Raw genomic sequence first — 116,584 nt, forward strand, 5'->3', positions numbered from 1 at the left:
TTAGAGCTAAATGCTCCAGGGGTGGAACTGAAAAATTGCATACAGCGCGTGTTGACACAGTGGCTGTTATCAGCCTCTGGGTAGAAAGCGGCATAAATGTCTCGACACCCCTGAGCCGCTCACACCGGTATTGCTCTTGGTCGTCTTCACGATGGTATTTTCAGGGGTCCATCTAATGGGCGGCGAGTCACCGCCTGCTGCGATAACTTGTGAAAACATTGTTATGGCAGTTTCATTGTCCACCCAAACTTCAATCCATAAACCGTTATACTATTCCCTTTTTAGGGTTCCGTAGCCAAATGGCATAAAACGGAACCCTTATAGTTTCGCCATGTCCGTCTGTCTGTCTGTCTGTCTGTCTGTCTGTCTGTCTGTCTGTCTGTCTGTCTGTCTGTCCGATGCTTTGCTCCGTGGTCGTTAGTGCTAGAAAGCTGAAATTTGGCATGGATATATAAATCAATAAAGCCGATAAAGTCGTACAATAAAATCTAAAAATTTAATTTTTTTTAGAGTACCTCCCCTACACGTAAAGTGGGAGTGAAATTTTTTTTTCGCTTCAACCCTAGAGTGTGGGGTATCGTTGGAAAGGTCTTTCAAAACTAATAGGGGTTTTCAAGAAACATTTTTTGATAAAGTGAATATATTCGGAGATAATCGCTCCGAAAAGAAAAAAAAATGTGTCCCCCCCCCTCTAACTTTTGAACCATAGGTCCAAAAAATATGAAAAAAATCGTGGAAGTAGAGCTTAAGAAAGACATTAAATGAAAACTATAGCGGACATGATCAGTTTAGCTATTTTTGAGTTATCGCAAAAAGTTTTCCCTTCATAGTAAAAAGACTTACTTTAATTAGGTACTGATTATGCAAATTTGCCTATTTGTTTAACTCGGGTGAAAGGTACCGTTTCATCCCTTGGTTAACAATTTACTATACTTTAAGCTCCAGTTTAGCTTATTGTGACGGAAGAGTAACTACGGAACCCTACACTGAGCGTGGCCCGACATGCTCTTGGCCGGTTTTTTATAATAGTTATAGCCTGCTGCGACCGGTTCATGGGTGTCTATTGTTGCGCCTGTGAACGGGTTGCAGCAGGCGTTCTACATGAAATTAAAGCTCTCCAAGGGGCCTCTACGTGTTGGATCTATATCCCAACGCAAGCCTATCAAAAGACCGGGATTTATAGGCGCGTGAAATCCAAGGATATACAATAATAATATTTTTTTAAATATTTAATTTGTATAGTAATTAACAAACATAAAAACTTAATCTAAAAATTAACAATAATTTACTTATATAAATGAAGTATAAACATTAATACTTGTAATTACATCAATCTTGAAAGATGCGAGAAGGTCGAGGCTCACTAAAAATTAAATTTAATTACCATGACCTCATTTGGTAATGGTCATTATTTAATTTTACAAACGAGACTTGTAACTTGTAGCAGTTTTATAATGAACGCCTGGAATTGTCTTTGTAACGCATGCCATTTATATGCTTGAAATACGTCCGACAAGTTGATAAGGGCGCGAGTTAAAATCTGGCCCAAAGCAATGATTTTTTTGATACTTCTTTAATATAAAAAAAAAATGTGTGAGACTAAATTAAAATTTTGGGGTTATTATTTATTTAATTTCATAAAACCCAGTTATTGGTCACTACGTACTATGTTCATGCAAATTCTGTATAATATCTCCTATAGTAATAGCACATCCGGAAATCAAACAGATGAATCCAAAAAGCACTATTAGAAAATTTTTCCAGAGGATACAGCGGTACTTCCCCAGGGCAGGCCATCGGAAAATGGTGTCGACAATACCCGGGATAATGAGGCCCAAGATTGAGTAAAATAGAGCGCCGACAATGTTGATGATCTGTTCCAACATCGGCAGGGCTATACCGATCGCACCTGAAAATGCTAATTATTATTAGAACCTAGAAAACACAGGCACAGTTAAAGTGTACAGCGAGCTGTAAACCTGCATACCCACTTTGTGAATGTAGTTAATTCATTCATTCATAAAGTGGATGTGCGCTTTTGTGGCTGGGTGTAGGTACTTTATTACGACTAGATTATGATGGCTACAAATTTTCCAGGGGTCTCAAACAAAACAATAAATGTTTATAGTTAATTATCCTAGTGTAGAAGGGCATTTTATGGAGTGAAGTCGAGTCGAGTGGACTCTGTTACAATTGATGAGGCTGTGTAGCCAAAAAATGTTTTTAAGTTTTTTACTTTTGAGTTATCGCTTTTTATTTCATTGTTATAAGTATAAAGTAAGTAATTTTATAATTTATAATTACTACATTAAATTTTCTTCCGTTTTCTTAGGCTCCTTCGATCATCAAGAACAAGAGAACAGATTTTCTTTACAATTCCGCTAACGTTCTCTTTACTATGACGACTATGGCCTTGTACGATGTTTACGGAATCGTTGTAAAAACATACTTATAAAAATCAACAAGTTCCGATTCTTAAGAAGAAACAACATATAAAACCCGTAGGTAAACCAAAATATAGTGGGTACTGTGTTTATAGGCTGTTTAGTCAAGGCTGCACGTATTGTCAACAGAAAACATACCACAAAACCAAACAATAAAGATTCTCATGCAAATCTGAGTAATGTCCATGTATTGTTTCTTGACGTGTGGTTTGATGTATTTTGTTAAAATGTCCACCACAACGAAGAAGTGAAGAGGATACGTGAAGAAAATCGATAATGCTATGAACGATTTAGCACATACAGCAGGCCTGAAACAAAATTCATTATTGAAATATTAACGTAGTTGAATAGATGATGACTATTATGAGAGACTCAAGGAGAGTGTTATAATTATTATAAAGTTAATTCAAATGAAATATTAATGTGAAATGAGAAATAAGTTCGTCTCAATATTCTCTAACACACTCACTAGTAATCAAAATGGGCTACTTTGTGTAGAATTCCCATTTAAAGTGATCAAATTTCGTTGATTTTGAGAATTTTGGTAGTATTTTAATGCAATTTGAACTGTGCGCCTTAACGCACTGAGTAACTGAAAGGTAAACTAAAATTAGTTACATGCCAAACGCAATAAACGCATTAATATAACGAATTGTACATACCAATCATTGACAGGTAAATTGAGCGTTATAGTGGCCATCACTGAATCGCCATATCTGAAGTAACCGAACAGGCCTAGAATAGTGTACAACACCATGATAAAGCTCATTGCTATTACCAGGACACTTGGGCATCCGAGGAAATGCTCGGGCTTCTTCATCACATTCTCTACTGGCATCACCACACCAATGCCTTCCATTGCGAAGATTACTGTTCTAAAAAAATTTTTTATTTATTGAATGATGTAGTAGAAAAGCCTATAAAAAGTTCACGGATTTGAAAAACAAGATTTGTCTCTCCTAATATACGAAAAAAAAATTACCACATGAAGGTAGTAGAAAACTATCCTACCCCTTTGTTACTTTAAATAAAGCTTTACAGCCCTTAACTTGCTGCCCAAAGGAGAGACGGGAACCTAAATGCTTAAATACACCACACAAACGTTTGGTCACACGAACGATAACAATAATTTGAAAGTTCAAGTCTCTACTATTCCACTATTATTTTTTACAAGTGCATGAGGGGAATTTATTTTGTACGAATATAATTGTAACTGAAAAAAACATACATTTCTCGATGTTACGTAATTTTATTCATTCCATTCTTGTGTTTCTTATGGCAAAAGTATCCCTACAAAAAAACTAAAGATAAATACATCAACATATACTTACGATAGAAAAGCAGGGAATCTAGATATTTGTCCCACAGCGCTTGCACCTTCGATAGATATGGGATCTTTGAATACGTAATATAGACATATAATGAATGTAAGGACCAATAATACGTTCGCTAGGAAGGAAAAGGGTGCCAACCACTTGAGATGTCTTATTTGTGTCATAATACTCAACGGTACTAGCAAAATAAGACAGTAATATTGCACTGAAAGAGTTACGACGGGATAGTATGTGTCCAAGAGCTGAAAAGAAAAATAAAAAAAATCTAATAAATTAAATAACGCTTATTAGTTGTATATAAATATTACTTACATTACTTTTGTGCTGACATTTTATGGTTGGGGAACCTAAGAGGCATTTTTGTAGTTAGTCGAGCGCATCAGATTAAGAAATGAGTGATATCTTGCTACCCCGTGGAGTCTACCTTAACCACTTTTAGCTGTCTATATTGATCCGTTGGTTGAGGGGGTTCAATAAATCGTTAAGCAGATTGTGGATTTGGTCATTTTAATCCAAAGTAATGCTATAATTGTACTATTACTAAATCTGACAATTATTTGTACGCATTTCCTTAATTTGATGGTTACAATGTGAAAATTGAGCGTCGAACTTGTGATCGTCAGTTTAAGGAAAGGCGTACAAGAAATTGTAAGATTAAACAACCAAATTAACAGTCTACTTAACGATTTTTTTAATCCTCCACCAACCCTATGAAATTAAAAAAAATCTGTAGACGCTTTCCTGCTCGCGGGAAAAGAAAAACTTAATATGTCCTTTTTTCTTCCTATCATTAAATTTTTCGATACCAATAGCTATGACGCTCGAGTAACTACTCACTTAGCGTCGCCGTCTCTCTAGCTATGAGAGTTGCACTAAATATTTCGGGAATAGAAAAAATACACAAGTCTCGCATTTTTGCATACGTTCAAGCCAATTATTGAAACAGTTATTCCATTCCAAAGTAAGTCTCCGAATTAGGGTTTTAGCGACTGCCGTGCTTCCGGTTACTGGAATCGTTGACCGCGTAACTTTACTAAAATTTTATGGCGGATGATTATGCATTAAATACTCCTTTTGTTCTTCGGAAAGTAGGTGCGAGATCCAACGGGAAAACAATTTTCTTACGCCTAGATCTGTTTGCAAGATTCTTTAGGCTTTACTCGAAAGAGTGAAGAGTATCACTGAGCCGTGACCCTTTTGTCCTGCTGCAATGCACACAGTATGTAGGTAGGTACTTTTATTTTACTTTATTGTTTATTAATTATGCCTATTTTGCTGTCTCAATTTTCCTTTGTGCTATTTTTATTTTGTTCCTGTAATAATTTGTGTTCTTTATGATGATTTAAACTTTATATTGTGTTTTTGCAGCTGCCAAATAAATGATTTATCTATCTATCTATCTATCATCCTATATTATCTAATACTGAAGGACTGAATTTTACGATATGGGACATGTCGGTCTTTGTCAATCAGGTTTCGCACTGCGTCGACGTTTTCTTGAGTGACCGCAGATTTTGGCCGACCTTCACGCACATCATCACTAAGATTCACACGATCGCGTTGACATTCAGAAAATCAGCGATAAATGGTCGTCTTTGATTCAACGCAAAGTCATTCGATTTAGGCGTTGTGTTTGCGATAAACCGCTTTTAAAATCGTAAAATATCATCGCTCTTAAATTTCCCCTCGTTAGTTCCATTTTCTCAACGGCCTTAAACAACAAATTAAAAAAGTGTGTAGTTTTTTTTAACTGCCAGTTGTGTGGAGTTGAGATGATTATAAAAAGGTTGAATTTGAATCATAATAAAATTGTTTAATGAAATAAGCGGTTCCCGAATCTTTCAGTGCAAGCCTCGTATCTCGTATTAGTATCAATATTGAATATTCTTTTCATATTACTGTTATGCTTACCTACCTAGCTTGCGTTTCCGGTGATAACCAACCAGGTACAAATTAAACATAATTACGATTAATTATTTATATCGTTAATTTATAATCCTGAGTACAACTTCAATTTACTTTGTACTAGGAGTAGTAAATGTGCTGCTTATAATAGAAGCAAGAACGGATTTGTAAACTACTTAAATAGTTGAAGATTTATGTTAGCAATTACTTTAATATGCATGTTGTATTTGCCTGTTATTGGGTGAATACTCGAGCAATTTGTCTATATTTTCAAGAAGTCTTAATATTTATTACGCCTGTTGGCAAACCTTAATTATAAATTAAATTCAATAAATATCCTATATTACATACTATGAGAATACGTACAAAATTGGGGGAATTTCATTAAATATTAGGAACTAATTAAATCTGTTTTTGTAGTAATCATTGTTTTTGTCAAGCCAGGGCAATACTTGGCGTATGTTGAACAAGTTTATGGTACTTTTAAACTGTTGAGATCCTTTTCAGGCTTCCGTGAATAGTCAACTAGGAACCCTTGATCGGTGGTGCTAGAAAGCTGCAATTTGGCATAAATCATGCATGGCGAGAGAACGATAAAATAAAAACTTTTAGAGTACCTCCCATACAATAGTACTTTGTGCAACGAGGGGGGTAAGTGAAATTCTGGATACGAGGGTGGTAATTCCCGACAGCGGCAGGCAATTGAAGACCCGAATTTGCAATATTTTTACCCCGGAGTTACACACAATGTTTTTCATCGCACTTGCGAAGAAAAAATTAAATTTTAACCGAAATAATTCTTAAATACGGTGACATATCAAATATTAGTCCGCCATTTTGTAATAGACCTATTCGGCATTCAGCCACGATTGAAAATTATGTAAAAATATTTTAAACGGCTGTTAAATTAATTCATACAAGGATACAAACATCAACAATTTAAACATTAACAAAAATATTGAATTATAAACGTCAGTATTTTAAAAGTAAAACTCATTTATGCTACTTGGATTGTATGAATAAATGACATAATAAAAAAAAGGTATAACTCCCTAGGGAGTTATAGGTTTTTTTTACAATCCTTAATTCCCACGGGAACAATATAGGTCTTTGTCCTTATGTACAAAATGAGTAGCTAAAATGGAGTACTAGATCCTATGATGAAGCCAATTTATACACAGCTAATGCACAGCGTACTCTGCAAGGCCAGGCCTATGGAACTCTCCGCGCGAGCTCGGATTTATACCTACGAATCTCGTCCCGTTCACGGTACAAAAGCAAGCCAGTTGGCACACACGCTCACGCACGCACGCCGCGTCCCCGCGCGCTAGAATATGCCAAAATGTACGCGAAAGAAATACCTTTGTCACGAACAAATAACACAGCTTGTAGTGTGGATGGATGCAAAATCAACAAAACTAATAAAAAATATCGTTTTTGCTCTTCCGATAGATAGGAAAAGTAAGTAGACATTCTCAATATAAGTACACATATTGTTATTATTTTTAATTATGATATACGATGTATGTCTATTTATGTTTTCTATAATATTTTTCTTTATTATGTAACATAAATAAGTTATAAACTTTAAACGAAGTTTTACAATTATTTTTTGCTGGGTTCAAGGTGTGGTTTATAAAACAGCGTAGCACTGCGGTTACTGCACGGAGATATGGCCTTTTAAAATGTTTCGCAGTCACTCGGAATGAAACGAATAAAAGGAATATTATAATTCTTACTTATTGCAACTTATCTCTTGTCTTGGTAGTCTGGAAGAGATCGCGTTTTAGCGATAAGACTGCCTGTTCTTAGGTAGGAGTAGGTAGTCTTAAGCTTTTATTTCGCTTTCGGTGTATTTTTTAACTGTATGATGCACAATAAAGAACATTTACAGTACATATGGTGCTACTTTACCGCACTAGTGCGAAAATTAGCATATTACGTTACTATGTCGAACATTTAAAGGGCCATATGTACTGTAAAACGTTGTACGATACATGTGCGAATAGGTAATTCGTAACTCGTGTCGATTTAAAACACTCCCTTCGGTCGTGTTTTAATTTATCGCCACTCGTTTCGAATTTCCTATTTTTCGCACTTGTATCGTAATGTACTATTACTTACCTACTTATCTTACTCATAGTTATTTTACGCTATCCTTTCATACAGCTAATGGCAAGTTCTAATGCTAGTTTGACCATTAAAACTTTTATTTGTACCTACCTAAGTAGGTAGATATTTTAGAATCTATAGTTAAAGTAGGTACAGTCAAGGTATTAAATATCGATACGGGCAAAGTGCCAAAAATATATACACACGACCTTATTGCCTACATATTAAGGTAGTGTGTACATATTTTTGTCACTTTGTCCGTATCGATATTTAATACCTTGACTGTACTTATTTAAAAAATCATTTATAAGCGTCGGCAACCCTAGCGTTGCACTGGTGCGGCGAGCGGCGCGTTGAAGGTCACTCCATTGTATTTTTGTGTAGGTATTAAAACGTTAGGTATTTGCATTTTCTTTGAGAGATAAATATCTGTTCGTAAGAACTATTATTATATAATCTGTGGCAAGGCTACAAGTTAGCCCCCATCCGAAATAATTTTATGGTATGCCCGCTGGTAATTCTTTAAATCGTCCCGATTTTTTTTTATTTATGATTGCAAAAAGTACACAACTAACCTGTTTAATATTTTCCGCTATAAGTACCGTAAATATGCAGCAGACGCCAATGTATGTGCAAAGTAAAGATATCTCCGCAAAAATACTGTAAAAGAAAAGAATACAGAATTATGTACATTACTGCGGTGTAATGTAATTTATTATCGTGAAAAAAATCTGTTTATCTTCAAATTTTCAAGACATACAGGGTACTTAAGTTTGTTGTCTGACCATCCTAAGCATTTTCGTTGTCAGTCTCAGAATACAGTCAGATAACAAAGTTTTGTTAGAGTTGATTAGTTACACACACCGAGACATAGACATACACTGAGCCACGTTGTACATATATAATCTTTTTCTTTTATATGTTGTGTAACGATGATCTCTATAGTTACAACTGTAAGTGCAAGTCCTCTGTGTTACATGTTAGGTATTTCGCTCTTGGTCATATATTATGTGGCCATTCGTCTTGTAGCGGTAATGTTATTTTACTGCAACAAAGTTAAAGTTTGCATGATTACTCTTTAAAGGGTGTCCCAAAAGTAAAGAGACAACTTTCAAAGCCTTACTAGCTGAAAATTTTATTAAAACAATAGTAAAGTATTGGTGTCATTGCTTCTATGGTTTCATTATCTGTCATTTCAAGCGGGAAAATCGTTATTGCTTATTAGTTTTTCAAATTTAAGCATCGGAATATGAACCACTTGCTAATAGGGTTTTTCACAATTGCCTTTATTTTACGAGTCACATACCTATTAAAAAAAACCGGGCAAGTGCGAGTCGGACTCGCGCACGAAGGGTTCCGTACCATTATTTATAAATACGGCAAAAAAATATGTTTGTTGTATCGGAGCCCCCCTTAAAAAAAAATTATTCTGTTTTTAGTGTTTGTTGTTATAGCGGCAACAGAAATACATCATCTGTGAAAATTTCAACTGTCTAGCTATCACGGTTCATGAGATACAGCCTGGTGACAGACGGACGGACGGACGGACGGACGGACAGTGAAGTCTCAGTAATAGGGTCCCGTTTGACCCTTTGGGTACGAAACCCTAAAAAGATATATTCAAACACATTCTTCAAGAAAGAGCTAGACAAACTAGTATATATAGAATAAAAAGACATAACGAAGAAACGGTTGAGATTAGTTTTAAGAAGGTACCGGGAAGAAATAGAACAATCACGCTACCTCGAATCATTAACCGAGTTCAATCTATTTTTAATAAGACTCCTTTAACGTCCGTCAGAGTGCCAGCTGATAAATAAAAAGTATCAAAACTGTCTGTCGCCAGAATGCAAAAGGAACGATCTAGGTTTAAAAGCATATATGAACCAAATTGCTTCTAGACATATATGAACCAAATTGCTTCTAGACATATATAGGACCAAGAGACACATGCAAAAAGAGAGCCGAAAAGTTTATAAAAGTTAATTGAAAAAAGTACTCAACGTTTATTGTTGAACCTATGTTCTGGCGAACCCCAATAATGTTCATGAAGCCAATATTGCCATACAACCATTCATTAATTTCCATTCAGTCCTATAGATGTGATATATTACCAAAAAAAAATTATCAAAACATTTTGTATGGAGTGGCTGCAAAATCGTAAAAAGTCGTAATGTGACGGGCCGCGAAAAATTTAAGAAAAAAATATTTTTAAGAGGTTCGCAAAATCGATATTAATCTGATAATTTAATTAGTTTTATTACAACTTTCAACCAAAATTATAACTTTTAACGTTTACCTTATATAATATATTTTGAAAATAAATTTATCTATTTACTTCTGGGTATTATGATACTTTTGTATTGTGTAAAGTAAGTAAAAGCCGTGCTATCTCTGCGTTGAATAACCAGTGAAGAACAACTCTAAGAAGTAGTAGTTCTATAGTACACTGCAACGAGGGCGGTAAGTTAAATCAGCCGCAGGCTGGAGTAATGCACTCCAGTTTGCAATATTCTTACCCTCGGAGTTACACACAATATTTTTCATCACACTTGCGAAGAAAAAGCTAAATTTTAAGCGAAATTATTTTTAAATACAGTGATATTTCAAACTTTTGTCTGCTATATTCTCATTCTATGACAGGTTAATCATCGAAGGCACACACCTATCCTGCATTCAGCTACGATTGAAAATTCTTTAAACATATTTTAAACAGGTATTAAATTATTAAAATTAAATATTTTTTAACATAAATATTGAAAATTATAAATGCCACTATTTTAAAAGTAATTACTAATTAATACCTACTTGATGCGTATGAATTAGTGACACAATAAAAATAATAAAATATAACACCATTTTCATAATCTATAAATCCTACGAAAACAAAACACGCCTTTGTCCTTCAGCACACCTGCATGAAACAAGATCTTTTTGGAGTAAGATGATGAAAAATATTTCCCATCACACTTGCTCGAAAAAGATCTTATTTCATGCAGGTGTGCTGAAGGACAAAGGCCTATTTTGTTCCCGCGGGAGTTATGGATTGTGTAAAAAAAGCTATAACTCCCTAGGGAGTTATAGCTTTTTTATTTTATTATTTAACTTATTCATACAAACTAAGTAGCATTAATGAGTTTTACATTTAAAATACTGACGTTTATAATTTAATCTTTTTGTTTAAGTTTAAAATTATTGAATTTGGTTAATTTAGCAGCCACTTAAAATATTTTTACATAATTTTCAATCGTAGCTGAATGCCGAATAGGTCTGTGCCTTCGATGCCTCACCTGCCAAGAAATTACAAAATGGCGGACGAATGTTTGATATTTCACCGTATTTAACACAGACACACGCCGTTTAGGTCATCCGACTCGTCATACTGAGCGCTTGGGAGAGCAGTACCCTAGATAGCGCTAATGCTGAACCCTGGCAGTACCTAGTGGAACTCAGGTTTGGTGCAACATAGACACACGACGTTTTGGTCGTCCAGTCACAAACTACTTACTTACCTTGCAGCTTTAGCATAGGGTCTTAGAGTTTTAGGGCCGTTAGCAAATGCAGCTCTGCAGGTCTCCGCATAGCTAAGGAGAGGTATTCGTTCCGCCTTACAACATCCGCGGGAAGTGTCCACCTGGAACAACAGGTTCACAGATTAATAAATGGTTTTAAAATATTTAACGTTGTAAGGGTAATTGGTATATCTGTCGGCGGCCGATCGTAAAGTTCCTGTGTAATGTTTTGACGGTAGTCACATTAAACCAATAGATAAAGTAGGGTACGTTCGTAAGGTTGCTTCAGATGCCCAAAGGTCAAACTATCTAGAAATAACTAGGAGCCCGTGATCTCAGGGAACGAGACAATGATTTTTAGTGTTCACGATGTGCCTAGGTATTCCATGATCTGCCTGATTCTACGATCGGCCGCCGATATATTGATTTCAACGGACTTCGAATAACGTTTGTTGATTGAATGTCTACCTTTCAAACTCTATTATTTTATTAGTTTACTAAGACTCGCTGCGCTATTAGCACACATATTATACATGTGTATATTTCATATTCATTTATTCATAAAATTAAAATGTTACATGTTATTGTTGTTATATTCATAAGTATGTCAGTTAAATCACAATTCATTAAAATAATTATCATCAAAAAAAGAGTAAAATAAAAACAATAAATAACACGTAATAAATAATCAATACAATTTACCAAGTCAAAATTAAAACATTACATTAAAATTAAATTGAATTATTTTTATAACCTGTGCGTATTAAGGCGTCGTTCCACAAGTGTGTGCGGTCAAAGCATATTTAGTTCTAAAGTGCTTGTGCCGTACACTGGTGGAATTCCGCCTTAAACCTATACGCTGTACAATAGGTAGGTACTTACAAATATGTGAACACAGTGACCACAAATAAAAGCAATAATGATTGTGCCAATGATACCAACTACCCATCCAGCATTGGCAAATGCTAAGGGCATGGCCAGTAGGCCAGACCCCAGCGATGCCTTGAGGAGATTAGCGAGAGCTCTGGCATCCCTGTAAAAGAAAATGACTTGTTAGGAAACTGCCTTCTAATCTCGTCAGTAAACGCAATATTTCAGGGTCAAAATAGCAATTTTCTTGATCGTCCATACATTTAGGACAGACTAATGTAATGTGACGTTACATTACAATATCATTTTGTTAGAGGCGTTTCAATCGTCGAGTGCGAGCGTCAGACTTTAACTCTCATTTCCGACTTTTGTGATGCTTAAATGCCATGAGTCCTATATAGACATTTGATCCTTGGGAAAATCAAGATCGATTGACATTATTTACAAAAAACTGTCAAGTAGCCAATTCAGCTAGGACCCTAAATGGCTCAACAATCACGGAGGGTGATTGAATATTTTTTTCTTTTTTGTGTTTGTTAAATGTAATAAATGTTATTTCAGGGTTTCAAAGGGGGAAAAAAAATCATTATTTGTAACCCCAAAGTAATAATAATAAAAAAAACACAAAAACAAAAAAAAAAAAACAAAAAAAGCGTAATGGCATGCGTGGTAGTAGCGCCAAAATAATTACATTTTTGTTCCCCTTCATTACCCCACGCACTGAATAACTGATCACATTAGGACATGAAACAATCATCATCATCATCCTATTTTTTTAGTTATTTCATTGCAAGTTTGAGAAAAGCACTATACAAATCTCGGCGAGAAACGGGGTTGCCGGCCGCGTATCCCTATCCGCTTTTTTTTCATAATAAGATCTTTTTTGAGCAAGTGTGATGAAATAGTACATTACGATACAAGTGCGAAAAATAGGAAATTCGAAACGAGTGGCGATAAATTAAAACACGACCGAAGGGAGTGTTTTAAATCGACACGAGTTGCGAATTACCTATTCGCACATGTATCGTACAACGTTTTACAGTACATATGGCCCTTTAAATGTTCGACACAGTAACATAATATGCTACTTCTCGCACTAGTGCTATAAAGTAGCCCCATATGTACTGTAAAAATCTTTATAGGGCTGTATCTCTTAAACCGTGCGTCGTAGCGCAAAGCTAATCAAATTTTCGTCCCCCTTATGATAACCTAATAATAAAAAACAAAACACAAAAAGAAAAAAATTGCATAATGTCAATTACTGTCATTTGCATAATACAAATAATGCGTATAATGGCTAAATCAGCATCTTGCATACTCAAGACAAAGGACAATCGTGAAATTTATTGGGCTTTTGTGCTTTCTTATACATATGTACTCGTATCACTAATACAGAAACCAAAAAATAGGAGTAGGCAAATTTACTTACGAATTAGGCTTTTCCACTTTTCTATGCTCAAAAGGGTTGTATTCTTTTCCGGCTGCGTCTCCATTCATATTTATATGTTATAAATGTTTTCTACGTTTATACAATCGACTGTTCAAGTAGCACACTATGATAAGAAACTCGACTCCTAAGTATTATTATTGATGATTAACTTTGATTTTACACGACGTCTTAACACAAGTGCAAGCTGACGATATCAAGATACATTGATGTAATGAAGTCACTGGTGCTGATATATTGTGCGAACAGTGTCGAGTACCTACCTACTTTACTATCTTTCACTACAAATCTCCCGTGAGGCTCAAACATAACTATAAATACAGGTGCATGGCCTGTTAAACAGAATTTCAATATACTATATGATCACTTCTATACATTTTGTGTCTTACTTAATATGTACTATGGCAGCAGCGGTCTCAAAGTTCAACATCGAGTACATTTTTTAATGAATTACGGTATATAATAACTGATCTCTTAATAGTATGTCTTGTTTTCATCTGACTTAAAACGTTTTTATGATTGTAATCCCGTTGATCTTGATAACATTAAGATAAAACAAATGAGTTAACACTAAATTCATACTACGTACAGGCACGTTCTGTGTTTGCGAACATTATATATAACTAGCCGGATCCAAATTATTTTCCACTTGATGTACTTGTTTATTAATTACATACATATATTTGGAGACCACGGATGGGCAAACGTAGTAGGGGACACCTTCAGAGGTGGAGTGACGATTTTCGTAAGGTGGCTGGCAGGAACTAGATGAGAGTGGCCGCGGATGAAATGGGAAAAGCCTATGTCCAGCAATTGACTAGTACAGGCTGATGATGATGTACTTATTAATATATTCCAATGATAATAAATTAATTGTTCATTAACAAATTCGAAAGGGGGCTGTTAGGTTTTATATCTAAAAAAATATGCTATATCTGACTCTTAAAAGAGTCGTAAGCGACACTGGTGGAATGTTTTAAAACTGGCCTAGATTTTGGTGTCGTTATTACCGATTAACATTCAGGCAATCCGTAGTTTGGCGGCCCTGGCGGGCTGCCTTTGTATTTAGGCAAATATGGCTGCGTCACCTTCTTTTGCATATTAAAGAAGTCAGTTATATGAATAGTTTGACTCATCAAAATTCTAACGACTTAGTTTCGTTATATTGTTATAGAGTAGGTAAGGTATAAAAGAAACATTATTCGTAATAAAGCATTTACAGATCATAATACTCATTATACACGGTGTAAAACGAGGAACCAGAAAGATTTTAACCACGCACTTCTGAGGCCAAAAGAAGTAAATAATGTTATATTAAGTAAATTTCGCCAAAAAAAAAGTTATGTACATAAAAAGTTAATGTTATGGTAAAACTGGCACTGAAAATGAATTTTTAAGTTTTTTTTTGTAAAACCTAGTTTTTGCAGAGGTTACTTATCACTTTTTGACATCTATCAATAAGGACATTTAGACTATGCTCCTTAATGGCATCATAGCCTAAGTTACACTAAAAAGATTTAAAAAAATTGGTATTAACTCTGAAACTAGGTGAAATCCAGAAAAGTTCATACTTATGACATTTTAGTTTATAATTGTGATCAGGAATGCACTGTTAAAATCTTTCGGATTCCTCATGTTACACCGTGTACATAAATATAATACTCTTTATTGGCACACCTCAGTAAAAAGATACAGCTTAATGAAAAATAATTGATAAAAGATAAGGGAATACAACAGGTGGTCTTATCGCTAAAAACGATATCTTTCAGACAACCTTTGGGTAGCGGAAACAAAGCATTTGATCAAAAAGAGTAGGTGTTGCAATAACGTCATGAATTCTACTTTCATATACACAATTACAGTAAATAAACATACATATATAACAAAATACAAATAAGCATATATAAACACACATTAATATATACAAAACAAACAGAAATAAATAAAATATAACAGCAACATGTCCGCCACAGAGTAAAAATTAACTATATACAAATCAACCTTGATGATCCTAACCTAACGTAAGTAGCTAATAATAATCTTTCACAAAAGAGGAACCTACTTCAGCGTAACAAGCCATCGTTTTAAGGTCTTCAGCAGCAGTTCTTTACCTGAAGGTGCTTTCCAAGAGAAAGTGCTACTATAAGAATACCCAAAATCACTGTAGATGTGCCTTTAAGTTCTGAAGATTTTGGTCAATTACTTCAGGATCCCATTATCAACTATCCTGGCGTGATAACAAAACACAAAAAACTAAGTTCTGCTGATAAATGGAGAATCTCCTGATGTTTAAATTCGGTTAATAATCAGTGAAGCTAATACCTAAAAGTACAATTTTGACAAGTGCGTGAATGAGTTTTAGTAGGTTTTGTTTAATCCGGATGATTTTGTGTAATCTGTTTGTTTTTCTATATTGAAAATTAGCTATATACAAGTTATTACTCAACTGAGTATCATTAATAACTATTAATCACAGTATATTACATAGCTTAATTATTAACCCTTATTATGTAACCCTTGTAAAAAATACTATTATGTTCGAAAAACTATTATACGACTACGATTCTGTGTATAAAATCGAATCTGTTTTAGAAGTTCGTAAAATCAAGCTTAGTTATCCGACAAGGAAAATAAAACAAATGTCTCATTTCATAATTTATTTAATTAAATAAATACTTTACTAGTAACTAGTTCTCAAACATGTAAGTACGTACGGTTTTGTTAAAGAAACTAGGGTAAAGTATTGTAACAAAAAAATATATGCTATACCGCACTGGATTCCTCATATTGAGTCCATAAAAAGATCGTTAAATATCTCACGTTTACATACGTACATGAACATATCAGTTAAGGAACCTTTGTTTTCATCTCTGGATTTCTAAAGTCACTTTTGCCTCTTAAATATATAACCATAGAAGCTCTATGAATGTACCCTATTATTCAATATTTGTCTTGATCAATTTTAACTATAGCTATGTAATTAAGTCAAGTCAAAGAAGAAACCTGTTAATTGGATTTGCGCTCCTAGATTCCTGAGACAGCTTTAACTACTCGTATTATACTTAGAAGATTCCACATTAAAAATGTTCGTAGGAGGATACAATATGTGTCGAAAAAAAGTTCGTAAGGAAAAGAAGACGCCATAATTGTTGCTTCTTAATAATACACTCATTTCGTGTTTTAAGCTAAATAAAGTTTTATCGTTATTCCATGTGAACGGCACTTATTTGCTTATATGTATAATTCAAAAGCTAAGGGATCTACATGGTTTTGCTTTGTTGGATTTTTATGATATCTAAAATTGTAACCGTACAACCAGAAATTAAACAGAACAGTCCGAATAAAACTATGAAGCCATTTTTCCATAAAACCCAGTTGCACTTTCCGAGGTTATGCCATCGGAAAACTGTTTCGATGGTTGCCGGAATGATGAGTCCGAGGATAGAGTAGAATGCTGCTCCGACGATGTTGATGATCTGCTCTAGAAGAGGAAGAGCTATGCCGATACCAACTGAGGACAAAATAATTTAAATTTTAGTGCCTTCCTGGGCTGTTATAAAAAAAAAACATCGGCCAAGTTCAAATTTGGCACCTTTGGGGTTCCGGACCATTACAGATTTATTTCAATATTTTAATTTCTTCTTTAAGACTTACTTACACTTGACCAGGTTTTATTATTTGTAGGCAGTATTATTCTTTATTACCGTACTAAGTTGAGGTTTGTATTTTAAACCGCTACAGAAATAAAATGAAAAGTTTTGATATGACAGCCCTCCCTCCCCCCTTTTAATTTAATTTATATTATCTATAATTATTTCTTATTAACTATCTTGACATTAAAAAAAGAACGGAAGTAAGCTTATAGGTAGTATTATAATTCCGATTGGAACCTATAAAGCCATCTGTTACTTTAATCATGAATGATGTATTCAGATTCAGAATGAGGTATTGATTAAGAAATATTATCTATTTTCTAAATGGAATCCTCTAATAATAATTTCAAATGGAATCTTCTAAAAGGAGGCATCAAAATTAGGGATTGCAAACCGGATTGATTTTCAATCCGGCCGGATCCGGCCGGATTTTGGCCATAATCCGGCCGGATCCGGCCGGACCGGATCCGGTTTGGTATAGGGATATTAAAGTTAATTAAATGACATATTTTTCTAGTTTTTTGCGTAATACGTATTCCTAAATCTATAATTTGAAGTTAATAAATAACTTCTTAACAATAAAATAGAACTTGGTAGTAAAAAGACTAAAAAGTGTTACAATGTCTAAGTATATCAGTTTAATAACAAAATATAAAATCGGTCATTTATTATATTTACCCTTCAGAAGTGCTCAAATTTTCGATTACAATTATAAATTTGATTAGTTTCCAAGCCCGATGATGGGATGTGGGGTGGGAATTGGAACTCCTTGAAAGGACATGTTTTTGTTACTGTTCTTTGATTGAATTCTTTGTAACGTTGACATCCATTCTAGTAAGAAAAGAAGATATTTTACTTTTAACCAAAATTATATTAAATGTGCTCCAGTATCATCTTGCTTTAATTTTTTGTCCGAGAATGTAGCAGACTATGATAAAAAAATGAACTTTTTTTTAATTTACAGGAAAGTATATTGGTCAAATTATAGGGAACAAAACACGATACGACGATCTCATGCGAAAAATAATAGAGTGTAGGATTGAAAACCATCGCGGAAAGACTCCCTAAGAAAAGTTACTTGGATGAAATAAAGAATTGGCTACACGTAGAGTAGCATGTACCAGGAGATAAAGGAAATTGCATAAGATTGAATGAGATTGTAAAGGATCAATATTTTATCTTAATTATATATATATAATCGGAGTAAACTAAATATATCATATATTAATTCACACATATTGATGAGTCCAACTCTAGTCGGTAGAGTACGGCCGACTTAATCCTGCTCATTTTTTAAAATTTATTTAGGAAACAAACAGTCACATATTAATATATATAAGCTTAAGTGATAACAAACAGACCTTTAGTTCCATTGAAAATAAAAGAATACATAGTAAATTACAGATCGAAACAGGGAAGGTGTTAGGCATCTTCTTGTCTGTCACGCATACAGGGACTTCAAAACATCGGTAGGTAATTAATAAATGCATGACATAGTAGAGAATTTAAAATGGTATACAAAATAATTAAAAATATATGTAACGCTATAGTTGTTATGCGTGCAAATAATATATAGTTACTAGGTACTTAGAAGAAAACATACAATATTTATAAAGAAAAGATTGAACTTCGCAGAATGCTACTGTATTTACAAAATGATAATGAAAAAATATCGAAATTTGAAAATTTATCATTGTAATCATGACAGGCTCGTCTAAAAAAAGTATGCTTGGCAAAATTAGAGCCACAAAAGCTAATTTGGAATGTTTGGGGCTGGCATTTGTTTACTATTATAAATCTCCTATCACAACATTATGACACAACATTAACTTTCTCTTTAGCATAAATTACAAATGCCTTCCATGGCATCTGCATCCTTTAATTTTCCTTCTATTACAGTATTTATGTAATCGTCATATCGTGCCACCAACACGAAAGAAGAAGAAATCCTCTTCTGTTCCCATTTATCGTCATAATAAATATATAAAAATATCTTACTAAATTCAAACTTTTCATTCGTTTTTTGTTCTGTTTAACTTCATACTTCTCACCCGTCGCCTTTTCCTCGTCTAAAATGCACAGCGCGTGCTGTATTTAAGCGTTTTTTTATTTAACCGGATCCGGTCCGGATACGGTGATTTTTACCGGATCCGGTAGCTCTTGAAAAGTGCCGGATCCGGCCGGATTACCGGATCCGCCGGTCCGGATTGCAATCCCTAATCAAAATTAAATAATTCATTAGATGCGTAAAAATAATTCTGCCACACAAAATTTAAAATGAACGTGGCGAACGAATACAAAGGTCAATGACATGCATGAAAGCATAGCGCAATTAAATTCTTATCAATAAGTTGTGCAAATATTATATTTTAGAGGAGTTGTAAAAGGGAGCTAACGCAAAATTGTAGTTAACCGGTTTCAAAAGAAGGAGATTCTCAGTTTGACCCGTATGTTTGTATATAGGGTAGGGGGTCCAACTTTGTATGGAAAAAAAAGTGGAATAGATTTTATCTTCACAAGGCTCCCTTTATTATTTTCACATACTTATAACTAATAGATAAAACGTATGAAGAGCCCTTAAGAACATTTTCAAAGCAGATTTATTGATGGGTCAATTTATATTCGTACAATTTTGTGTGGCAGAATTATTTTATTTATAGCGACCTCTAAATGATGTTTGATTGCTCTAAATTTCGCTATGGATACTTTTTACGTAAATTGGAAAAGCGGCCAAGTGCGAGTCGGACTCGCCCATGAAGGGTTCCGTACCATTTATGACGTATTAAAAAAACTACTTACTAGATCTGGTTCAAACCAATTTTCGTTGGAAGTTTGCATGGTAATGTATATCATATATTTTTTTTAGATTTTTCATTCCGTTATTTTAGAAGTTACAGGGGGGGGGGGACACACTTTTTTTCACTTTGGAAGTGTCTCTCGCGCAAACTATTCAGTTTAGAAAAAAATGATATTAGAAACCTAAATATCATTTTTGAAGACCTATCCTTAGATACCCCACACGTATGGGTTTGATGAAAAAAATTTTTTTTTTTAATTTTTATGACGTATTAAAAAAAACTACTTACTAGATCTCGTTCGAACCAATTTTCGGTGGAAGTTTGCATGGCAATGTATATCATATATTTTTTTTAGATTTTTCATTCTGTTATTTTAGAAGTTACGGAGGGGGGGGGGGGACACACTTTTTTCCACTTTGGAAGTGTCTCTCGCGCAAACTATTCAGTTTAGAAAAAAATGATATTAGAAACCTCAATATCATTTTTAAAGACCTATCCATAAATACCCCTCACGTATGGGTTTGATGAAAAAAGATTTTTTGAGTTTCAGTTCTAAGTATGGGGAACCCCCAAAATTAATTGTTTTATTTTTTATTTTTGTGTAAACCTCATAATGCGGTTCATAGAATACATCTACTTACCAAGTTTGAACAGTATAGCTTTTATAGTTTCGGAAAAAAGTGGCTGTGACAGAATCGGACAGACAGACGGACATGACGAATCTATAAGGGTTCCGTTTTTTGCCATTTGGCTACGGAACCCTAAAAAAACGTGTATAGAAAAGGAATTTTCATCACTTTATATTTTTGGACCACCCTAATATAGGTACATATTTATATGTATACTCGTATGTATGTGAATATGTATGTTAATGGCACCAATCATGGGACATTTAAGAGAAAAGGCTGTAGCCGTGTTTCTATGCAAAATATATTTTCCATTATAGTTTCCATTATTTTGACATATATTTAAACTAAAGTTACAGACAATATTTTTTGTAGTGATGAGTTTAAATATGTAGTATAGCCTACCAAAAAATCAAATAAATCGCAAAGACCAATTTCAAGAAAATAATTAAAAAGTGAAAAAAAAAACAAACCGCCATATTACGAAAACTGATAAGTGTACATGGTTCTTCTTTTGAGAACAGAGCTTTGCTTACAAGGAGTATCTAAAAATAAAATAACTAGAACATTTGATAGAAAGGCTAATTTTGCATGGAATCAGGGCTACAGCCTTTTGAGTATTTTTGATATTTCACGATACCTGTAAAATGTCTACCGCTTTACGCTTTAAAAGTTGAATGTTCAATTCGTCCTTTATGTAATCTACGTATTTAATGAAAGCTATTGCAATTTGTTTCAATATTATTAACCAATTAAAACTGAGTTTTTTTGCTCCCGTCATGGGATGTATGGCGCCATTCATTTTCAAACTAACAAATATCAATGAAAAATTAAACTAAAGCAGCTCTTTGGCTCCTGTTTATCCTTTGGAGTGGCAGGCGGTCGACTCCCGACCGATATTGTCATTTACAAATTTGATTAATTGCAATAAAATCAAAATTCCAATATCTCAAAAACGACATATGCCACTTGAAGAGTTATGGTAAAATGTTGCCAGCGATTAAAAACTGACGGTAAATGCTTGTTTTACAGGATTTGTCTATACCATCCCATTACTGATGCCTGTTCCATTATAGGGGTGTTTACTATATGTCCGCTGAACCGATTCCATGCGGTTTTCAGAAAAGTGTTTCCGAATAATTTGTTCCCGAGCCATGGATGTTTTCTATGTATTTAAGTATTTGTATATATATTATATATATCGTTGTCTGAGTACCAACATATACACACACAATATATATAGTTTGAATTGAAAGATACATTATTTATCACAAATCTGAACTAGAGGATTAAATATATATCTACATGAACCACTTCACTAGTAACCAGAACAACATTCTTCGACATTATATCCTACTTGAGTGATATTCTGATAATGTTTATAGGTACTTCATTTATAACAAAGTGCAATTATCGGTACAGTAAACATTATGACAACGCTTATGGAATATTGGAACTACTTAAATTACTTTAGGTAGCTGGGTAATTCCACGAGACTGTAACGTCAGTTACCAATTCTTTCGTGTGTTCTTACATAAATTGAGCAAATTTAAGTGTCTGTATGTCTGGCGTAGACCTACAGGTAGATATCTGGATACTTAAATTTGCTTAATTAATGTAAGAACACACGAAAGAATTGGTAACTGACGTTACAGTCTCGTGGAATTACCCAGCTATACATATATGCCTATATAGGCAACCAACGATCAGTAGGTACATTCATCTCTAATTTGATACATGATCTGCATGTAAAGTCAGCGTCAGTAGTTAGTAGCGGGTAAATCAACGAATAGACATTCATAAAGGCACAATTCGAGTTTTAGTTATTCGATCTGTTTCCAATATGATACAATAAAATACAGTACAGTACAAATAATAAATACAGCACATTAAGAAGAGGTAAACAACAGGCGGTCTTATCATGTCAGTAGGTGTCCCAGATGCAATAAAAGAATCAGGATCTGTCAGTGTCAAAAGAGACGTTTTTGGTTGTATAAATGTCACTTGACACTGACATATCAGTATCGTATTTGTTTTTTGCTCATTAATATTGTTTAAAGTGTAATATCGATAGTTTATTATATTATTATATAGTAAACTAATGTGGTAGTGTGCAGTGAAGGGAGAATTAATCTTGAAACGCGCTTAACCAACCACGTTTTGACCACATCCACACTCTAAGGGCTACTTGCACCAATCTTGGGTTAGCCTCTAACTCGGAGTTAACCGTTAACCCAGGGTTAAATTGTACTGGTAACTCCAGGTTTAAACGGTTAACCCCGAGTTAGTGGCTAACCCTTGATGGAGCAATTGGCATTTATTGTTTTACTAAAGTATATCCCTATTTACAAAGCTACTAGCGGTCCCGGTGAACTTAGTACTACCAGTCATTGAATGGCCCAGAAAGTTGTTGAGTTACGAAAACAGTGTTGGCCGAAACGTTAATGCAATTGACCATTAACCATAACAAACTGAACCGTAAACTGTAACCATCCGTTACAGTTTACGGTTCAATTTGTAACGTTCTGCCAACAATTGTACAAAATGTATGAATTTATTTTGCCACCTGCACTATTCCACTAACCCGGGGTTAACCCGGGGTTTAAATCTAGAGTTACCATGGTTACCAGTACAATTTGACACTGGGTTCACGGTTTAACTGGTTAACCCCGTGATAGTCGGATGGTGCAATTGGCCCTTCGAAGTATTTTTTAGTAAAAGGCATGAAAGCTCTGTAGCAAAATCGGCTTTAGAGGTAGTAAAGCATCGTACATTTGTTTTTAATAGGGACGGGTCCACAATATAACTAATGAATTGCTTGTTATCCAAAACTATCTTTGAGCCTTAGGTAAAATATAGTACTTATTGACGTTAGAGTTGTTGTGTGTGTAGTTTGTGTTGTGTGTTTGTGCTGTCGACAAGCAGCTAATCGCAATAGCGATCTGTCGCACAATCGTTCATGGCACGTTTGTAATTCAAAGTTCAAAGTCGCACTCGCATAGTAACAATGGATACATATTAATACAGGAATACTAACCACAACAACACACTCCGATGACGCGAGCAGCTACCTGGGTGACAACCTTATATTTCTGATTTATATGCGGATCGGTGTACTTGGTGTATATGTCGATCACGACATAGAACTGTAGCGGGTAGGTGAAGAAAATAGAAAGGGCTATGCACAATTTAGCGCATATGGCTGGCCTGTAGTAAAAAAAAGAATGCAACATGTTTACCGGTTACATCAAACGTATATAATAACTTTCATTTATTAAAATTATAATGAAAAATGTTAAGTATACATATATCCCTACCCTTATGACTTTTGTTATTTATTTAGTTTAATTTAAATATTTTGTACAAAACAAATTTTGTGAGACAAATAATAAATAGCGGTATGGTATATAAAATTAAATAATCTTTCAAATAAGTCTGTTTTATTCATACATCAATAATTAGGTACTCTGTCTTGCCTCGCTATCTCCTAGAGGCGCGTTAATTTTAAGTTGTTGCTTTACATATGTTATACTTATAGCGTGGTATGAAGTAAGAGCGGCTGAGTGAAGTATAAAAAATGGAAAATCCGTAGGACCAGATGATAAACCAGGAGAAGTATGGAAATTATTGCGTGAGGATGGAGGAAAGTGGCTGACTTTGTTCTTCAATAGGTGGTTACATCAAGAAACTATTCGCGACGAATGGTGCGACAGTTTGCTGGTGCTCATTTTTTAAAACGAATGGGATATGCAGGAATGCAACAACTATAGAGAAATAAAGCAAGAGCTTTATTGAGTAACTCCCTAGAGAGTTATAGCTTTTTTTAAATTATTTCACTTTTCATACAAACCAAGTCGTATAAATGTTTTACTTATAAAATACTAACGTTTATAATTTAATATTTTTGTTTATTTTTAAAATTATTTAATTTAATTTATTTAACAGCCGTTTAAAATATTTTTACATAATTTACAATCGTGGCTGAATGCCGAATAGGTCTGTGCCATAGATATATTTATGATGTGAGGTCTGCCTTCGATGCCTAACCTGTCAAGAAATTACAAAATGGCGGATGAATGTTTGATATGTCACCGTTTTTAAGAATTATTTCGCTTAAAATTTAGTTTTTTCTTCGCAAGTGTGATGAACAACATTGTGTGTAGCTCCGGGGGTAAGAATATTGCAAACTCGGGTCTTTAATTAAATTTAATTACCACTCTTGTATCCAAAATTTCAGTTACCCCCCTCGTTGCACAATATACTATTACATAATTTGATGTATATTAACCATAGCTATGAGCCTACGTTTGACTTTTTTCGATTTTGTGATTATTGTAAAACTTTGGAGCCAAAAACAGATTTCATACAAATTTTTGAATGCTCGTAACTCTTATAATAATTAATAATTCGAAATAAAATAAACGTAGGGGCGTAGCTGTGATTGATATACAACAAACTGTGTCAAAATATTTTCAATAATGTTAAATGAGGACTACGTTTGTATGAAAAGGCAATTTCGCACGGGTCCTCCACTTTCATCTTAATCTTCTTTCTCCGTGTTTGTATTTTATAATTTTTGGCGATTTATTTTTATTGCTTGTAAAACAACTTACCATGTAAACTACCCTTGTGGCATATTTGTTGTTGTATATTATGAGTTCAAGCCAGCTAACTTTTGCCTATTATAGTTTTCTCCGGTGGCGCAGCGTGAACTAATCTAGCCGAGGGTGAAGTCGCATCTGCGAGGCCCTATTCTTTCAATGTGTTTTCCAAAGATAATAAAAACCGGCCAAGAGCATGTCGGGCCACGCTCAGTGTAGGGTTCCTCACAATAAGCTAAACTGGAGCTTAAAGTATAGTAAATTGTTAACCAAGGGATGAAACGGTACCTTTCACCCAAGTTGAACAAATAGGCAAATTTGCATAATCAGTACCTAATTAAAGTAAGTCTTTTTACTATGAAGGGAAAACTTTTTGCGATAACTCAAAAACAGCTAAACTGATCATGTCCGCTATAGCTTCCACGATTTTTTTCTTATTTTTGGACCTATGGTTCAAAAGTTAGAGGGGGGGGATACATTTTATTTTTCTTTCGGAGCGAGTATCTCCAAATATATTAACTTTATCAAAAAATGTTTCTTGAAAACCCCTATTAGTTTTGAAAGACCTTTCCAATGATACCCCACAATTTAGGGTTGAAGCGAAAAAAAAAATTCACTCCCACTTTACGTGTAGGGGAGGTACCCTAAAAAATTTAAATTTTTAGATTTTATTGTACGACTTTGTCGGCTTTATTGATTTATATATCCATGCCAAATTTCAGCTTTCTAGCACTAACGACCACGGAGCAAAGCCTCGGACAGACAGACAGACAGACGGACATGGCGAAACTATAAGGGTTCCTAGTTGACTACGGAACCCTAAAAAAGGGCTGGCTGCCACGGGGCTATTTGAGTACGAGGCCGTGAATGTCAAGTAAACTTACCACTCGTCCATTGGCAGATTTAAAGTTATCGATCCTCTGAGAACATCACCGTAGCGGAAGTAACCAAAGAGTCCCAAAGAGGTGTAGAGAAACACAATCGCTCCCATTGCAACCACGAGGACGCTGGGGAAACCTAGAAAATGCTTTGGTTTCTTCATTGCATTTTCCACTGGCATAACTACTCCGATTCCCTCCATTGCAAAAATAACTGTCCTAGAAAACACCGGTAACTTTAATTATACGTAACGAATTAGGGGTAACATGTACGTGGATTCAGGAAATTACAAAATAATAATTTATTGTTAATTTTAACCATTACGTATGCCATTGGAAATAATAATCGTAGTCGTGTGTGAAATTACAGTAAAACAGATCCTAAAGATAACCGTGCAGATAATAGCACAAATCACAGATATAATGTTTGCTCTCTTTGTCAATCTGTTTCTCGGTACTCGTTCTGTGTTTAGGTAGTTTCGTATATTATCTATTTGAATATAAGACATGTATGCCAAATATATACTTTTTAGGGTTCCGTACCTCGAAAGGAAAAAACAGAACCCTTATAGCATCACTTTGTTGTCCGTCCGTCCGTCCGTCTGTCTGTCTGTATGTCAAGACCCTTTTTCTCAGGAACGCGTGGAGGTATCAAGCTGGAATTTTTATCAAATACTTTGGTTTACTGTCCCTAAGAGCTGTGAAAAAATCAAACTTCTAAGCCAACGCATTCAAAAGATACAGCCGCAAGGGATACAAAACCTATAGGGTACTTCCCGTGACCTCAGAATCTTGAAATTTGGTACGAAGCAACGTCTTATAGGACAGATAAAGGGAAAAGGGAAAAAACCTTAAATTTTTAATTACATCATATAATAATATATACCTACAGGTTTGTACGGAATCTTCGGTGCGCGAGTCCGACTCGCACTTGGCCGGTTTTTTTATTGTGGTAATAAAAAACATTTTTTAAGGTAAGAAAAAAATTATCGCCCACTCCCCGGACCATCCGGACCAAATCTGCCGAAAACTCTGGCGGCGTTCCGTCGTCGAATGGCCAGCGATAGTTGTTGGATCAGTAAAGAACCAGAATAAAAGTTGCATCCCTATTCTCTTAATCGTCGCCCTAATAGTCCTAGTAGAGACCATTACTACCAGAGAGTACCATTAAAAGGACTATTACTAAAAGTAATAGTCGTCTTAATGGTAAGCGAAAGCGGCATATGAAGAGAGCTCATATAGAGCCAACAACATGGGAGACTCTAGCTGGTGACCGTCCACAGTGGAGGTATATTGTTCAGACGCAGGTGTGTGAATTCGAAGCAAGGCAACGCACAGAACTCGACGATAACCGTGACGAGCTAAAGGATAGACCACCTATGGCCATAACATATAATTACATCAGAGGGGTGCTGACCTGCAGCGAGTGTGGCCGCACATTCGCTGCTAAAATTGGCTACGTCGGTCACCTGAGAGCGCACCAGCGACACTCAGCGGTAGAAAGCAGTTGCTGTGGCCGAAAACGGCTAGGAGACGATGATGAATCGTCGCCCTATGTCCTTGATTAAGATTTTGGTCTCGACACACCACGGCCCCGACGGCAACCGAGCGAGGCAACGGAAATCCGGATCGTGCATGTTTTTACTTAAATGCTCGCCTGGGCAAGTCTTCCGGACTCCCCCTACGTGTCGACTACGGACCCTACACATTTTCCCAGGGAGTATTAATTAAATTATTTTTTATCAAGCAGCTACTTCTGCGACCGGTATAAAAAAATTAAAGCAAAAGTGGAAAAATCACCGCCTCGGGCAAGACTGATCAGCGAAATTTCGGTACACGGGTTCGATTGCTGTTAACCTACTGAGCTACCGATGCTTACCAGAAAATGTGCAAATCTTTTCATTCGTTACTTAGTATTAATTAACCCGAATGCGAATGTAGCTGAAGTAATTTTTTTTTAAACTATTTAACGAAAACAGAACTCAATTGTAATCCAATTTACCGATAACACATTCGACTTGTCTGGCCTAGTAGGTAGTGACCCTGCCTATGAAGCCGATGGTCCCGGGTTCATATCTTGGTAAAAGCATAATTATTCTTGTGATGAGCACGGTTATTTGTTCCTTAGTCATGGGCGTTTTGTATATATTTAAGTATTTGTAAATGTTTATATATTTTGTGTTCATCGTTTTTTAAGTACCCACAAGTCTTATTGAGCTTACTGTGGGACTTAGTCAATGTGTAATAATATCCTATAATACAAAAAACAGACTGCTGTCTGCTTTTATGTTAATTGAATTGTTTTTTATTTTTTTTATTTGTATCTTTTATTAAGGTGTGCAATGAAAAGTATTAGACTATCTTAATAGCATATAAGAACAGTAATAGTCAAAAAAGTTCTACTCCGATTTCATATCGTATGTCATATTTCTACTTACGATAAAAATGCTGGGTATCTCGCAGGGTTGCCAATAGCTTTTTTATCGCCGAAATTCATCTCTCCATTGAAAATATAATACAGGCAGAAGAGATATGTCACGAAAAGCAGAATGTTTGCCAATATTGAAAAAATGGCTAACCATTTTAGATATTTTATTTGACACATCAGACACAGTGGTATAAGGATGATCAAGCAATAGTACTCCACTGGTAAAACAACCGAAGGCACGTATTTGTCAAACAGCTGAAAAAAAAAACAATGTGAATTACGAAAATAGCTATAAGGGAGAGTCGTCGATACTGTACCGTCGGTAATTTAAGTCGCTTTGTAACAACGTAACTTGTTATTTTATATAAGTAAAAAATACATAACAAATGATATTTAACTACAAATTTAAACTTGTTTAATGTGTGGGTTTTAAAAATTGTCTATGTGGTTATGCTTGTATTTTCTTAATGGTTATTTCAAAAAAATACCTAGTAATCTACATCGTACCAGCTTTTAGCATAGGTACAATTTAAACGATCAAGTGTTATTTTTATTTTATATCTTCTGACTTAGATCGTTGCAAAGAGACAGAGACCACTGCTATAATTAAATTAATTTCGACTTTTTTTTTAGGGTTCTAGAGGACCTAATGGACGCATTAGCATTGTCTTATTGTAAATGACTTCCCAAACCAATTTTGTAGACATTCAGCATATTTACTTGGTTATTTAACTGAATCCATAAAATATAAGAAACGTTTTTTAACAAAATTTATACCACGAATCACCAATATCTTTGTGACATCATATCTCCTCCGTACTTTTAGAAAGTGACGATCGACTTTTTATTTCGTTCTTGGGAGACATCACTGAACACAATACCAGTTGTCATTGTCAGTAGTACCTACAATATAGCTGAGACAAATAAACTTCGTTCATTTTAACCGAGTTTGAAAAAAAAGTTACCAATTTGACCGTACCTATATTTTTGAGGTCTTATCCAAATTGTCAATTATTATTTATATATAAGCAACTTCCCACCTACTAATCTTCACACTTCCTTACTTTATGCATAGACGAAGGCAGTCTTGCAAAAGTGACTGTCATTTGAATTTGACCTAAATGACCTATAAGGGAAACTAGGCCATAATGGGATTAAATTTAATCTGGTTTTCTCCCAAAGTTTTTCTTTATCAAAGGGTTTATGCTCTACCAGTGCTCCCAGTAATGCAATGGTAGGTTGCAACTTACCTGTTTAATCGAATCTCCTATCAATACCGTGTATATGCAGCACACACCCACATACGTACACATCAGAGAAAATTCTGCAAATACGCTGAAAGTATAAAATGTTAATTAAATTTCCGGAATAAATAAAATACACAAAGCTGTCGGACGAACCCAGGTTGTGTTACCTATCTTGAGCAAAAAAACTAAGTCTACCAAACGATTTTTTTACCTTGCCGGAAGCAAAGTACCTAAGGCTCGCCTGATAGTAAGCAGTCACTGCAGAATAATCAGAAAAATCGGCGGTCACGAGAGCGTTACAGTAGCCTTGTTGATCTCGAAGAGGTTTTTGATCCTACGTGATGGAAATGTGATTGATTAGTTACTAGTATTTCGCTGTAAATATCATTAGTAGGTACTTACAAGCAGTCACTTTCGAGGGCGCGAGTTTTTATTATGTCTGGTAAAGTTGTCAGATCAAAACAGTTGTAAAGTTTCAAATTTACCTTGCAGTATTGGCAAAAGGTCTGGCACCCTTAGGCCCGTTTTTGAAAACGGATTTACATGTCTCTGCATATCCCAGTAAAGGTTTTCTCTCTGAAATACAACACCCTCGGGACGTTTTTACCTGCAATATATTGTAAAAAATGTGTTTAAGTATATTCATAGTTACTAGAATTTCGTGTGGACTACCGAATAATAATATTATCTTTCTCAAACTTGCAATGAAATGTTGTAATGACTTCAAAATAGGTCCAGAAATACTGCGTATCCGGTGCGATGAGTAAAGATGATATGTAAAGTTATTTCATTCAGCCTTAATACACACCTAGGCCCGTTAAGCAACCTTCTTTTGTTTCTAAACGTCAAATTATGACACAACGCCTTTATTTCAATGCAAGTTTGAGAAAAGCACTACACAAATCTCGGCGAGAAACAGAGTTGCCTGCCGTGTATCCATATCCGGCCTCGCTACGCTTGGATGTTTATATCTACTCGGTTTGCAACCCTTCGTTTCGCGTCCTCTATAGTAAAGTGCTATTATCTACACAAATATTGTAAACAGTTTTACGAATATCTGAAAGTGTCTCAAATCACTTGGCCTGGGTAAATAAGATAATAGCCTAAGCGATAATACCTTTTCTCTGAATGATCTTAACATATATTTTTCTTCCACACTTGCTCTTGACAAACACATTAAGGCCGCCCCTCTCTCTTACATTTCATTCATTCCTTCTCCAATCTCTGATATTTTCTCATTTTCTCCTGACTCTGTTACTGATGTAAAGTCTATAATTATAGCCTTCAAGTCAAAAGCCGTAGGTTGTGATGATATCAGCCATTATATTATTGTATCAGTCCTTGACTGTATGCTTCCTGTAATAGCTGACATCATCAACTGCTCATTGGCCAATGGTAAATTCCTTTCCCTTTGGCGAAAGGTATTTGGTATTCTACTGTCAAAAACTAGCAATTCTACCGCTCTTAGTAATTTTCGACCAATCTCTATCCTCCCTTTTCTCTCGAAGATAGCTGGAGCGGGGGTTCACAAGCAACTGTCCTATTTTATTTACTCGCATAACTTGCTGAGCCCCATACCGTCAGGTTTCCGTCCTAGTCACAGCACCTGCACTGCACTTCTTAAGGTTTCAAAAGATATTAGACAAGGCATGGAGGTGCAAATGGTCACGGTACTTGTACACGGTACACGATGTAATCCTTGATCTGCTCAAACAGTTGAATGTGTCTCTGATAGCCCTTAACTGGTTCGCTACTTATCTGGGTGGACGCCAACAAGCAGTCAGGGTTGACAAGTCTCTTTCTGACTGGTGTGATCTTGCGACTGGCGTGCTTCAATGTGGAATTATATCTCGACTCCTGTTTTCCATTTTAATTAATTTCATCACACCTGGCATTAGCTTTTCCCACCATCTGTATACCGACGATCTGCAACTTTACGTCCAGTGTGACTTGAATAACCTTTCCAGTTCTATTGAAAAGGTTAACCTGGACCTCTTATACATTCAGCAGTTGTCTGACAAGTATGGCCTTTTCGTGAACCTGTCTAAGTGCCATGCCATTGTTATTGGTAGTTCTCGACAGCTTGCTAGACTAGACTTTGATACTATTGCACCAGTAAACTTCAACGGCGAACCAATACATTTTAGTCACAGTGTCAAAGATCTAGTTATTTTACTGGACAGTACGATAAGTTGGAGAGCACAGGTTACTGAGATCAACCGAAAAGTTATCAACAGCTCTCTTCATTCATTAAACAAGTACTTTTTGCCGATTAAGACTAAAATCATCCTAAAAATATTCTAACTCTACCTGTAATTGATCATGGTGATGTGTGTTATCCAGATATATCTAAAGAACTTCTCCATAAGTTGGATCGCCTTCTCAATAACTGCTTCCTTTTGATTTTTTGCCTGCGCAAATATAATCATATCTCTGCATACCGCTCTCCCTTCAAGACAAGAGCATTCTTTTTATATAACTCTTATGCTTATTTCCGACCTTGGTACCACGATACAACCATTTTAAACCAAGTATTTGCATGTTTCCTGGCAACTATAAGGTATTGACCTAGACTAACTTTACTTATTTGGGAATAAAACCATAAGTACATAATATTCCAGCCTCTTATTTGCTGGAAAAGTTGTAGCCTATGTTGGAATTCAGTAGAGGTTGCTGGAGAGATGTACATTTGGCTTATACTCCCAAACTATAGAGGTACATGTTTTTAGGTAAGTACAAATTGTGTGCTTAATCCTCGTATAAAAATGCCAAAACGCAATGGCGGGTAGCTGGAAAGCATGACGTGAAAATAGTTTTCATTTACCGCCATTTGACGTACAGTTTATCTTTTAATTAGTTTTAAGTATAAAATTAATTGTTTTGTTGTTTTAAAACTAAATGTTGCAAAAATTTCATGTAAAATAAGCGATAAAGATATTTCGGAGATGTCACCTCTTCTCCGCGAGTTCCGCCGGAGAGCAACGATGCCCCAATGTCGGCTGTAATACGAGATTAGTGAAAAGGTATGTCATAGAAAGTTTATAATATGTGTGTAGATAAACTTACTTCGTCGTTTCTTATAATACTCGTATTTTAATGCCTTTTATGATTTTGCAGTCACATAAACTACTATTATACAATCATAACATAAAGGCGATTATTTGTTATAAATAATCTTTATTAAGTTTACTTAATAGGACCTTCTTCAAATATTAAAACACCGATTTTGTTATAAAACATCATATAGTAACAGGGGATCTGCTGATGAAAACCATTAAGTATTTAATGGCATTTTAAACTAGGTATTTTATTATACATATTTAGGAATCGTAGGTGATTACTAATTTTCAATTTATTCTGTCTTCGAAAGTAATATGGGAATCTGTATTAGAAGTCCAGAACTTACCAAAATGTGTATGCAGTGCCCGCATATTACACCCACTAGTATAGTCCCAACAATTCCCACACCCCATCCTGCGTTGGAAAAAGCCAGCGGTCCCGCTAGCAAACCGGAACCCAACGATGCTTTGATCAAATTAGCTGTTGACCTTATATCACTGGAAAAAATAATTGTTATATAGTGGAATCTCGATAAGTCAAACCCAAAAGAAAATTCTATTTCTTACTTTTTCGGTTTTTTTCTGGACTACTGCTACTGTTTTTGGTTTCTAATTTCATTTTTGCTTCACATAATCAAAGTTTGCCTTTAAAGTTGAGAATTTTATGTGAACTTGTGTACAATAAATTAATACCTACTACTACTACTGTTTTTGGTTTTTAATTTAAACGTTGTTTTACAATTACATACGTGTAATAGGTATATATAATAGGGAAAACAACATGGATTCTGTTTAGTACCTATGATTTTGACGAAGCCTGCGCTGTGAGTTTAGATGATGGTTGTGGTTTCAATTTCGTTTTTTTAATAAAGGGAATTTTTTTATACTACGTCGATAGCAAACAAGCACACGGCCCGTCTGATGGTAAGCAGTCTCTGTAGCCTATGTACTCCTGCAACCCCAGAGGAGAGAGGGACCCCAGTCACAGTCGCACTAATAAAGAAGAGTGAAAGAGAGAGATGACTACGATACGCTACGGAGCGTTAACGATTGTAACGTTGGCTACGCGGCCTGGCCTACTGGCCTACGGGTAGTGAGTCACTCAGTAACCCTACCTATGAAGCCGATGGTCCTCGATTCGAATCCCGTTAAGGGCATTTATTTGTGTGACGAGCACAGATATTTGTTCCTGAGTCATGGATGTTTTATATGTATTTAAGTATTTGTATATTATATATATCGTTGTCTAAGTACCCACAACACAAGCCTTCTTGGCTTTCCGTGATGTCCCTATAATATTTATATATTTATATTATTTAGTTGAAATGCCGCATATAGTACCCATTTCTACTAGGTATAAAATTATAGTATACATAATACGATATGTATTAAGCTTTAACGCTGGATTTGCTACGGTTATCAGAATATGTGTATTAGCTTAAATATTTGTTAGTGTGTTGAGACTACTTGATAAATTGAATGGAAAATTAAATCAGTTAAGTACGTAACAGAAAACAAGTACGAAAAATTTGGCCGATAAAAAGAAATCTGGTGCACTCAATATTATTCAAATCGATGAGTCTTGTAAAATTGATTCTTTGCCTACGTACGTACTTAGATAGTTTCCTAGCAGAACCGTAAAATTGCTAGTGCTTGAAGTAATAAGAAAATATCCGAATATATCTCTACGTATTTTTCCTCATTGACGGTGAAGTGATACAATATCCATAATTGCGGATATTGCATACAATTATGGATATTATATCACTTCACCGTCAATGAGGAAAAATACGTAAGATTATGAAAAATATAAAGAAAAAATATAGTACAAGGTAAAAAGCGACATTCAGCGTTAAAAGATGACGATAATTTAAATATTTTGTCTAAAACAAGTTTATGTAGCAAGTAAGTAAATATTCTTTATTGCACCAACAATTATTAATTTTACATACATGGAAAATTACAAATACATTTTAAAGGAAAATAGAACCAGGTAACAACAGGCCGTCTTATCGCTAAAAGCGATCTCTTCCAGACAACCTTTAGTAGATTGTTTTAGAGTGTACCACAATAGACCATCATTTATGTTTTACTTTTTTACTCTCAATTGCTCAAAGGTTGACTGGAAGAGATCCCTTATTATATAAGGAATTAAGGATAAGTTCGTCTTTGTACATTGCAAACATTCTGTTTTATTGTATCGTAGCCTGTCTTATATACAATACGATAAAGTGTTTACATACATACATACCACTTTGTAGACAGATAAAAACTGAATTAAGTAAATAAACCATTGTATCATTTAATATGTAGGTAAAAAACTTTCTCAGGAATATTCTTACAACTATCGACCTACGGCCCGATTCGAAGTATGAGATAGAATAACGATAAGTTCTGGTTTAGATAAGTTCTCATTTAGATATCGTTTGTATTTCGTATAATTGATAGAAGCAGCTCGATTCGGGCAACCAGTGTCACTTTGACGTTAGAAATATCGCAGATAGATCTTATTGGGATCACAGCGGAATCGAATCGAAAATCGAATCTTTTAAAGATCTTTCCAAGACCTTAAACGTGTCTTAATCATTCTTCGAATCGGGCCGCTAGTCTTATAGTAAGCTCAATAAGGCTTCTGTGTCTAATTCCGTTAATGCACAAATAAATAATGTTAACGGGATTCGAGCCCAGTTTCGTAGAGAGGGTCACTACCGAGTCTACCGACTAGTCTATAGCTGTGTATAAAATTACTAATTTGGTTACTTACGAATTAGGCTTTTCGACTTTCCGGTGTTCGAAGGGATTGTATTCCTCTTTAGACCCTCCTTTACTCTCCATATTGTGTTCCTCCTTTTCCACGTTCATACTGCATGGACAGATTCTCAGTTATGTTCTAAATAAACAACTCACTATAAACTGCGGAAACCACTTCAACAGTTATTAAACTCCGATTTGTTATGCGGAGCTAACTACTATAATCACAGTAATAATGATGACAACGCAAGTATATCCCGGGTTTTACAGCTGTTGAGCCATTCAGCGCGGCCTCACTCTCAACTCAATGTTCTTGAAAGGTTTTATGAGTAAATTAATCTACGAGTACCTAATGAGAAAATCCTGCACCAACAAGATAATACTGATAAGACGTTATTTTATTGAACCACTGTTTACTTAGATATACATTTATTTTTGAAAATAAAAACAAGCGTGAGCAGGGGTCGCAAGCAACTGCGTACAAATAGTAGTGAGGTAAGTTTAAGTCACAAAATGTATTTTGGCATTGTATGTGCAAACAATGTTTAAAGCGTAACTAATTAAGAATAAAGACGGAGAGTTGGCGTCACTCTTTACCCAAACTAGCCAAAGGGAAGAGCACAAACTTGTAACAAATACTACGTTTGGGCAGAGTTATGGTTTTCGGCCCGATTCGAACTTTAAGATACGTCAAACATTAGGTGTCAGTCAATCAGTCAGTGTCAAAAGTGATGTTTTTGTTTGCAGTAAAATCACTTTTGACACTGACATCGTATCTAGACCTAATATTTGATGTATCTTAAAGTTCGAATAGAGCCGTTTAACACTGCAGTCTATGTATATGGTAATGGTAAGATAAAGATAGTTTATTATTCAAGTAGGCATATTATAATGCGCTTCTGAACGTCAAATAAAGCTACACCGGCTCTAACCCTACACCTCTGGCCCGAGAAGATTTAAATCCCCCCTCAATTGGAGGAGGGTATCCCAATATTGACCGGCAAGAAACTCTGCGGGACACATCTTTTCAAAACATTACATCTTATAATTAACATGCATTAAATAAAATAAAATAGTACATTACGATACAAGTGCGAAAAATAAGAAGTTCGAAACGAGTGGCGATAAATTAAAACACGACCGAAGGGAGTGTTTTAAATCGACACGAGTTGCGAATTACCTATTCGCACATGTATCGTACAACGTTTTACAGTACATATGGCTCTTTAAATGTTCGACACAGTAACGTAATATGCTAATTTTCGCACTAGTGCTATAAAGTAGCACCATATGTACTGTAAATACAATTTAGATTACTATAGAAATTATGCAATTACAAGTAGCTACTTTTCTTTGTCACCGCCCGTGTGGTTTATAGGACACATATAAGATTGCACGCGCGCCGCTCCGATCAGTTGCGCATACTGGAGGCCGAGTTGCAGGACAGCAGAGCACGGACACGAACAAAAAGTATTGGGTTTGGCGGATCGCACGAATGGTCTTCAAGGTCTCAGGTGGCCAAAGAGCAAGCTCCACGTTAAATCAGCCCGTTTGCCGGTTTCAATTATGAAAGCTTAATTTATTAAAAGAAAACTGGATATGGTTCAAGATCCAAAACACCCAAGCCAGTCGCACTTCCGAGCGATGCCAAAGGTTGAGCAGCAAGAGAGTCCAGATAACATTGGCTCATTTACAGGCTATCTTTTTCTGCAGCTTGCATGGAAACGCACCTCGATCGGACGGTCCGGCCTTCGGCCGTTTGTCCACTTCCAAGCTTTGCTCTCTCGCAGCTTAACCTTCGGCATTGTGGCATTAAAACACTTGGCCATTAGATCTTGTCTGTAGCTCGGCCTTTGTGGAGCTTAGCTGTCAGCCGCCCTATGGAAGTTCGATTCCAAGCTCTGCTATGCTGCTGTACAGAAGATTGGACAGTCTTCTGTCCTAGGTGGGTGTCGATTTTCGGCCTCGCTTTATCCTTATAAAAACTCTTCGTTTATGAAATATGCCCTTGTATAGTACATAATCGAACTCAATTCTCTTAAAGCTCGGATTTTCGACTCTCTTCTAGACGTTTCCCTGATACAACCTACCATTTTTTTTTGATTTAGCACGGAACACAGGGGCTTCGTGAACATTTTCCGCCCGGAGCCTCGCAAAGGCTAAGGCCGCTCCTGCACAGATATATTATATACCAGTACTTCACCAGTTACCTTCATACACTTAACCACTGTAACTATAAAAGATGACACTAGTAAACACTTGACCGTAATATTGTTCTGTAAGGTAAGATGGGGTAAGACGAATATAGTTTATTTTGCTAGGGGCAAGAAAAACAGTATGAGGATTCCATACATGTGTTTGTCTTGTCCCAGTGCCGATTAGTATGTACTTCGTTAGACCCTTAATCATTTTTAAGAAAAAAAAACCGACTTCAATGAGGGAGACCGGTGAAAGGACGATTATTGTTGATTTTGGATTTCATACAATGAAATTAAGACGGCGTCCTACGCCTACACAGATAAAATAGATATCTTAATTCAAAACGCAAAACTCTCTTGCGCACGGTTGCTTAAAGAAAATAATAAATTGCTTAATCCAATAAATATGTCTTGAGTTAAAAACAACATGATTTTTTTAAAGGAGAACAAACATTACATTTTCAACGAATGACGAAAATCATGTTCGTTTAAGAAAATTAATTATTTATTCAAGACATACTAAACTTGGCGCTAAGAGATTTCAGCTCTAGATATAAATAATATCATATTTCACATTGAGTAATGTACTCTTGAACCAATGCTTTTTCTTGTTTTTATGGAAAAATATAATTCTCAATTCAATCAGAGTATCTAGCAATAACAAATCATGAGACTTTGCATGTAGCATTTCATCAGGCGTAACACATAAATTAGTAAGGGGCATATTTTCTACATGTTGATTTTACAGCTGATTTTAGGTCTTTCCACCGCGATACAACTGGCTGACGGTTTTTAAAAATTTAAAACAGCATCTAAACTATCATCTGACAAAGTATCAGCCGGGAGGCGATGACTGACGAATAATGCCCCTGGCCCGCGGTCTATTATGCTCAGTCTCGCGTTAACTACCTACGCCTTAGGGATGTACCTAAATTTTGTTTACGCTTCGTATGAATAGAATCAGGCCAATACCCAAGAATATGCCGAACCAATATCAACTGATTAAATTAAGAATTAGTAATAAGTGATTTAAGTACGAATAATATTTCTTACGCTTGCAGAGTAATAAAACTAATAAAATATATCGAAAACAAAAGAAGCCGGTAGTCTGTTATGATTGTATGGAGTCAGGACATAAGCGGCCAGATTGATCTTCAGCGTATTTGTCGTCAAGAGTAGATCGGATGGAAATTGTAAGAGGTTCATCAACTGGGACCGTGCCCATTGCAAATGGTGAAATATTGAGCAGCGGAGATATGTCTATTACCAGTTGCGGTCACAAAACTGATATAAAGAAGATTACGGATGTGGTTCACGTACCGAACCTGAAGTCTAATCTTGTTTCAGTCAAGAAGGCGGTTGATAAAGGCTGTAGCGTAGTTTTTGGTAAAATTGGTTGTAACTTTTATGATTTTGATGCTTTTTCTTGTAAAAGTGATATAGATTTACATGGTTCTGTTTGTGGTGGACTGCATTCTTTAGACAGTACAGTCAACCTACCTCGTCAATTATCCGCACTTGAGACACACCCCGATGTTTTTAGCTTCAAGCTTTGGCATAGACGTTTATGTCACCTGTGCCGCATTGGAATGGATCAACTAAAGAAAGGTCATGCATTAGGCGTTGACTACACAGCGGTGGACAAGGAACCATGCATCTCTTGCATCGAAGGTAAGCAAAGTCGGAAACACTTTAAGATGGTTTCACAAAAAAAGTCAACCTCAGTTTTAGAAACTATTCATTTATACGTCTATGGTCCCCTGCCTGAATCGTCATTTCAAGGCAATAAGTATATTATATTTTTTGTAGATGATTTTTCTCGTATGACTTTTGTTTACTTTATTACTTCAAAAGCGGAAATAAATAACAAGTTTTGTGATTTCCAGTCCTTAATAGAGAGGAAAACGGGAGCAAATATTAAGGCGCTGAATATTAATAGGGACAATTGCATTAATGGTGAATTTTTAAACTATTTACAGAGTGAAGGAATTCAATATCAAACATCAGTTCCCCGAGGTTCAGAATATAAAGATGTCGCTGAAAGAACTAGTCTCTCGATTATGGAGAAAACCAGGTCAATTCTTTCCTGTAGCGGACTTTCTTCGGCCTATTGGCAAGATGCTGTAGAGATGGCGGTGTACCTCAAAAATAGATCGCCCCATCGTGCTCTCGAAGGCAAGACGGCGTACGAGAAGTGGTATGGTAAGATACCAAAGTCTCATTTACGTGTTTTTGGATGTAGAGCTTTGATCCATGTCCCCGAATGTCATCGGAAGAAACTGGACATGAAAGCGTCCGAACACATTTTCGTCGGATACTCAGAAGATCCGCGTAGTTATTTTTTTAGCAGTAAAGTTATGAAGAGTAGAGATGTGATTTTCTTTGAAAATAATTTTCAAGATTTGAAAGGTATTAATGATAAGCGTGGTGTTCTCTTATCCGAACCAGCACTTATACCTCTTCTCTGTTCACGAGTGAACTTTTTACGTAGTTCTAATGAACTAGCACCAGTGTCAAGCATTGTTGTCGATAACAAAGTACCCATGACTGCCCATTCTTAGATTAGAATCTAAGAATGTAGTTGCAGAATCTAGGTACAATTTGAGATCCAGAAACCCTAAATCTGTTGCCAATTGTGTATGTATGCAGACTTCATCCCATTAGTCTTTGGATGAATGCTATTCAACACAGGCTGTGAATGCAGAAAGTAAAGGTAGGTGGTATCAAGTTAATCGGACACGGCCTGACAAGGAAATATGTTTTTCCGCTAACAAGACTCATAATAAAGTCCTACCTAGTGTATGGGTTAAGGTGAAGAAAAATGTGCATTGTAGTTGTAAATAGTTAGCCGATTTCTTATATTGCACACGCATTGTTATAAGTCAAACTCCTTTTAAACCGAGTAGTATATACTAAAAAGGTTGTTAAAGAGTTTTATTATACTCGCCTTCCATGTCGATGACATTGTCATGTCATGTATTATGTCATGTCATATTCGAATAAAATAAAATAAATATGTTTTAGTTTAGGTTTTCGTATTAATTGAAAACCTATTGGAGATAAATATATTTGAAAGGATTTTGAGTATAAAAATGCAATTTGTCGTAAATATTAAACGTATTTTGCTTACGACATAAGATAAAAAGGGTTGCTAATTTGCGAAGAAGGTAATGTAAATAATCCTCTTTGTGTGTATATCTTATCGTTAGAAATTGATTGAATATATTATTTTTTTCGTTAATACATTTTTGGTCGTCGATTATGTGGCTTTATATGTATTTCCATAATGCGAGTGTTCCGGTACTTAAAAGGAACTTTGATTTGGGCATTACAGGAAAGACGGTGGATGTTTATTTAGCTATGCTGATGCAAATCGGGCCGATTGTCCTGTACATCGTCGTTCATTGTTCGGATTGTTCTTCGTTGTGGCCGGTGGCGCAATTTCGGGGGAGAATAAGAAGTGGAAATTGCTTGTTCACCGACCGAAGCAGATGTTGCGTGCTTGTCCAGTGCGGCGAAGGATGCTGTGTACTTAAAGCGGTTGATGTTTTAATATAAGGTAAGTCAACTATTGTCTTTATTAATAATTCGCAGTCTGCCTATAATTTGGCCTAGAATCGTGAGAGTCTGAATGGCGGGTGTACCTAAATAAAATTAAATGAAAACCATACCATATTTTTGTACCTAATTTGTACTATTTAGTACCTCCTTTAAAAAAAATTGTACCTCACGGTACTTAAAGTAATCACCAAAAAACAGGTCACCCGCCATCCTGACAGTCAGAATGGCGGGTGTACTTTATTACGCTATGTTCCCGTGGTTATTGATAAATTCTATAAAAGCCAAATTTTTGTACCTTTTTTGTACCTTCATATTCAATTATAATACGAGTCATTTTATTTTTGGTTTCCAAGTTTTACTCATTTTATATTTTGCTTGCTATAACAATTTTGCAGGCGTTATAATTTTTCAAATTATCGATTTAATTTTTAAGAAAAAACGCTAAGGTACAATTATTTTTATTACCTACTAAAAAAGGCTAGGCGCCAATTCAAAAAAATCTTCCTAAGAAAAATCATTTTTAAGACACGATTTTCTGAGCTATTAGAACTTAACAGATTAAACATTAAAGGTACTAAATCCTGGCGTAATAAAAATAATTGTACCTTAGCGTTAAAAAAGGCTAGGCGCTAATTCAAAGAAATCTTCCTAAGAAAAATCATTTTTAAGACATGATTTTCTGAGTTATTTGAACTTAACAGATTAAACATTAAAGGTACTAAATCCTGGCGTAATAAAAATAATTGTACCTTAGCGTTTTTTCTTAAAAATTAAATCGATAACTTGAAAAATTATAACGCCTGCAACATTGTAATAGCAAGCAAAATATAAAATGAGTAAAACTTGGAAAGCACAAATAAAATGACTCATATTATAATGAATATGAAGGTACAAAAAAGGTACAAAAATTTGGCTTTTATAGAATTTATCAATAACCACGGGAACATAGCGTAATAAAGTACACCCGCCATTCTGACTGTCAGGATGGCGGGTGACCTGTTTTTTGATCATAACTTTACGTACCGTGAGGTACAATTTTTTTTAAACGAGGTACTAAATAGTACAAATTAGGTACAAAAATATGGTATGCTTTTCATTTGATTTTAGTTAGGTATACCCGCCATTCTGACTCTCACCTAGAATCCAGTCCGTCACGACAGAACCAAGCACATAGTTGATATATTTTATTTTATTATAAAATATGTCCTATTTAACTGACAATGTTATATTAATATGCTATACTTCTACTTTAGAGATGTGGGCTCAGAATCGTGTAAAAGGTATAGGTTTATGTTTATAACCATATTTTAATTACGGGGGAGTATGTTGTATATTACTGGCTAATCAAAATTTTGAATTTATACTTCTTTTACACATTATGTATTCCTTTGATGTCAGTTGTTACTTCAATAAACTAAGTCAACAAACAACAATATATTATGCCGTAATATAAATTTATAAAAAGAAACCAAATAATAAAAGCGATATATATTTATTGTCATAGGACATGTTATACTTAATTATTTTCAGACATTAAAATCTAACATCTAACATGACAATCATCACTTATAGCTCTCTACTATAACCTCTTTTTTAAAGTTATATTATATTTTATTATAGTTGTATGTAGGTAATTATCAATTAGTGATGCTCATAAGGCCATCTATATTTCTATAACATAAAATAGTAATTACCTTTGTCATTTTAGCTTATTATGAGTTTGTTACCTCGCAGGATGTATGCAATTAAATATAATGCACATTCTTTCAAATTCAGAACAACAAACATACATATATCTAACCACGCTATCATTCTCCCTTTAAATTATAGGAATTAGTAACGGAACATGCATCTTCGTCAGTTATCATATATCTATTTAAGTTACTTATAATTTAGACGTTTTCGTATACGTCATAACTTCTTTGCCACCATTTACTCGGTTGAGGTGTTCTATTAGGCATCTGTGTTAGCTTGGGAGTGTACGCTGAAACTTGAGGAATTATGTTTTTTGTTAGCTGAGGATTATTAAATGGCTCTTGGTTCTGGCTCTGCGGGACCGCCGGCGCTACATATGGCGGCAACGGTTGGGGGTTAGGGTTTAAGAAAGGATCATAATAATTTGTTAGTTCAGTATTTTGGACCTTATAATACTGCGCCGGCAACTGGCATGCCGTTCCTTCGAGCAGTTTGTCTAATGGTGCCGTATAAATTCTGAAATTGATGTCGCTGTAATCTAGCTGCGATTCCAAGAACACCGCCATCCTATCCGACATCACCCACACGTTGCGTTCTGCATCAATTTTCACGTCACTCGGGAAAACTAACCCGACGTCATCCTTATCCACGATGGCCACGTTTTGCGGCTTCAATGGTCGAAAAGTATTCCAACATCCAATTGCGTTCTGATCAATCAGATCGAAGAGTTGCACACCACTCTCGTCCATGACTTTGGCAGTTGTGTGGCTGTTGGGGCCACGGTCCCCGACCACTTTAAAATCGCGGTATGATCCACTGACTTTCGTTTCGTCTCTCAGAATACGAGTAGAGACGGCGAATTCAGTATTACTGGAGAGTGGACTGAAATAAAGAGTTCTAAAGCCGTCTGGGCCGACTGCAGACGCACTGATCCCAAAAATTCCTTCAGATCCCCATTGGAAATTGAGACCTGCAATATTGTAGTCACCAAGAAGTGGGTCGGGGAAAAAGTAGCTGTGACTGAATCGCCAGGATTTGTTCTGTCTCCAAGAATAAGCGATGAGACCATATCCGAGTTCATCGGAAAAATAGGCAAAGGTGTCGTCACAGGTTGGGCCTTCGTCGAGGGCTATGTTGGCAATGAAAGTGGAGGGCACGATGTCCTCAGGTCGAAACACGTACCGCCGGATTCGCTGGTCTGTGTTTAGGTCATAAACGTTGAGACTGTACGGGCAGAGGTTCGTAACGTTCGGATCTGTAAATAACGCAACATTTTATTACATCAGATTGGTTACCATGGGATGGATAATTGTATTCAGTTGATATACTTAAAATTTTGAGTCTGTAGGCAGAAGTAGGGTCGCTATCTCTGTAAATTTTTTTCTACTCTGTGGTTCGTCCTTACAAATGATATCTTGTCAAATATGAGGATATACAGGATGATTCAGTAGACGTGAGCAGGACCAAGCCTGCGTATTCAGTAAGTTATAAGCAACTGTTTCGTACCAGTATTTGTGAGATTAACGTTAATTTAATTTTTACTGTTCTAATAAAAAATATTTATTTTAAGTACAACATTTATGGTCACCGTTTCATCCATTACAAATGACAAATTAAATGTCATCGGAGTCTGGTTACTTTTGAAAAATCGTATCTCACTCAACTGTGACATTTTATTTTTTCCATAACCAAACTGCTGTCATAACGGTAAAAGAGGTTTTATCTTTGTTAATTAAGTGTTAATTGTACCTGGGTATCTACGCCCTTAAACTACGTCCACAAGAGAGATATGGGCATTGTGAATGTCATCTCGCATTGTGTGGTAGGGCACAGCACAGCGGATGTAATTCCAGATCTAGAGCAGAGCCCAACTGGGGAAGTACTTCCACCTTACAGAAAACCGCAGCCAAATAACACTAGACCCTACTCATAGTGTTGTGTTCCTGCCGGTGAGTAAGGTTGCCAGAGCTCAACGAGAGGCGGGAGGGGGTTAGGGTCGGTAACGCGTATGTAACTCCTCTGGAGTTTGCAGGCGTACATAGGCTACGGATACTGCTTACCATCAGGCGGGTAGTATGCTTGTTTGCCACCGACGTAGTATTAAAAAAAAGTGTTGTAGGGTGTCCAAGATTGTAGATAGTCAAATTTGTCATTAAAGAAAGTTAGATACTTAACAGAAATAAAAACCGACCAAGAGCATGTCGGGCCACGCTCAGTGTAGGGTTCCGTAGTTACTCTTCCGTCACAATAAGCTAAACTGGAGCTTAAAGTATAGTAAATTGTTAACCAAGGGATGAAACGGTACCTTTCACCCGAGTTAAACAAATAGGCAAATTTGCATAATCAGTACCTAATTAAAGTAAGTCTTTTTACTATGAAGGGGAAGCTTTTTGCGATGCGATAACTCAAAAACAGCTAAACTGATCATGTCCGCTATAGTTTTCATTTAATGTATTTCTTAAGCTCTACTTCCACGATTTTTTTCATATTTTTTTGGCCTATGGTTGCCCCCCCTCTAACTTTTGAACCATAGGTCCAAAAAATATGAAAAAAATCTTGGAAGTAGAGCTTAAGAAATACATTAAATAAAAACTATAGCGGATATGATCAGTTTAGCTGTTTTTGAGTTATCGCAAAAAGCTTCCCCTTCATAGTAAAAAGACGTACACCCACAGTTCATCCCTTGGTTAACAATCTACCATACTTTAAGCTCCAGTTTAGCTTATTGTGATTGTGACGGAAGAGTAACTACGGAACTCTACTCTGAGCATGGCCCGACATGCTCTTGGCCGGTTTTTTATTATGTTATCAACTCTTTCTGATTACGCTTTATAACTACATTATCATGCAATATGTTTGTACTATGGTGGAGTCGTTAACTACGTGTACCACATCACCACGTGTACGTGTAAACGAGAAAAATGAATTTTACCGACAAATTACTCCCCATACGTGTTTTTTCTCAACCGTTTTCAAATTTCAGCCGTTTAAAATTTAATGGCGCCAAATCCCGGTATTTGCGCACTTGGTAAATTAATAATTATCCGAACAAATATCAGTCGCACATGTGTAAAAGAGGTGTTATTCGATATGTTTTATAAATAATAATAATTCTGCCTATTTACGTTCCAATTCAGGGCACAGGCCTCCTCTCGTGTGCGAGAGGGCTCGGGCTATAGCCCCCACGCTAGCCCAATGCGGATTGGGGACTTCACATACACCTTTGAATTTCTTCGCAGATGTATGCAGGTTTCCTCCCGATGTTTTCCTTCACCGAAAAGCTAGTGGTAAATATCAAAGGATATTTCGTACATAAGTTCCGAAAAATTCATTGGTACGAGCCAGGATTTGAACCCGCGACCTCCGAATTGAAAGTCGGACGTCATATCCACTCGGCCACCACCGCTTCATTTTATATTTTTTTTTTTTCAAAAACGAGGTTATTGATCCTCTTTTTAATGTTTGGATTTTGAATCTGTTTACGATACTATCTGATAGTAGGTACAGAATATTTCTTAAAAATTAGGGTAGAAGAGTTTTTCATAAATTAAGGACACGAGTCCAAACATGACGACCCTCTTTAACATAGTAGGACCGATAATTGGTTACTTCACAGTTTCTTGCAAATAATGTCAATCGATCTTGATTTTCCTGAGGATTAAATATCTATATAGGACTCAAGGCATTTAAGTCACACAAAGGTCAGAAATGAGAGTTGAAGTCGGACGCTCGCAGTCAACGACTGAAACCTCTAACAAAATTATATTGTAATGTGACGTCACATTACATTAGTCTGTCCTAAATCTATGGAAGATCAAGAAAATTGCTATTTTGAGCCTGAAATATTGCGTTTTTGTAATTTTTGTATATAGTTGTCATACAATTTATTTTTCAATAAAATGTGAGGAATAAAATGGTACCATTTTGTTTTTTCTTTTTGAAAGTTTTTTTTTTTTGAGAACTTGGAGCTTCGTATTTTTTTTAAAACCTCAATATGTCTTTTTAAATTCCACTTTTTTATAATGGATGGCTCATTTTATATTCATTTAGCAAAATTTTGTTATAATATTCAAAATGTGTCAAGTACCCAATTGGACAGTATGCCTAATTTACAAAGTGCGTCCGAATAATTAGTTTATTGCCTAGAACGGAGTCGACGTTCATTGAAGGGCGTACAATTTAAATTTTTTGGAAAGGGGAAATGCTAATATACAAGTTTACTTCACGAAAATTATTAAAAACTAGTGCATAAGCCAATTCGTGGGATTAGTTACCAAGCGGACCCCGTGAGCCGTAGCAATAAGCCGGGACAAACTCTAGGAAGAAGAAGAATAAGTCCATTCGAAAACCTTTCAGTGTAGAGTTTGGGCGGAAAGAGAAGAGTAGTAGAATGTCCCATACTTACATTTCACGATTCTTCTCTTTCCGAACGGATAACCTTAGTAGGTATCATTATGTTCACAGTGTTGGCAAATAGCGAGTCGAGTTGAAAGTTTCAAAGGTTTCAACTTGAAACCCACCTTATCAGACAAGATTAATAATCTTGCTGTCTTTAATCTTTCACGTTGGCTACATGTTTAATAAAGAAAATCCTCTAGTGCAGTGGCCCCATAAACAAATCAATGTAGTTTACTAAATATTATATAGGGTTAATATATACGATATTTATTATATATAAAAAAATCAATGCGAAGGTAATTAAGGTTTAAATTAGTATAATTATCAATCGGGTACCAATTACGTTAAGAGCTAGAATATTTAAGGGAGAAATTCAAGGGGTTGGTGTAAGTAACAGCACCACTTTTTAGCTTGGCACCATCCAGTTTCTTAAAGCCTAGGAACACCACTACGAGGATCAGAAGTCAAAATATGATCTAATAATTATGCATACGACACGGTTCTAGAGATTCTGGTCTATAAGGCGTCGGTGGTTAATTCTAAGTTCGAATACCATGTGCTTCTTGCCTCCTAACCTAATCACGTATGATAAATTATGTGATTTTTGTACATTGAACTTACCATATCCATAGGTGCCGACGTCTAACACCCAGAGTCTGTCGCACTTGTCGGCTTTGATCCTGTAGACTGTGTTGAGCCCATTTTCACAGTCGCCGAGCGCATTGCCTGCCCAATTCGGGTAGGGGTTTAGTTTTGGCGATGGTTCGTAAGGTGCATCCAGCGGGATATAGTTCAAAGTCGCAGGTACACCTATAGAAAATAAAAGTTCATATAAGGTACTGAAAATTAAAGAGAGGGAACAGTATATTTGCTTCCTAAATAAGAACCGAATTTAAATACCAACAAAGACAGTAAGTACAATAAACAAATAGCAATAGTTACTCGTATTTATTCAGCCAACATGCATTAATTATAAATGTGCTATACTATAAATCAGCACCGCAATAATCAGGAACAGGTTTGTTCGTGCGACATACATTTTTCATTGAAGGACTAGCTACTTATAGACATGCGTGGAATTATGTAACCATATAACTGTTTGTATGTCGGCTTACTTGTATATGCACGATATACCTTTTTGTACAAAATATTTAGGCAGTGTGACCCATCTGTTGCGGGTAAAATTATAACAAATAAAGTATAATTTGCATTGCTTAGAAATACTACCTATGCCGTAGAATGTTTTATGTGATTCTCGTGGATCCGTAGGTATAAAGCCTTATTCCACGATGTACTTTATTAGTTCGTCATATTTGTGGAATCGTTATTACACAACAGTGTCTATAGTACAGTCACCTGCAATAATATGTTACTCTTCGAAGGCCGTAAAATATGTGAGACGCTCTTATGGCTCCAGAAATAACATATTATTAACTAACTGGAAGAGATCCCATACAGGGATAAGTTCGCCTTTGTTGTATTTAATTTACTATGTAACTGTGTTTTTCGTGTTTTTATTTCTATGTCCAATAAAGTTTATACATACATACATACATACATTATTGCAGGTGACTATACAACATCTTATTACAAACGCTTATTAATCTTTTCAACCGAGAAAACCAAGCTGTATAACTTTGAATACATTAGCAATTTGGATTTCAACGTAAGTAGTCTTTCACTAAAAATCTATTTTGCAGAACTCTGCATTGCTCTCGTGTTTCGAGAATTTTAAAGCAAGTACATATCAACTGACAAGATTAGTTCCGTATAATGAGTTTGATCATAATATATTCATAAGTTGATATAAATTCGAGAATGGAACGCTACATTGCGCAGAAGCAAGACTATAGGCACTGACATTAATCATCAATCAACGTTTATCAGTTGATGCGATCGATAAACTAACTGCGCCTACTCTAGGTTAGGTACTCTTACGCAAAATGGTCATACTCGTATTGGATGTGATTGAATTTGATAATTGTCATAAATTGTCAGTAAATACAAATACTGAGTTTTTTTATGAAGGTATCTGTATATAATCCTTCAACATGGAATATGAGTTTGACCAAATGTTTCAATTAGTAATAAATTAAATTAGGTACTGATATAGATGCTATCTATAATGTTAGTTATTTATTTTATATTTTAGGAGCTATCCACTATCATAAAAAATACTGTCCTAGTTTTAACTTTCATAGGTGTCACATAGGCATAAGTTCTGCAAAACGTAAATATTAATTTGTAATTCAATAACTATACCAATATTTCTAAATTGATGGCAAAATGAATATTTAAAGTATAAATAAATATTTCCTAGGTAAACTCGAACTTATAAGATAGGTAAAACTGTGACTAGTCAACCAGAGCGGTTGAAAAAACAAATACCATAAACCGCCCAACTATACTCCAAGATACAAGTGCGAAAAATATGAAATTTCGAATTACCTATTTGCACGTGTATAGTACAACGTTTAACAGTACATATGGCCCTTTTAAATTTCGACATAGTTACGTAATGTGCTAATTATCGTACTAGTGCAGTAAAATAGCACCATAAAATATGTGACACGCTCTTATGGCTCTAGAAATAAAATCGTGTCAGATATTTTTGCAGTCTTTGTTATGTAACATATTATTGCAGATGAATATACAACATCTTATTACAAACGCTTATTAATCTTTTCAACCAAGAAAACCAAGTTGTATATTAAATTTGAATAAATTAGCAATTCGGATTGGAACGTAACTAGTCTTTGACTAAAAATATGTTTTGCAGAACTCTGCATTGCCCTTGTGTTTCGATGATTTTAAAGCAAGTACATATCAACTGACAAGATTAGTTCCATATAATGAGTTGGATCATGATATATTCATAAGTTGAATGTTTCGAAATTAACGTAACCAATGGGTTAGTTTAAATGTATTCTCCATACTTTACTTCATTATCCAAGTGTCATTCGTTCAAAATTTAATAAAACAAAGGCGAGAAGTCGTGAATTGAATACTACCTATTGATGGAAATGTACTAACAGGCCAATTCAAACATACAATTACATCAGAATAACATCTAAACAATATCATTTAGTTTTCGTGCAATTAGCTCATCTCATCACTTGTCACGTAGGCGCCCGCGACGACTAGCCTGGACGGCGAAAGAGTTAGTCATAATACCAGTGCGATGTAAAGGTATGTAAAGCGGGCCACTCACACACCTGCCGCAGGGGCAATATTGGAATTGGACCCTTAATTGCCTCCTTAATTGTGATGTGTGTAGAGAAGCAGGGGCAATTTTTAGATTGGGCCTGCAGCAGGGCGGCAGGGGCGCAAGACCTTCCTAGCTCCTTAGATTGTAACTACCGCCCTGCTAGGTTGTTACATGTGTAGTACGATTGGGGCAATTCCAGTCAGTTCATTGGCGACTACCGAACCAAACGGAGGTCACTTGTCACAATGAATAAAGAACGTGAAATTTGGACACGGATAATAGATGTATATAAAGGCCGGCCCCACATGTGGGATAAAAAAAAACAAAAAATATTTTGATCGCGACATGCGAAACCAAACTTTCGAATTAATGTTCGAAATATATCGCGAACTCGCCAACGGTGTAGACATTACAAATTTCAAAAAAAAAGCAATCAGGTCGTCTCAGAGATCCGAAAGAAGTCATCCACCGAGTACAGTGCATCGGAAATTAACTTTGCCTTTAGCTTGTTCTCGAATGATCGACTATTACATGCGCCTCTAATGTCATCCGGTATTGCATTATACACCTTTGGGCCGATTGTGTGCAGCAGTTTTTTTGATTTTGCCAGTCTAGTCGGGGGTGGTCGCAACTTATGTCTCTGCCTTGTGTTACGATTGTGGGCGTCCCCGTAGGTCGAGAATTGATCCAAATGAGTTCGTACATATTTTGCAATTTCCAGGATGTACAAACTTGGTAATGTCAGTATTTTGTACTCCTGGAACAGATTTCTAACGTCACGATCCCACGGGACGCCAGCCACGACTCGCATCGCTCGCCTTTGTAACCTGAACGCTCTTTCTCGTTCTGCCGCGTTACCCCAAAGGTCGACGCCATAAGCAAGAAGCGAATGAAAGTAGCCGTAGTAGGCTTTTTTCACATTGTCGGTATTAAGGCTAGGGCGCAACCTACTAAGTGCGAAACAAGCAGATGAGAGCCGACTGCACAGGGTGTCGATGTGAGAACTCCATGTAAGACCGGAATCTACTATCAGACCGAGATATTTCACCTCATTCACCTGTGGAACCGGCTGCCCATACCAGATAATGTTTAGATTGTGATCTTGCCTGCCCCGGAGCTTAAATCGGATGATGTTCGTTTTTTCCACATTTAATGCCATTCCATTGGCCATGAACCATGATGCCACGTGATCCATGACCATACTAGTTTTGGCTACGAGTTGCGCATGGGTGTCAGCGGCTACGATTACGCACCCGTCATCAGCAAATAGGACAAACACAGCCTGGTCACTGGCAGTAGTGAAATCGTTCATGAGTATCAAGAACAGATTATTACCCATACTCGAACCCTGTGGTACAGAACGCTCTTAAAATATAAAATAAAGAACTAACATTATAGATAGTATATATTTACATAATTAAAATTACTACTAATTTAAACGTTTTGGTCATACTCATATTCCATGTTGAAGGATTATATACAGATACCTTCATAAAAAAACTCAGTATTTATATTTACTGACAATTTATGACAATTATCAAACTCAATCACATCCAATACGAGTATGACCATTTTGCGTAAGTAGTACCTAACCTAGAGTAGGCGCAGTTAGTTTATCGATCGCATCAACTGATAAACGTTGATTGATGATTAATGTCAGTGCCTAGTCTTGCTTCTGCGCAATGTAGCGTTCCATTCTCGAATTTATATCAAATGCAAGGCGTTCACAGTGCTTAGGTAATTAGCTGGTAGATAGATATATCCATAAGTACATATTAATGATTTATGGATATATCTTATCTAGTACTGTGTTTGTTAAGTACATAGTAATAAAATTTAATGCAGCATTAAATTTTATTAATAATGCTCCTGAAACAGTTTTAAAAATAAATGTTTCACATATTTCTGCTTTCATGAAATTAAGATTAAAAATCGGCTAAGAGCATATCGAGCTATGCTCAGTGTTGTGAAGTTACCATTCTGTCAGAACAGGCCAAAAGTAGGCTATTAATTAGTACCTAAGTATCAACACTGACTTTATCATATTTATATATTTTGACAATAACCGTAAATAAACCATAAGGATAATTATGGTGAGTAAGGATTTAGTCGGTGGTCGGAACCTATCACTCACGCTTTTTCTGATTAAATCAGCAACGCTAACCCTGTTTAGTCATTCTCACTACATAGAGTTTACTGGTCTGGATGCATGATGATAATAATATGCATTTCTCTACACGCAAGTATTGCAATAACGGATTAGCTTCTAATTTAAATAATTTGTCGCATGTCCGTACTGCACAAATTATAGGAGCTAGTAAGTTGGTATATCTACCCACATACGTAATGTGCTTACTCCATTAGTGACAGTATAATATTTCCGGTTTTATTTCTAGTAATTATACTGTAGAAATATTATGTTGACTTACACGTGACTTAGGTACATCTACCTCTTATCTACCTTTAAATATCTTAAATAGAATATTTTTTAAATAAATATAGTAGTAAAATTAAAGATGCATTAGCAAGACATAAGTAATATTATCGCGCGAGACTCGATATGTTGATGCCTGCCTAATATTTGTTCTACACACTTCGCTGGACAAGTTGTTGATTAGCTACTTATATCACTTATATGTATGTACGCACGTTTGGTTTGCATATATGGGTGATTAATTTAGTTATTAGAAATAATACTTGAATAAATTACCCAACTTGTTTTAATTATTTATGTATGTAGATTAAAGTATGCCATTAATGCCTATTTATAACTTTAGTAAGTACTGCAATGAACCAACTGTAAACTCACAGAAATTAATGGATTTTGATATTGTTAAAATTAATAATTAAGTAGATTTTTATTGTTCCGCACCCTATCCAAATTCTTTTATTCCATAATATATAAAAATAGGAATATGTGTTGTGAATAGCTTCTATTTTTTTAAGTCTATTTATTTGAATTTAGTTTTCTAATGATACTAATTTGAATTTAGAATTCTTATTTTAATCCGCCATTAGTCCCTAATTATTTACAAGTGAGTATTTTATCACAGACGTTTAGTTGTAGGTATCAAATTAAATTATGTATTAAAAATTATAATGAAATTAAGTTAAAAAAATGATTTTGAAAGTAATATATTTAAATGACGTGAACTATCTATTTGCTATTTCGATCTTACAGAGGACCAGCTTAATAAACGTCAGTATAAGCCTATGCCAAAAAAAGGAGACCTCAGCAACTGTAGCAACTGGAGATAGGCATTACTTTGCTTTCGATCCCATCCAAGGTGCTCTGCAAGATCATTTTGGATAGGTTGTCGAAGGCCGTTGAACCTCTCATACGCAAAGAGCAAGCTGGATTTCGACCCCACAGATCATGCACGGATCAAGTCAACACACTGCGTATCATTTTGGAACAGGCTACTGAATGGCAGAGGGAAATGTACCTAACGTTTGTAGACTTCGAAAAAGCCTTTGATACGCTAAAGTGGGCTTGTATCTGGAACCGTTTACGTGAAATTGGGGTCCCCGAGAAAATCACCAACCTCATTAAGGCTATCTACAAGAATTACTCTTGTAGAGTGACGCACAATGGCCTCGTCTCGGAGGATATTCCAGTGAATGCGGGTGTGCGACAAGGGTGTCTTCTTTCTCCTCTCCTCTTCCTTTTGTTCTCGATGGCATCATGCATCACACGATCGACAATAAGCGCCGCGGCATAGAGTAGGGACTCTCCAACGTCTTAGAAGATCTGGACTATGCCGATGACCTATGCCTGCTGAGCCACACACGCGCTGATATGCAAGCCAAGCTGGACGACCTTCGAAGTGAGGCAATGAGGACGGGACTCAAAGTTAACATCCGGCAGACCCAGGAGATGAGGTGCAGGGCGGCAAGGCACGGTACTTGCCGCCCTGCACCTCATCTCCTGGGTCTTCCGGTCCTTATTGGCACAGAGGCTGTGGAGCAAGTCCACAAATTTACTTACCTCGGGAGCGTCGTGTCGGAACTGGAGGGACCGAAGAAGACATCGCTTCGAGAATAGCCAAAGCAAGAGCAACCTTCGCACGGCTCCGACCCGTATGGCAATCAAGTAAACTGACTCGGAGAGTCAAGCTCAGAATATTCCGATCAAACGTAAAAACCGTATTGCTATATGGATGCGAGACGTGGAAGGTTACAAAAGACATCTCGCGCCAGCTACAAGTCTGTGTTAACCGCTGCCTCCGCCGCATTCTCGGTGTATACTGGCCCGAGAAAATCTCTAATGCCAGCCTCTGGAGATGCTGCAATGAAACCCCGATCGACCAGCAGATCAAGCGCCGGAAATGGAGTTGGATTGGGCATACACTCCGAAGGGATCCTAAACACATACCGAGGCAAGCCCTAGACTGGAATCCCCAAGGAAAAAGGAAACGTTGCCGTCCAAAGCAGACCTGGCGCCGGACTATAATTGCAGAGGCGAAGGCTATTGGGAAGACTTGGAGCGAACTCAAGCACGAAGCTCAAGACCGATCCAGATAGCGGCGCACTGTGGACGCCCTCTGCCCCATATAGGGGACATAGGACAATAAGTCAGGTGTGCAGGTGTGCGAAGAAACCTCTCCTAGCTCCACGATCTTCTTCATCAAAATTGTATAACTATTCTTTTACTTTTAGTGCTGTTCGGTTGTGGAATGCTTTACCATTAGACATTAGATATGCTAATTCCCTTCCTATTTTCAAAAATCTTTTGACAACTCATTAGCTTTCGCTGCCTTTATTTATGATTGTATAATATAGGTATGTATGTATAGTATGTAGGTATGTATTATATTATTAGAGTATACAACTGTTTGCGTCTTCAGTTAGTTGAATTATATGTATATCGGCACTACCCGTTCAATGTTGTAAGCAGTACTACTACTACTGCCACTAGTAGGCATTTTGGAAGTTGATGATTATTTATAAGTAATAGGCAACGGTCATGATGATGGCATTTAATTATTCACTTTCTAAGTTTATGTCATTTTATCGTCTTGTCTATTAACTAGGTTAATGCTTATGTTGATTATGCAATCTTATACCAGTTAGTATTTTAAGACGATTATTAATTGCCATGAAAAATAATAATAAAAATACCTGCAAACCACCTAGGGACGCTGACAAATAGCTTGTTTCTCCACCTCTCGATACCCACGGGCAGGGCATTCTCGGGTATTAGCGCCCCCGTTTGGATGGCCTGTTGTCTGGTATACTGGTCTGGGTAATTCCAGTCCAACGCGTTCCAGGCATACAACTCCTGAAGTTTCACCGCGGCTGACGCGATGGATACCAAGGTGCACAGTATAAAAAACTGCACCGACATTTTGATCTGTGGGAAAAAATAAAGTTAGGGTACAACGTTACTGTCAGTCTGCCAAACGACTGACAGGACTTTGTTTTATTTTTAAGTGCGTTTCGGAAAACCGAAATTTTATTTTCTGAAAAATACTTTCATTTTGTTCATAAATAGTAAAAACGTAGAAGAGAAAAATGGGATTTCATAAGAACATTTTCCACCTAGGAGTATCTATGAAACCCATTTTTGCCGCTGCGTTGTCTTATTAAACTTTAACATTTTAATACAAAATTAAAAGGGCTAAAAAAATAGTAGGTACATTTATTACGATACAAGTGCGGAAAGTAGGAAATTTTCACAGAGTGGCGATAAATTAAAATACGACCGAAGGGAGTGTTTTAAATCGACACGAGATGGGAATTACCTTTTTGCACGTGTATCGTAAAACGTTTTACCGTACATATTATGGTCCTCTTAATTTTCAACATAGGCACGTTAAGTGCTAGTGCGGTAAAGTAGCATCGCATGTACTGTATATATATTCCGATTTATAGTTTATGATTGGAGGAAAAAAAAGAAGTAAAATGGTGACAAATTGAGTACTTAGTGAATGGAATATATAATTAATTAACAAACAAATGATTAAGGAAAAAAAAATATTGGTAACAACGTGCGACATTATTGCCAAAAAGCGATCTCTTACAGACAACATTTGGGTAGCAGAAGCAGAAAGAATTTCTTTTTCGTATGCCTATTAAATACAGTATATATGATTTACTGCCGTTCAGTGGATGTACGTGTAATTACGAGCATTTGTACGTGCATAATCACTGACTCGATGAGCTATAGAACCGGCTTGCTTGACCTCCAATAATTAGGGGTCTTATGTGAGCACCGATAATGGCAGTTTAGTCCTTTATCGCTGCTGAAGAAAACTTTACACTTGTAATAAATTATATACAAACCAGAACCACCAGAAGAGTCCAGGCCTCCGGGTGCAAAACGATGACTGTGCTTCTTACAACATAAGAGTGAAAGTGCCGAGTAGGATATACAGTCAATAGAAAAAGGCAGGCCCTAAGTATGTAAAAATCCCCATACAAAACTGTTCATTTTTTTCTGGAGTGTACATATACTATACCATAAACTTCACAAGCTGCATGAAAAAGAGTCATAGGTGACTTCATTAATAATCATAATAAGTTATAATGGATTCAGTTTATTATACAGTGTGTATTTTTTATATACCCACAAACTTAAACAAGACAGGTTTTAGTGCTATAAAACAATTCTGTTTTTTATTTTTTTTTATTTAGGGCCTGTTTTTCTATATAACAAATAAATTAACTGTCAGATAAAACTATCTTAAGTTGAAAAGGTGCCTACCATTAAAGCTTATCTGAAGATCGTGAAACGCCAACGATGACTTTATTCGTCAGATAAGTGGCAAGTAGCTTCACTGGATATTGTAAAATAAGCCCTTCGTTGTGTCTGAACTACAAGAGCGTAATTAATTTTTGTTCTTTTTTTTCGTGTCAGTATGTATTGTTTTTCGTACATCATGGTCACTTGTGACAGTTGTGACGTCGCATCATGCGATGTTTTGAGTTAGACAGCGTGCAACGTAGTGATACCTTCCTTGCTGAATTATTTTATAAAGAAAAATAATTCGGTCATTTTTTATAAAACCTATTAAAGTGTGTTCATTAACGCCTAAACATGCTGTATATTTCAAATAATAATAACAAAGTTTAAAGTACATTTAACAACAAATATAAATATAATGACTAATACTAATTTCTCTCTCGATGAATGAGAGCGCGACCTTGTTATTAAGCCTCCGATATCAATAGGCCGTCAATCTGTCTCGTTAATTGTATAAAGTAACAGTTGAAATGTTTACATAGACACCTATATCTCTCTTGTCCATATACAATAATAATACAAAACAATACTCTTTGCACATCTCACACAGTTTACAAAGGCAATCAAATAGAGGCAACAACAGGTGGTCTTATCGCTTAAGAGCTCTCTTCCAGACAATCTTTGTGTAGCAGAAATAAGAAAATTAGAATACGCAGTACGTGGTGCAGAGACAAAAATATAAAAAGTCGTAACGAATCTTATAACACAAAACATTAATAACACTAATAGGTATGAGTACACATTATTTTAACTAATTAAAAAAAAATAGGACCTGATAAACTTACCGTGATAAAAATAAACTATGATCAAGCGTCACTTGACTAAATAAATAAATTGATAGTTTATTAACTATTTGTACGATGTAAAATAATTTTCGATGTCACGAAATCCTTGGAGAATACTGAATTTTTTTTAGATGTATTTATAATAAATGTTTTTTCTCAAAATGTTAGAACAAGTTTTTGTATTATAATTTTACACAGACTAATATGAATATAATATACTCTCCGCTACTTAATCTATAATTAAAATGATGAAAGGAATAGTTAATATGTTTTAAAATTAGGTAAGATTAGGGTCAAATCAATTTATTAGGAAAAACTAATAAATTTCTTAACACACTTCCATGCAATGCACTATTAGGATATCGCCGTCAACTTTAAACAGTCCATCCGTTTTAGCACGCACTCTAATCAGGCACTTCCATCGTCGTAATTGATAACCACACAATACATACTACTAATATTATATATTGGTACGTACATAGTTAGACTGGCATCCAAAGAAACTATTCACACGACAGCTGGAAGTGGACTGGGGGTTCAATCCACTAACCTCATCAATATAAAACTTTGGCAAGACTCCTACCAGCTGACACCACGAGTAAGCGAACGTAGACCGGCGAATAGATAGACCTGTCTCGTAGGTAATTTAAAACTTTAGTATACATCCTACTTGCATTCCTACAAGAGTAGTAGGCGGCATATTACCATCTCACTCTTGCATATAGTTAACTTTGCAGGACTTCAAGCAAGACGCCGAGCTTTTTAGAAATAAATATGGATTGAAATAGTATACTGGTCTACCAACTTAGTATCTACTATAATATCTATGAATTTGTCTCAACCAGTAACTAATTAAATTACCATATTTTATTTAACATGCTAGGACATATAACACGTTTTTAGCGTTAATGAAAGGGTATTGTACAAAACACGAAAAAAAAATACTTTAATAGGAATTTTAACACTGAGAATACCTACAAATGTTAAGCAATCAAGCTGAACAAATCTCGAAATCTCGAAGTGCAGGACTTATTGATAATATGCTGTTACGTCACAATAGAATATATTATCAGAGTACGTCTTATCACATACTAAATCGAAAATCGAAGGGTGGTGGGGTTGAAACTCAGGCTGCAACTTTCCATATCCCTTTGATATTTAAAGTCGCGATACAATTATTTATAAACATCGTACATACCATGAATAAGTAATAATAGTAAGCCATGTCTACAAGATTGTTATATCTTAATAAAATAGACCCAATAGGAGACCATTGCATAATTCAGGGTTAATTATGATTTCGGATTCGTGGTCAACTGCACGTTGGCTTACTTGTTTGTAAGCCATAGGCTATACTCTTATTTGTGCCAAAATGTGGGTGTCAACCAGTTACCTACGTCTGTTGATTAGGTGATTTATAAGTTGCAGCTTTCACTAGCTCTTAGCAACAGTTAGTAACAGTACAACATAAGAAGTTACCTACGTATATTTAAAAAAAATATCGTTTTTAACGCGAAATAACTCAGTGATAATTTAGATATTAAAACACTACTAGCTACTTCATTTATCGTGCTGGCCGTTCTATTTAAAAGGTTACATAATTGTACTACATTATTTCAATTCGTAGTGATTAAGACATGGGCCGGAGGCGAGGTCACTTTTTAAAATTCACTAGGGAATCTAATCAAATGTGACATAAATTAGCACCTGATTAAGGTTACATTTTATGTTAAGTGGCCGTTTTGATTTTATTCACAAAAATGTCAAATTGATAGATTTAGTCGATGAAATTGTACACCTTTAGTTAACTATTAGAAATAACAAGTAATGGTTTCTATTAGCGATTCTTGTTATCTTTCATTTTTATAAATCATTTTTTTTAAACAGACTCACTTAATTAGTCGTGTTTTCTTTTCTGATGGTCGTTTAGGTAAACGCGCACGTGAAGCACTGATTTTGTCGATCTTATTTGTAAACTTCGTAAAGTATTGACTGTTTAATAAGTAATTTTGTATTACACATATCCTGTACTTCAACTTTAATAGACTACATTTTTGTTATTATAAATTTGAAGTAGTGTAAATGAAAGTTAGACGAAATCAAATTCTCCAGAAATTACTCCAAAACAAGTGATAATTATTTGATGATTTTTTTAAAACTTTTCCATCTCGTCACATATTACCCGGGACGCACGCTTGCGACCTCATTATTAAAAGGCAAGAATAGAAGACGCGCTAATAGAAACCAATACTTGTTATTTAGATATTACGTAACAAAAAGCGTAAAATTTCAACGACTGTTTACTCTAATCAATTTTAAATTTTTGCTCCAATATCGTTACCGGGCTCTTAAGATTTTACAATTACATTTTAAGCTCAAATCTCCAGGTTACTGTGTAATCGATGACTTACTAGAAATATACATAAAGTCCATAGCTCGCAGTTGGTGATGTGGCAACTCCACCTAAGACACTATACCTACACTACATCACATAAAGATCACACCACAGCAAACTTCATACTAGTGGCCGTTGCAGCCGGTAAATACGGCGTTTCGTGAATCGAAGATTTTCTTTGGGGGTTAGTCCTTAAGACCCAAAGTTTGATTAAAAAAGTGGAGCCACCAAGATTTTTGATTTATAATTCTTTCTCCCTCAACTTAAACTTGATATCTATCGACATCATTTTTTTAAATGTTAACATATATAGTCAGCAAACGAGCAGACGAGCCGCCTGATGGGAAGCGGTCATCGTCGCGCATGGACATTAGCAACACCGTAGGAGCCACTTAAGCGTTGCCGACCCTTGAGAACCCTAAATACCGTTATTACCAAACGTTACCAAACATTGTTTGGTATCGTTTTCGTATTGGAATCGGGTATGTAGTATCATATTGACACCATTTGGAAGTAAAAACATACAAAATATTAAAAAACAACCTTTTTTTAATTCCTCTTCACGCTTAAACCTGTGAACCAAATTCATTGAAATTTAGTATAGATATAGATTTTATTCCAAAAATCATTCCTTAAGAGGGGGCTACCACAAATTTGTAGTTTTTATTTTGAATTTATACACATTTCAATGAAGGTCAAATGCAATAATATACTAGACTAAATACTAATAATATACTAATGCAAACATAAGGATACTAGACTATATTTCCGACGGCGGACTTAAAGAAAAACCTTAAAAAGTAAAAATTGATCCGATAAAAAATCACGAAATCATATTTATTTTTCATTTAGTTTCAATTGTATACGTAATTATTATGAAATAGTAAGTGATAAAGCTGAGGGATTTGACTAGCAAATTTTTAAACACGAGCGATCGTCAAATCTTCCGTCGCAAGTTTCGCGAGGCGCGCCTAATTTTTCTTCCTTTTTAATTTCCTGGTTTTACGCCACCTCTTCAGTGGGTGACAAGGGGGGTGGAAAATTTATATTTTATTTTCCGTGTGTCCAAATTTCATTGAAATAAGTTCAGCCGTTTATTACGTGATGAAGGGAAAAATAACCAATCATACAAACCTTCATATTTATAAATTTATAATTCACCTATTAGTAGTATCTCAGATCTTATATCTATGAGTAGTATGCATTTACTAAGTAAGCGTTTACACATGACATGAGTAGGTTATTATGAGTCGTGTTTTTGAGTTTAATGGCTTACTGTGTCACGCGCACTTGAAGGTCTCCTTTCGTCTATTTTCCATATCATTGAGCTGTAACTACGCCTTTTAGTGGTTTGTTGATCCCATCTGTCAACTATTTAACCTTATTCATTATGAAATATGTCCAACATTGTGTACTTTCTGACGGATTAAACAGAGATAGGGAATAATCCAGCAAAAAGGTCTATATATGCGGCTATGAAGCAGTTACGTTGTTAAGCGACCCTTATCTATTGGTTTGAATTGCACTGTATAGATGTATTTATGACTTTATGTACCTATCTATCATTAGCAATTTTGGCACCCGAAAACAATTTAAGTAAGTATAGCTGTATTCATAATCTTATTTACACAAAAATCTAAATAAAGTGAGATAAAATTCATTTATTTCTAAAATTACAAAATAAAAATAATCTAAATACTATAATTAATAATGGAACCTACTAAAAACTAATCCATATAAAAATAATCCATTAATTTACATTAATAAACATCAAAAACAATCTATTACAGGTAATGTATATAAAAATAAGTCACTTAAAATACATCACAATACATTAGTCAAAAATAATAATAAATCTCAATTCTGAATCTGAATCGTCCCCATTATTCCCGCTGTTTTCCCCGCGGAACTGCAATGGACATCTGCTGAAACAGATACGACCCAAAGTGAGGATCACAGCCCCTCTCGTGCAAACGACGCCCTAATTCTTTAATGAAATCGCGAGCCTCTGACCCCCACGGCTCTGCCGTCTCGTTAGCCACCGGCACAAAGTCGTACGAGGTCTCCAGATAGACACCGGCATAAAGTCGTACGAGGATTCCAGCGCCGACTCGATGGAGTATTCCAAAATGCACACCAAAGGACTCTGAATACTTAGTCAGGTCATAAGCTCTGTCGAAAAGGTTATGATCAGGGCTCGAGAACAAATCATGCCGATAACGTCAAGCCACTCATAGGGTGATTTAAAATAGTATTTTTATTTTTCATAGGTGTTTCTCAGAGCGTTTCAACCGCTGTCAGTCAGATCAGTTCTGGTTATTTTGAACGAGAAAGGTAGTAGTTTACCGTCTTGGGGAACTTCGACATAAATGCGGTCCCCTGCTGTAAGCGGTTGAAACGCTCTAAAAAGCACCCGTAAACAATTACCACTTATCATTTATCAACCTCTTTATCAAACGATATCGATATGAGTAGATACGTCTTTGACTGACATTGTCAATCAAATGAACAATAAACTGATTTTGTTAATGTTTCGCTGTTGTATCATTACGATTTTGTGTAGGTAGGATTTATTTTTACTATTGTATAAAAAGGCGCTATAAAATGTCATCTTTAATAGAATATTGTTGCAATTTTCCGTTCTTGGAAGTACGTGACAAAAACGTATATTGCTCTTGCTGTGATCAAATTATAACACCGAAGATAAGCAATATTAAAATACATTTGGAGCAAACCAAACATGTCGGAAACGTCGAAAAAAAGAGGCAAAGTGAATTTAATATGAACCTTACAAATTGTATGATAGCAGCAAACATACCGTGGGTGCAACTATAAAATGAAAACTTCTGCAATTTAATTAAGAAATGCATTGACTGTGAATATGCAAAAACAGTATACCAACGGAAGCAAACCTAAGATTACGCTATTTGCGATAAATATTTAAAAATGCCTTTTCTTCTATGCGAAAAGATATCGGGCCCACCGATCTTCTAGAACTTCATCATAAATGTGGGCAGGGGACTGTCAGTGGGTGAAACGCTGTGAGAAACGCCCATGGATCGTGACATTATTTTATTCAAGACATCACCCTGTCACCTAAATTCCATGGAATTAAGTTTTTACGATTATTTTGTTAGTTAGTGCGACATGTTACACGGTGGTTTAAATACAAACATCATCCTGTGTGCAAAATTACGTCACTTTTGCGTCATCCGCATGATTTGTTCGAGCCCTGGTTATGATCCCTTATTATTCATATATATGGGTTGAAAGCTTATTTAATGTTGAATTACTTAAATTATAATTAAACTTAATTTGCTGCCTCAGTTTTGCACAATTCTATGTAATATTTAGAAAAATGTTATAAAAAAATATGCAAAAAAATACGCGACTTGTTCGAGATGATTTTGATCCCTAGTTATTTATTTTTCTTGTTTACATGGCTGAATCTTACATAAAATAAAAGCTGTTTTTTTATCTTTCCTAAAATATATAATTCATGTGAATTGGTATTGCCAAACTGCAACTGTACGTGTTTTACCAAACATTCTCGTAGGATGGCAGTCAAAAATTTGCGTATCATTGAAAAATACCCTAAGTTAGCTGAAGTACAGACTTGTCGGACAACTAATTGCAGGTGATAAAATAATGTTCTAATAGAGTAGGTTCATACAAATAAACGATTGTACCTATTTTATTAACGTGACACTGATTTTTACTCCCTTTGGTAAAGTATAATTTTTCACAATCCAGCCGCGTATTTGCGTCTAACGTCAATCCCAAAGTAAACAAGTAAAAAATAAGACGCGATCTAAAGGGTCTAGCCGCAATCCTATAGTGAAACTGCCCCTGGCTGAAATGTATACCTTTCTTAGAAGCGTTAATTGGTCTTATTATAACATATCATTTTACAATATTTCAAGTCTGGAATCCCCTTGGTTTGGATAAAAAATATATATATAAGTAAATAAAATCTTTTTTAATTTTTCTAAGCTAAACTAATTGTTAGATTTCTTTGAAATTCGGATTTTGCATTAAATACCTAAAAATTGAGGTTGTCGCCCTCTTATAAATAATAAAAAAAAATTTAAACAAAAAAAAATTTTTTTTAGGCCTTTGTAAATAAGTTAGAACCTTGATTTTTTTTTGAAAATGTATTGCTATTAGTGCCATGTATAATCCGTATTTCAAAGAAATCTAACCATTAGTTTAGCTTAGAAAAATTAAAATAGCTTTTATATATATTTTTTTTTATCCAAACCAAGGGGATTCCAGGCTTGAAATATTGTAAAATGATATCTTATAATAAGACCAATTAACGCTTCTAAGAAAGGTATACATTTCAGCCAGGGGCAGTTTCACTATAGGATTGCGGCTAGACCCTTTTAAACTAATTATATTACGTTTTGATCAGTATGAAATAAGCTTTCAATTAATCGCAAACTTTTTTTTTGTTAAAAGCTTTGTATTACCATATTATCAGTCAAAACCTTTGTGACAGAACTTATGACCCAACTAAGTATCCAGTATAATGTATAAAAACAGATATATCAAACAATAAGAGAAGTATATCAATTTCAATAACAGTATATATTCTGCTACAGGAAACTATTAAAATTCCATACCAACATATATCCGAGATGACTTTGATTTTGATCGTACGAGTAATTTGTAACATTAATTACCGACCTACTAACCATCAGAGAAGTACAACACTATTTGTGTTTGTTTATATTATATATTACAAATCGCCTGATGGTAAGCGATTACCGTCGCCCATGGATACCTGCAAGTCCAGAGAGGTTGTAAGTGCTTTGCCAGTTTTAAAGATGTACCTATAATAAAGTTTTTGAATGTGAAATAATAACAAACCCCAAAAACCCCAAAAGAGCTAGACTAAAACTTTTATGAACTAAAATACTGCACAAATCAAAAATCGGAAAATGGATTCGTTTTACTATCGAAAAAATGTATCGGAACGAGTAGTCTCATTATAACATTAGCAACAAAAACACAGTCGTTTTTGTTGTGTAGGCTGCATCCTACAATGCATTCAAGGGAATATAGATGCATCCTTTGATTTCATTGGTACTAAGTTGGTTGTTTTGTAAAGAAAGAAGTCATTTTATTTTGGCGGCAAATTTGATAGTTGTTCCATGAATATTGTGTGTGACATGTCTGTCTACTACCAAAAAAATATTTTAATATCAGTGTTCCAAAAGGTTCATGATTTCCAAGGGCCAACATAGACGGTCCAATGAGCCGCACATGGGTCGCAAGCCATGGTTTTCCGACCCCCTCACAGAACATTAGGGAGTTAATTACCTACTGAGGCTATACTTGCAATCAGCATGTTCGTTTACTGGTGTATCATGCCAATTATTTAGGCCGTCCACATGCCGGACGCTTAATTGTGCGAAAAAAACGTGACCGGACCTAAAATTTTCCTTTGTTGTAAGGCCGGCACTACATCAACGTTGTGTCAACTGCGAAGGTTAATGAATTGATAATTTATCAAAATGCTTGGAAATTTGTCAGTGGTCAAGTCAAGATCGTTTAGGTTTGGATCATAGAGCTAAGAAGGTGTAGAAAATTCAGGTATTTGTTTTGTTCTTCGAGAAAGCCTGCGTAAATGGGTCGGGCGGAACTTTCCATAGTTTAACAGTGTTTAATTACTTAGACTAGAGGCACTTTCTTTTAACAATTACACTTTTAAGTCAAAATGTATACAGAGGTAAGTAAATATGTAAATATTATCCCTCTCAGTTTTAAACTTCTTCTATTCTTGGTTTTTTATTACATAATAAGGCTACTGTAGTGGCACTTGATAAATAGGCAACAACGCATGTATTTATTTATTAAGCCCACTATTTAGTAGCTTGACAACAAACAACATTTTCGAGAATCAACGAGAGTGAACGTAATCGCTCATGGTGTCAATAATTTATGGCGCGACATTGAAATACATATTTCAACTTGTATTATTAACTTACATGACGGACATAATAATATGTTGGGTCGGTCATAAATTAAATATAGTTTAACATAAGTAGTTTATTTTAATTGAGTTAGTATATACACCGTGGTGTGTAACTCGACAAATTTAACCACGTATTCCTGAGACCATAGCAAAAAATGTTACTTATGAATTTTGGTGAAATTTAGCAAAAAAAAAATTTGTCGTTTTTTTTTGCATTTTCTGCACACTACACATTATACCTACCTAACCTACTACTACCTAAGTAAGGTTTTATTTATTTATTTACGGATAAAAATCGCCAGTGTCCTTTAAAACCTTAATATCTGTCAGTAGGTATGTCTAACCCAAGTCACATAGTGGCAGTGTCGCAGCCAAAAAAGCGTTTTTCTGTAAGATATTAAAGAAACAAATTTTCATAAGAATTATCAAGGCGCACACGGAAAATTTAAGGCATTGGCCAAGCGCCTAATAGACGCAACGGGTGGCCGGAAGGCTGGGGCATACCTTGCCCAGCGCATTGGCGTTGCCATTCAGCCAGCCATTTGGGCACCCTACCGGACGGCACAGACCTGGGGCTAGTTTTTTATTTGTAGGCTTTTACTTTTTATCTACCTTTAGTTTAGTTTAATTCATAGGTTAATTTATTTCTGTTAATCTTTATTTATTTATTTTTAGGCCTAATTTTAGTTTAATTTGTAAAGTACCCGTTCAATTAAATTTGAAATAAAATAAAATATACTAAATATGAATAAAAATTATCACTATCTTTATAAAACAAGATCGATTTTAGGAAACTTCCTATGACGTTTTCAGTCTCTAATTGCTGTCAAGGTTTAAAGGTGTATTTAAAAATCTGTCGGGTTACTCTAGCCCACGGTGTAAATGTACCATGTTGTACAGTAACTTATTGCCTTTTTGTAGGTAGTGACATCATCACATTGCAAGTAGTTTTAACAGTCCTCTCATGGTGTTAAAACTACCTAAAGATTTCTGAAGAGACCGAATAACCTTAGCTTGCTTAGCCTTAAGGTTGACTAGTAGAGAATCCCTCGTTGCGTGGCATTAAGTTCGGCTTTTATACTGTATATTTTTTCTTTTGTGCAATAAAGATTAAATAAATGAATGAATAAGGTGAAAATCTGTGGGTGCAAGGTCAGGGCTACAAGGTGGATGCATTAACACTTCCCAGCCAAGCCTTCTAAATATTTGCTGAGTGGCTACATATATGTAAATAGGTATATATATGTAAATATGTATATAGGTAAATATGCGTGTGGTCTGGCGTCATACACAATTCATTAGGTTTCTTAAAGTGAATGAATGAAGAAGTTAAAGAAATGAAAGAAGTCAAATATCGGGCATTTGTGTATACTTAGACTTTTTCAAATGGGTCTAAATTGCTTGCGGTTAACCTCTAGCTCTTTACCTATACTGTATTTATTAAATAATAGATATGTATGTCGATATTGCTCCCCTTACAAAAATGGCATCGACTTTATCTTTATGATTTAAAACGATTCAACTAATTTTGTGCTATTCTTACTGTCACTATCACAGTGTGGGTAATTCGCAATACCCGTGCAGCTAGAAGATATTGATACAATGCCTGGCTAGTCTGCCTGTGACCACGAATGTAATGTCACGTTTGAAATGTCAGGCCTAATAATTAAAGTAAGTGCACGGGATTGCGTCCCGTTTCATACATACATACACATAATCACGCGTATTTCCCGAAGGGGTAGGCAGATACCACGAATTCCCACTTGCTACGATCCTGACATACCTCTTCGCTTCCTTCACTTTCATAACATTCCTCATACAAGCTCGCCAGTTTAGGGTGCTCTTGGCCTGGCTTTTCTTCAGGATTTCCCGGATTTGATCAGAGAAAGTCCGCCGAGGTGTACTCGGTTCAGCTCCCTCTTCTACTTTCCCCTTATACACTCTCTTTGTTAGCCTTCTTTCCACGTCGCCAAACCATCCCAACATACCTTTCTCAATTTTTGTTACGACATCTTCGTTATACAGGGTGATTCATGAGACGTGAGCAGGACTAAGCCTACACAATCAGTAAATGTTAATGAACCGTTCATCATCATATTTAAGTAAAACAATCTCGCTTTATTTCTGTTATTTAACTTTTTGGGAAGGACAAATTTGATAATCTACAATCATGGACACCCTACAACACTTAATTAAGAAAGTTAAAACCTCTTTAACCGTTATGACAGCAGTTTGATTATGAAGAAAACAAAATGTCACACTTGAGTGAGATACGATTTTTCAAAAGTAACCAGACTCCGATGACATTCAATTTGTCACTTGTTATGGATAAAACAAAGAGGGTGACCATACATGGCGTAAATAAATTATAACATTTTTTTTGAACAGTAAAAAATAACAGAAGGTTAATCTCACAAATACTGGTAGGAAACAGTTGCTTATAACTTACTGAATGCTCAAGCTTGATCCTGCTCACGTCTCCTGAATCACCCTGTATATATCTTCGTTCAGTCCACACTTTTCCCTTATCACAATGTTCCAAATTCTATCTTGTAATCTCACACCACACACACTTCTCAACGCTTTCATATCCACTGCATTGACTTGGCTCTAATGCCTCTTCTGCCATACCCTAACCCAACTTTCGCTACCATACATAGCTGTAGGCAACAACACGTATGCATAGCCAATCGTGCTTTTTGCGACACCTTCTGTTTTAGTTTTAAATTTAGAAAATAATAATGTTTTTCAATGAATTCGTTTTAAATATTGTTTTAATATGAATCTAATGCAACAATATAATACAGTAATTAATACGAGTAGGTAATATAGGCTAAGGTATCTGCTTAAAACTAAAATTCTACTGGTAATACTGTTACTGTGCCTATCTGTAACCTCTATATTCTGGCCGGACACAGTTTATTACAAAATTAAATCATGCAAATAGCTGGGAACAAGCACGAACAACCCCAGCGTTTTAACACATTTAACATACGCACGATACGAAATTCACACAGGGTGCGTATATTCTATTTATTATAAGATAATCTAACAATATAACTAGTTTTTTATTGTATACTACGTCGGTGGCAAACAAGCATACGGCCCGCCTGATGGTAAGCAGTCTCCGTACCCTATGTAAGCCTGCAACTCCAGAGGAGTTACATGCGCGTTGCCGACCCTAACACCCGCCCCCCCTTCCCCTCGTTGAGCTTACTCACCGGCAGGAACACAACACTATGAGTATGGTCTAGTGTTATTTGGCTGCTGTTTTCTGTAAGGTGGTGATGGAGGTAGTTACATACTTATCGGTAAAGGTAATGATGTATGATGTGGGATCTATGGAGAGAGACCTAAGCTCAGAGCTAGCGTCAGTATGGGCAGACAGGCCTCGAATCTTCCAGGCAGAAGTTATCGCCATCAACAAATGTGCGGAGATTAACCTCGATTTAAACCTAAGACACCAACATAGTATACCTATGTACATCAACTGAGACAGCCAGGCTGCTCTACTGGTACTAGAATCCCTTGAGTCTAACTCAAAACTAGTCCAGAATTGTAAAACAAACCTAAATGCACTGGTTTACTCCAATAAAGTCATACTTAGATGGGTACCAGGGCACTCCGACAAGAGGCCATTATCGATTTTAGTCGCAAAAATGTCAAATTGATAGATTTAGTCGATGAAATTGTACACCTTTTGTCTATTAGAAATAACGCACGGCACGGCACGTTTTGTTATCTTTCATTTTAATAAATATATATATTTTTTAAAACAGACTCACTTAATTAGTAATTAGTTTTTTTCTGATGGACGTCTAAGTAAACGCGCGTAAAGCACTAATTTTGAAGCTCTTTTTTGTAAAACTCGTAAAGTTTGGACTGCTGAAAATAGTAATTTTGTATTACTTCAACTTTAATAAACTACATTTTTTTTAATTATATAGTAGTCTAAATGTAAGTTACACGAAATCAATTTTCTCCAGAAATTACTTCAAAACAAGTGACAATTTCTATGCAAATCGACTTAATTTTAACGTAATTTTTGATATTTAAATAATCTACAACATTTGATGAAACTGTTCTTATACATCATTTTGTATAATTTTACCACCATAATTTTATGATGAATTTTAATAACTGTCCCTTCTTGTCCCATATTACCGGGGACGCACGCTTGCGACTACATTATCAAAAGGCAAGATGAGAAGACGTGTTAATAGAACCCAACACTTGTCATTTAGATATTACGTAACAAAAGTACACAATTTCAACGACTAAATCTAACATTTTTACTTTTTTGCATTAAAATCGTTACCGGGCTCTTAACGGGAACGAAAAAGCGGACGAACTTATTAGAAAGGGCGCAGACACACCCCTGGTCAGCGGCGGTCTGTGGAATCACAAAACGGGATGCATTATTCTCTGCTGAGCAACTTAGTAAAAACGAGAGCAATCGATTGGTGGAAGTTCATCAAATGACAAGAACACTCGAAAGCTAATCAAAGGATTCAACAGCAAAACTCAAAAGACACAAAGCCTGCGCGGTGACTAGAATATTGACTGGAAACTGTAAGCTGAACAAACACATGTTTCAAGTTGGAAAGAAACGAGATGCGACATGCAGGTTCTGCCAGGAGACAGAGGAGACTGCAATGCACATTCTCTGTTCCTGTGAACCACTAATGCCTAAAAGAATTACCTACTTAGGACGGCATGTTGCAGCCCTATGAGATACAGAACATTACTGCCCATAGAATCTGGAACCATAGAATTGAATTCCACGGGCATTAGTAATGAACTTTAAAGGGCCGTCACAATAGATCACTGCGTGGTCGACGTGGACTCAAAGGCCTGCAACACCCACAAATAATAAATAAATACATACTCGTACTTATCACAAAATAATTACCTACGCCGCCGTATTACGTATGCCGCCATTAGACTATGATGGAATTGACCTTATATATGATCCCTATCTGACATCAATACTTCAATGATCATACAGTGTGTTCTTAGCCATTGGACAGACCCTGAAATCCCATGTAGGGTAACTTCTCAGGAATGCTCTAACGTTAATATTTTTTTAATTAGAACAAAACATAAAATAATACATTTTCAAACAAAAGTTAATTCCAATAAACTACAACAAAAAGAAACATGCTGTAGTAATCATCGGCAGTGTTTTTGACAATTTGTTCGAAAATGTTCGGCAATTATGACATTTGTCAAAAGTCAGAATCTTATTAGATATATAGAATACTCTTTATTTGCACACCTCCATAAAAAGATACAAGCGGTCTTTTCACTAAAGAGCGTATTTAGTGTCATAAATAAAGAAAGATAATCAAAAAGGTCGAAGAAGGTTTCATAATATTCTATGAAGATGTATTACCTCAGGAGCTACTTATTAACACATACAGATTGCTCCAAGGTAAAAAAAAGTGATTTGTTAATTTCTTCGTAACCACAACACAGTACCTGTTGTTATGATACTTTGTATACTGATACTGGTTCTAAATAATCTAATGTATATTGTACATTTCGGCTTTGTCCAATGGCTAGGCACACTGTATAGTATATGTCAAATTTGTGGTTATTACACCATCATAGGTTTGTCATTTTTCAATGACTTCTACATCTATGATCCCATTTCTTTGATATTTTAATTGCGGCTGTCCTCGAATACAAAAAATATTTACCGTCTATAGGTAACAAATTCCTAAAACGTCTAATCTTACAATATTTAATAGAAATTTGGAGTATTTTACTAAAACGCGATTGTATGTTAAAATTAGAAAATGCTATGGCATAAGGTAGGTTCGGAATATGACTGCAAGCAGCACTACAGCTGCGCGAAACGGGAGAAGTAATTGTCAGTCTTCTTGATTAAATGATTGGACGTTTTAATCGCGACACTTTTCAATTTACAATACACGTTTAACATTTTTTTTTATATAGGTTAAGCAGGCGATTGTCCATGATCTCACCGAGTACTCTCACTACATAGGTAAGTAGGTTTTATAATACATTTTTTTATTATATTACTTACGTAACTGGGGTACTCTACCCGTTGATTGAACACACAATTAAATAATGCAAATATAATTCAACCAAATCGCTTGAGCATAGCACGGTTCGTTTGAGCTCATACTGCGCAGATCCCGTTAGTATCCACATAGCATCGGTGCAGTGATTGATAATTATAATGCACCTCGGCTAACAGCACATTGCTATCAACATGATGTACTTAGATAAAGGCCGAAAACAGCAATATGGCGATACTACGCAGACAGACAAACAGTAGTCCACGATGGGTATATCGGCATGCGTACTGATAACGCGATGCATTTAGGTAAAACTGCCTTAAGTTGGAACCTAGATATTTTCATTTGACCACTAAATTTTCATTGAAGTAGGTATATTACAATTTTGAAAACTTAGAGGCCTACTAACTGATATACAGATTTATCGAATAATGTATGCTATCATATTTTTTTTCGGGTAATTTCTATTGCCATTAGGGTTTCTGGTTTCTCGAGGCACGGGAATTCTCGACCAGGATTTCTCGAGTATCTCGAGAAATTTGTAAAGTCTCCAAATACATGATGTTATTTTCAATTTTTTGCTTTATTACAAATCAGATGCATAGGAGTCTTAGGTGAGATCAATAATCATACAAATAGTAAATTTTTAGTTACCATAAATTCATAAATTGCACTTTATAATCAAAAATTCAACAACTAACAAAAAAACTATAGGTGTAGGCGTACGCGCCGGCGACGTAATAGGCTGTAGTGTATTTATTTAGGTATTTAACAAAATGTAAATTAACCACAATATGGTGTTTTATTAGGCAAGAATATTCAAGTGAATTAATTTAACTCAATGTGGCAAACTTACAGAAGATTTAAATAAAATAAATAAATAAATCTTTATTGCCACACAACAAAATACAAATAATATACTTACTCAACGTAATAATAAAGCTGCTAAATTGTGCTTATTTATTAAAAGTAAATTCATTTTGTAATATTTGTTATTACATGGCCCTGTAATTCGCCTTCTAGCATTAGAAATAAGATAAGTGATCTAATTTTGACGTGTCTTTTTATTGAAAAACACCGTTGAAAAATAAGTCGAGGCAAATATGTAACAATTATAAATCATATTACTCTTTACACTCACATTATTTTGCGTTCAAAAGTAATAGTTACAATTTTTTAAGCGTTTTAAATAAAAGACGCGTCAAGACTGTTTACCTTTTTCTAATGCTAAAGGAAGCATAGTAATGAACCTTAAACAAGAAGAATTCTTTAGACATTTGAGGGAAGTAGTTCAAAAGTTACATAATATGAAAATATGTTGAAGCCAGAATGATAGGGGACGGATCAAGGCAGTTTATTATTTGGTTGGTTAACTAATAAATGTTTAAGTACCTGACTAACTGTAAAAAAAATAGTTTACATTTATTTAACTACCTTAAGAAATACACTATAGACACATCACGTGTTATACGCGTGTTTTCTGTTACTACTAGAACAAGAGATTTATTTCTCGAGCTCTCGAGGCATTGAGTTTTTTATTCCGCCTCGGCGAAGGACGAACTTCTCGAGATTTCCCGCCTCGAGAATTCTCGAGCAGAAACCCTAATTGCCATGCTTTTTCAGTAAACTCATTTACACTGAAATTAACTATCGAGAAAGCGCATCATTAAAGCCTTCAATATTATTATTATTACCTATAATATATTATATATTTGCGATAGAACCGATGTTTTTGCAACTTCTGTTTCTCTAATCTAACCTATTAATATGTACGTATATAGTGAGTTGTATCCAAATACGAGTACGTATTTATAATCACCTCGTTTGTTTTATATACAGTGAAATCTCAAGGAACTGGCAATATTGTGGCAATTAACCAGGCAGCTTTCACCAAATATCCGGTCAAACAAAAAAAAAATCTGAACTAAAGTGGTTCTCGTTTTGACTTTATTTTATGGCAGTGCTACTAACCATAGAAAACAAGTTCAAAAAAATAATATAATTATTAAGTATTTCATAAAATTTCTAAAACAACGGAACTATTATTTAAGTAGCCTTGTTTTTATTATAGAGGTCGTGCTATGTTAGTTAGTTAGTTTGCTATGTGTATTTGCCACTATAATGTAATATAAGTTATAACCAGTTATCGGCACGGAGGGTGCCACACCGCGGGATTCCGATAAGAAATCTTATTCAAAAACTCTAAAAAAATCTTAACAAAATCGCGGCATTTGAGTCATTTCCGTTCCTGTTCATACTAAAATTTCTATAGGAATCCCGCGGAGTGGCACCGTTCGTGTCGATCACTGGTTTTAACTTAAGATATTACATTACAATGGCAAAATGAAGAAAAAGGCTTAAATCTGAATGTCATTTAAAGCGTTTCCACAGGGACTGGAACTTTGATTTGCAATTATTGGGGTTTCCTAGGTCCCAATCCAGTTTTACTATATCTGATGGTGACTGTTCTTTTCTGTAAAATATATTTATCAAAAATCAGAATAAAATCAACAGGAAAAAGCGATATCATATTCACTATTTCCGATGTTGAAATTGCGCTAATGTACTAAGCAAAAGAAATGTTTCCTTTATTGGCACCTTTACTCTATGCTAGACTAGTTTGGGTGTGTTTGTACGTATAACACACCGTTTTAACAAGTGGAGCGGTTTCGTAACTGCATATCTTCACGATGTTTTACAATAACTACAAGTCTATAATTACATCGTTAGTGTTACCGAAGAAACCGAATTTCAAGGACGAATTGGTAACAATACGTTATCAGGAAAATTTAATGACCCTTGTATAAATTAGCCGAGCCCATTCCATAATTACTCACTTACTGGTTACTGCTAACCTTTTTCCGCAGACGTTTCGTCTGGTTGCCCTTGGCATAAGCCTCTCCCATATTCCTCCACGCGTCTCAGGGGTAATAACTACAGAAATACTCGACTATTATGATAAACATTTTCGTTTATAAAATATATTTGGGGATAAGCGCACATAGGTCCACCTAGCTCGTAACTAAGCAGAGCTTGTATAGTCCAACCTCCATATCCTGTTTGATATCACCTTCAGATACCTTTATAACTGATAACGCCTCCCCGTGTTGGTTTCTGCACCTTTTCAGGAATAGGCAGAGTGTCCTCTCCATAAGTACTGCATCGCCTGGGACACAACTTTACTGTGAAACTATAAACTTGTCAAGCATTTATAGCTCCCTCTCGACCTCATCGACCTGACCTAGCCAGAGAGACCTGACCAGGAGTTGCCGACTCGATCAGGTCGACAGGTTAAAATTACGCGCCTACGGTACTTATTATAATTTAACAAATTAGGTGTCATTTGAATCGACTTGATTGTCCGCTGGTTATCCCAGAGCTGCTACTTATATATCCAGAATGGGCCGCTTATTGGAACTATATTTAAAAAAATATATAACTTACAATAATTTGTATACAAAGATCACAATGTAAAAAGTGGTTTTAACATAATATGTTATGCGAAAGTGGATCATTCATCTTGGTGAACAAATATAAAGGCAATAATAGTAGTTTATGTGGCTGTTACGTAATAAAAGGCATTAAAATACACGAGTGTGGGTTTAAGAAACGAACTAAGTGAGTTTCGTAAAAGGATCAGACGAGGATTTTTGTCTAATTATGTACAGTTACACACACTATTTTATCTACACATATATTATAAACTTTCTATGATATATTCACTAACCCAAATTACAGCCAACGTTGGGGCATCGTTGCTCTCTTGGCGGAACTCGCCGATATGTGGTGGCGCCATCGTAATATTTTTATCGCTCATTTTACACGAAACTTATGCTATAGTTACTTTAAAAACAACTAAACATATTCATTTCATACTTAAAACGAATTAAAAGATAAACTGTACTTCAAATAGCGGTATTGAAAATTTTGTTTACCCATGTCACGCAGTTTTTTTTTTAAATCAGAGACAAACTAGAGTCGGGGGCCTATATCCGTATCATTCGATACAACTAACATGCGAGATATGTCAAAATTATATGCAATTGACATTTCATTTCGAACAAAAAGGCATCTCGACGGTTATTTGAATAGAGGTCAAATCGATTTTGATGTAGTTATAAAGCAATTACAACATTATCACAGATAAGAAATTTGTTATAGCAACAGTAGATCGTAATTTTGGCTATTATTTACGGATTTTGAACGCATCATAGAGGGTTTATGATATGTGTGTAGATAAAACCATTTATAGCTATAGCTTTTCGTAATTTTTTGTTTTCGGATACATATGTAACAGCCCTCCTATGCTACCTACGTCATAACGCAACAATAAAATGTGCATGACGCATAATAGTACATTACTACAGAGGCCGGGATGAAAGGGGTTGCCGGCCGAAGACATATAGACGGCCGAGTGAAGCGAAGCCGGACAGGCTTGAGGCGGGCAACCCCATATTTCCCGCCGTGGTATGTATAGTGCTTTTCTCAAACATGCAATGAAATAAAGAACAAAAAATCAAAGTTTTATTTTTAAATAAATTATAAGTAAACAAGGCAAAAACTTAAACTAACGTGTGTATATTACTATTTCGCTATTATTTTAACTCGGTTTTAATAGAAAACAGATACTTCATACCTTGGACTAATAATTCTGCGGACGGAGTTTCGGTAAAACACAACTAGGATTCCATCATCCACCAATTTCCTAGTATTTACGCGTGACACACAGACATTGACAGTTATCTCTATGCCCTCAACCACCAATTTGCCGTCAATCGGGTCGACATGTCATTTGAGTAAATTGGTGGAAGAAAAATATAAAATATGCCGACATGCGTGGTCAAGTGTTGTAAGAATTATACAGATCGGACGAAAAAAAGAGATGGGATAACTTTTCATAGGTAACTTTATCAATTATCATGTTATCGTACGTAAAATCACGATATTTTCATTTTAATTTTTGCGGAACAGGAGTATGACCAGTAGGTTGAATAGTGTATTTTCCCGAAAGTAGGGTAATTGATGCCCTTCTTATTAAATCGTTATGTAAGAGATTATTTAGGTACCTAAATAGATAAATTATTGATTGTGAATTTTAAAATAAGTCGATATGGTAATTTCCCGAAAATAAGGAGATTAATGACGCTTTTGACTAATTGTTTATTGTTTATTGTTTATTGTTTATTCATGCAACACACAAGCTTACAGTTCAGCAATATTTGATAGTAAACCTTTGTTTGTTATGTATATTATTTTTTTGTTTAAAATATCTCTAATATTTTTTAACAATTGATTTCTTCTAATGTTAATTATTATGATTTTATAAATTTTTGCACGCGGTGCATGTAATTTGAGTCCGTAGTTATTATGGTGCGCATGTGTTAAGACTTATAAAAGCATATACCTACGTAGATATTTGTAAATTTAGTCTATATTTATTTTTTATTTTTCAGGATTATTTATAAATTTATAAATAATTGATATTTATAAATTTTCGATCTAAGTTTATCATGTTTTCCGATCTACAACATATTTTTTTGTTTAAAACTTATGGTTTTCAGATATGTTTTAAGTTAAATGTATAAATTAAAAAAAAAACGAACTGATATCATTCCGATGCTAAATATTATTATTTTAAATAATGTTTGCATTAATTATGCAACATTACGCATTTTCAAGACCTATTCAATCAGGTACATATTTATTGTCAAACATAAAACAGTGCAATTTTTTTATTTTAAAGATAATTGTAAAATAATTACTACATCAGGGAGAATATGTTTTACATGGTATCACTCGTCTACACGCACACTTTAAAACCAACCGCCATTCCAGTGTCACAGTTTGTCATAAGTCATATTACCTCTGATAATATCTTTTTCCTACTCCTCTACTGTTATCTGTCATTTATGCATTCATTAACACGAATATAAGAACATACATAAAAGGTTTCAAGAAAAGTCTATATTGTCTATTCCTCATAAAAGCTCTTGTGCTTTTAATCGCTATAACGTTACTGCGATTAATGGCTACCAACCTAACAAAACCAAAACGAATACAGTTTTAAACTAAGTGCATTGCTGCCAACTTACAAAATATTCATTTGGTTGCATAGTAAAAATAATTACTTCATAAGTCAGAAACACGCATGTGACACCCGTAATATAGCAACACCCATAGACTACGAAGACCGCTTAGCGTTGCTTGTTAGTCTCAGTAGGCTACGGTGGCCAAAATTGAGAAAAAACTGTCCAAAAATTTAATTTAGCAAGTAGCAAGTACCAGGGCCTCATGAGTTACGAGAAGGTGTCGCGGGTTGGGCGCGTAACAAGGTATGCTCGCGCGTCTTGGCTATATACTTTTGCTGTAATTTGTTTACCTAAATTATGATTATTTTTGTTGACTCGTAGGAAAAATATTGTATGCAACGTTGTATAAGTAGGTCAAAAAATGCTCGTGGCATATTCCTTTACAATGTTCGCCTACGCCTTCGGCTCCGGCTCACATTGTAACTCACGCCACTCACCTTTTTTGACCCTTCTTATACAACTGTTGCATAAAATACTATACTCTATGTTTCATACATTTATTTATTATCAAAAAGTACGAAAGCACGTTTCTGAACGAACCTTTAGAATTGACACTTGTGATTGTTGTCAATTTGTTGCAACCACAACACAACACAACCCTTTTCATAACAAAATTTATTTTCATTTATTTTTAGTTGAATATCGTTACCCTGCATACCTAGCAGTATAATATTAGTATAAAATAGCTCGCGGTACAGCCGAGGGACCTGAAAATCAAAATTTTAAACAGAAGTATATTTTCAGAGTAATCAAGATACGTAGGTAGAAGTTAAAAACCTGCCTGATCTTCATTTCTTCCGTCGAAAATGTCGCGCGGCGCGCCATATCTTTTGTCCCATTCTAATTTATTGACTTTGATTATTGACCTTAATAATGAAAGCGAAAAAGTAATTGCGGATGCTGATGGAGAAAAAACGACGCTTTTGGTTAGCAAACAAGTTACAAACAAACAGGCCTAACGCGATTACTTATGGCGATCATCATTTTCTGCACACAACATACCCTGCAGTTGACAGGTTGATTTTAGGGAAAAGACCGATGGTGAGAGTTATGTGTGCAGGGAGGCAGTTTCTGACAAGATAGCACACAACTTGACAACTAACACCTCACAGCAAAAACCTGCTCTGATACCTCATTATCATTAATATTGAAAACAAGAAATTTAGAGCTGTGACCGGAAATCATATATTATGACAAAGTTGCATCACGACGGCGACATATCTAAATGCGAACCAAAATGTTTATATTTCCGGCATTTTTTCGTCACTATTACTTAACTTAGTTTTATTACGGGACCACTTATTCGTTTAAACAAAAAAGCACATAAACCTAGAAAGTTGAAATGAGGTACAAGAAAACTGCCAAAGAATAATATAATTTCATGAAATACCTAAAACTTACTTAAACATTTAGGTTTCGACAATAATAATAAATAAATAAAAATTAATTGCTATTTTGAATAACATTTTATTGCTTCTTCTTGTTAAATTTTTAGCCTTCTGTAACGTTGACCCACCTGTTCCTATCTCTGTAGCACGCTCATAATTTCACTACCGTCAAAAGTTAAATACCAAACATAATATGAAAATACGGATTACTTTGCAGTAGATACCTACAATCCGAAAAATAAAGCGTTAAACAATTTATTAATCAGAATTTATTTAAAAAAGGCGTATATATCATGATAAAAAGCTTTTTTAACATTGAATTGACGCTTTTCCACTACAGAGTAATCTTGACATTCTTTCTACAAGTTTGTATAGTAGCGTTTCTTGGCTTATGGATTTCCACTCATATTGCAGCTGTTGCAGTATCTCCTAGAGTTTTTGCTGATTTTTTTTCGGACCCTACGGGCGAGTTGATCCCATGAAAGTTCGATCAGGTTAAGGTCTGGTGATTGTGGTGCACAAATCATGTTTTTTTAACCTTCCTGTTCTTTATTGGCTGTGTAGCTTCTTTCACAGATCTTTACCGAATGCTTGAGATTGTTGTCTTCTTGCAAAACAAATACATAATAAATAAATAAATATTATAGGACATTAATACACAAGTCCCACAGTAAGCTCAATAAGGCTTGTATTGAGGGTACTTAGACAACGATATATACATATAATATATAAATACTTAATTACATAGAAAACACCCATGACTCAGGAACAAATATCCATGGACATCACTCGAATAAATGCCCTTACCAGGATTTGAACCCAGGACCATCGCCTTCGTATGCAGGGTCACTACCCACTAGGCAAACCGGTCGCCAAAAAATAAATGGGTTACCGATCAAACGTGTCCTTGAAAATGAAAGTAATAATTGTGTTTGGTCTTAAATTTTTTGTCGGTAGTGTATGCTAGAAATTATGGGTCAATGTACGAAATTCTTCGTGCTTAGCGTCCTTATTTTACTTTTGATACCTATGTTAACCAGATAACAGTGATCACTTACTTGTACTATATATTAGGCTTAGAATCGACACTTAAATATCATCAGGAGTTACAAAATTAAACAGCATATGAAATGCCAAACGTGTACTTGCCCATGTACTTATGTTCAAAATGAAAACACTAATAGATTTTCTGCATTAACATTACGACACAAGCTCTTACACATGCCATTATTTAACCGTATTATGCGTGTTAGGAGATAGGATCAATCTGCAATCTGTGGCGAGCGGTCTGGCGGTCTGGGACTAAATTGGAAACGCGGCTATTTCGAACCACTTATTATTAACAGATTCGCACGGAAGTAAAATATAATTCCCCAGTAGTAAGCAGAAATTACATTCGTGAAATTATTAGCATGAGAGGCACACATCATCCATACAGTCGGTTCATATAACTTTTGGAAAATTAAATCATACACGCATATATATTTTATGTAAGTACTTAAGTAAAACTACTCTCGTATTTACACAAACGCATAAAAAAATAGACAACTAGCTCGGTAAACGAGTCTGCAAACCTTACGTCCTATTACACATTTCAAATATGAAACATCTTTAGCAAAGTTTTTCAAAGAGACATACCTACCTACGTTGAATTGTTTTAATGGATACCGGGTATCAACTAACTGCCACATATTTCACTTGCATCCGTATAATGGTATCCACCATTAGACTCATTAAGCTTCATCATCTGCTTTCTAATCAAACAGAACTTTTATTTTTTGCTCGCACCCGATTTAATCTGAGATTGTTGATTTGAATCCAAGAAAAACCAGATGTCTGAAATTCCTGTCCCGATATCTTTGGAAATTAACGGATACCAATTAAGAGTAATAGTTTTTATTTCGAAACTGGATTAGTACTAAAATCAAATGCAACAAGCATTGTGAACAAGCATTTGTTAAAGATAAAGCATATTTTATGGATTCCATTCTCAAAACCGACAGAAACGTAGGTTATACATAACTACCTTCAAAATTAAACATAGGGATAACCCTATTTTTTAAAGGATTTACCTAATAAAACTTATTAGGTATAATGTATAAATACACAACTTTATATTGTTGGTAAAAATAAGTATTTAACATGAGAATTAAATTAGGTATTTAATACCATTTTCTTTCCACTCCTAAACTTTAATTTGTCATTTATACATCCATGAATACTTATAGAAGAACCTTCTTCTAGGCCTGAAGAAGAAGAAGTAGCTGAAAAGTTGACATTATAGACCGCGGGCTAGAAGCATATATCGTCAGTCATCGCCTCCCGGCTGATACTTTGTCAGATGATAAGATAGATGATATCATGAATTAAAAAAATAGTCAGCTGGTTGTATCGCGGTGGAAAAACTGACAGTTGATGACATGAACATGTAATTTCTTTTCAGTCATCGCCGCCCGATTGATATTGTATCAAATGATAGTTTAGATGCTATTTTAAATTTAAAAAACCGTCAGCCGGTTGTATCCCGGTGGACAACCGTCAGTTGATGACATGAACATGTAATTTGTTTTCTGTCATCGCCGCCCGATTGATATTGTGTCAGATGATAGTTTAGATGCTATTTTAAATAAAATAAAACCGTCAGCCGGTTGTATCCCGGTGGAAAATATGTCAGCTAGTCACATGAACATGTAAAAAATACACGCCTTACCTCTTATGAATAAAGTATGCGTAATCCATTTATTGAAACGCCTGATGAAATGCCACATGCAAACTTTCATGATTTCATTATTTTTTACATGTTTATGCGACCAGCTGCTGACGTTCTTTCCACCGCGATACAACCAGTTGACGATTTTTTAAATTCACAATAGCATCTAATCTATCACCTGGCAAAGTATCAAACAAGAGGCGATGACAAAATTTATTAATTTTTATGAGTGTTTCGGCGGCTGCCATTCTTCAACCCACCAACGGAGTGGCAGCTAACGTCCACGAGGGTTCATCATACCTAACCTTTAACCACGATACATGTTACCGCCCGGTAGGCGTTTGGTCATGGAAATTTGTTCCGGGCTCGCGGTCTATTACGGTATCTCGTGACAAGCAAGTAAAATTGTTTTCTTTAATAAATAAAAAATGTTGAACTAACTGCATTTCTGCCAACTTAGAGAAAAAAATATTTTCCAGTACATATGGTGCTACTTTACCTTACTAGTGCGATAATTAGAACATTACGTATGTCGAAAATTTAAAGGGCTATATGTACTGTAAAATGTTCTACGATACATGTGCGAATTGGAAATGGTAGACCTCGGTGTGTACGGGTAAACGCCCGAGCTCATATTATTTTTTATTTCATATTCGGACTTTACAACCAAAAAGCTTGGATAAGACCCTGAGTACAAATTTTTGTACATATTCCAAAATCTATTTCCCAGGTAAACCTATGTTTACTTGATATTTTAGCATTACTCGTAACAGGTATGTTACGGGTAATGTTTAGAAGTATCATAATGAACTATTGTATCATCATTGGCAAGTACCATAGACACACTTTGTAGTTTTCAGATTTCCCACATGTGCATTTTTCTTTTAAGAGTTTCTTTATTTAGTTATTCGCTCGTATGCACCTACTCCCTTAATGGTTTAATTTAATATTTTTCAATGAATAGTGAGTTGTTTGTGTTGCTTTCATCAAAAAAGTGTGCTTTGACAAAGATGAAACCATATTTTATACGCCAGGCAAAATATCTATCCTACAGTACTTGAAGAGGTGTCTGAAAAATGTGTTGTATAAACTTGCACTTTATTTAATTGTATGTAACTACTATTACCTATCGATCATACAATATCGTAGTCATTTATAAAGCATACGGCAATAAACCTAAATATCTAGCTTAATTAACATCAGATATTGCTCGAGACCCCGCATATTTTAGCATAATATTGATATGATTGATAACAATTTAAAATGGAAATTCACAGATGAACAATACAAAGTTGCAAAAAATAAATATTAATCTGCCGATAATCAACGGAGGATGAATGGGTAGATTGTTATGGTTTTATTATAGGTTGATAATAAAATCCGGGTTAAATGTGCCCGGTGACGGATCAAATGTTTAATTAGCAACATCGTAAATCTTGCCCTGTTGATAATTTTTGATGGTAAAAAATCATAAATTTAGCTTTGACTTGACCAATCATTATTTTAGCCTATTCGAAATTTTAGCATAAAGATAGTTATTATTCAAGTAGGCATATTACAAACTGCTTATGATTTTATGAACGTCAAATAAAGCTACACTGGTTCTAACCCTGCAACTCTGGCCCGAGAAGATTTAAATCCCCTCCCCCCCCCCCGCAATTGGAGGAGGGTATCCCAAAATGGACCGGCAAGAAACTCGGTGGGACACATCTTTTCAAAACATTACATGTTATAATTAACATGCATTAAATAAGAAAAAATACAATTTAGATTACTATAGAAATCATGCAATTACTTTTCTGTATAGAAATTTCCATACTAATACATAGTTCGTTCAGAAAACATATCGAATTCTTACAATAGGAAAAGAAAAGAAAATAAATAAATAAATGAGAATATAAATTATATTTAATCTGACTGATTGCTATGTATGGGAAGCCACAGTTAAAATAATATTAATTTCTTTGAAAAGTTATCTTAATGACTCACGTGCTTTTAAGTTATATATATAACGAATGGCTCTCTTTTATAAGACAAATATAGTCTGTATGTCAGCTGCTTTGCCCCAAACCAGAATACCATATGACATTAGTCATTACACTATGAAAACATTACATAATAAACAAGGCGAGCCGTCTCAACATCGATCAATTGTCTAATTCTCCTAACGGCGTAAGCGGCCGAACTTAATTTGTTTGCTAGCGTTCTTATATAAGGACTCCATTGTAGATTTTAGTCCAATGTTAAACCAAGAAAGAGTGCTTTATCTACCATATCTAAGCATTCATTATCCAAAACTATCTTAGTCTCGACTGGTTTAACATTCGGCAAAGAAAATCTAATACATTTGGTTTTCTTACAGTCTAAACCAGCTAAGTACATTAACGAGTTTGCTATTAATTACACTGTAATCGGTAGGTTTCCGATCAACTTTAAAAAGTAGTGATGTATCATCAGCAACAAGAACTGCTTCACAAGGGTTTTCTACTATATATGGGAAATCATTTATACAAAAACAGGAATGGACCCAAAATAGAACCTTGTGGCAGTCCTAATTGGACTACAGTTCTGCTAGACAGGGTTTTGTTTACAACAACTGTTTGTGTTCTATTGCTAAGATAAGAAGATATAAAGTTACGGGCATTTTCTGATAAACCATAGTGTTCTAATTTTTTAAATTTGCGTTCTATGATCACAAGAATTTTCCTAAATATTATAAATTTGTGAAACCGAACTGATTGCTTGTAAGTAATCTATGTCTATTGAAGTGACCCAATAAATCATTTAACATGAACTTATCAAAAACTTTACTTAGTACAGGGAGTATTGATATTGGACGGAAATTAGTCATATCAAATACAAATACTTTATTCGTCGAACATAGGTGTATACAACATGATATTGCATATGATGGTTATACTTTTGCTTGTTTCACTATGTCGTACCCAACTGCATACGAAATTAGGTTTCATTGATAATATCAATTATCATGCAACATGCACTAAATTACAAACAGAATTAAATGTCAACAAAATACAATTAACACTTAACAACAATTTAAACTAACAATTAATTAAAACTTCCAGCAATGTCACTATAAAATAATAAGAATATTTTTTTTTAATAATTTCCAAATAAAATAATAATCATTTATGTATTAGTCAGTGAAAGTTTCCAGTAAGAAATTCATTACAGGAGTAGAAAGCCATCCTGGACAAAAAATATTTTACAGATTTTTTTAATATAGTTACATCAGACATTCTCCTTATATGTTCAGGTAATTTGTTGTACACCCTGGGAGCCATACCGGGAACGCTTTTTGACAATAGAACAGTTCTTGACGGATGAGCACAGACCATGTGTTGCAAACGTTGACTGTGCAAGGGTCAAAATATATAGGATGATTTTTTACAAAAATTACTAATTCATAGATATACAATAAATATACAAGGAAGTGTTAATATTTTTAAATTTACAAAATATGACTTGCATGATACCGTGGGCAGCAGATGATGAGTCGCTCTAAGACATTTAATAATATCACTCGAATCACCCGATTTAAAAAAAAGTATGACTGACTAAAGGTGACATTCGGGTGGCAACTGCAGCTGCATTACTGTTGCGACATTACTTCGGCGATCACTAATGTGGGAGTGTGCAGTGAATGGAGAATTAATCTTGAAACGTGTTAAACCACCATTTTGGAGTCAACGTGCTACTTTTAAGTCCAGCTATCGTTTTACAAGAGCTAATAAAATCACCGTACACTATCTTGTACTAACCGTACAATTTTAGTCGTTAAGGCTCGTCGTTAAGTCGGTAAGGTATTTACTTACACTGGCGAAATTGTCCCGATGAATTGAAGACATAATTTTAAAAGAATGAAGTGATAACATAGGATCACTTACTTTAATCGAGGATAGGATCGTTTCGAGAGGGGTGAACTGTGTGCTCCATAAAGCGAGGCGATACTTTACTCCGGGGCAAAGACTTCTGCTATATAAATCGCAAGTCAGACCCCATATGGAGTACTACTGTCACCTTTGGGCAGGAGCATCTAGATGCCAGCTTGGTACCTTCGACTCAGTTCAAAGGCGCGCTGTACGAATCGTCGACGATCCTAAACTCACAAGCGGTTTTGTAAAGGTTCAAGTAGGAGTCTAAGGAGAGACTTTGCCTCCTTGTGTGTGTTCTACCGCTTATACAATGGGCTGTGCTCTGAAGAATTATTTGACATGATTTCAACGGCCACTTTCTATCACCGCACCGTTTGCCGTCGGCAGGGTGTTCATCTAATTAATAGAATCAGGCGTTACTTTGCGGAAATCCATGCAAATTAAAACAAGAAATATTGCTTTGCTAATCCGCGAGAAAATAACGTGCTAGTCAATCAGTGCTAACCTGTTATACTTACTTGCGTATTTTTACATGCAATTAATGTTCCCACCCTCCCACCGCAAACATAAATACGCAAATAAATATAACAACCCACCACCAAAAGTACAAAACTCGGCACGTGATCGACGACATCCTCACGAGATGCTGGAGATGTTGACGGTCTGACGCCCGACAACTGAAAACTGAAATTAATTAAATTACATATTTTTTAATCACTATTTATGAAACTTGAGATGAGGCACACCATACCTACACATAACTTACATTATAACCGGAGAAGTAAAGACAAAATCGTGCAAACTTAAGCGCTATTTCAATTTTATTACCCTTTCCCCGGTGGCGATCTGCCTATAAAGAGTTACTTGAGCTAATTATATAAATAAGTGGATCAATAAAAATAAGATTTACCTTCCAATGTGGGACGTGTTTGGTTAACTCCACCTCTGCCATGTTTTCATAACTAGCTCCATAATTATTATTCAAATAACAATTAAATTTATGCTCCTGATCGTAAAATCGGAGCAATTGACTAAGGATATAATTTTGATAGATTTATTGCAGACGCAAATGAAAATAGTTATTTTTCAGACAGTAAACACAAATTTTCAATGACAAGACTTTAAAGTAAAGTGTATTAGTTAATATTTTAGATGATTCTGAATCAGGTCCGATTATCGGGTAGTTTCGAAAATCACCAATAGTTTTGTCACATATGAGTTCATTATCGGAAGTGATTTGGAGCCAGATTCTGATTTTAATTCTTTCAGTTCATTTTGTTTTTTTAATAAAATGGTGTCTGTCCATTGGCACAAATTAGCTAGTGTCAAGGTAGAGCAAAATTATACGACGAATTAAACAGTGTACGGTAAGTACAAGACAGTGTACGGGTATGAGCTCTTGTAAAGCGTAAGCTATCGATTTGAAATTTGGAATAGTTATGAATATACATTGAGTGTTATTTTTTATTAACTATGGAAAATTCCCATTATGAAGAGGGGACACAATTTAAAAGTCTAGTTACTACTTACTAACTAGGTCAAGTGGGGTATCATTTGAAAGAGCTCAAATTGAGCAATCCATTCCAACAACCACACATTTTAAGTCTTTGTGAATCATCCTAGGAAGCTTATTATTTATTGACATATATTATTTTGTCGTATAATTGTATTACCTATAGAATATAGCTTTATTATTACTTAATTTTACAGCACATTGGCACCCCTTAGTTGCTGTAAAATAAAATTGTATCTCAATACAAATTAATATATTCCAAAAAAATTTTTTAGTGCAAAATAATTGATTTATGAAGGCAAATGTGAAAAATAAAATACCAGAGCTCCTCCCGTCTTTCCCTGTGAACCCTCGCTGTGAGTGTTATATTAATAATGATTTTAAAGTAAAAATGAGCCCCCATACATACAATTCCAACCGAACATCTTTCTGGTTTCCTCTTTGGTCAGAGACAATCATCAAAGTAGTCTGCACTCTCGCCTCCAAAACACGTGTCTAGAAAAATAACTCGAGGGAAACCTTAGTCCCTTTCTTCCTTTAGCCTCGTAAGGCCCAAGGTCCTACCTATAGGACTTATTCAGTTCGATGAAATTTAAATCATATTCAATTAGGACAGAGTTGCATTTGTTTTGTTTCGTGCAATTTTCAAACAAAATAAAATCTACTGTATTCCGTGCTCTATAGGTTCAAATTCCAGTGGCAAATTTTGGATTTTTCATTTCTATGGCTGGGCCTTAAGAGGCTAGGGCGACGATGAAGTGACAATTGTTGCCACAGCCAGTGGAGCGATACTCCTCCTTTCGGCTTTTCCCGGCTCCGTTCGGCTCAGCATTGATCCGAGCAATTATTAGCGTTGGCACAACTTGACGTCCCTATACGTGCACGACCACAGATAAGATAATGACTTGAATTTTGACAAACCTAAATGGCCGAAAGGGATGATGCCATACATTAGAAAGGGACAGCATAATTTGTCCTTGAATGGCTGTCAAACTTCGGTTTTGTAGGAAGTGTCATTTCTGAACGGCAGTACTATTATTTATTCTGTGTCACAGCTAAACAAGCCATGCTACTATTTTTATTAGTATAAATGTTGTAATTATTACAAATTTTGCGTTGCGATTGCCTTCACTTAAAAATATTAAGTAGGAATAAGTGGGAGTTAAAATATATTAAAATGTCTTAGATAAAGACATCCTTCTTTATTTACCTACATACAAATACTTTAAAACCAAAGAAGTTTAATTTCTAACCTAACCTAACCATTAAAAATTACATTTACTTGGTAATAGCAGAGGTCTCCCTCGAGCTATCTCGCTCAGCACGTTGTTTTGGAGGTGAGAGTGCGGTCTACTTTTTCAAATGCCCAAGAAAAGGTTACTTTGTCCTCAAAAAACTATTTGGAATATTTAGGTCATGGCTCGATGAAGACAATACTCGGAAGTAATAATCTTCAGAAAAAACATTTTTGAATTATTAATGACTATATATGATCTTGTTGAAATCTCTCTCTCTCTCATCTCTAAAGAATTTTAGTATTTTATGGTTTTATTTTTTTATCATAGTATTTTTTGTGTAATTTGACATTTAGAGACAGTATACATCTCTAATATAGTATTTATTATTTCATCGTTTCGATATTTGTAATTGTTTTATTTATTTATTTATTTATTGTTTGTAAAAATGGACATGTAAAAGTGCCCCTGTGGCCTATTTGCTGAATAAATGTTTGATGTTTGAAATAAAACTACCTGAAAATAGTCTGATTGAATTTGGCACCTCTTTTTTTTCAAAATTAAGGAAAAATACTACTTTCGTATGAACATCCTCTTCCCACCACAATACAGGCAAGGTGATTAAATAATGATTACCTAGCTAATTATCATAGTAGGTGTAGTCTGGCAAACCGTCAGTAATTAAGACGTAATAAAAAAGCTCTGCTCATCCCTTTTTTGGGGGCTAGTACTAGCGTAAGACAGTATGATTCTCTTCTGTCTCATTCCTTTTATTACAGTTTTCATGTACTTTCGATATTTTCCAAATCAGTAAATATCACTTTTTTGGCAGCGTGCCGGCACCCCCTAAATGCTAACGTATTCAGAAGGAAGAATAGCTTTGTGTCCTAACGAAATGACGGTACTTTTTCTATGAAATTAAATTTCGGGAGAAAACGGTTTCCATTAACTAAACCTTAACAAATTACTTTGATTTTGATATATATTCTAGATTTACTTATAGGTTTCGCTATTTTCTAAAAATACAAATAATAATAATTCAGCCTATATACGTCCCACTGCCTGGGCACAGGCCTCTTCAATCAACTCAAAATTTTCGCAATTTTTGGAAAATAGGAAAACCTATAAACCTAGTTTTTCATTGTGTAAATAACATACTAAAGAATCATGGAGAATGGAAAATATTTAAAAGTGGTAAAACATTTTCTCTTTTTGTATGGACGAGTACGTGGTATATTTCCCTCCTTAACGACTATAATGAAAAGCACAGATGGGCATTATGGAGTTATAAGTTATTAAATATTTTATTAGGTTACGGTTGCTACTAACATAACTGATAAGCTATAACTAACACATTTATGGACCATATGCTGTCTTTAATAAAGAAATTTTAATTTAATTTAATTACTTGTACTGTAGTTGTTAAATAATAGTAGTTTATGTGACTGCTACATAAAAAAAAGCATTATAATACACGAGTGTGGGCTTAAGAAACGAACGAAGTGAGTCACGCATTCGTAGTTTTGAAGTCAAAACTTCTTTAGTGGCGCTGTGCACTTTTTGTGATGGGGAAAAATGTTAAACTCGCGACAGGTCACGTGACCGACAGATTCGACAGATTGAAAATTCGTAAGACGGACACGTGACCTGATCGAAAAACTGTTACAATGTCAAGGCAGTAGAGTCGTTGAAATTACGGATGGAAGTTAATTTTTCTGAGAGATAAACTTTTTTTTTCATTTTAAATAATTGTAATAGTTCTGAAGTGTACCTTTTTTAATATAATATAAATTGTCATGTTTGTGTACGATACCGCAATAAATGATTATTGTATTTTACCACATAAATGATAGTACTTTTAAACGGATAATTAAAGCAATTCGTGCAAAATTATTCCCTAACCATTCCAAAATACCAAAAATGCACAACGTTAATATTCAAGTTTTCACTTCTGCTGGCACCCCAGGAGTGCAACCCGTTCTTTTTTTTTTATTCAGAGACAATCTAGCCTATTTCCGTATCATTCGATAGAAACTAACATACGAAATATGTAAAAATTCTATGCAATTGACATTTCGTTTCGAACAAAAAGGCATCTCGATTGATTTTAGAATAGAAGGCAAATCGAATTGCTTTTTTTTTCAGAGATGTTCCAAATTTGAATGTATAACCAAATCGATTTTGATGTAGTTACGAGTATGAAGCAATTACAACATCATCACAGATAAGAATTTTGTTGTAACAAAACAGTTTATCGTAATGATGGCCATTATTTACGGATTTTGAAGGCATCATAGAGGGTTTATGATATGTGTGTAGATAAAAATATTAGAGTAATCGTTGGTTACGTTTCAGTTATTTATTCACTGAATATACCTAAATTGCATTCGTCTCATAACTTATAATCACACTAGGTAGAGTCTGGCTAACCAAATATTTTTGACAGATATTTCCTTGTTGTATCACCAATTGTCTATGATTTAAAAAAAAGCTAAATGTCTGTTGTCAATTTATGTCATTCATTTAAATTATTCGCGATTTATAAGGGGTTTATTTCAGTTTATTTTAAATAATATTAATAATTACTATACCGAGTGAGGTCCGTAAAATATTATTTAACCTCGTAAATAATTACGACAATGTGCGAAGTCGACGTGAAGCGTTGTATAACGAAAAACTGCAATGTTTACAAGTCGTAAACAATTTAGCAGGTTGGTGCTCTATTAATATTTTGATACATTAAGTACTAGTTCTAACATTTGCCTATAACTTTGATTAAGTACGTGAATTTCTTAATACCTGAATCTCGTGAACAGGACAAGTGTGTAAAGAAACGGATAAATAAATAAATATTATAAATATTATAGGACACTTACACAAATTGACTAAGTTCTGGAAAATATTAATAAAATCAAAACATTGGAACGTAACGAGTTACTGAAAACCAATATTTAGAAGAAATCTGTGTAGTGACTGGTCAGTAGTAATTTGATATAAAAATATAAAATATATATAAATATCTGGGCGAAACATGTCTATACATATATGTTTTTGTACTTTACATAGTGCTCGTCAATGTATATTTAACTCATTTCCTTATTTACCTTACGTGCGCACAGAAAATCAAAAATATTTTCTAGTATCAAAACTATAATTCCTACTACACAAAGTGTGACCAGCCCAAGATTTTTTGAATTTCCCGCCAAAAATGTGTGTAATATTTCAGTAGCCAGACTCTAGATATATAAAGTAATTGTAAAAAGAGGTGGTGCACCCCCACCCAGCTGCAAAATGTGTGCATGCAATTTTGCAGCTCCTGGCCAGTTTACTAAAAAGGCAATTTATAGAGCTGAGCCGCCAGGCGAGGACCGATAGTAGATGAAATTGATGTAGCTAACGACCTCCTAGCCTAGTCAGTGGTAATCCTGCCTACGAAGCAGGAGGTCCCGGGTTCGAATCCCGGTAGGGGCATTTATTTGTGTGTTCATAGCGTTTCTGGGTTGTGGATGTTATCTATTTCAGTATGTATATTGTCGCCTAGCATCCGTAGTACAAACTTTGCTTAGTTTGGACCTAGGACGATCTGTGTAAGATTGTCCCCAAAAATAAAAAAATAAAACAAATCCTAAGTGGTTGCGAGTTTTTATACTATGATGGTGGCAAACAAGAGCCCCTCGAATTCTCTCTGCTGATTTCAAACATGTGCGTGTCCTGGTAATGTTGAATCTCAAGCTATGATTTAGGAGCAAACTGTAGCCAAGCTGTGGTTGCGGTGATGAGTTGCCACGTTTGCTCTGCTGCTTTCGTTTAGCACTAACATTCAGACACAACATTGCATGTAGAGATATGCTAGGCGCCAAGGGTACGTAACTCTCTGGCCGGCTGTATTGGTTGCATCATCACTTGCATGCAGGTTTAAACGTTACACCCGATTTATTATGTTTCAAGATATTTTCCTTAAATTAATTAAACTAACTAGACTTAACTAGATAGGTAGTTTAGCACTTTAGTCGTATTGACATATTATTAGTTTCTGATATCAGACCAAATCATGTCAATGATCATTTTGTCGCAATTCCCGTCAAGGTGTTGTTTTGAGATTGAAGTATTCGTATTCACAGACTTCCCGCAGTGTGCAGTTGCAGAGTTTTGCTCATTCATATTTTTACTCTTGTTCACAATATATCACATGAATTTTTCATAGCCAATCCATTTTTGCCAGACATAGTTTATGCAGTATCTCGCCATGTTACATGCATTTAAATTGAATTTTAACAATATCGATCAAAATCCAATACTTAGCACATTGTTTTCATTTAATGGGGCTACATGGTTATATTTATTACTTATTGAGCTTACTGTGTGACTTAGTCAATTTGTGTAATAAGGTCCTATAATATTTATTTATTTATTTATAAAATTATTTTATCATTTCATGCAAAAAAAAAAATAGAACACTTTGAATATTCTTAAAAGTTGTCTGGAAGAGATCGCTCTTTAGCGATAAAATCGCCTGTAGTCTGCCTCTATCTTTAACGCATATATTATATACTTATACAGATGTTATTCGATTTGGTATGAACAACAGAATGCTAACAGTGCTGACCCTACTGGATTTTAGCAACGCCTTCAATACTGTTGATTTTGATATCTTGCTTGCTATCTTGCGATCACTTAACATGTCACCCTCGGCAGTTGACTGGTTCAATAGTTATTTGGTTGGTCGTCGGCAAAGAATAAAGGTTGAAGAATTCCGTTCTTCTTGGTGCAGTACACTGGCCGGAGTTCCGCAAGGCGGTGTACTGTCACCTTTATTATTTTCCATATTAATGAATTCTATTACCCATAATCTTTCTTCAATTTCGCCTTTATGCCGATGATCTCCAGATATATAGGCAGGAAGTAATTGGCGATCTTCCTTCCATCATAGATAGCACGAATGATGACTTATTACGCATTCTGACATGGAGCACAAGTCATGGTCTGAAAGTGAATATATTTGGATTGCGTAAATTTGACAATGTTTCTCATTTTCGCGTGCAAGACAATTGGCTCCCAATCCGTTATCGTTGTAATTTTCATATTCTTTGTCTTCTTTATAATCGTAGTATGCTCTTTAATCCCACCACCTACCTGTGTTACCTATTGCAAATTGTGTGAGGATCTATTTGAATTTAAAAACTTAAGCGTTCTTTGGGGTACCGGGGAGCAGTAGGGTTAAAGAGTACACTATAAAGAAGACAGAGAATACATTGACACGTATGAAAAATATATATTTTTAGGTTTATTCATTAAACGCGCTCTACAACACCAAATTGATGCAAAAATGTGAAATGCGCAATTATTTTATAACAGAACATCGGTATCAACGTTATTTTTCACGGCACCGGGTAAGGGTACAAGTAGCAAAAAAAATACATTTGTTAAATAATAAATAAATATCATAGTACATAGTCGGTTCCCTAACATATAAGTATCCACTTTTCTATACAACTAGTATGGCTACTTGGTTACTTAAGTATGTTAGGGCACCGACCGTACATTATTACACAAATTGATTAAATCCTACAGTTATCGCAATCGCAATAGACAACGATATGTATAATAATTATATATGTATGAATATACAATGTGTTTGTACACGTATAGTGGAGCCGTTAACTACGTATAGTACGATGAATTTTATCGACAAATAACCGGCCATACCTATGTTTTTTCTCAACCATTTTAAAAATGCACCGTACCATTATCTGTCCCTTTACCTGTCGCACATTTAAAAAATAATAATCATTCGATAGCTTATGAATTAGGGAATAAAGGGTCTAGCAGGCTAAGGAAGGAGAAGTGGCTCTTTAAAGCATAAATGTCACAGAGATTATACACAATCACTCGAGAAATAATATCAAAGATAAAAATTGTCTTCAAAAATTTACTTTTTTTACATTATTTTTTTTTTTTCGAAAACGAGGTCATTGACCTGTACTTTTTATTGTTAAATGATAGTACAGTATATCGAATTGAATTAGTAAGGAAGTGCAGTGACTATGCACTTTTGTCTCGGGCGATGCCGCTTGGCGCAATTGTTCCTTAGGTCAAACAAAGCTGATTTAGCCCCGTAGCTACGAGATCGTACCGTGTCTACCCCCCAAAAAGAGGGGGGAAAGGTTCCGCTCACCAGGTTCAATCTATGACCATGTTTGTACATTTATAGTATTTATGTACTATTTAAGCGTATTATGATTATTTTAATTTTTGGTTATTTTTCAATGGAATAAATTTGTCTTTATCTTATCTTTCAGTTAGGTTGTGAAAAGGTATTTAAGTCATTTAAAATGGATATACCTATTCTATAATAGACGTAAAAGGCATTTTTTAAGGCGAAAAGAACGGAAAAACTTACTTTTTACAATTTCTTCGTGACGTCACAGTAGGCTGTGTGGCTTTTGTGCCGGTCGTTTTTAAGGCCAGAGCACACTGGCTGCATGTGCGTAGACATCCACGTCCGCGTGCGCTATAAAGTTATGTGCCGCGCACGCACACGCACGTGCACGTCTAAGCACTCGCACCCAATGTGCACAGGCCTAATCGTGCTATTTTGGAAGTTACAATAGATACAGATCGTGTCATTCACGAAGACGCGTGCCTTGACTCGTATTGTCATGTTATTAAAAATTAGATTAGTCGTACTTGCGCGTTATCGTGGATGACACGAACTATAGCATGTTAGTTAGAAACAAACGGTTCAATATCACAGGACGTAGAATCGATCGATATCTTCCAAAAAACTCATGCATGGTTGATAATTCAACCCAGAAATGACATACCTACTGGTTATGGTTCTCAGGTCTAAATATCTACGATATGTATTGTGGTGATTTACTTGTACGATCAAAATAAATGTTGAGAATAAAGCATTAAAATCCAAATATAAAGGTATAAGAGTTTAATAAAAAAATTAGGCTGCCTAGACCTGGCTATCAATATTATATCTAATATGTGCTTTAGCTTCTAGCCGTTCAGTTCAGACATTAAAACTTGCCAAGACAAGTGCAATTTTGGTTCGTCAAAATAGAGATTTAAGATAGAATGAAATAGGGGTGACCTTTTTGTAGACCTCTGGGCGGCTAGAGGATAGGATAATTATAGAATTAGAAATAACCTTTCAAGTCCAAAGCCGATTTGAAACACTTAATAGAAATAACGTAAAGATTTAAAAATCGTTATGACAAGATTTTATTTACTTTCAGTGTTAGTACAGTCAAGTCGGCAGAAGTAGCTATAAGCAGGTGAGGTGTTCAAATTGTCTTAATAATAAAGTTTCGTTAAATTGATTATGAACCGCTTAGCAATTTCTACTGTAACTGTTATGTGTCAAATCTTAGAACCAATATTTATTTGATTATATTTTTGCAACAAAACTAGTTCCAAAAAGCCATCTTTTGATTCTTATTGAAGTTAAGGCTAATATTAAAGAAAGGAACATTTCCTCACATTATACACTTTATTTATATTATGACAATATTATTAAGGTACACCACCTTACCTACATTACCTACTTGCTTACATAAATTCTGCATTTTACCCATATCTTGATTGTCCAAATAAGTCTAGTTGTTCCTAGTCCCCGTTTTTTAAAATAGATCAAGGAACATTCTAGATTTAAAGGGTTCAGTTAATCGCTAGGGTCATCTGAATTAATTAACGATATGAGGATTTCTTCACTTTTTCCCGCACTTGGAAGCAGCGAGGTCGGCTTAGAGGGTTGGCCACGTGCCGGTGCGGCCAGCAGATGTGTCGTGACACCTGCCCTTACTTCACCCATCACTGTCTACGCCACGTTAATCAGTATACATCTATCCTTTTCTAGATGTGCTTATTTTATATAATTTATACGAAGTGGCGGTAACTAGAATATACCTTGAAGCGGTTGTAGTTAATGGCTACTAGGCACATTGGCTGCCTATTAATTTCTGGTAGGCATGTACAAGTCGTCGACTTATGGCGACAACCTCTGGGCACCTGTCCTCTGCAATCTAATAGTAATATGTAAATAGCTTATTTGTATGTATTATAATCAAACGCAGAATCTGCATATCTTCCTAATGAGCCTGCCTATATTCAACTTAGGAAAAAAAAAACAAATTATTTTATAAAATATACTAATTTGTATTTTTTCAAGTAGGTAGTCAAACTACTATGCGTGAATTAAAACTGAAATAGATGTTATATGCTAAAGGAAATGTCACAAAGTCGTCCAGAAAGCGACAAAACCATCCGGCCTACGTCACTGGAGGGCTTTGTCCCTTTCTCATGACATCTGTTTCAGTTAATAGTATGTACCTACAAATACCTACATGGTCGCAAGATTAAATCATACATCAACACAAATGCCCTTTTTAGTTATGACTGAATAACTCGTATATTATTTTAAAAATATCTGTACCAAGTTTCAGTCCAATCGATCAATATACGAGTAGCAAGTAATGGAATCAATGAACGTTAGAAATTCAAAAATCCGCATCCGATTTCCATGTTTGTTGGAAATCGGATGCGGATTTTGGCGAGTATGCTGTAAATTAAAACTTGTTGTTTGAACTTTACAGCCTTCATCTATGCAGACAAAGAAAACTGTCAAGATCCTTTGTGCTAATGTGAAACCGCTGCCTAATATATGCATGCGGAGGGAAAGTAGTCTGCCAGAAGTAGCAGGTGTATAAGACGACTTATTAAACCCAAAGAAAGCTAAAAAATCGACTTTATGGCTGTTATCTACCAGTACCAGTACATATTAACAAGAAGGTAGTCATTTGCAATTTGTTAATCCTTAACCACCTATCTAGGTCGATGGATTTTATAAGGCTGGTATTTAACTGATCACCAGATATATTAAAATTTAACACATTTCATATATAAACATATCACAGCTAAAATCCATAATTGCGCCGATTGTCTACTAGAAATTAGCCCCCATTCGGCGTTTGTTATACTCAAATTCTGTCTTTTCGTGTGAAAATTAACATACATGCTTCAGTGCAGCTCTTCTTGAAACATCAAACTTTACTGACGCCTATCGACTCCTTAGTTCAAACATACCTGGAAATTATACTAAATTTAAAGCTCACCGAACAATCCTGGCTCCAAGCATCCCTGCCCGTCCGGTACGGAAGCGCGGAGTGCGCCAAATTCTGGCTGCTGGCTGTCTGCCTACCCCGGGGCAAAATATCCCACACGATGTTTTAAACAAATTAACATGTAACTCCCTCCTAAATAGCAGCGCAGGAGCTGAACGAGCCCGGCTGTTGGCTGTCGGCTGCAAAGAGGCTGGCCACTGGCTAAACGCCTACCCGTCGCCCAATATTGATACCCACCTAGACTCCGAAACACTTTGATTGGCAATGGGGCTACGCCCCAGGAGCCCCAATCTGCGCATCGCACAAATGCTCCTGTGGCTTTGAGGTGGAACAGCTGGGGCGCCACAGGCTTGCTTGCCCACGTAGCGTGGGTCGCCTTTCGCGCCACGCTGTACTTAACGATTATAGCCCTCTGGCTATAATGCGATGACAAGAGACCAGACTACAACTTTGTTGCATTTGGAGTTGAGACTCTTGGTCGGTGGGGCCCTGCAGCACAGGGCCAATACCGGCAATTGGCGAAACGGCTGGTGGATGGGACCGGGGATAAGAGAGCTGGCAGCTTCGTCGCCCAACGCTTAAGCATAGCGATCCAGCAAGGAAATGCTGCCAGCATCCTCGGCACCATGCCACGGGGGCCCATTTTAGATTTAGATTTTTAGTTTTATGATAGTTTTAGTTTAGTTAATTGTAGTTTATTTGTATAATCATAGAGGTCTGATTTCTTTCTTGGTAACTTTTTTCTAATTAAGAAATATATCTAAATGAGATCCATACTACCATAATAACATAATAGTTTTAAAAAAACAGACTATAGCTGTTTCCTTCAAGAAAGACGTATTTTTCTATAAACTGGGGCCTTTGTAATACTTGCATAAAAAGACATAGTTTACTCATTAATTTAGTTCTTGCACTACTATAACTACTCGTATTATTTATTTCTGTTTAGCAGCAAATAATGTTTTTGTTGATTTAGTACCGCCTTCATAAACTAGGTAATTACGAGGATGGTTATTCATTCTCTTATTATTAGGTATTAATTACTTTTTGGCAGAAAATGTCTTTATTACGGGATAGGGGTGGGGTATATAAAAAATGTTTTGTGCTTTTAACACTAAAACAGTCGCTGATGGGTCTGCTGGACCCAAAGGCTTTATTATTAACACTAACTTGCTCGTTAGGTATTGCTCGACGATGTCGTTTTTAGTACCTTCAAGTGAAAGTTCGTCGCGTCGATTCATCATTTCGTTTGTGTCTGTCTGGGCGTCACACTCACGAGCAACGGACGTCTGAAGTGTCTATGGGTCTGTTAGACCCGGTAGCGACTTCTTACTTCTGGGTCCACTGGACCCATGTGCGACTAATTACGAGTATTTACATGATCTAAAACCATTGTCTTTAATTTTTTTGCATAAAAGTTAACTGCTCATAGGGCTTTGTCATAAAAAGGTAGCAGATTACATCAATTGAACTAATAGAGTATTACAACTCTTCTGAAACTGAAAATAAAGATGTTTGAGGAATTCTCCAATAGGAGAAATTCGGAGTGCATTTACGGATCATGTTTTAATATACATCGTGATCGTATTTAGCCATTTTTAGGGTTCCGTAGCCAAATGGCAAAAAACGGAACCCTTATAGATTCGTCATGTCCGTCTGTCTGTCCGATTATGTCACAGCCACTTTTTTCCGAAACTATAAGAGCTATACTGTTCAAACTTAGTAATTGGATGTATTCTATGAACCGCATTAAGATGTTCACACAAAAATAGAAAAAAAAACAATACATTTTGGGGGTTCCCCATACTTAGAACTGAAATTCAAAAAATCTTTTTTCATCAAACCGTATGGGTATCTATGTTCAATAGGTGTTCAAAAATGATATTGAGGTTTCTAATATCATTTTCTTCTAAAATGAATAGTTTGCGCGAGAGCCACTTCCAAAGTGGTAAAATGTGTCCCCTCCCCCCCGTAACTTCTAAAATAACAGAATGAAAAAACTAAAAAAAATATATGATATACATTGTCATGCAAACTTCCACCGAAAATTGGTTTGAACGAGATCTAGTGAGTAGTTTTTTTTAATACGTCATAAAATAAAAAATTAAATTTTTTTTTCATCAAACCCATACGTGTGGGGTATCTATGGATAGGTCTTCAAAAGTAATATTTAGGTTCCTAATATAATTTTTTTCTAAACTGAATAGTTTGCGCGAGAAACACTTCCAAAGTGAAAAAATGTGTGTCCCCCCCCCCCTGTAACTTCTAAAATAACAGAATGAAAAATCTAAAAAAAATATATGATATACATTACCATGCAAACTTTCACCGAAAATTGGTTTGAACGAGATCTAGTAAGTAGTTTTTTTAATAAGTCATAAAATAAAAATATTTTTTTTTCATCAAACCCATACGTGTGGGGTATCTACGGATAGGTCTTCAAAAATGATACTGAGGTTTCTAATATCATTTTTTTCTAAACCGAATAGTTTGGGCGAGAGACACTTCCAAAGTGGTAAAATGTGTGTCCAAAGTGGTAAAATGTTCAACAAGATCTAGTAAGTAGAATTTTTTTAATACGTCATAAATGGTACGGAACCCTTCATGCGCGAGTCCGACTTGCACTTGGCCGCTTTTTATAAAAAGAATTATAAAAAGTTAAAGAATTAGAAAGATTTTTAAAAAGGGAATTAAAGAGCTCTGAAAGCTATTTACATTACATTTGAAAGCGCTAAAAAAAGTTAAAAATGTCATGTATAGATTTAGATTAGCGAATATTTTGCGAAAATTCGCTAATTAAAACTGTTGATTATTATTTCATGAATGTTTTATAATCTAACTGACTGACTTGGTGAACTTCGTATCACCGATCGTGTATACACGAAAACACGAAAATCGAAATTTCGTTACCTGCCTCTCTATCGCTCGAATAAGCAAGAGTGGTACGGGTGCAGAGAATTATTCCAATTTTGGCCTCAGATTCATAATAAAGGACCCCTCGGATCCTCAGATATCGATTTTCACCTTGATCATAGCAAAAAAATATTAAAGATGGCAAAAAAATAATAAAGCGCCACTGGGATCCTTAGATATAGATTTAATTTCATATTTATTTATTGTGTAAATGTACATAGGTATAATTGCAGATGGAATAGCTTTAGGTTTGTGTCGTACATACCTCTTTGTAGAGGTGTTACAAAATATTTTCATCTTAATCAGAGCAAAAATGCTGAATTTCAAGATGGCGGCCGTTTACTCCAATTTAACCTCAGATTCTTAATGGCGGTTGTTCATTTTTTTTTCAATTTTAACCTCAAATTCATAATACAGCGTTTTTCGGGTCCTCAGATATCGATTTTGATCTTGATTAGAGCAAAAATGCTGATTTTCAAGATGGGGGCCGTTTAGTCCTATTTAACCTCTGATTCCTAATGAAGGGCCTCTCAGATATCCATTTTCTTTTTGTTTAGAGCAGAAATGCAGAAATTGGAGATGGCGGCCGTTTATTCCAATGTTGACCTAAGATTCATAATTATTAAGGGCCTCTCGGATCCTTATATATCGATTTTCATCTTGATCAGAGTAGAAATTCAAGATAGCCCTCAGATCCTCAGATTTCGATTTTCATCTTGATCAGAGCCTCTCAAATCCTCAGATATCCATTTTCATATCGATCAGAGCAGATACATTTGATTTGGATAGATGATGGAGTCACAAAATCATTCAATTTCTGAATATTTCATTAAGTTTTTAGAGTCAGACCAAGTTTGCAGCGATTTTGATAGCCCAGACGGTGCAAGTGTTAAGTAAACGTCATAATTTCATTGAAGTTTGACGTTTAAAATAACACGTGCCCCGACTGGGCTAACAAAATCGCTGCAAACTTGGTCTAGTCTTTCGAAAGTTATGCGATCACATACATTTTGGCGATTCATTTGTATTTATATAGGGTTAAAGAATATTATGTGTATAACCATTATCTTTAAATAGTTTTCATTTTATGGAAAATTAAATTACTGGGTCTAGTGGACCCCAAAGCGACTAAATGTGTTTCAAACTAGGGCGCGACTGTCTAGTGTTAATTTTGCTTTTATTTTAATGTATTATATATAGTATATCTCAATGTGTTATGAGCTAGAAGCCTGAAATAAACGATAATTAGAAAAAAATATAGGCGCAAAGAGGTTTTCCAATAGAAACATTTGTGGGTGTGTTTCATTATAAATTAAAAATGGTAAGCAATTGCACGCCCCGTAAGTATGAAAAAGGGGAGGAAAAGTGCTTTAGGGGGAAAAAGGGGTTGAAGTTTGTTAATAAATATTTCTCGATTTTTAATGAGGTACAAATTGTTGGATGTCAGGTACCAAATAGTACAAACTAGGTATTTAAACTTGGTGTTCTGCCGTCCTATCCCTAAAACCTATCTAACCCACAAATTATAGTTTTGAGATATGGGCAAAAAACGTTCAAACCAATATCTCTAGAAAATGTGTACATTTATTCGGGATTTCTTTTATGCAAAAATTATAACTAAATTTATGCTTACTGTTTTTAAAAACCATTTTCTCAAATATTATTTTACTAGCTGCGAAACCCGGCGTTGCTCGGGTTAAAATACATCGCATGTTTAATGGTATAAAAAATATTTGAGGATGCATTTTTTAACGTAGATAATATAGATTTCTATCTTAGATATTGAAAGTAAGTAAGTAAGTAAGTAGTCGACCATTAAATATGCGGTGTATAGAAAGTATATTTAATTAATTAACTAATTGAAATAATTATAAGTTAAAATAAAAAACACCTTAGTAAATGGAAAATTTATGTTTTATTCACACAATTATTTACATATGATATTATACGTATTACATATATGATAAATACATTTACATATTACACATTATATGTGTATCCCAATGATTATCGTTTTCAAGTAGACCTAATCTTTGACATGCTTCACGATGTCTCAAAAATGTAACCATTGACAGTTTTTAGGTCTTCAAAACTCGTTGGACCACGAATAGTGTGAAGTAATAAGCGTAGATAGAAACATTCAGCGTTTTTTGGATGCACTGTGTAGACTCGTCCTATTGTGTTACACTCTTGAACACATCATGTCCTTCTACTTGCATTCCACGTTTTCGAGGATTAAATTGTTTACTTGTTGTATCCCATGTATAATAGCTGGGTACTTCTGAGTAAAGTCTTAGCAAATTGGTCTTTCTGGCATAATTCAAAAAACGCTGTTAAAGTTGTTCGAGTCGGTGGTTCCGTCGCAACTTTTTATGCCGTTTCTGTTGTGAAAAACACACGTTGTCCATTTTATAGGTGGACGGATAAATGTTGAACCGGTGGATCTCGATCGTGTATTGGAAAACTTAAAATTCGCCAAATTGCTTCGTTGGTATTAATGTAACGACCCATTTGATACTGTACTATTTCATCATGCTGGTTTTCATTGGTTAACGTAAAAACAGCCATATCACTGCCTTTATTAATATATTTGCATACATATTTTATCGATTTAACAGAACTGCAGTATTCGCCTTTAAATTTCCGTGCATGACAATACTCGCATATCGTATCCATTTTTCCGATGACAATACTTGGATGTTCATTGTATTGTTTTTTGCAATCATAATGGAAAGCCTGAAGTTCTAAACTTCCAATTTTACATGAAGCAGCTCGTCGTTGGCGTAAAGTAGTCATTCTTTCTTGTTTTCTGGTATTTTCCAGTTCATGTTGATCAGCCGATTGACGATTTCGGAGTGATCTTACTCGACATCGTGTTTCTTCATTAATACGTGCTCTTTCCTCTTCGGTTAAATTTTCTCTAATTCTTTTTACTCCTTTACGAATGTTCAAAAGACGTTTTTCTCTTTGTTCTTCTGTTTCATTGTGACGTGCTATTTTCCTTCTTTTTGAAACCACTTTGGGTTTTGCAAATACTTTTTTTCGTCTTGGCTTTGTAAATATAAAAAGTGTAATAAAATTAACCAAAACGCATATCTTGGTTGTTACAATGATAAAACTAACAAAAAGTCACTCACTTTCGGTTTATATACCGTTAGAAATAGAAATTTCTAGTATCAGAACACTCTAGAATAGTCAAATAGTTTTTACTTTCTCATTTGTTCAAATCACTTGAATTTATGTAATCACTGTTTACTCTTGACTTCAATTGATCTTTTCGCGACTGTAAACACGGTTCAACTGACAAAAAGTCACTGATTTTCGGTTTATATACCGTTGGAAATCGAAATTTCTAGTATCAGAACACTCTAGAATAGTCAAATAGTTTTTACTTTCTCATTTGTTCAAATCACTTGAATTTATGTAATCACTGTTTACTCTTGACTTCAATTGATCTTTTCGCGACTGTAAACACGGTTCAACTGACAAAAAGTCACTTATTTTCGGTTTATATACCGTTGGAAATCGAAATTTCTAGTATCAGAACACTCTAGAACATTCCGATGTACTTAATTTCGATCTGGATCGTCCGGATTAATTTCAATAGTTGCACACATTTCGGAACTTTCTAGAAGCTTCTAGATTATTATAGTCATTTCTAGAACTATCTAGAGCATTCCATATGGATTTTTTAGAACCTTCTCGAACATTCTAGATCGATTGTTACAGTTGTACACATTTTAGAGTTTTCTAGATTAGTCCAGAAATTTTTAGATATTTCTGGAACATTCCATACCGATTTTAGCAGTTGCACACAATTTTGAATCTTTCTAGATCATTCCAGACATTTCTAGAATTTTCTGGAACATTCCACATCGATTTTAGCAGTTGCAGACAATTTTGAATCTTTCTAGATCATTTCAGACATTTCTAGAATTTTCTGGAACATTCTATATCGATTTTAGCAGTTGCACACAATTTTGAATCTTTCTAGATCATTCTAGAAATTTTTAGAACCTTCTCGAACATTCTAGATCGATTGTTACAGTTGTACACATTCTAGTTTTGTAGATTAGTCCAGAAATTTTTAGAACTTTCCAGAAGTTCTCATGAGTTAGAAAAGGACAGATGTATATTTTTTCATATTTTTGCCACCCACAACCACCCACTTCCACCCACCGCGACCAAACTCTCTTATTCCCACCGGGAGATCGAGGGGTATTTACCACCCCAAAAGGAAGTTGATTGGAATTGGTGGTGGTAGAGAAAACCCTGTCTTTACGTACGCACATTAGCATTTTATATATATATTAAGATTAATTAGAAAATCACAATTTTGTGTTTTAGTATTGCAAATAATTACTAAAATATGTACGATATTACTGCTAAAACACCGTTAAGTATACTTTAGCCGTTCTTTAGAATTGAATAATATATAAAAAATATCTAAATAACGGCCAAAGTCAATTTACGTGTTTATAGTATTGTAATTGTGAATTGTGTAATAAACAAAACATAGCTTAATAACCGCAAAGGTACTGAACAATTTTATAGTATTGTATCTGTTAAAATATTACCTAGAAAACATTTATAATACACACGTTATTGGATTGTGACCGTTTTTTAGCTATGTAATGACCCTACATATTGAAGTAATTTGTATGCGTTCCTATTCTAAAACCCCGTTAAATGACGAATGCTCACTAGGTTTAAGTCGTGGAAATATTTGCATTTTTTAAAAATAAAATCACGTTGATTAGCATTATACTACTAAGTTTATAGAGTTACTTATTGTTAAATGAATAAATCACACCTGTATCGTATATGTATTTATTTGCATTCAAAAATAAAATTAAAAACGTAAAAAATACTGACAAATCAGTCTTAAGCTTTGTACAATTTTACGCGAAGGAGTAAAAACGAAAATTGTGTCAGTCTCAAATATTTGTTAGATGTAGGCGTAGATTACTAACCATTGTAAGGTAGGTATCAGGTGATCCATGTAAGGCCCAGTACCTAATAAAGACCACTTTTGAAAATGCGCCCCCCGCGCTTTGATTGCCAGTTCAAAAACCTAGTAAGGCTAAACCACACTAAAATCTATTAGTTCTCAGATTCCTACTAGTTTTTTATATGGGATTTGTGACTTCCTGAGTTTTACGATGGTAAAAGGTAACTCAACGTGCTACTTACTAGGTTTAGAGGCATCGAAATCTGTAGTAATTATGCCGAATTTGGAGCAGTTGTCTCTGTAATCGGTGAGGACTTACTAGTTGGATACACATAAGATAAAAAACGAATTTACAGAAATGTGTTACCTACTTTAGCATCTGCCTTTAACATCCTTCGCATAAATATAAAGCTAAGTGTCATGCATTACGGAATCACTGCAGTACAATATGCGGAGATGATCAAAGGCTTCAAATTCATAATTTCGTTGAATTTGGGGACCATCTAAAGTTTGGTAGTTTCTTAAGTTACTTGGAGTTGGAACCATCAAAAAGGTGAATTAATTACTTCTTTGGTCTCAACTCCCTTAATCTGGACTTCTTTTCTTCTGAAAAATTTTCTCGGTAAGTAGGATATCCTAAACTTTCCTTCTAATGCATCAACCTAACTTATTTTCAAATACCTCAACTTCTGATCATCCTTCTTCCTCCCTTGATCAATTCACTGATAGTGCCCTTAGAAAGGACGTAATGTTCATCTCGTCTAATGCCGCTGGAGTCGACAATCTGAGCCAAAACTCTAATAGACCTTATTGATCATATCATCATATGTATTTCTTCTTATATTTTCCCGTCGCTTTAATAAGATACCGCTATTACTTATTCCTTTCCTAAAAAGTCCTCCTTCTTCTTAGACTACCGCTCTATTTATTTCCATTTCTTCCTTTCCTCTCTAAAGTTCTTGAGTGTCTTTTGTACATCAACAGGTTACTGTTTTGAATAGACATGCGCTCACAAATCCATATAAACCAAACCCGATTACCCCACATGGCACAGCACTTCACCGCTCTTGTAAAAATTACTGCATATATACGTGCAAATATGGTATATCAGGGTGTTATCGTTCTTGGATTTCGGTAATGCTTTCAACACGAGTGACTTCGACATCTTACTAGGCATATTGCGTTCTCTTAATGTATCTCCTGTGATAGATATCTAGTTCCATCGCTATTAAGTAGGGCGTCAACATCATATAAAGGTGGATTCCTCTTGATCTTCATTTTTCTTGCACAGAACGGCGCAGCGTGTTGTCTCCTGTTTTATTTCATAACTGTATAAACTCTAACAAATTATATTTTCTTCTTCTATCACTTTAAACATACCGTCAAGGCTCTTTTACTCATCTAACATAGACTATCTGCACCATGAACACGAACACTAATTTAGAAAGCATTTTGATTTGGACTTACACGTTACGGTCTCAAGGTAAATCCACTGAAATTCAAGTTATAGTGATAGGTACATAAATCAAAGCGTTCTGCCAGGGTTGATTTTAATACTCTACTGGCCATTGTTCTTAACTGTACCTCTTTAGATTCCCTTCTTTCTAGGTCTGCTAAATCTAAGCCTGTATTCTGAAAATCGTATAACGCATAAAAGAAATAACAATTATAAATTATTCCTTATTTCATTACTTATTTATGTAGTCTAAAAGATGTGTAGGAAAATACAAATTCTAAGATAGTTAAAATCTAATCTTAGTGTGTCTAAATCTTTAATATAAAGATATATTTAACACTTACATTCGCATACCGGACATTTTTGACATAAACATGCATCCATTACTCACCAACGAAAACAGACAACTTACTGCGCGCGCGCCGCATTACTGTCTATCCGAAAAACTGTCCGTCCTACGTAATAAAATTTAAGGGAATATGTTTTATACTTAGCGGGGTTTTAGCGTAGCATTGTTAGTTGGCCATGTTTAACTGTTGTATTATTATTCTTTTTCTCAAACATAATTACCCGTTAAGAAAACTAAATAGGTTTTAGTGGTGTATTTGTAATATGGATCGCAATAAAAGTCTTTTAAACACACAGTTAAAGAACGTTAGCCATGTTTAAGCGTTGTAACTGTTTTTTTTGTATAGTATTTATTATAAAAAAGTGTACGTGATAAAACATAATAATAGGGTTAAATGGCTTTAATGGAAATTTATAAAGTTTTTCCAAGTAAATGTGTTTTAGCTTTGTATGTTGTAAAAGATTAATTAAAATAAACAACTGCCTAAGCGCTTTTATATTACTTATAGAAGAATAATGTGGGTTTGCGATTTTATAGTATCGAGAAGTATCATATTATAATGCAGTTAGCGTGTTAGGTCGAGTCTGTATCTCCGTAACTATAAATGATAAAAATATGATTCCAAGACCAGTCGATAGAGAATTTTTTCCTGTCTTAGAATATTCATCCAAACGAAAACTGGTAATATGCAGCTTTGATAGGTTTTAGTGATAGGACGGCAGTGTTAGTCTCGCTATAAAAATCTATTATGGTCCTGTCATCCTGACACTATCGTTTGACAAGCACTCTGAATCGTGTTTGAACCACTTCACCACCTTCAAGTCCCATCGTACGCTCGGGTTCCCTAAATATTTGGGTTTAAAAGTGTGGGAACACTCTCTTTGCTAAACCCATAGAATAAAACAGGTTAATCAACCGCTTCAACAATGTAATCATAATTGCATTAAAACGTATATAAAATATCTTACTAAAGATACAAAAATGCTTAATTAATTTTTAATTATGTACTCACATGAGGCTGTTCCCCGGTACTGAATGTCAAGTGATCGACTCCCGCGCAAACCCGATCTCCAATCGCGCAGGTGCACCATTAAACCATTATAATATGACAAAAACGTCCTATGCCGATATACAGTTTAGGCGCATACGATATTTTAGTTTTAAAGGAGCTAAAATTTAATACAGATGTCGCGTGTGCCGCCTTTTTACTTCACGACGCTCCATTATAATTAAAGAATATTATTTTGTCGTAAAACAGGAGAAGATCGCTTCGAACCGCCACGCGACTGATTCAACGGGACTTTAGATTTCTTCATAAGGAGCTGAAGGGACTATGAACCATAAGGAATCTTGTAATGTACAGAGTAATCAACACAAGGTATAAGATATTCGGGTTTACGATTGCAATACTTTCAAATCTTATCGTGTTTTTGTTGGCGGAGTATTACAGGATATTAATGTTCGTTTGTACGTTTCTGTATATACGGTGTAGGTACAGAACCTGCCAGTTTAAATTATTTTGTAAAATGTTAAAGACCGACCTTAATGCGCATATCCATACAAAAGTTTGACCATTATTCAGAAATTGATATTAACGATTTTATTTTGTTAATCATATCAGTTTATTCACGTAATTATTTACATTAACATGCCTTTTTTACAGAAACGTTTTTTAGTTGCATTCATCGTCATGCACAGTAAGCTTGCTATGACATTACTGTGCTACTGACGTTAGGTATATGTTTTCCTCAAGACATAAATTATCATTAGACTATTTTATATAAGCACTAGCTTCTGCGCTTGACTTCGTCTTTATACGAGTAGTATGATGATGACTTACATGACAAAAACTATTGCATTTATTCCCGAGCATGAAATGGGTTTAGCGGTTTAAGTTTAAAGAGGTAACAGACAGGCAGACAAGAGAACAGTAAGTTACTTTCGTATTCATGATATTAGTAGGGATATACCTATCTATTCTTTGAGGAGTGTTCCCTGTTTGCCATGCTCATTAACACTAAGAAAACTTGGGTGCTTCAGAATAAATCGTCTACTTTGGTGTCTTCTATCACCATGCCACAGAATTACTAATACCATGCAAAAGCCTTGCTTCCATTTTAAAGTGCAGCTTATTTCAGATAATTATGTATGACTATTTTGCCAACCTTTATTTTTAATGAACTGCAACATTGATAACGGGGTTCGCGAACAACGAAAACACTGCAATTGTAGCCCATCAAGCCTGTTACAGTTCCGATCTCATGTCAAGAATTACCTTCAATTTCACAAATATGACAACTTGTAAAAATGACTCGTGTTTCACCAAATAATTGTCATTAAATGAAAGATGGACAATTGTAACAACATGCCTGTCATGTTTATAAGCACTTCTATAAAAAACAGTTCAAGAAATTGTCACTTGTCACCTGTCACTTGACAATTGTCACTCGACATATGTCACTCAACATCTGTCATTGACAAATGTCTGCGTGGTGAAATAGGAGCCGTTTTTTTTACTTGTAGATGTATCCTGAGACTATCCTGAGTCGAAATAGATAAAACGCCTTTACCGTCACTGATGGTGATCTCTGATCTAATTTCCTCCTGGTTGCGTTCTACCATAGACACCCCAGGACATTCATTTAAACGTAGAACGCGGCAGTTTCCAACACGGAGTAGGCGCCGCGGGCCGACCCGCCCCCCATTGTGGGCACCACAATGCCTCGTACCTCACACTAACGAGCGCTCCGAGCCAACCAGACACATTTGTAAAAATCGTAATAAGCGTACCATTTCGGCATATTGTTTTGACATATAATAAATATTTGCAAGATTACACAGTGCAGAGATTACAAGTCTGATTTTAAAATCGATCGCCTGTTTCCTTTTGTTTGGAGCGGCCATTGTTTTGCTGATCGGTCGGTAGGCATCCGGTAGACAGGATGAACCGTATTACACACAGTTGCGTTGGGCATATTTGCTTGATCCAGATGTATTGAGCTCGATAACACGATATCTTCATTTTGAGTTGATCTAACTTTGACGTTTTTCTTTTGTTGAAATTTAGCGAATAAATCCAACCAAAGTAACTATTACTTATCTTTACTGTGGATATGTGAGTAAATCAGTGGTCTTGCCGGCAGCACAGTGCATTGCACGGCCGCAAATTGTAGGGTGCACCAGCAGTTAGCGCCTCGTAGGTGTCAGGATTGCCATAATTTGCGTCGTCGGGCCCTGCAGGGGCTGTCGTCACGTGTTACCGTCTAAATGCCCTTCATTATCGAGGAAACATACCGATTCCACGTTATACAATAAAACAAAACTTAACGCCCCGAAATATGAGCGCTACAGGTGATACGTGAAGAATCGGTTTGAGCTTGTTTTTGTAATTTATAAGTAATTATTCATATGCAACAACTTACTTTACAAAGAGATATTTAATGTATAATGCACAGTACCAAAGATAAAAATACACTTTAGTGTGGTTCAACGTAAAAACTATTGTGTTGACAAACTTTAGTCTAGAAAAGTCTAAGAGCACGTTTCGTGAGAAAATGTGGGAACTTTGCTATCCTGCATAATTTAGTACTTTGCGAGAGACACACGGCTGCCAGAACAACACAACATTAATTCACAGCGCTCATGGTGATCGTGTTGTCGCGTGTCACACTTCATGTCCCTGTCCTGCCGATACCGTCGCTGGACTTTGAATAAGAATCGCCGGTTATTTCATGAGAAGTATCAATCGGTGAAAGGTATTAATGTGTAATGGACTAGGATGCATAGCTCTTCGCTTTTGTTTGAGCGCAATGTCTCATTTGTTAAGTATTGAAGAAGATAAAAAACTTGGTTCTTTTAAACATGTAATGTTATTTGAAACTTATTTTTGTTTGTTTAATTATGCTAAGCAAAAGAAAACTTAAGCATGCGTAAGTAAATTATTCAACGATTAGGAATTTTGAAAAGACGGCGTTCTGAAGGGAACAGATTAAATCTTATTCAATCGGTGAACGTGCTTGGGATGCGAATGTCTCCTGATTCAAGCAGATTAAAGTCAACTTTGAGATCTCTTCAATGGAAGGCCGCTATTTAAAAATCAGCTTCATAATTTTGTCTAACGTATTTTTAAGCAACTTCGATGGGTTTTGAACGCTCTGTTTTGTATTTAGAAATAAAGCAAAAGTAGAAACATTTGTTGTATTATTATTAAAATTAGAAACCTTAATATGTTTTTAACGATCACATTCAATTGTATTCTGACAATTTTGTGCGAAATGTTTTACTAACGAGGTCCGAAGAATTCATAAAAATATGTTACTCTGAGGCGGCGGTGAAGAGGTGACGTTCTTCACACATTAATAAGATATTTTGACTTTGAGATTATAAACGTGGGCTATAAATTGTGGAAACATCAATATTGTATGATGAGATTAATGCCCATGTTCGGACGCCCATTAGGGCTGCATAATCCCATTGTGTTTTTTCTACATCTTTGATATCGAGATTCAAAGCCGCCAAAGTATCAAATCGTAAGAAACGGTTTAAGAATGATGCATTTTTTTACAATAATTGGGCATCATTTAAATTTACCCTTAGTAAACATGTACTAAGCATATTCATAATAATCGTAATTATTATGTAGCATTCTATGTATAACAACTTAAATGTCAGAAAGACTTCCCGAGGACAATACCAGGTCCGAGTCAATCGTATCAGTTGCTTCAATATTTCATTTATGATATCGTTGGTTGTCAAAAGGGGCTATTTAAGGTTGCCGTTGACAGGACGGTCCGGAGGCCCTGCCTTAATGCCCGGCCATCCCTCATCGACGAGCCCATTCATGAGACGCAGGAGCAGGGACCGGCGCGAGCGCCGACGACACTCGGCTTAGATTTATGCTCTCATAATATGGCGGCTTCTGTAAATGGACGATTTCTCACTACTTCTCAAGTCAATCCTTTGAATTTATTAGGTATTCGTATGGGAAATTTCTGACTTATACAAGTCTCTTTTAAAATATTATTGAAGTTATTGCTTGATAAAGATTTATCTTAATTGATGACGGCAACACAAACAACTCTTATCCGTTAAGTAAAATTATAATCTATTCTATTTTAGTGTTTGTGATCCGTATGTTACATGCTGTTGTTTGTTTTCCTCTTTATCATTAAAAGGTGACCACCATTTAAAAACGCTAAGAATCTTCTAGATATTATGTAGGTATGCATCAATGTATATAAGTAATTATAGAGTTAAATATAGATATTTGTGTTATAAGGGTGAAAACTTGTTGTTTGACGCCTTTATCGTGCTAATCTTGATACTATATAAAACAAGAGAAAGATTCCAAAAAGTTTGCGAGAGTTTCAGAGAATGGTTAAAACATGGTTAAGAGGGAGCTAAAAGCTACATTGTAGTTTTTATAATGAATTTTTACATGTTTCAATCAAAGACAAATGCCATGACAAAAATCACACGGAAACTAGACTATGTTTGCAATAGCAGACTTTAGTCAAAACCTAAGAAGGTTTAAGTTGGCTCTAGAGAAAAAAATCACGATAACATATCTACGAGGGCTGCTTCTTATGTACTTATGTATCCGGAAATACAAAAAACAACAAATATCTATAGCTATGAATGGTTTAATTGCCTTTATATTTGCTCACCAAGATGAATGATGCACTTTTCCATATGTTGAAACCACTTTTCATAGCACTTTTTCCATTCTGTTCTTGGTATACAAAACGTGAATTTTGTACGCAAAAACGGCTTTTTCACGAGGTTTTCTAGTTTTATACCAAATGTTCATGTAATATCTTACAAATGCTCGTCATACTATTGCAAAGAGATGCCTTTACATATCTTGGAATGTGTACTATAACCATCTCGCATTATGATTTCGTGCACAGCATCTATATTTTGTGGGATAATAGCCGATTTTGAGCCTTTTTTTAATTCGTCCGTAAGCATACGACGTCCACAATTTAACTCACTAAAACATTTTTACTAGTACACATTAACCTTTGATGGGACTTACTCCCCAAAAGTTGAAAAAACTCGATCCATGCACTATTTTTGAGTTTACCCACGCCAAAAATCGTAAAAAAATCATCGCACGCAAATTTTCACAAGTAAATCCATTGAAGATGAAACAAGGCATTTTTAAAATGATGCTACAATGTAAAACAAACTGTATTCTGCTTCCAAAGAGTTCCATCTTTATATATTATATATATTTTCACGTCAGCAGCTAGAACGAAGGTAATTTGCTGCTTAAAAACAGTGAGCAAAATCGCAAGTGACCTTTATATTCGAATGTCATTTCAACTTGCGGGGATTACAAGTTCGAAGTATTTGGATTCTATTGTCTTTGTCCCTTTCACGTCATTAGCAAAAAGAAAGATACAAAAAAGTGCATACGTAATTCAACGGTATATTGACGGTTTATAATAGACCCCCGAAATAAGTCAGACCACATCGTTCCAAAACACCCTTCGAGTTTTTATTGGTAATAATTAATTAATCAAATAAAAGTTTAAAATTTAATAAAAACACCATATTATACGTATTTTATTATACAATGAAAACAATAAACTTATACAAATTTACGCAATTGTTACGCAGTAAATAATTCTACTTCACTAGGTACTTTTAACGATCTCTACAAATTTGACAAATAGTAGTATCCGCAATTCGGACCGTATCTTACAAAGTTGCTATTTACAAAAAAAAAGTTGGCGATTGAACTGTCAATTGATGTTCGTTAATTCATTACGTTTCATTTTATTGAAATTTCTTTCGTTTTGTTTTATTGCGGTAATTAAACTTAATTGTTAGAATATTTTCAGAAAACATGAGTGAAATAGTGTTGAAGACGGATTACATTTATTCAGGTTGTATTTTTTGATGGCTGACTGACGTGAAAAATTTTGTGTACTACACGAGATCAACGTTATTTAAATCTCGTGCGCTTTTGAGTCCCTTACTATGCTCAAGATTCTAAATTAGATTCACGAGCGTAGCGAGTGAATCTATTATAGAATATTTCGCTTGCACGGGTCTCAAAACAAGCACTCGAAGAAATATCAAACTTTGCTCTCCTGTTGTAAAAATAACTATTTTAATATAGTTCCAGTAAGTGGCCCATTCCGGATACATGAGTAACAGCCCTCGTAATTTATTTTCAATTGTATATCGTTATTTTGCATACCATAGCAGTATAATTTTAGTATAAAATGATTTTAGATTTATTGAGATAAATATCCACACGATCGCCAAATCATTCATCGCAAATTTCCCGCGGTGCCCCACAGAAACGCAGTATTTTTCACCTCATCAACGCGAAGAAAATACTGTAAAACATTACAAATAGAATGAAAGCTATTACATATGTATCACTCACAATCATCACTATAAGGTTTTAAAAAAAATAAAGAGAGCTTATTCGAGCCGGTGTGGTGAAAAGATAGTGATACGATTGACTTCTTGTTAAGTAATAGTCTGGATGATTCCTTGTTAGGTTATATTGGTAGGTGTAAATATGATGTCGCGGCTTTGGTATGGATACTCGAATATTAAAACTATATACTTACTCAAAAGATCGAGATAGGTAGGTAATTTAATTAAATATGAAAGTCCGGTTATGACTTCTCTCCGAGACGTAGGGTAGCGAGCGTTGTTAATAGATTTCTCGGTCTTAAATTATATCGATATAGCGTGGCTGTCATTGGTTCTTTTATCACTTATTGAAATACGACCCCCGTTACATTTTATTAAGTCATATGTTTAGGCGGAACTAAATGCGACGGTTTTAATTCCGTTTGGTATTCTCAAAAAGCATCTCCTTGGAAACTCAATGCAACTTATTTAAGTAGGTTGAATCAGGCGAAAACGTTTACATTTTTAATTTACAGTCATGGGCGTAGGCAAGTACATGCTCCTCTGCGGTGCCTGCCCTCCCCAAGGCGTGATATATCAACTTCCCCCCCCTCCCCCCTCCCCTAGTTCACTGGCTGACTACACCCTTGATTATAGTATAGACTGTGTAGTAACATAAGTAAGAAAACCTTATCACATAATACTTTTTAGGTGTGTTGAGATCATGGATCCAGGAAAAAAGTCAGAATAACTGAATGATGCGACTTGCCACTATTGTGAGCATGGCATTTTCAAATAAAAACTTGCGTATAATTAATAAGGTCCACCGACTACAGACGTCAACCTGCAGAATTACGAACTGAAACATATGAGGATGCACTAAACTACTAGACTAAACT

The 116,584-nt window shown here is 35.3% G+C and overlaps 3 protein-coding genes across 5 annotated transcripts; all 3 read right to left on the reverse strand.

Moving 5' to 3' along the window:
- Nucleotides 1–1,043: 1,043 nt before the first annotated feature.
- Nucleotides 1,044–14,245, reverse strand: LOC133516935 (proton-coupled amino acid transporter-like protein pathetic). The gene is made up of 8 exons (XM_061849998.1): nt 13,607–14,245; nt 12,190–12,340; nt 11,308–11,429; nt 8,371–8,455; nt 3,776–4,020; nt 3,107–3,319; nt 2,583–2,752; nt 1,044–1,909 (listed from the first exon to the last, which is right to left on the reverse strand). Exons 1-8 carry the CDS (start codon nt 13,672–13,674, stop codon nt 1,659–1,661), a joined length of 1,305 nt encoding a protein of 434 aa, XP_061705982.1. The 5' UTR covers nt 13,675–14,245; the 3' UTR covers nt 1,044–1,658.
- A 2,021-nt stretch (nt 14,246–16,266) lies between these two features.
- Nucleotides 16,267–35,947, reverse strand: LOC133516934 (proton-coupled amino acid transporter-like protein pathetic). 2 transcript variants are annotated; one of them, XM_061849996.1, is made up of 8 exons: nt 35,679–35,940; nt 33,262–33,412; nt 30,341–30,462; nt 29,859–29,943; nt 28,619–28,863; nt 26,187–26,399; nt 23,739–23,908; nt 16,267–17,135 (listed from the first exon to the last, which is right to left on the reverse strand). In XM_061849996.1, exons 1-8 carry the CDS (start codon nt 35,774–35,776, stop codon nt 16,885–16,887), a joined length of 1,335 nt encoding a protein of 444 aa, XP_061705980.1. In that variant the 5' UTR covers nt 35,777–35,940; the 3' UTR covers nt 16,267–16,884. The 2 variants fall into 2 exon arrangements, with proteins under 2 accessions (XP_061705980.1, XP_061705981.1); XM_061849997.1 differs by lacking the exon at nt 26,187–26,399 and having other exon boundaries at nt 35,679–35,947.
- A 6,953-nt stretch (nt 35,948–42,900) lies between these two features.
- Nucleotides 42,901–72,812, reverse strand: LOC133516942 (protein yellow). 2 transcript variants are annotated; one of them, XM_061850007.1, is made up of 4 exons: nt 72,683–72,812; nt 55,847–56,078; nt 48,139–48,327; nt 42,901–44,374 (listed from the first exon to the last, which is right to left on the reverse strand). In XM_061850007.1, the coding sequence occupies exons 2-4, from the start codon at nt 56,070–56,072 to the stop codon at nt 43,317–43,319; spliced, it is 1,473 nt and encodes a 490-aa protein (XP_061705991.1). In that variant the 5' UTR covers nt 56,073–56,078; nt 72,683–72,812; the 3' UTR covers nt 42,901–43,316. The 2 variants fall into 2 exon arrangements, with proteins under 2 accessions (XP_061705991.1, XP_061705990.1); XM_061850006.1 differs by lacking the exon at nt 72,683–72,812 and adding an exon at nt 58,734–58,965.
- Nucleotides 72,813–116,584: the final 43,772 nt, after the last annotated feature.

This window comes from Cydia pomonella, chromosome 4 (assembly GCF_033807575.1).
Source record: "Cydia pomonella isolate Wapato2018A chromosome 4, ilCydPomo1, whole genome shotgun sequence".
Classification (NCBI taxonomy): Eukaryota; Metazoa; Arthropoda; class Insecta; order Lepidoptera; family Tortricidae; genus Cydia; species Cydia pomonella.

Coding starts and splice junctions, on each gene's coding strand:
- LOC133516934 (XM_061849996.1), bottom strand. CDS start 35,776: ATGAACGTGGAAAAGGAGGAACACAATATGGAGAGTAAAGGAGGGTCT. Junction 23,909..26,186: donor AATCTGCCAATGGACGAGTG/GTAAGTTTACTT, acceptor TTTTTACTACAG/GCCAGCCATATGCGCTAAAT. Junction 17,136..23,738: donor CATCGGAGTGTGTTGTTGTG/GTTAGTATTCCT, acceptor TTTTGTCCTCAG/TTGGTATCGGCATAGCTCTT.
- LOC133516935 (XM_061849998.1), bottom strand. CDS start 13,674: ATGAATGGAGACGCAGCCGGAAAAGAATACAACCCTTTTGAGCATAGA. Junction 11,430..12,189: donor GTCACTGTGTTCACATATTT/GTAAGTACCTAC, acceptor CTGTTGTTCCAG/GTGGACACTTCCCGCGGATG. Junction 4,021..8,370: donor TAGCGGAAAATATTAAACAG/GTTAGTTGTGTA, acceptor TTTTCTTTTCAG/CTCTTGGACACATACTATCC.
- LOC133516942 (XM_061850007.1), bottom strand. CDS start 56,072: ATGTCGGTGCAGTTTTTTATACTGTGCACCTTGGTATCCATCGCGTCA. Junction 48,328..55,846: donor CGTCCCTAGGTGGTTTGCAG/GTATTTTTATTA, acceptor TATTTTCTATAG/GTGTACCTGCGACTTTGAAC. Junction 44,375..48,138: donor CGTCGGCACCTATGGATATG/GTAAGTTCAATG, acceptor CGTTATTTACAG/ATCCGAACGTTACGAACCTC.